The sequence below is a fragment of the Mobula birostris genome, chromosome 13 (assembly GCF_030028105.1).
Source record: "Mobula birostris isolate sMobBir1 chromosome 13, sMobBir1.hap1, whole genome shotgun sequence".
In the NCBI taxonomy this organism is placed as follows: domain Eukaryota; kingdom Metazoa; phylum Chordata; class Chondrichthyes; order Myliobatiformes; family Myliobatidae; genus Mobula; species Mobula birostris.
Genome location: NC_092382.1, coordinates 9,938,802 through 10,082,980, shown reverse-complemented (window position 1 = coordinate 10,082,980; position 144,179 = coordinate 9,938,802). Strand labels below are relative to the sequence as shown.

Below are 144,179 nucleotides of genomic sequence, written 5' to 3'. Positions count from 1 at the left end.
TCTTCTTTTGATATTAGTTGCCAGCTTCCTTTCGAAATTCACCTTTTCCTTCCTAATGACCTTCTTATTTTCCCTCTGCAAGTTTTTAAAAGCTTCCCAATCATCTATTTTCCACTAGATTTGGCGTCCTTGTATGCCCTCTCTTTTGTTTTTGTTTTATCTCTGAATTCACTTGTCAGCAACGGTAGTGTCCTTCTTCCATTCGAAGTTGACTTCTTGTTTCGAATATATCTGACTTGCACTTCCCTCATTTTTTTCGCAGAAACTCCAGGCATTGCTGCTGTGCTGTCCTTCCTGTTAGTGTCCCTTTCCGGTCAACCTCCGCCAGTTTCCCTCCCATGCCATTGAAATTTCCTTTATTCCACTGAAATACCGACACATTGACATTTACTTTCTGCTTCTCAAATTTCAAACTGAACTCGATCATATTGTGACCACTGTTCCTTTATGGTTCCTTAACCTTCAGCTCTTTTATCACCTCCTGATCATTGCACGACACCCAATCCAGAACTGCCGACCCCGTATTGGGTTCAACAACAAGCTATTCTAAAAATCCATCTCTTAGACATTCTTTAATTTCTCTCTCCTGAGATCCAGAAATGTGCCTGGTTTTCCCAATCCACTTTCATGTTAAAATCCCCAACGATTATCATGATATTGCCCTCTTGACACGTCTGTTCTATCTCCTGCTGTAATTTGTAATCCACATCCGGGCTGCTGTTTGGAGGATGTATGGAACTGCAATTCGGGTTTCTTTAGCGTTGCCATTTCTTAACTCAACCCATAGAGATTCTAAACCTTCTGATCCTGTGTCATCCTTCCCTATACACAGAGCCACACCACCCATTCTGACTACTAACCTATCTTTCCGATACACCGTATATCCTTGGACTTTCATCTCCCAATGGCAGGCATCCTTTAGCCAAGTTTCAGAGGTGGCCACAGCGACGTACTTGACAATCTGCAGTTGAATTTAAATATCATCCGTTTTATTTCTTATGCTGAGTGTATTCAACTGCAACACTTTCAGTCCAGTATTTGTTGCTTTCTGTTTCAACTGCACCACACTTCTGTTGCCCTGTAACTCATCCCACTGGCTGTGATTATGTCTCACCTGCTGTCTTTCCTCTCTATCATTTCCGTTGCACGCTATCTGTGATTTATTTCTGTTTTCTCCTTCCTGAGGCCGATCACTCCGGTTCCCATCCACCAGCCAAATTAGTTCCAACCCAGCTATATTAAATGTGCCGGCTGGGGTGTTGAACCCCTTTGGGTTCAGCTGTAATTTTTCCTTTTCGTACAGGTTGTACCTCCCGCAGAAGATGTCCCGGTGTTCCAGGAACCCGAAGCCCTGCTCCCTACATCAGTCTCAGCTACTCATTAATATGCCTGATCTGCTATTCTTGCGCTCGTTAGCACCAGTCACAGGCAGCAATCTCGAGTTTACTAACGTGCAGCTCCTGCTTTTCAGCTTCCTATCCAACTTCTGAATTCCCTCTTCAGGACCTCCTCCCTTTTTCTACCTCTGTCATTGGTACCAACGTGTACCAAGACTTCTGGCAGTTTACCCCCTCCCTTCAGAATACTCTGCACGCGATCCGAGACATCCCGTACCCTGGCACCTGGGAGTCAACACACCATGCGGGTGTCTCTATCAGGCTGACAGAAACTCCTGTCTGTTCCCTCACTATGACTACCGCATTCCTCATCTTCCTCTTTCCCTTCTGCACCACGGAACCGCGCTCAGTAACACAGACCCGATCGCTGTGATCGTGCTCCGTCAGTCATTCCCCGGAACCGCATCCAAAAACGAGATACTGATTACTGAGGAGAATGGCCACAGGGGTTCTCTCGACTATCTGAGCTCTTTCCCTCGCTCCCCTAACCGTTACCCACTTATCTAACTCCTGCAGCCTCGGGGTGAATAATTCCCTGTTGCTCCTCTCTATCTCCTGTTCGCTCTCTCTAATAAGCTGTAGGTCATCATACCTAACATTGCCTCTCAGGAGCTGCATCTCGGTGCACCTGGCGCAGAAGTGGCCTTCTGGGGGACTGGAAGATTCCCAGGATTCCTGCATCCGACATCCAGAGCAAAATACTAACCCTACCGACATGCTCTCCATTGCTCAAAATAAAAAACACATGTCTGGGTAATACGTAGCCGCTGCACGCTCCGCCCCTGACTCTCCTTCTGTGACGTCAGTCCCACACTCCTCCCGCGGTGCTCCACCCTAGGCATTCCCAGAATCCTTTGCTCCCGCCAGTTTCAATGGGTCACTATTGCAGACACCGCTACCCCTCTGCCGTCCGATTCCTCAATGGACATTAACCCCATGAAACTGCCTCACTTTTTAAATATCTGTTTTTGTACTTTATTAATCTATTCAATACCCATATACTGTGATTAATTTACTTATTGATTTTTATTTTACTTTTTCTTCTGTATTATTGAACTGCTGTGTATATTTTTTTCCCTCTCTATTATTGAACTGCTGCTGCTAAGGTAACAGATTGCAGGGCACATGCCAGTGCTAATTAACCGGATTCTGATTCTGACATTTAATGGAAGTTCTGCGGTGTTTGTACTTGATGCCCCACCGAGCACTTTTCCCGCACCACTTACGAAAATTGCCTAGTCAACAGTAATCTTTATCTGAGTTATTCACTGCTAACTGGTTCATAGATGAAAACCGGAAATAAGCTCTTGTCCCGGTTATCGCAGTGACTAATAAGAATTCCAGAAGCACCTTGCAATCCCAGTTTGGACGGAAGTTTGCAAATTCGATGTTCGTGTTGCGGAGATGAGAATGCCAATCCAGAATGCAGGGTGCAGTTGCTCTCGCATGTTTTGCCTCCACTTGGCCAGAAGGGGACTCCGAGGACCGATAAATCGCGAGATTTGCATGTGACAGAGTGTCGCACCCGGCACGACTATTTCAAAGGCCTGCAAATGGGCAAAGGAAGAGGTGTTTTGACAGTTGTTTCACCATTATCTATCTTTTCCAGCTATAGTTCCCCCGGCCTCACTCCCGTGCCTTGCATAAGCTGAATTTCAAGCGTGACCGTTATCAGGTTTAATCCAATGCGGAGTCGGTTAATAACAGACGAATCTTTTCGGTTATTGGTTAAAATAAGATCAATAAATAACAATAAACAACAGGAATTCTGCAGATGCTGGAAATTCAAGCAACACACATCAAAGTGTCTGGTGAACGCAACAGGCCAGGCAGCATCTGTAGGAAGAGGTGCAGTCGACGTTTCGGGCCGAGACCCTTCGTCAGGACTAACTGAAGGAAGAGTGAGTAAGGGATTTGAAAGTTGGAGGGGGAGGGGGAGATCCAAAATGATAGGAGGGGGAGGGATAGAGCCAAGAGCTGGACAGGTGATAGGCAAAAGGGGATACGAGAGGATCACGGGACAGGAGGTCCGGGAAGAAAGACAAGGGGGGCGGGACCCAGAGGATGGGCAAGAAATATACTCAGAGGGACAGAGGGAGAAAAAGGAGAGTGAAAGAAAGAATGCGTGCATAAAAAAATAAGTAACAGATGGGGTACAAGGGGGAGGTGGGGCCTTAGCGGAAGTTAGAGAAGTCGATGTTCATGCCATCAGGTTGGAGGCTACCCAGACGGAATATAAGGTGTTGTTCCTCCAACCTGAGTGTGGCTTCATCTTTACAGTAGAGGAGGCCGTGGATAGACATGTCAGAATGGGAATGGGATGTGGAATTAAAATGTGTGGCCACTGGAAGATCCTGCTTTCTCTGGCGGACAGAGCGTAGGTGTTCAGCAAAGCGGTCTCCCAGTCTGCGTCGGGTCTCGCCAATATACAAAAGGCCACATCGGGAGTACCGGACGCAGTAATAAATAACAATAATAAATTGTAACATTTACAGAGCAGGTAATGTGCATGTAAACAAATAGGTGCAAGATGATAACGAGGGAGATTGTGTGGCAAAGATTTAATCTGATCGGCCTATGGAAACATTTAGTTGTCTTATCAGAAATGACAGATATTTTTTTTAACTGAACCCGGTGCCAGGGGCTTTCAGGCTTTTGTATCATCGGTCCGAAGGATGGCGGCGGTCAGAATGGTAGGGCAAAGAGAATTAATGGCGTGATTGGCCTTTCATTATGGTGGCTGCTTTACCGCGCTGATGTGGTTCCACAACTCTCCAGTTTTCTGTGTTCAGATGCATCCGGATACGTGTGATATTGAATCTTTCTGTGTGTCCCTATTATGAAACTTTCCATTCAGGAACAGGCTGTTGAGACTCTTCAGCACATTTATGCGTTGTCGAAAGCTGCGACGAGCGTTTCAATCGAAGCTGAAGCGAGCCAAGCGCATTTGTAATAACATATCTCTGTTCTTATACATTGCGCCTCATGAAATTAAAGGAAAACGTTTCCTGATGTGTAACCACAAAGTTTTGTTTTATGCTCTTCGCAATGACCTCGTGACGGTTTTAATCTTGCGCTGATTTAACTGTGGATCCATATGACCATAAGACCATAACATATAGGAGCAGAAGAAGGCCATGCGGCACATCGAATCTGTCCCGCCATGCAATCATGGGCTGATCCAGTTCATACGGTGATCCTCACTCATCTGCCTTCTCCCCTGGCCCTTGATGACTTGACTAATCACACCCAACCACTTGGCAACAAATTCCACAGATTTTCCAGTCTGACGACAGTAACGTCTCTGCATCTCTGTTGTAAATGGACTTCCTTCAATCCTGAAGTCGTGCCCTCTTGTCCAAGGCTCCCCTACCTTGGAGGTTAAACTTTAGGGTATCCTGTACAACCCCCAGACCCTTTTATTGAATTCTCTCCGGAGTTCTCACTCGCTAACTGGTTGCATTGGAAGCGGCAGATCTGCTGATCGTTGTCCTGGACCAGATATTGAGCAGGATTCCGAATACTTACGTGCCAATCGAAATTTTCTTCAGGTCTGAGTGTACACCGATGTTTAACATCCACGCTGTTCCTTTTCGTTGGGTCTGGTATATGGTCTCCATCACCTTTGATGGATCTGTGGCCATTTGTTGCCAAAAAAATCTAAAAAAAAAAATTGCACCACGAAATCACGGCTATGAATCTGGGGACAGTGACAGTGATCAACTGGTTAAGGAACATTTACTGGCATTTTCGTTTTTCGCAGTATTATACAATGATGTTTACTCCATTTATTTGTTTGTCATCTGTATATTAGTTGTCGTTATCTTTCACGATGCCAATGAATTTATTTAATTGCATCCTCACCTCGGTAATCCCATTCCTGGTGGTTCTCCTGACGGATGGATTAACCGTCGGGCACGTTTTAGTCACCAGCAGAGGGCGCAGGAGACTCCGGTGTGTTGACGTGGGGCAGGGTGCCAGAGAGGGTGCCGGAGATGGAGAACCGCAGGAAACCCTTCGTGCAACGTGGTGCGTAAGGACCGTATGAAATGCAAGAGAACACTTACCACAGAAAGCAGAAGGGTCAAAAGAAGGGATGATGTCGCCTTAGCAGAGAAGGTGAAGAAGATTCCTCAACGGTGCGGCAGAAATGTTAAGAGCTGAGGGACTGCAGGAGACTGACCTGGTCCTCTGGGAGATCAGAATGGTAAACCGTGTGTGCAGCCAAAAAGATGCATTTAATGTGCATCTGTATTTACTTGGGAGACACCGAGAGAGTAAGGCAAAACGGCACCAACTCCAAGGACAATACAAATTACAAAGGAGTTGTTTGCTGCCTTGAGGCAAATTAGGGGGATAAATCAGGGATCGTCCTCTGCTGTTTTCATCGATATCAACGATCTGAACCATAATGTGGTTAAATGCATCAGGACATTTACCGATGACGCCAAACTTAGAAGTGCGTTCGACAGCAAGGAATACTACAACGGCTTGCAGCGGAATGTGGACCCGGTGGCAAAATGGCGTCACGGATTAATGGGGTCGTAAAGCAGGCATCTGGCACGTAGGCCGAAGTACTGACCGCAGCGAGATGGGATGTTAAGCTGAAGTTATACAAGACACTGTTGGAGTCTTGAAGGGTTGAGCGCAGCTTTGGCCAGCTACTCACACGGAAAGTGTACGTAAGGTTGAAAGAGGGCAGAGGAAGTTTACAAAGATTTGGCCAGGTCTGGAAAACCTGAGATATGAGGAAAGATTTAATGGATTAAAACTGGTTCTTTAGAATATAGAGGATTGAGAGGAGATTTCATAGTGGTATACAACGTTATGAGGGGTATAGACAGGGTAAATGCAGGCAGGGTTTTCCAATAATGTCGGTAGGAACACAACCGGAGGTGATGGGTGAAGGGTGAAAGCTGAAGAAACAGAGGGGGACATGAGGTGAAACTTCTTCACTCGGTGGGTCGTGAGAACGTGGAACGAGCTACCAGCACCAGTGGCGCATGCGAACTGGATTTCAACGTTTAGGAGATAGTTTAGAAGGTGGGGGTGTGGTAGATACCGCCCCGGTGCAGGTCGATGGGAGCAGGCAGTTTAAATAGCTCGGCCGAAGGGCCTGTTTCTGTGCTATACTTTCCCCTGACACTTTAACTCTGTGACTCTGTGACTCCTTGGTCACTGATTCATAACAGTCCACGGGTTGATTAGACAAAGATCCGAAGTAAATATCAGAAGTTGTATTATTCACTCCTAAATTCGCCAAGTATATTCGCGGATATTTTTGAATAAGTTTTTGAGGTCGTTGAAGCTGCCCCGCCCCCTACACCAAACGCTCCCTCTCGCCAATCTGGGAAGAGGCCGGATTATTGATTGATTCAGACGCTTCGGGTTGTTGTTCTGAGAGACTCGGAGCTCAGGTATGTGCGTTAGCAGCGGCCTGTCCGCCCGCATTCCTCAGAACGGGGAGCGGCCTTTCTGCTGAAATCAAATCCTATCGGTTCGACGATTCACTCTCATTCCGGTGTGAACAACATCGCTTTAACATTGTATTTAACCATTTCTGCTCCAGGGAAGAGTGACCGGATCTTTAACATTGTATTTAACCATTTCTGCTCCAGGGGAGAGTGACCGGATCTTTAACATTGTATTTAACCATTTCTGCTCCAGGGAAGAGTGACCGGATCTTTAACGTGATTCAAAGTAAACTACCTGGGGTCTCGAACACGCAACTTCACCAGTCATAGTTGCTGCCCTGTCTCCAGCGAGTTTCCAGCATTTCATTTTTACTCCAAACTCGCGTCATCTGCAGACTTCTGCTGTTTTTAAATTTAAAAAGCAAATTTTAGAAAAAAATAATTTGTAAGGAAAGATTGAATAGGTTTGAACTTTATTCCTTTGAACTAAGTGGATCGAGCGGAGATATGACAGAAGTAGAAAGAATTATGAGGGGTATAGATCGGGTAAACGCCAGCAGTTGTTTTCCACTGAGGTTGGGTGGAGCTACAACCAGAGGTCATGGGTTAAGGGTTGAAGATGAAAAGTTTAAGGGGAACATGAGGGGAAACTTCTTTACTCAGAGGGTCGTGAGAGTGCGGAACGAGCTGCCGGCTGCACATGTTACACACCAGTTCGATTTCAACCATTAAGAGATAGTTTGGATGGGAGGGGTGCGGAGGGCTTTGGCCCCGGTACAGCTCGAAGGGATTAGGCAGTTTAAGTGGCTCAGCCGAAAGGCCTGTTTTTGTGCTGTACTTTTCCATGTCACCTTGATCTCTGATGCAGAACAGAGACAACGGGTTGATTAAACGAAGATCAGAAATAATTTTCAGAAGTTTAATTTTTCACAGCTTAATTCCCCAATAAAATTCTAACAAGAAGGATATGTTCTGCAGACTTTTCAAGCTGCCCTTTCTCTCTGCCCCACGCGTTGGTCTGTCGTAACCATGGTAACACACTAAATGCTGGAGGAGCTCAACAGGACCGGCAGCATCATGGAACGGAGAAATAAGTCGAGTTTTCGGGCCAAACCCTTCAGTGGAACTGGAAAGGAAGGGTGAATAGCTCAGATCATAGATTGATTTGGAAGATGCGGGTTGTTGTTCTGTGAAACTCGGAGCTCAGGGTCTGTGTGGAAGCATCTGCTGGACCCGAACATTCCTCGGAACAGGGACCGGCCTTTCTGCTGAAATCAAATCCGACCGGTTCGGCAATTCACTGTCATTCAGGTGTGAAATCATTTACTTTTATAATGTATTTAACCATTTCTGCTGCTGGGAAGACCGATAGAACCATTAATGTGCCTTTAATAAATTTACCTGGGGTCTCTAACCTGCAACATTACACGTTACAGAGCTGCGAGTGTTTGCTGCAAGTTTCCAGCATTTCATGTTCCCCTCGGACTCGCATCATCTGCAATTATTCTACAAGTATTTTCAGGATTCCTGCAAATAATCAGTCCGTGACATTCCTGAGCGCAACATTAACTTGGCTGTGTTCCCAGTTACCGTTGCCAGTAGTTTTTAGATGTTTGCTGTAACCGTGAGGGTGAGGGGGAGGGAGAGGCTGGTGGAAAGGAGGAGAGTGAGGTTTGAAGAGTGAGCAGGCGGAGGAGGGGCAGGAGGAGTGTGTGGAAGTTGGAGGGGGGGAGATGAAGTTGCGTCGAGAGCGGGCGGAGTGGGAAAGTGTTAAGGAGATTGGAGACATGGAGAGGGCGAGAGAGAGGGGGAAGGCAGAGAAAGAGGGGGCAGTAAAACAGCTGGAGGGAAAGGGGAGAGAAAGGAAGGGACAGATCGAGGGCGGAGAGAGAGGGAGAGTTTGAGAGGAAGGGTGTGAGGCATCGGGGGAGGGTAAGTGAGAGGGGTAGCGAGCGCGGCTGGGAGAGATGAGAAAGAGTTGGAGAGAGGGTGAGTCACGGGTAAGAAGGATAGGAGAGAGAAAGGTGGAAAAAGGGGAGAAGGGAGAGAGTGGAGGGAGACGGTTCAGCAGAATGGGAGAGACGATGATGGAGAGGGGTGTGAGGAGGGTTGGGTGAGAGAGAGGAAGGGGTGTGCACGAGGAGGCGAGTGGGAGGGGTGAGAGCGAAGTGCAGTGAGCAAGAACAGTGAGTATCCGGGAAGCATAGGAGAGAGGAATGAGTGAGATGGGCGGCAAAGAGAGAGGGGTGTGTAGGGGTACTCTTTGCATTTCGTGATCACAATGCCACCAGATTCAAAGGAAATATGGAAAAGGGTATGTGCGTGGGTTGAGATTAAAATTTGGAAAGGACAATTTTTATGGCATCAGAAATGACCTGGCCACTGTGGAATGGGACGGGCTGTGTTCTGGCAGAGGCGTTCTAATAAGTGAGCGACCTTCAACGGTGAAATTTTGAGCGTGTAATATTTGTATGTGCCTGTCACAATAAAAGGCAAGGATAACTTCTTTAGGGAACCTTTTTTTTAGAGATATTGCATCTCTGGTTACGAGATAAAAGGAGTTCCATAGTAGGTATAGGCAGATAGGCAATTATTGAGTTTACGAAATGCAAGGTAACACTTAGAAATAAATCAAGTGTGCTGAATGAATGCTTTGGGTGAAGACCATTACTAACGGATTATACAGATTAGAATAAAAGGATTGCAATGGACAATATTGGTCCTCTGAAAGATCAGAACAGTAAACCATACATGGAGACAAAGGAGGTGGGGGAGATGACGAGATGGAAGAGATGGATTTTCTGCATCTGTATTTACTCAGGAGACGGATACAGAGTCTGTATAAGTACTGAGGTCCTGGATCCTATGCAGATTGGAGAGGAGGTGTTTGCTTTATTCAAGCAAATTGGGGAGGCTAAATCCCCAGGGCCAGATAAGGTCCTTCGTCAGACTGTGGGAGGCAAGTACAGAAATTGCAGGGGGCCTGGAATAGATATTTAAATCATTAATCCTGAGCAACGGGTGAGGTAGTTCAGGGTTGGAAAATAACTAATGTTATTCCTCTGTTTCAGAAAGGGCCTAAAACTCTGTGAGAGTTTCATAGGAAGGTGAGTCTGATATCAGTAGTGGGAAAGATATTGGGAGCTACTCTAAGAGATAGGATATATGAATATTTGACTGATTATGGATAGTCAGCATGGCTTCGTACGTAGTTGGTCCTGTCTTAGCAATCCTATAGATATTTTTTTTGAAGGTATTATCATGAAAGTTGATGAAGACAAGTCAGTGGTATGGTCTTCATGGACTTTAGAAGGGAATTGCCAAGGTCTCGCATGGGAGGATAGTCAAGAAGGTCCAGTCACTCGGCATTCAATAAACTGGATAAGACATTGTCCTGGTGGGAGAAACCAGAAAGCATCAGTAGATGTTCCCTCTCTGACTGGAGACCTGTGGCTAGTGAAATGTTGCAGAGAACAGTGCTGGCTGGGTTGTTCTTTGTCATCGAAAGAAGCAATCTACATGACAATGTAGTTAACTGGATCAGCAGATTTGCAGATAACGCCAAGATTGGGGGTGTAGTGGACAGCGAGGAAGGTTATCATAACTTACAGCGGGAATCGGACCAGCTGCAAAAAAAGGCTAAAAAACCCCAAACGTAATTTAACGCAGACAAGTGCGAGGTGTTGCACTTTGGTAGGAACAGCCAGGGTAGGACTGAAACAGTGTATGATAGGGTACTGAGGAGTGTGGAAGAACAAAGGGATCTGGGGTCACAGTTCCATAATTCACAGAATGTAGCGTGGCAGGTAGATAGAGTTGTAAAGAAAACATTTTCAAACATTCGCCTTCATAAGTCTATGTATTGAGGACTGTAGATGGGGTGTGATGTTGAATTTGTGTAAGACTTTGGAGTACAGTGTGAAGGATTGGTCACCTACCTGCAGTAAAGATGTGAATAAGGTTGTAGGAGTACTGGGAAATTTTACCAGGATGTTGCCGGGTCTGGATGACCAGAGTCATAAGGACAGATGTAATAGGTTGGTAGATTGAGAGGAGATTTGATCGAGGTATACAAAATTATGAAGCATATCGGTAGGGTAAGTGTAAGCAAGCTTTTTTTTCCGCTTAGGGTGAGTGGGACTGCAACCAGAGGGCATGGGGGAAGGGTGAAAGATGAAAAGTTTAAGAGGAACATGAGCGGAAACATCTTCACTCAGAGGGTCGTGGAATGAGCGGCCAACAAAAGTAGTGCATGTGAAGACGATATCACTGTTTAACTGGTCGTTTGGATGGTAGGGGTATGGCGGGCTATGTCTCCGGCGCTGGGTCGATAGGATTAATCATTTGGATAGTCAGTGTATAGTGGGCTTTGGCCCTGGCGCAGGCTGACGAGATCAGGCAGTTTAAATTCCTTGGCCGAAGGGCCTGTTTCTGTGCTCTATTTTTCTATGACTCTGTGACTCCTTGGTCTCCGATGCAAAATACAGACAACGGGCTGATTAAATAATGGTCCAAAATAAATATCAGAAGTTGAATTATTCACACCTAATTCCCCCCCAAAAATATTCCAACAACATAGATGAGTTTTGAAGTAGCTTCACACTACCTTGCCCACCGCCCCACACGCTCCCACTCGCCGATCTTTCGTAACCATGGTAACGCAAGATGCTAGAGGAACTCAGCAGGTCCGGCAGCATCTATGGATCTCAACAATAAATCGATGTTTCGGGCCAAGGCCCCTCAGTGGAATTGGAAAGGAATGAGGAAGAGGCCAGATCATTGAGTTGGAAGATGCGGGTTGTTTTTCTGTTTGACTCTGAGCTCAGGATCTCTATGTAAGCAGCTTCCTCTCCGTGCACATTCCTCAGAACAGGGAGCGGCCTTTCTGCTGAAATCAAATCGGACCAGATTGACAATTCACCCTCATGTGGGTGTGAAAAATGTCACTTCAATATTGTATTTACCCATTTCTGCTGCAGGACAATGCGATTAAAAACTTGAACTGCTACTGTTTTAATAAGTATTTTTCACGATGCCTTTAAACAAATCAGCCCGTGGCATTCCCAACTACGACATTCCAGAATAAGAAATTTATCAAATATCTGGAACCTGCACTATTCCCAGTCACAGTTGCCAGTAAACTTTTAAATGATGTGGATGTACAGGTGAGAGTGAGGGGAAGGAGCACAGAGATGTGGATGGTCAGGGGTGAGCAGGGGGAGGGGAAGGCCCGGGTGTGGGTGTTGAAGTTGGAGAGGGGAAAGTTGCAGATCAGTTTCACTATTTGGGGCAGGTAGAGGGAGAGAGAAGGGGAAGCGAGAGAGAAAGAGCTAGGGAGAGGTGAGGAGAGGGATAGAAGGAGTAGAGAGTGAGAGGTGAGGAGAGGGAGGGAGAGGAGTAGAGAGTGAGAGGGCAGGAGGGGGAGATAGCAGAGGACAGAGAAGGGACAGAAGGTGAGTTAGAGGAGGAGATTGTGAGAGAAAGGGAGTGAATGATGGTGAGAGGGTGAGTGAGAGAGGTAGACAGTGTGGGAGTGGAATAGGAGAGAGAGAGAAGTGGAGTTAAAGGGGGAGAGGGGAGGGAGTAAGGAGTGGCGAGAGTGCGGAATCAAAAGGTTAAGTACGATATGATAATGTGCTGATGGTGATATGACTAATATTTCAATACAATAATTATTGGTGGACAGGCAGATGAGTTACTGTCGCCATTGGACTTGTTTACAGGACGGCAGGACTGGTAGATCGGTATTCCGCGGGTCCGTTGAATTAGACGCAACAGAATGGGAGGGATTAAAGGGGGCTTGAGGCGTTTCTATCAGGGAAAATATCACGTCATTACTCAGTCAGGACGGCCTGGAGAACTCGTCCACATAGAAAATAGAACAGAACAGCACAGGAACAGACCATGTGGCCCGCAATGCAGTGCCAAAGCACCTAAGAAGCAAATCAAAGCACCCAATCACTAATCTCTCAACCTACACCATGTCCATATCCCCCAATCTTCCTTACATCAATGTGCCTATCCAGAAGTCTGTTAAAAACCTCTGATGTCTTTGCCTCTACCTCCATACCAAGCAGCACATTCTCTGAATAAAGAATCTTACCCCTCACATCTTCCATGAAGCTACCCCCTCCTGCCTTCAATGCATGCCCTCTGGTATGAGACATTTCAATCCAGGGAAATTGATAACCCATGTAAACTCTACTTAAGTCACTCATAATATTTTAAACCTCCATCAGATCTCTCCTCAACTTTGAGTTCCAGTGAACAGCCCATTTATCCAGCTTCTCGTGATAGCTCATCCCTCTCTACAGGGCAGCATCCTTGTAAACCTCTTATGCACCCTCTCCAAAGCCTCGACATCCTTTCTCTAGTGGAGTGATCAGAAATGTACCAGTTCTCCAGATGTGGCCTTACTAGAGTTTTGTAAAGTTGCAGTATAATCTCCTAACTTTTGAGCTCAGTGCCTCGACGAATTTAGACAAACATCCCATGAGCCTTCTTAACCACCTTATCGACCTGTGTAGCCACTTTCAAGGAGCTATGAATTTGGATCACAGATCTCTCTGCTCAGCAATTCTGTTAAGGATCTTGCTATTAATAGTGTACTGTCTCCTTGCATTTTGCCTTACCGAAGTGCAACACCTCATATTTATCTAGGTTAAATTCCATATGCTACTTCTCAGCCCACATCTGTAACTGTTCTATATCACGTTGTATTTGTTGCCAGTCTTCTACGCGATCGACAATTCCACCTGTCTTAGTATGATCCACAGATGTACTAACTGACTCCTCTGCATTTTCATGCAGATCATTTATAAACAACACAAACAGCAGAGTTTCCGGCGCAGATGTCTGCGGAGCTCCACTAATTTCAGACCACCAGTTCGAATAAGTCTCTTCAGCCGCAACCACCTGCCATCAATGCACAAGCTAGTTCTGAATTCAAACAGCGAATTCGCTGCAGAACCCGTGCATCCTTCTCTTCTGGATGAGCTTCCCATGGCAGACTTTGTCAAATGGCTTGCTAAAGTCCATGTAAACAGCATCCAGTGCCTTACCCTCATCAATCACTCTTGTCATCTTGTCAAAAAATCTCAATCAATTTGGTAAGACACGACCTACCCCCATATATAGCCAAGCTGGTCTCCCTAATCAGGCCGTGTTTTCCAAATTCTCAGAAGTCCCATCCCAAATAATCTGTTTCAGCAACTTCGCTCCATCTGACGTGAGACCCACCGGTCCATAGTTTCCAGGATTTTCCATTGTTCCCTTCATAAAGAGCGTTGCAAAATCAGCGCCTTGCCGGCCCCCCAGAACCTCGCAGAGGACAGAACATTACTGGTCAAGGGCCCAGCAATCTCATCTCTTGCCCCCTTCAATAAACTGGAGTAAACCCCATAAGGCTCTGGGGACACATTTAACTATCAAAGGTTACGGGGAACAGGCCAGGGAGTGGGGTTGAGGAGGGGTAACAAAGGATCTGTCATGGTTAAATGGCGGGCAGACTCGATGGGCCAAATTCGATAATTCTACTCTTATGTCTTCTGGTCTGATAGTCTTAATACTACTCACTAGGAGCCCAACACCTCCTCCTCCTTGACTTCGAAACGCCCTAACGCTCCATATCTTCTTTCTTCATAAATATTGAAACAGGATATTCATTAAATACCTCACTCACATTCTCTGTATCCAAGCAAATATTTCCCCTTTATCCTTGAGTAGTCCCACTGATGTCTGTACGGAATGCCTTAGGTTTCTATAAAGGCATACCTTAATCCAAATTGCCAAGGACTGTTCATAACTCGCTTGGATTTCCTAATGCCTTTATTTAGTTGCACTTAACAAATTCTACCCCAGCTAAACCCTTACACTAAGTAGGACCCCGTTCATATTAGAGACGTTGGAATGCACCATGACAACAACCTTATTAATTTTACAAATTTTCTTAATTTGTTTACATAACTGTGCCTTCATGTTCCAGTGGTTATTAGGGGGTTTGTAGTACATTACATCCTCCCTCGTCCTCAGTTCCACCGAAATGGACTCAGTGTCAGACCACTTCATATATCTCCCGAGTGCAGCTGAGATATTGTCCCTGTTTAGTCGGCACTTACCCTCTTTTCACTTTCACCGCCTCTTCTATCTCTTATAGAACTTCGAAAACCTGGTACATTAATCACCCATTTCTACCCATCTCTCAACCAAGGTTCAGTTATGCCTGCAGTGTCACCCTGACCCATAATGCTCCCGGTATTAAAATATACACACTTCAGGCTGTCCGATCAACCGTACCTGTTAAATTGATTTTGCTTTTCAGCATATTCCCTCAGACCTACCTTCTCGTCCGATGCTTCCCTTAATGACCTGGATCTCTCGGTCCCAGCCCCATGCAAAACTAGTTTAAACTCTCCTGAATAGCATCAGCAATCCTTCCGGACAGGATATGGGTTCCCCGTCAGTTCAGGTGCAGCCTCCCTTCTTGCACTGGTCATCCCTTCCCGACAAAAGGATCCAATGATCAAAGAACTTGAAACCCTGCGACTTGCACCATCTCCTCAGCCACTGGTTCATCCGTGCAATCGCCCCATTCCTACCTGCACTTGCCATGGCACAGGGAGTAACCCGGAGATTACAACCTTGGAGGTCCTGCTCTTCATCTTCTTTCCAACTCTATGTACGCACTCTCTAGGATGTCTTTCCCTTTTTTGACTATGCCATTGGCTGCAAAATGCACCACGATCTCTGGCTGTCTCCCTAACCCCTCCTTGAGAATGTCCTGCAGACGTTCTGATACATCATGGACCCGAGCAGCCGGGAGGAAACTCACCCTCCTGGTGTCTCTTCTGTTGATCCTTCTCACACCTTGTGGCACAGCGGGCGACATTTTCTGCACTTTCCTTAGCACGTGACTGCTGTTTACATGAGGCCGAGTTGCTAGCTCAAGGCTCAACACAGCACGGATGGAAAGAGTGCCAGGAGCCGGCCCGATTCGAACTTGGGCCTTTGCGTCCGATGCGGTTGTCACTGTACCACCGCTTCTCTGTTTCCGTCCCAATATCTACGTTCTGTCTCCCTAATTACCGAATCTAACGAGGCTTCATGACTGGAACCGAGGAATAAAGGAAAGGTACGATGGAGTTAATGGACTATAAACCACGTGTTTAGACAACCGGTTTGCAGAGAGATCGCATTATTGCAAGAAACTTAATTTGTTTAGGGTAGGAGATTTTAACTTTCCACATATGGAGTTGGAATCAAATACTGTGAAATAACTGGATATTAGAGTTTGTCAAAGGTGTTCAGGAATGTTTCCTTAATCAGTGTGTAGAAGTTCCAACGAGAGTGTCTGTGAGTGATGCTTGATCTCTAATCAGGGAATAACATAGAACATAGAATATAGAAAAGTACAGTACAGTGCAGGCCCTTCGGCCCACAATGTTGTGCCGACCCTCAAACCCTGCTCCCATATAAGCCCCCACCTTAAATTCCTCCATGAAACAGGACACGTGACACAGGCTTATGTAGGGGACCGTTTTGATTCCGGTGATCACAACCTCTTTATATTCAAAGGAAATATAGAAAATATTAGCTTTACTTCTTGTTGAGAGTTTAAATTGGAAAAAGGACAATTTTGATGGCATCAGAAAGTGTGGATTGGAACAGTTTGATTTCTGGCAAAGGTGAACTGTGTCAGTGAGAGAACATGAGAGGTGAAATACTGATTCAAAGCTTGTATGTGCCTGTCAGAACTAAAAGTAAATGTACAAGCTTTTAGGAATCTTGGTTTTCAAGAGACATTGAGCCCTGGTAAAGAGAAAAGTGGAGGTGTGTGGCATGGAGACACAGGTAGGGATAAATTAGGTACTCATGAAGAATAGGAAATTTCAGAGAACACTTAGGAAGGAAACCAAGATGGCTATAAAAAGGCACGAGGTTGACCTAGCAGGCAAGGTGATGACGAATCTTAAGGGATTATACAAATATATTAAGAACAAAGGGATTGCAAGGGACAAAATTGACCTTCTGGAGTTTCAGTATGGTAATTTAGGCCTGGAGACAAAAAGAAGATGAGGGAGTTCTTAAAGGGACTTTGTACATCTGTATTTACTCAGGAAATGTATAAAATCTGTAGAGACAAGGCGGAATCGGTCACGAACGCGACACAGATTACAGAGGAGAATGTGTTTGATGACCTGAGGCAAATTAGGGTGGATAAATCCCCAGTGACAGACAAGTTGATCCCTTGGACCCGGAGTGAAACAAGTACGGAAAATGCAGTGGCCGCAGCCGATATATTAAAATTATGTTCAGCGACAGGTGAGGTATCAGAGGATTGGGGGATTGCTATTTTTGTTTTGCTGTTTAAGAAATGTTCAAAAATATTAAGCAGGAAAAAATGGGCCGGTGCGCCTGATATCAGTAGTGGGAAAGTTATTGATAGGAGTGGATATATGAGTATTTGAACATTTGCGGACGGATTAGGGATTGTCAGCATGACGTTCTGCTTTCCAGACCATCTTACGAGGAAAGTTGATGAAAGCAAGGCAGACGATATTGTCTATTTTGCATTTGAGAAGTTCCCGCGTTGAGTGGTTGACCAAGAAAATTCATTTGTTTGGCATTCAGAGTGAGATAATAAATTAGAGCAGAAATTGGCATTGTGGGAGAAGGCAGAGAGTGCTAATAAATAGCTACCTCTCTATGTAGGCCTGTGGCTAGGAGAAAGACAGCTCCCTGTACCTGAACAGGTGAGGGACGTTTGCGCTGAAACTGTACCTAGACCGGGCAGTAGGGTGGAGCTCAGACCCTGTCAGAACCGGTACTGGGTCAAATTCGCAGCCTGGGACTCGCTGAGTTAAACAGAGAAACTCCGCCCCGCTGGTTGCGCTGAAAGAAAAAGGAGAGACCTACACGGAAATCCGGACAGAAAGGTTAACACAGCCTGTTTGTTTTCATCTTTATGGTTGCTACATTGATCCCGCTCCCGCCTCCTCCCGCTGTCAGACCCGTCCTGAGCCGGTGAGAGTTAATGTTTGATGTGTGTTGCTTGAATTTCCAGCATCTGCAGAATTCCTCGTGTTGAGAGTTAGTGTGACCCGGACTGCGGCAGTCCCGCTCTACCCCGGCTCACCCGGCCCCGTCCATCTGTAATGAGCCACGGACACATCACAGCCGAGTGGCCTCGGGAGCAGCAGCTCAGACTCAGCTCTCCGTACAGGGTGAGAACACCGGTGCGGGAAGATTGTCGGTCACCCGGGTAGTCAGACTGATTCCCGGGACCACACTGAAGGCCATCTGGTTACAACATCAGAGGTAAGTGTTGTCTGTGATTCTGTACAACTATTCAGTGTGTACAGCGAGGCTCGGCTTTGGTCAGGATCGGGAGTGAATTTAGTGGGAGAAGGGAGTCCTGACATGTTCATCTTAACGAGTCAATTACTGTCCAAATGGATTCAGAGAAGCGAGGTCTTTGCCATTAACCAGAAATACTCTCCAGGGTGGTTTCTACTGAGTGCGAGCAGAAGGCGTCTTTCACCCCGGTAATGACATGCGAAATATCCCACGGGGCAGTGACCCGTCACCGATCTCTCTGAAACAAGAGAAAGTTAGCAAATGCTGGAAATCCAAGCAACCCGCACAAAATGCTGGAGGAACTCAGCAGGCCAGACAGTATGGAAAAAAAAAGTACAGTCAGCTTGGAGGCTACATGTAATATTCTTTACATCGCGCCATGTAGCAGCAAGAGTTAAATGCAACATTAAACTTTCTTCACATTTGAACAACAGTGCTCGGTCGAAGCGGTTTGGATTTGATTTCAGCGGAACGGCCGCTCCCTGTTCTCAGGAATGTGCACGGACGGGAAGCTGCTTGCTCGCAAACCCTGAGCACCGAGTCTCACAGAACAACAAGCCGCACCTTCCAAATCAGTCAATCAACTGCCCGCTTCCCCTTTCCAGTCCAGTCCTGTTGAAAGGACTCGGTCCGTAACGTCGACTGTTTACACCCATCCGTAGAGCTGCCTGACCTGCTGAGTTCCTCCAGTGTTGTGTCTGTTACCATGGTTACGAGAGATCCGTGTGGGGCGGTGGGCGGGCTATTTGTAAAAAAAACGATACATCGTATTCACATTGTCAAAATATTCTCTGGGAATTGAGGTGAGAATAATTCAGCTTCTGATATTTATTTCGGATCTTTATTTCAAAACAACCAGTTGTCTGTGCATTGGATCAGCGATCAAGGAGATATTTTTATTTTTAAGCCACTTCTGGCGGGGGTGCATTTTGTGTTCCTACTGTTAGAATTTTTTGACGATACGACTAAACACATTGATGAAGGAAGAGCAGTAGATGTAGTGTATATACATTTCAGCAAGGCATTTGATAAGGTACCCCATTCAAAGCTTATTGAGACAGTAAGGAGGCATGGGATCCAAGGGGACATTGCTTTCTGGATCCAGAACTGGTTTGCCCAGAGAAGGCAAAGAGTGGTTGTAGACGGGTCATATCCTGCATGTAGGTCGGTGGCCCGTGTTGTGCCTCTGGGATCTGTTCTGGAAACATTACTTTTCGTGATTTTTAAAAACGACCTGAATGAGGGATGGCTTAGTAAGTTTGCTGATGGCACAAAGGTTGGGGAGTGTTGTGGAGAGTGTGGAGGGCTGTCAGACGATACAGCGGGACATTGATAGGATGCAAAACTGGGCTGAGAAGTGGTAGATTGAGTTCAACCCAGATAAGTGTTAAGTGGCTCACTTTGGTAGCTCAAACATGATGGTAGAATATAGTATTAACGGTAAGACTCTTGGCAGTGTGGAGGATCAGAGGGATCTTGGGGTCTGAGTCCATAGGACGCTCAAAGCAGCTGCGCAGGTTGACTCTGTGGTTAAGAAAGCGTACGGTTTCTTGGCCATCATGAATCGTGGAATTGAATTTCGGAGCCGGGAGGTAATGTTGCGGCTATATAGGACCCTGGTCCGACCCCACTTGGAGTACTGTGCTCACTTCTGGTCGCCTCACTACAGGAATGATGTGGAAACCATAAAAAGGGTGCAGAGGAGATTTACAAGGGTTTTGCCTGGATTGGGGAGCATGAGAATAGGTTGAGAGACTCGGCCTTTTCTCCTTGAAGTGATGGAGGATGAGAGGTGACCTGATAGAGGTGTATAAGATGATGAGAGGCATTGATCGTGTGGAGAGTCAGAGGGTTTTTTTCTCTGGGCTGAAATGGCTTCCACAAGAGGACACAGATTTAGGGTGCTGGGGAGGAGGTACAGAGGAGATGTCAGGGGTAAGTCTTTTACTCAGAGAGTGGTGAGTGCGCGGAATGCGCTGCCGGCAATGGTGGTGGAGGTGGATATGATAGGATCTTTTAAGAGACTTCTGTATGGGTACATGGAGCTTAGAAAAATAGAGGGCTATGGGTAACCCTAGTAATTTCTCAGGTATGGACATGTTCGGCACAACTTTGTGGGCCGAAGGGCCTGTATTGTGCTGTAGGTTTTCTACGTTTTATGTTTTCCTACGTTACGTGTTTGCACAATTGACAATTTAGACAGGTTAGGTAAAGATTAAGAAGAGCTCCAGAACAACAGCCACCTGTTTCAAAGCAAGTGTGCGAAACCAGTACAGCAAACACCTGTTCCGTTTCCAGAATTTCTAATTTCAGACGAATAGATCTGTTGGTCCTGTGTCGATTGAGGGTGTATTGAACTCTTCTCCTCAATGGCCAGTGGAAGCAAAGGCTGTGATTCTGTTGAAGGCCGAGACTCTTGATAAACAGGGGGTTACAGGGATGGACATGGGGGAAGGTGGAATGAAATTTTAGATCAGATCCGCAGTGATTTCATTATCTCTATCGTTGGTTTCGAGGGGCCGCGTGGTCCAGTTATGCGTATCGGTATGTTGACTGGAAAAGCTCTGACAATTTAATTAATGTAAGCTGCTATAATGACTGCATTCGAAGGGAGATATATTTTTATTTATATGGTTGAGCTGAAAACATACATTAAATTCATGAACTATTTACATCCAACATTTTGCGTTAATTGTATGCCCCAGCTGCGTCAGGGGACGGAATTTATGACTAACTCGGTGAGCTGGAGATCACGGTGTTGGACCGAGAGGCAAGCTCCCGATTGCATGTTAATCCTGTTGCAGACTCCGTGTGTCCTTCCACGACCCCTAGCCAAGTCCCCTCAGCACCACCAATGGTCTAGGGACCTCAGATGGCCATCAGTTGCCGGAGATCCTGCGGAGCCACCATTGGTCGGAAGCCGGTTGGACAACGGAGAGGGTTCGGCTGACCGGCCCTTTGACTATGACACGCACGACCTCCACATGAACTCCATCCATCGGACTCTGTGCGAACTTGAACAATTAACAAACATAATTCCTCTCAGCGACCAGCTCTCTGAATGATCCCCTGGCTTTTAGAGGAAGGGTTACCTATGGTTCACATTGTCACAGTGTTTTGTTTAGCAGGACTTAAAAACTGCACGAACGAGAGGTCTTCTGGTGTCTAATACACTGTGTGTAGACCCGGCAGGCAATTCTAGCCTACAGTCTCAAAATACTGAACAGCGAGACACTGCACTGATTAAACTCCCTAAGCCAGATCTGCCTAGATAGTTCTCCCCAAACAACTGGGATTTTGTGACCAAACTCAAGACAAGCAGCACGCTGCCCACTCCAACAACCACACAGCCGAGTGAATCCCATGATTGATTTTGTTGTCGCTCTGAAACCATATTGAACGGACTTTCAGGTGTTTTAAAATACAAGTGCTCTCCCACACCGGGATTTGATGACACGTTTGCGGTACTTTACATCACACACACAGAAACAGAAAGCCAACAGCAAAATATGGGCCCTTAGAACTACCTAGGGTTAGCGATAGTCCTCTATTTTTCTGAGCTCCATGTACCTATCCAGGAGTCTCCTAAAAGACCCTATCTTTTCCGCCTCCAGCACCGTCGCCCGAATACCATTCCACGCACTCACCACTCTCTGTTTAAAAAAAACTTACCCCTGACATCGCCTCTCTACCTACTCCCAAGCACCTTAAAACTGTGCCCACTCGTGTTAGCCACTTCAGCCCTGGGGGAAAAAGAAAGCCTCTGACGAGCCACATAATCAATGCCTCTCATCATCTTATACACCTCTATCAGATTACCTCTCATCCTCCGTGGCTCCAAGGAGGAAAGCCCAGTTCAGTCAATCGCGCTGCCCGGCTGCATTGAGACGGGATAACGGCTGAGGTACTAATCACGTCATCCCACCCCCACCGACGCTGTCAACAAAGTGTTTACAAGCTACGTTATTCCCATTGGTGAGAAGAGATGTCAATCACTGGTTACACCCAATAGCGGAGAGGCGGTGACGGTGTTACCGCCATTGAACCGCTCTTCCGTTCCCGAGTCAAACTCTCCGTCAAAGCGCAACAAACCCCAAAGTAAATGTCCGCTTTCTGATTTATTTCCATTTCCCTCCGAGGGAAGTTGGGGCGTTTGTGAAGCGTCTTCTGCAGACAGAGTCTGATGTATGGCTGAGAGGTAGGAGGAGACCACTTGGCCCATCGGCTTGATGCCGGCTCCCCGGGGAGGGAGGGATCCCGGCAGAAATGGGGGGGGGGGGGTGGAATATGGAAACGTCTGAGCCCACGGTGGTGGCGAGCAAAGGGATTCTCCACATTGAGGGGCAAACACCGGCAGAGTGTTGACCTGTAAGTGGGGCCAATAGTCCGGGCTAAGTGGGGATTAGAGTGGTGTTGGCGGGGGGGGGGGGGCGGCAAGAATGGACGGGCCCGGGATCTTATTGACTGACAGGACGGGCTGCAGGGGCCGAGTGGCCTTTTACTGGTCTTGATGTCTGTGTGTTTAAAGAGAAGGAATAACCAGACTGAAGGATTTCCGAGTGGGTGTTGTAGGGACCGGTGCTTGGAGCCCAGTTGTTTCCAAACTGTGTCAAGAATTTTGACTGACGGACCAAATTCAACATTTCTAAGTTCGTTATTGTCACAAAATGTATATTTATAAATTTATCACGTTACAAAACTCTATATTTATATATTGGTAATGATATAAAACGATATTTTATATGATATTAACAGAGATTCCGTGTGTTACCTGAATGTACTTGCCTGTGACGCTGCTACAAATCAGCGTTTCTCTGTAGCTGTACCTTCCCCTACTTGTGCACTTGAGAAAATTTCAGTTAGATTTGAGTAGTGATGATCATCTTAACACCTCGGTAGGTCAAATGGAAATAGACAGTACACTGTTAAATGCAAGACTCTTAACAGTGTTGATGAACAAAGGGATCTTGGAGTCCAAGTTCATCGTTCCCTGAAAGTAGCTACACAGATTGACACGGTGGTTAAGAAGGCAAATGGCATGGTTGTCTTTTTTAGTCAAAATATTGTATTCAAACTTCAGAAAACTCCAGTTAGACCACATCTGGAGAATTTCATACAGTTCTGGTCGCCCCATTCTGGGAAGGATGTCGGTGCTCTGGAGAGGGCGCAGAAGAGAAGTTGACACGGATATTGCCCGGATGAGAGGGCATGAGCTTGTAATGAGAGGTTGGACAAACCTGGGTTGTTTTCTCTGGAGCCGTGCAGGCTGAGATGAGACTTGATAGACATCTATAAGATTATGAGAGGCATAGATAGAGTAGATAGACAATATATTTTTACAGTGGTGGCAATGTCTAAAACCAGAGGCCATGCGTTTAAGGTGAGAGAGAGAATAGTTTGAAAGGAGATGTGAGGTGCAAGTGTTTCATACACAGAGAGTGGTGGGTCGCTGGAATGTGCTGCCTGGGGTGGTGGTAGGTCAGACACATCGGAGACTTTTCAGAGACGTTTTGATAGCCACACGAATATGAGGAAAACGGAAGAATATGCACATTTTGTAGTCAGAGTGGATTTGATTCGTTAACAATTTGATAGCAAATGTAATTAATTGAGCTATCATTGTGGGCCGAAGGGCCTGTTCCTGTGCTGTACTGTTCTATGTTCCGTGTCTATTGTCGAGAGATTTCAGCGTAACGGAGGTAAAAAGAGTGAGTGGGAACAACGGGTCAGCTGGAGCCTAACATGGGGAATGTGAGATCACCCACTTCTGTAGGAGAAACAAAAACACTGAGTGTGATTAAACGGTGAGGGTCTGAGGCGCTGTGAGTAGGGAGGGAGGTCACAAGTACATCGTATTGATTGTAAGACTCATTGGTATAAGACTGAAAATGACTTTAACAATTATTTGCGTTTTGTTGAGATTGTACTTGGAATATAGAGTAAAATGCTGCTCCATATACTAACACGGGTTATACAGACCAAGGAACAAACGGCCGGAGAAAGTCAGTGGGTCGGGCAGCATCTGTGGAGGGAAATGGGCCGTCAACATTTTGAGCTGAGACTCACACTCTGGACTGAGAGTAGATGGGAAATAGTCAGAGAAAACAGGAGAGGGGTGGGGATGGAGCAAGAGCTGGGGAGTGAGAGGTGGATCCAGGAGAGGGGGGAGGTGGAAAGGCGGAAATAGTGACAGAGGTCCGCAGATGCGTGGAGACCGAAGGGATCGAGTGAATGAGGATTGGGACGAAACGTGGCTGAGGTGGGACAGCAGCCATCATCCTGTTGATGGTTCGAGACGCCGAATGGACACCTCCTGCTGTTTGGCTCTTGATGTTTCAATGTCCCTGTCCAGTGACCCCGGGGGAATGTGAATTGATATTAGTGTTTGTAAACATAGAAATGGTTTGAATGAAACCTGCGCAATTGTTTTTTGGGTCTGAATTGTCTGTTGGACAGTAATGGGAATCGAGCCTCTGTGTCTCTGGCCCAGGAGGTGCAGGGATGGGACGGCGAAGATACAGAGAGAAAAAATAAAAATGTAGCTGATGTTAATTTGAAATGTGGAGAATGTGGCAGGTGGATCAGGCAGTGTTTGAGGATCGAGGAGCAGAGTCACGGGTTTAAATGAGAAACCCTGCACCCATCACATGATCTGTTTCCCTCTCCCTTTTTTACCGCAGATCGGCAGCATCGGCAGGATTGTTTCTGAGGCTCTGCCCCCGCTCTATGACGCAGGATCACATTGCGCATGCTCAGTCGTGGAATGGGCAGTGATTTTTGTGTGGATGGATGCGGCGGATTGTTTGTGGGATTCGGATCAGGAGAGTGACCTCGCCCCCTGGGGTGGGGAAGCAGGGGAAAGATCATTCTCTGCGGGGCGAGACCAATGAGATCCCGTAGGTGAGAATTGAGGCCGGTCCCGAGCGGTGTTGGGCAGTGATTCCCATTATTTCACTGAACAGCCTGCCTCCCCCAGCTTCCCGGACAGAACCTGCTGGGTGGGTCCGGGTTGTGGGACCTTCACACTGAACCTCCTGAGATGAGCCACCGCTCAGCCCCTGGTGCTGTGGTCCTAGGAGCGGGATCAGGTGGTCAAGCCGGGACTGAACCCATCCATTGAGATGTATCCTGGGAACTTTATCTCCATCACCTGGCCCTGTAGAGGATCCAAACTTCACCTGGATTGATACCTGAGTTCGATAATTGTTTCCATGTATCTGGGTTCCTAAAAGGATTTTTTAAACTTCACTTAACTCGTCGTGCAGAAGGTCCAACCCGGCAACCCAGGCTGTGTAATAATTTCCACACCATTAAAATGAGGAATCTGTTGATTATTGTCATATATAGAGGTTCACTGAAAATCTAGTCATGCTTACCATCCGCACACATCAATTCATTAAACAGTACATTGAGGTGATAGAAGGTAAAACAATAACATTGTTAGAAAACATTATGGGTCCAGAGAAAGCGCAGTGCAGAGAGTGTCAGGTCACTTCAAGTAACACAGTGTGGTCAGCTGTCCATCTGATCACACTGGTCATATTCAGTTCTCTTATAACAACAGAATGGAAACTATCCTTGAGCCTGGTGGTTTCAGGTTTTTTCAGCTTCTCCCCGATGGGGAACGGGTGAGAAGTGAGAATGTCCCAGGTTGTGGGTATCTTTGAGTACACGGCCTGCTTAACTGCGGCAGTGGGAAGTGTAGACAGAGTCCATGGAGGGGAGGTTGGTTTCTACGATGTGCTCAGCTCTGTCTACAGCTCTCCGCAGTTCCTTGCAGTCATGGGCAGGGCAGTAGCCAGACGAAGGTGTGAAGTATCCGGATGGGATAATTTCCATGGTACGTTGATAACATTTGGTTAGGGGAGAAGGGGATATGCCAAATTTCCTGTTGTTCTATCTAGGTCATTTTAGAATCCTTTATATAGTAGTATCTACTATTAATTCAGTATCTGTTTATTGCTGCAGGACCATCCGTGATCGTCCTTGATCCCTTCTCCCATCTGGTTCCATCTCCTCATCCACTGCCCATGTTGTTCAACCTGTGTCCCCCTCTAATTTTACCGCAGATCTGCAGCATCTGCGGGTTTCATTTCGAGCACCACCCCCCCCGCCCCCCCCCCCCCCCCACAGCACATTCTCACTGTTTCTGGATGAGCGGCAGTTTCCTTTCCATTCTGTGTTGGGATAGTCTGCGGGGGTCGGGATTGGGAGAGCACTCTCACCCCCTGGGGCACTGAGCTGAGGGAAGGACCACCAGCACAGGTCGAATTAAACGCAGCATGAGGCAGGGTAAAAGGAGCCATTACAACTTTAATTTGATTTTTACGGAATGCTGCCGAGTTACTCTTGGTCCTAATTAAATTCAGCATATGATGTAGAGCTTTGTTATTCGCTTTTTCGTTTATTTTTGGTGAGCCATTATTCAGTAACAGCCCACGAAAGAGTGTTGCATGTTGTTTTGTTTTGTTTTGTTTTGTTTTTTGTGGCTGCCTGATCTCTGCCCCTCAGTGAAGAGACAAGTGACCTCAGGAGCAGATGTAACAGATTGACAGTGAGGTGGGGAGAGGGGGCGGTGGGATGGATGTTGTGAACATTGGCTGTAGGAACTGTATTGGAATGAAGAGAAAATTATTGAATACGGGCATTGCATTTCTTCAAAATATCTTCAGGATTTCACAAGCATCTTGCGAACAGTCGGTGTTTGTGCATCATTCAAAATCCAAAAGAGAAATTACTGGAAATTCTGGGAGACCTCCAGCCTCCCAGATAACCACATCTGCACCAGTTGCACCAAACTGCAACTCCTCAGAGAATGAGATAAGGAACTGGAGCTGCAGCTCGATGTCATTTGCCTCATACAGGATACTGAGGAAGTTCAAAGTAAAAATTATCAGAGTACCTTTAAAACCATCATCCCCTCAAAACTAATCATTAAACACCACGACCTGACCTCAATACCTCCTTGTACAATTGGATCCTGGATTTCCTCACTTGTAGACCCCACTCAGTTCAGATTGGCAAAAACATCTCCTCCACAATCTCCATCAGTACAGGAGTACCACATGGATGTGTAATTAGTCTCCTGATCTACTCGATTGAAACCTGTGACTGTATGGCTAAGTACAGCTCCACAACCATATATCAGTTTGCTGATGACACCACTGCTGTGGACTGTATCAAAGAGGGTGGTGAATCAGCATACAAGAGAGAGACTGAAAACTTGACTGAGTGGTGTGATAATAACAACCTCTCACTCAATATGAATAAGTCCGCAAAAAAACTGATTGTAGAATTCAGGAGAGGGAAGCCAGAGGAACTTGAGCTAGTAATCATTGGAAGATCAGAGTTGGAGGGGGTCAGTAGCTTGAAATTCTTGGGGGGTCACTCTCAGAGGTCCTCTCCTGGACCCATCATATAAATATAATTGTGAAAAAAGTACGACAGCGCCTCTACTTCCTCAGGAGTCTGTGGAGATTCAGTACGTCATCAAAAACCATAAGACCATTAGACCATAAGACAAAGAAGCAGAAGTCGGCCATTCGGCCAATCGAGTCTGCTCTGCCATTTCATCATGAGCTCATCCACTCTCCCATTTAGTCCCACTCCCACGCCTTCTCACCATAACCTTTGATGCCCTGGCTACTCAGACACCTATCAATCTCTGCCTTAAATACAGCCAATGACTTGGCCTCCACTGCTGCCCATGGCAACAAATTCCATAGATTCAACACCTTCTGGCTAACAAAAAAATCTTCGCATTTCTGTTCTGAAAGGGCGTCCTTCAATCCTTAAGTCATGCCCTCTCGTACTAGACTCCCCCATCATGGGAAACAACTTTGTCACATTCACTCTGTCCATGCCTTACAACATTCAAAATGTTTCTATGAGGTCTCCCCTCATTCTTCAAAACTCCAAGGAATACAGTCCAAGAGCGGACAAACGTTCCTCATATGTTAACCCTCTCATTCCCGGAATCATTCTAGTGAAACTTTTCTGTACCATCTCCAACGTCAGCACATCCTTTCTTAAATAAGGAGACCAAAACTGCCCACAGTACTCCAAGTGAGGTCTCACCAGCGCCTTATAGAGCCTCAACATCACATCCCTGCTCCTATACTCTATTCCTCTAGAAATGAATGCCAACATTGCATTCGCCTTCTTCACTACCGACTCAACCTGGAGGTTAACTTTAAGGGTATCCTGTACGAGAACTCCCAAGTCCCGTTTCATCGCAGAACTTTGAATTCTCTCCCCATTTAAATAATAGTCTGCCCGTTTATTTCTTCTGCTAAAGGGCATAACCATGCACTTTCCAACATTGTATTTCATTTGCCCTTCTTTGCCCATCCTTCCAATCTATCCAATTCTCTCTGCAGACTCTCTGATTCCTCAGCACTACCGGCCCCTCTACCTATTTTCTTATCGTCAGCAAACTTAGCCACAAAGCCAACTATTCCATAATCCAAATCGTTGATGTGCAATGTAAAAAGAAGCGGCCCCAACACGGACCGCTGTGGAACACCACTGGTAACCGGCAGCCAACCAGAATAGGATCCCTTTATTCCCACTCTCTGTTTCCTGCTAATCAGCCAACGCTCTATCCACGTGTGTAACTTTCCCGTAATTCCATGGGCTCTTATCTTGTTAAGTAGCCTCATGTGTGGCTCCTTGTCAAAGGCCTTCTGAAAATCCAAATATACAACATCCATTGCATCTCCCTTGTCTAGCCTACTTGTAATTTCCTCAAAAAAGTGTAATAGGTTTGTCAGGCAGGATTTTCCTTTAAGGAATCCATACTGAGCTCTGCCTATCTTGTCATATGCCTCCAGGTACTCTATAACCTCATCCTTGACAATCGACTCCAACAACTTCTCAACCACCGATGTCAAGCTAACAGATTTATAATTTCCTTTTTGCTTCCTTGCCCCCTTCTTAAGTAGCAGAGTGACATTTGCAATCTTCCACTCCTCTGGAACCAAGCCAGAAAGTATCGACTTTTGTAAGGTCATCGCTAATACCTCCACAATCACCACAACTACTTCCGTCAGAACACGAGGGTGCATTCCATCTGGTCCGGGAGATTTATCTACCTTTAGCCTATTCAGCTTCCTGAGTACTTTCTCTGTCGTAATTGTGACTGCGCACACTTCTCTTCCCTGCCACCCTTGGGTGTCGGTATACTGCTGATGTCTTCCTCAGTGAAGACTGTTGCAAAATACTCGTTCAGTTCCTCTGCCATCTCCTTATCCCCCATTACAATTTCTCCACCATCATTTTCTATCGGTCCTATGTCTACTCTCACCTGTCTTTTACTCTTTATATACTTGAAAAAGCTTTTAGTATCCTCTTTGATATTATTTGCTAGCTTCCTTTCATAGTTCATCTTTTCCCTCTTAATGACCTTCTTAGTTTCCTTTTGTAAGCTTTTAAAAACTTCCCTATCCCCTGTCTTCCCACTAAGTTTTGCTTCCTTGAATGCCTTCTCCTGTGCTTTAACGTTGGCTTTAACTTCTCTTGTCAGCCACGGTTGCATCCTTTTTTCCATTCGAAAATGTCTTCTTTTTTGGAATATACCTGTCTTGCACCTTCCTCACTTCCCGCATAAACTCCAACCACTGCTGTTCTGCCGTCCTTACCGCCAGTGTCCCTTTCCAGTCAACTTTGGCCAGTTCCTCTCTCATGTCACTATAATTTCCTTTACTCCACTGAAATACTGACACATCAGATTTCGGCTTCTCCTTTTTCAAATTTCACAGTGAACTCAATCACGTTATGATCACTGCCTCCTAAGGGTTCCCTCACCTCAATCACTCTAATCACCTCCGGTTCATTACACAGTACCCAATCCAGTACAGCCGATCCCCTAGTGGGCTCAACAACAAGCTGTTCTAAAAAGCCATCTCACAGACATTCTACAAATTCTCTCTCTTGAGATCCAGTGCCGACCTGATTTTCCCAATCTACTCGCATGTTAAAATCCCCCACAATTATCATAACACTGCCCTTCTGACAAGCCTTTTCTATTTCCTGTTGTAATTTGTAGTCCACATTACTGCAGCTGTTTGGAGGCCTATAAATAACTACCATTAGGATCCTTTTACCCCTGCTATTTCTTAACTCAATCCATAAACATTCTGCACCTTCTGATCCTATATCACCTCTTTCTAATGATTTAATATCATTTCTTACCAATACCGCCACACCTCCCCCTCTGCCTACCTTCCTATCCTTCCAATACACAGTGTATCCTTGGACGTTCAGCTCTCAGAGACATGCATCCTTTAACCATGTCTCACTGATGGCCACAGTATCATACCTGCCAATCTGTAACTGTATGAAAAGATCATCCACCTTATTCCTTATGCTGCGTGCATTTAAGTATAACAGCATAAGACCAGTATTTGGTACTTTTCGCTTTGATTTCACTGCAACTTTATTGCACTACAGCTCATCCCAATGGCTACAAATTTGCCCCATCACCAGTCTGTCTTTCCTGACATCTTTACTGCTCACTATCTTAGATTTATTTCTTATTTCCCCTTCCTCCGCTCTATCATTCCGGTTCCCAACCCCCGCCAAATTAGTTTAAACCCTCCCTAACAGCTCTATTAAACTTTCCCGCCAGGATATTGGTCCCCTTCGGGTTCAGGTGTAACCTGTCCTTTTTGAAAAGGTCATACTTCCCCCAGAAGAGATCCCAATGATCCAAGAATCTGAAGCCCTGCCCCCTGCACCAGTCTCTCAGCCGCGCATTCATCTGCCTGATCCGACTATTCTTGCCCTCGCTAGCACGTGGCACAGGTAGCAATCCCGAGATTACTATCCTGGAGGTCCTGCTTCTCAGCTTCCTTCCTAACTCCCAGAAATCTCTCTTCAGGACTTCCTCCCTTGTCCAATCTATGTCATTGGCACCAACATGTACCAAGACAACTGGCTGCTCACCCTCTCCCTTTAGAATATTCAGGACCCGATCCGAGACATCCTGTACCCTGGCACCTGGGAGGCAACACACCACGCAGTTATCTCTATCAGGCTCACAATATCTCCTGTCCGTTCTTCTGACTGTGGGATCCCCTACGACAACCGCATTTCTGTTCTCCCTCCTTCCCTCCTGCACAACAGCGCCAGGCTCAGTGCCAGAGACCCGGTCACCCTGGGCGTCCCCGTCAGATCCTCCCCCTCAACAGCATCTAGAACAAGATCTTTGTTGGCAAACGTTGGCAAACCTCTGCAGATGTGTGATGGAAGGTCTGATGACTGGCTGCATTATAGACTGGTCGGGGAACACCAATGCCTTTGAGCAGAAAATCCTACAAAAGTTAGTGGACCTGGCCAATATGTCACGGGTCTTAACCATTGAACACATCTAGATGAAATGTTGCTGTAGAAAGGCAGCATCTATCATCAAAGATCCTCACTGCCCAGGCAATACATTTTTCTCACTGCTGCCATCAGCTACAAAGTACAGGTGTCTCAAGACGCATACCACCAGGTTCCCGAACAGTTACTATCCTACACACATTTGGATGTGAATGTACAAGGCTTGATCAGTAAGTTCACAGATGACACAAAATTAGTAGATGGTGCTCACAGTGAAGATTATCGTAGCTTATAGGGGATCTGAATGGCAGAGGAATGGTAAATAAATTGTAAAGCCAACACAAGCAGCAACGGTTGCATACAGAGGCTGGTGATAATGTGGAGGGAAGTGCCAGAGGAAGTGGATGAGGCAGGCACAATTGTATAATTCCAGAAGCAGTTGGGATGTGTAGGTGGAGTGAAGAGGCCAGGAGGGAAATGGGCCAAACACAGGAAATTGGGACCATCTCTGTGGGCACTGTGGTTGTCATTGTCCCATTGTGCTGAAGGGTCGGTGTCTGCGCTCTGTTGCTCTGTGATTCTGTCAGTAGGATGCACCAGATATCACTGGACAGACATACAGATGTGGTGTGGGAGTTGATGTTAAAAGGGAATGTTTGCTCCCTAAGCGAACTGCTGCTCTGATACAGGGGATGTAGATACTCTCATATTTGCAAAGTAATCCTACTCTCTCTGACTCACTGTCTGCTTGTTGTGTGTAATTCAGGGCATCGCCAGCAGGTGGAGCTGTCCTGCACCGCGACCAAAGTGTAAACAAGACGACAACAATCAACAATCGTCAGTCAGAATCAGAATGGCTACAGGTATGTTCACTGGGATCTTTATCATTAAACCTCTGCCCTGTGGTGCACAATACCTCAGATGAAGAAACTTACATAGGCGCTAACAGGGCAGAGAAAAGTTTCATCAAGCAGTGTCATTGATGCCACTGGTAAAGCGGCTTTGTGTAATCGATCAGTCCAACAGTTCCAGCGCAGGGACCTGACACCAGTAATGGTCGAATCACTCCGCTCACCAGGCAAAGCTTCACCTGAGTGAAAGGAGCCAGAAACCCTGAATCCGGTGGTTGAGAGTCAAACATACAGGAATGCGACAGCGGTGTTGTGTTGTTTGTTATGTAAAAGTCCAGGTTCAGGGTTTGTTGCACACCAGGGCCTGTTTAGAGGTGACAGACATCTCCAACTTTCATTTACACAATTCAGAGCCAGATGATTGGAGCATTTCAGGGATTTCAGAGATTGTGTGATAACACAACATTGCAGGTTTTGGAAGGGTAGCTATCAACTCCCGCCTGGTTTTCATGACTGCTGTGCGAAGGAGATGAGGCTGAGGTGTGTTTCTGAAATCTGTTTTCTGTAGCCGAGCGAGAATAGCTGAGAATCAGGATGTAGCTCGTTGTAGATAAATGTGTGGTCTGCTTCGATGTTTTAATACCCCAATGAATGACAGGTCTGTGGACAAATGGTGAACGTGGGTCTCTCAAAAAAAAAGTTTAAGGAGCTTCAATGGCACAGGAAATATAAAACAACAGGAGACAAACATGGAATCAAAGAAAGCTATCGGGACAATGCAATGTCATTGGTGATTAGGATTAATGTGATTCAGACGGCGTTTCCAGAGGGGAACTAAAGCGGATAACACAGAAAATGATATAGGAACTCAGCATATCAGGCAACATCTATGAAGGAAGATGATTTTCTCTGAGACAGAATATGTTCTCATCCGATTAAATATTTTGTAATTGAATATTCAATCTGCAATCTCTCCAGTACTAATATAACCTTCCTGTAGTATTGTTACCAGAACGCACACGCTATTCCACCTGGTCCAACAAACAGTTTATAACCTTGTCACAAGATCTTTCTGCGCCTGTATTCTGTGCTGCAGCTAATGACGGTAAACATGCTGTCAACCCCACACATTGTTTACCCGTAATCTTTGGAGTATTAAAAGTTCAAAGTTCATTGCGAATTTATAATCAAAGTACATTGTGAATTTATAATCAAAGTACATGTATGTCACCGTAAAAAAAAAAACACTGAGATTCATTTTCTTGCGGGTGAAACAGCCGACTGGATATGGAGCTGGCAAGCTGGAAGGAATCAGATGGTTAATAATAGAGGGCTAGTCAGTTTGGAGGCTTGTAACTGTGGTGTGGGTGGGTATTGGGTCCACTGTTTGTTCTTTCAATTAAAGACTTCGTGGATAAAATTAATGTCGTTCGATAGTTTGTGGATGACGTCAAACTTGGTGGTATAGTGGGGTTATGTAAACTCACAAGGAGACTGAGTCGAACATGGAAAGTGCTCCAAGGAATGCGTTCACTTTGTAAAGTTAAACCAGGGCAGGAGTTGTATTGTAAATTGTAAGGCCCTGAACATTGTTGTAGAACGAGGGGAACCAAGGGTACAGATGCACGATTCCCTGGAGCAGTTCATACACGTAGATAGGGCACAGAATGGATGTCATTATGATGGAAAGGGTACAGAAAAGATTCCTCCAAGGGACAGGACAGTGTGCGTCTTAAGGGAAAGGTCAGTCTGTGAACCAGGGGACTGGACAGTGTGCGTATCAAGGCAATGGTCAGTCTGTGACCCAGGAGACAGGATACTGTATGTCAAAGTGTAAGGCGAGTATGTGGGGCATCCAAGGTTATGGGAAGAAGGCCGAGAAATATGATTGAGGAGGAGAAAAAAGATCAGCCATGATTGAATGGCAGAGCAGATTCGATGGGCCAAATGGCCTAAGTATGTTCCTATATCTTATGGTCTTATTGTAGCCACCCTTTGTGAATCCTTGTTTTGCTGAGCTCTAAATCACTCCAGTATAACTTGTAATTCATCATTTATTTCAGGCGGGAAATTAAATCGGCTGAGGAAAGCACTCAAGAGGTTTTCACGAGGCGGTTCATCGAATGAAGATGATTGGGACACCGGAAACAATGCACCAAAGCAGGGTCAGATTGAGAACAATGTCTCAGTTGAATGCGGTCCGGCCGCAGAGGAGGGAGAGCAAAGTCAGCCCAGAGACAGTGACGTCAGAGACACTGATCAGGACCCTAAAACCGGCACAAGTGAGGCGACTGTCTGTCAGCCCAGAGACAGTGACGTCAGAGACACTGATCAGGACCCTGGAACCGGTACAAGTGAGGCGACTGTCTGTCAGCCCAGAGACAGTGACGTCAGAGACACTGATCAGGACCCTGGAACCAGCACAAGTGAGGCGACTGTCTGTCAGCCCAGAGACAGTGACGTCAGAGACACAGAGCAGGACCCTGGAACCAGTACAAGTGAGGCGACTGTCTGTCAGTCCAGAGACGCTGCTCAGGATCCTGGCACCGGCACAAGTAAGTCGACTGCCTCGTTAAATACAGAATTGTCAAGCCAACAGCAAGGAATCAGTGAGTAAAATCTGAGGGTGATGTGTTCACAGAATGTGGCAGGGAGGAGGGAGGCCTTGTTGGAGGGATGGTCAGGGGAGAGGGGAAATGTGTGGCTGTGGTACATGTGGTGTAGTGGGGCACCCGTTATCCCACTACAGGAAATCTATTACCTCTTCCGAGGATTTCCAGGATGTGCATTAGAGGAAATGCAGCTGTCCAGATAAAAGAGCATTTCTGGGATATGAATTCAGGGAAATGTTTTCGCCAGGATGCTGAGAGCATCTCTGGGAAGCGACTCTCATTGACAGCCCCAACATTTATTCCAATCCTAAATTGAAAGAGGTGAGTGGGTGGGTTGGGAGGGCTTGGTTTCTGGTAAAGTGGTCCTTATGGTAAAATAATTCCAAGAGCATTGTTGGGTAGGTTTTTGAGGCCACTTTTGGAGAGGGGGACATATATGGCTGATACCAGTGTGGTTCCTTGTGGATAATCACTGGTCAAAGATCGTCAGCCAGGTTAAGCCTCATTACCAACTGTCTGCTATGAAGAAGAAAACTATGAATCCAAAAGGCCATTTCACCACAGTTCCCAAGCATGTTAATTTTCTGTATGAGACTCCGATGTGGGACCTTGTCAAACACCCGACTAATATCCAAGTAGACAATATCCACTGTGTAACTTCATTTGTCACCTCCTGGAAGTACTCCATCCAGTTAGCAAAACACTACTTCCCCCACCCAAAGCCTTGTTTGCTGAACCCTAACCCACCGCAAAACTCTCTCTTTCATACTCCCGTGGGGCAGAGGATATCAAAGGCTGAATGGAAGTACCGCCAGCCAAAAGGACATCTCTAATTCTGCATTTTATAAGACTATTGAATGGTCACTATTCAATGTTCTTATTAGCTCTTAATAATAATGAGACAATTTTATATTTAAAATTGTAACATTGTGCATGTCATATCTAATAACCACTCACTTAGCGAACCACAATATACTTACAGAAGAGCAGAAAGAATACTGTTAATGTATGAACAGATTTAAGAAACAATTGGTAATATATTATCTAATTCTGTATCAAGTCTTGGGGAAAGCAGAAATCTTTAAATTTTATATTGTCTATCAACAACCATTTGATTCTGTCCCTCATTCACGGTTAAAAGAACTTCCTAATATATACACCTGATACTTAGAACATCTGAAGCATTGGCAGACAGTAATCACCCTATTAACAACCTCAAAGGAACAACTACTGTTTTCAAAATAAATGGAGGCATTTTCCAGAGCAAAACACAACGCCTGCTATGGTTTAGTCTAGCCTGAAACCCGCTCTCTAATTTACTGAATCGGACAAAAATCGGATATTAAAGCAGAGGAAAAAAAAACAAATGAAGTATACCTTGACACATCTACTGTACAGAATGATTTGAAATTATTCACTCTTGCATCAGTAAAGCTAAAACAATTAATTCAAATAATGGAACTGATGTCCAAAGATTTAAACGTGAGCTTTAGACTAGAAAAGTACAGAACATTAAAAATTACAAAAAATATTGTAGAGCTTATAGCGTATGACAAAGCATCAGCATTCAATACAACAGATGGATGGATATGAAACATGACGATACTAAGGATATCAACAAACAAAGAAAATTGATCATCATGTGATAAAGAGAACTGTTTCAACAGAATTTCCTTCAAAGCTTAAGAAAATCTGCTAAACTGAGCTGAATAGTAACAATATAACAAAGGCAATAAACATGTTCGCTCTGCCTATATTAACGTATTCTTTTGGCATAATATCTTGGTCTGAAACCGATCTGGAAAACTTACTTAAAAAAAAAGGACTGAAATAACACTCCAGTGCACTTAAATTAACACTACCTACCACAGTATGAGGAAGAGGATTAACAGACATAAACAAAAATACGCAACAGTCAGGTAAAACTTCTCAGAATTAGAAACAGGCTTACTATCACAGATATATGTCGTGAGATTTATTGGCATTTATTTATATATAATTTTATACTATAGATAAATAGTATACACATCCCGCATGTCTAGTCCTATTTAGTAGATGACACTTTGGCAGCAATTACAGGCTTGACTTGTGCGGATAGGTCTCTATCAGCTTTGTGCATCTGGACACTGCAATTTTTCCCCATTCTTTCCAAAACTGCTAAAGCTCTGTCAAATTGCGTGGGAATCGTTAGTGAACAGAACATTTCAAGTCCAGCCAAAAATTTTCAGTTGGATTGAGGTCTGGACCCTTACTTAGCCTCCCCAGGACATTAACTTTGTTGTTTTTAAGCTCTTCCTATATAGCTTTGACTTTACGCTTGGGGTTATTTTGCTGCTGAAAAAATCTTTTCCCAAGTCGCAGTTCTCCTGCAGACTACCTCAGATTTTCTTCCAGGATTTCCCTGTTTTTTGCTACATTTATTTTACCCTCTACCTTCACAAGCCTTCCAGGGCCTTCTACTTGTGCAATGTCCCCACATCATGATGCTTCATGGTAGGAATCTTGTGATTTTGACGATGTGCACCTCCTAACTGCAAGGGGGATAGATGGGGCTGAATTTGTCAGGGGTGTTCAAGAGGGATTCCTGACACAGTATGTGGACCGGCCGACGAGAGGACAGGTCATACTGGATCTAGTTCTCGGTAATGAACCTGGTCAGGTGGCAGATATCTTGGTGGGGGAGCATTTTGGTGAGAGTGACCACAACTCCCTTAGCTTCAGCATAGCTATGGAAAAGAATAAAAACAGACAAAATGGGAAAGTGCTTAACTGGGGAAGGGCTAAATATGAAGGGATGAGGCAGGAACTAGCAAGAGTAATTTGGAAACAGATGTGAAACAGGGTGAAAGCAGAGAAGTAATGTGGAGGAAGTTTAGGGACAACTTGTGCTGGGTTCAGGATAGGTTTGTCCCACTGAGACAAGGGAAAAAAGGCAGGAAAATGGAACCGTGGCTGACGAAACACATTAGACAACGCGTCAAGAGGAAGAGGGAAGCATATGTTAGATATAAGAAGCAGGAAGCAGGAGGGGCTCATGAGAAATATAGGGTAGCCAGGAAGGAGTTTAAGAAAGGACTTAGGAGAGCTCGAAAGGGGCATGAGAAGGCCTTGGCACGTAGGATTAAGGAGAACCCCAAGGCGTGCTGTGTATGTGAAGAACAAAAGGATGACAAGAATGAAGGTGGGGCCGCTAAAGGACAAAGAAGGCAACATGTGCCTGGAGGCGGAGGAGGGAGGGGAGGTCCTAAATGAATACTTTGCTTCAGTATTCCCAAGTGAAAAATACCTTGATCAGGGTGAGGTCAAATAGAACAGGCCTGTGCGCTGGGCAATGTCGACATTAAGGAAGAAGAAATGTTGGATCTTGTTAAAAACATCAAGATCGCTAAGTCCCCAGGGCCGGACGTGATATACCCCAGGTTGCTGTGGGAAGTGAGAGAAGAGATCGCTGGAACAGTAACTATCATCTTTGAATCCTCTTTGGCTGCAGGGGAGGTGCCAGAGGATTGGAGAATGGCAAATGTAGTTCTCTTGTTTAAAAAAAGGTAATAGGGAGAAACCTGGGAACTATAGACCAGTGAGTCTTACGTCGGTGGTCTGCAAACTATTGGAAAGGATTCTTAATGATAGGATCTACGAGCACTTGGAGAAGTACAGTCTACTCAAGGATAGTCAACATGACTTTGTGAAGGGAAGGTCGTGCCTCACGAGCTTAATGGAGTTTTTTGAAGAGGTAACAAAAGAAATTGATGAGGGTAGGGCGGTAGATGTGCACTACATGGATTTTGGCAAGGCATCTGACAAGGTCCTTCACGAGAGACTCATCCAGAAAGTCATGAGGCATGGGATCAGTGGAACTTTGGCTGTTTGGATAAAAAAGGGGCTTGCAAGGAAGAAAGCAGAGGGTAGTTGTGGAAGGAAAGTATTCTGCCTGGAGGTCGGTGACTAGTGGAGTGCTGCAAGGATCTGTCCTGGGACCCCTGCTCTTTGTGATTTTCATAAATGACCGGGATGAAGAGGCAGAAGGATGGGTGAGTAAGTTTGCGGATGACACGAAGATTGGAGAAGTGGCAGGAGCTGTAGGTTGTCGAAGGTCACATGAGTATACAGACAGGATGCAGAGTGGAGCAGAAAAGTGGCAGATGGAGTTCAAACCTGATAAGTGTGAGGTGATGTATGTTGGAAGGACAAACCAGAAGATTGAGTACAGGGTTAATGGTCGGTTAAGTAAGAGTGTGGATGAACAGGGGGACCTTGGGGTTCAAATCCATACATCACTCATGGTTGCTATACTGGTTGATAGGACAGTTAAGAAGGCCTGTGGGAAGCTAGGCTTCATTAATAGGGGGATTGAGTTCAAGAGTAGAGAGGTCATGTTGTAACTCTACAAATCTCTGGTGAGACCACAGTGAGAGTATTGTGTACAGTTCTGGTCACCTCATTAGAGGAAGGATGTGGAAGCTATGGAGAGGGTGCAGAGGAAATTTACCAGGTTGTTGCCTCGATTGGAAAACACGTCTATGAGGCAAGGTTAGCAGAGCTGGGACTTTTCTCTTTGGAGCATGGAAGGATCAGAGGGGACTTGATAGAGGTCTACAAGATTATGAGAGGCATAGATAGGGTGGATAGTCAGTACTTGCTTCCCAGGGCACGAATTGCAAACACCGGAGGTCATATGTACAAAGTTAAGGGAGGGAAGTTTAGGGGAGACATCAGGGGTAAGTTTTTTACACAGAGGGTTGTGGGTGCCTGGATTGACTTGCCAGGGATGGTGGTGGAGGTTAAAACATTAGGGATATTTAAGAGCATCTTGAATAGGCATATGGATGGAAGAAAAATAGAGGGTTACGGAGTAGTCTGGGTTTAGTACACTTTTTTTAGGAATATATGAGGGCCGAAAGTCCTGTACTGTGCTGTAGTATTCTAGTCTCTAGTGTGGTGTTTTGCTTACACCAAATATAGCATTTAGACTGAGCGCCAATAAGCTCAATTTTGAGTTAATCAGACCTTCGAACTTCAGGGTCTCCCAGATGCCTTCTGGCAAACTCTGGACGAAATTTCATGTGAGTTTTCTCTTTTCAACAGTGCGTTTGTGTTTGCCACTCTCCCATAAATCTGTGACTGGTGAAGCGCCCGGGCAACAGTTATTGTCTGCGCAGTCTCTACAATCCCAGCAACTGAAGCTTGTAAATCCTCACGAGTTGTCATAGGTCTCTTGGTGGCCTCCCTCACCCGTCCTCTTATTGCACTGTTGCTCAGTTTCTGAGGACAGTTCCTCCAGGCAGATTTACAGCTGTGCCATTTTCTTTCCATTTCTTGATGATTGACTTAACTGTACTGCAAGGGATATTCAGTGACTTGGACATTTTCTTATATCTATCTCCTGACTTAAGCTTTTCAATAACCTTTTTGCGGAGCTGCTTGGTGTGTTCTTTTGTTTTCGGGTTTTTTTTTTTTTTTGCCAGGATACTGACTCAGCAGCAGTTGGACCTTCCAGATACAGGTGTATTTTACTACAATCGGTTGAAACAACTTGACTGCACACAGGTGTCCAAAAACAGATCTTATTTAACTAATCATGTGACTTATAAAACCAATTGGCTGCAACAGTGTTGATTTGGTGTCACATTAAAAGAGGATGAATATTTATACAATCAATTATTTTGTGTTTTATATTTGGAATTGAGTTAGATCACTTTAAATAGATGTTTTCACATTGACTTACGTAAGTATTTTATGTTGATCATTGTCAGAAAAGACACATTAAATCAAATGTCATTGAACGTTGTGAAACAATAAAACATGAAAAGAGAGAACATAGAAATCTACAGCACATTACAGGTCCTTTAGCCAGCAATGTTGTGCTGACCATGTAACCTACTCTAGAAAATGTCCAGTATTGTCCTACAGTATAATCCTCTATTTTTCTAAGGTCTGTATACGTATCTAAGAGTCTCTGAAAGGACCCTATTGTGTTCGCATCTACTATCTTGCTGGGAATGCATTCCATGCACCCACCTGTATCTGCATGATATCCCTCTGTACCTAATTCCAAGCACCTTAAAATATGACCCCTCGTGCTAGCCATTTCAGAACTTGGATAAAGCCTCTGTCTATCTACAAGATCAATGCCCCTCATCATCTTATACACCTCTATGAGGTCACCTCTCATCATCCATCGCTCCAAGAAGAAAAGGTCAATTTCACTCACCGTACTCTCATAAGGCACACTCTCCAATCCAGGCAACTGCCTTGTAAATCTCCTCTGCATTCTCTCTACGGTGTCCACATCTTTCCTGTAGTGAGGTGACCAAAACTGAACACAGTATCCAAGTGAGGTCTAACTATGGTCTTATATGGCTTTAAGCATCATGTGGATAGTCAGAGGCTTTTTTTTCCCCAGGGCTGAAATGGCTAACACGGGAGGCCACAATTTTAAGGTGCTTGGATGTAGGTACAGAGGAGATGTCAGGGGTAAGTTTTTTTTTACACACAGTGGTGAGTGCGTGGAATAGTCTGCTAGCGACGGTGGTGGACACGGATACGATAGGGTTTTTTAAGAGTCTCCTGGATAGGGACATGGAGCTCGGAAATATAGAGTGCTGTGGGTAACCCCGGGGAATATTTAAAGTAAGTACATGTACGCACAGCATTCTAGGCCGAAGGGCCTGTATTATGCTGTAGGGTTTCTGTGTTTCTGTTTCTGTCTCACAGGTCTCGAAATCAATCCCACAGCTGATGAAAGCACTCACACCATACGCCTTCTGAACAACACTGTCAACCTCCACAGCAGCTTTGAGTGTCTTATGGACACAAACCCCAAGATCCCTCTGATCCGCCACACTGCCAAGAGTCTGACCATTAATACTATATTCTGTCTTGAAATTTGATACCCCTGGTCACCGTTCTGAATGCAGAATTCGAACCATCTACAACTATCTTTTGCCTTCTGTGAGCAGCCAATTCTGGATCCACAAAGCAACGTCTATTGGATCCCATGCCTCATTACTTTCTGAAGGAGCCTTGCCTGGGGAACCTTGTCAAATGCCTTCCTGAAATCCATAGGCGCCACATCCGCTGCTCTACCTTCATCAAAGTGTTTTGTTGCGTCCTCAAATAGTTCAATCAGGTCCGTAAAGCATGACCTGCCCTTGATAAAGCGAAGTTGACAATCCCTAATCAGATTATTTGTTTCCAAATGCTCATAAATCCTGCCTCTCAGAATCTTCTTTAACAACTTGCCCATCACTGAAGTAAGATTCACTGCTCTATAATTTACTGGGTTATCTCTAGACTCTTCCTTGTACAAGGGAACAATATTTGCAAACCTCCAATTCGCTAGTATTTTCCCCATCATATTGATAATGGAAAGATCATCATCAGAGGCTGAGCAATCTCCTTCCTTGCTTCCCATGGTAGCCTGGGGTATATCTCTTACAGTCCTGCGACATATCTAACTTAATACATTTCACAAGCTCCAGCACATACACTTTCTTAATGCCTATACACTCAAATACCTCAGAATATTCCGCAGGATGTGGAATTCTCCTCAGGACGGAGGAGAAGATGGCGGCGTGACGCAGCGTGCGCGGCCTCTGCGGTGAATGATATCTGTATGTGTTAAGTAGGGTACCGTGAACAATTCTGATTTGATGGAGACACGTGAAAACACGGTGGAACATCTGGAGAAACTTCTGAAACGTCCACTTCGCTGCCGCTGTAACTGTGTGGTCCGGAATCTCCGGAGGTGAAGGCCTCCTGACTTTCCCAATCCACTTTCATATTAAAATCCCCCATAATTATCTTGACATTTTCCTTCTGACACGCGTTTTCTATTTCCAGCTGCAACTTGTAGTCCACATCCCGGCTGCTGTTTGGAGGCCTGTATATAACTGCTATTAGTGTCTTTTTACCCTTGCCATTTCTTCATTCCACCCACAAGGATTCTGCCTCTTCAGATCCTATGTCCCTTCTTTCTATTGTTTTGATATTGTTACTTACCACCAGGGCCACGCCACCTCCTTTACCTACCTTCCTTTCTTTCCTATACACTGTGTATCCTTGGATATTCAGCTCCCAATCACATCCATCATTTAGTCATGACTCGGTGATGGCCACAATGTCATATCTTTTAACCTGCAGCTGTGCAGCAAGGTTATCCACTTTATTTCTAATGCTGCGTGTATTTAAGTACCGTACATTTAGATCAGTATCTGCTGCCGATTTTGCTATATTTCTATTCTGCAGCAAATTATCCTGTACATTTACCGGCCTGTCCTTCTTGCCATCTTTGCTGCACAGTATTTTTGACTTATTTCTATTTTCCTCTTCCTCGATCCTAACAGATTGGTTTCCTTCCCCTTGCCGACTTAGTTTAAACCCTCCCTAAGAGCTATATTAAACAATCCCGCCAGGATATTACTGCCTTTTGAGTTCAGGTGTAATCCATCTTTTTTTGTATAAGTCATACCTTCCCCAAAATACATCCCAATGATTCAAGAATTTGAAGCCCTGCCCCCTGCACCCGTTACTTAGCCACACATTCAGCTGCTTAATTCTGCTATTCTTAGCATCATTAGCGTGCAGCTCAGGCAGCAATCCTGATATTATTACTCGGGAGGTCCGACTTTTCAATTTTCTTCCTAGCTCCCAGTAACCTTTCTTCAGGACCTCCTGTCTTTTTCTGTCTATGTCATTGGTACCAACATGTACCAACATGTACCATGGCCCTCTCTCCTCAGAATACTCTGGACTCGATCTGAGACATCCCGTACCTTGGCACCAGAGAGGCAACACAGAATCCGGGTATCCTTGTCCGGCTCGCAGAATCTCTTGTCCATCCCCCTTATGACGGAATCCCCTATAACTACCGTATTTCTTCTTGCTCTCTTGATTTCGGCACTGGGCAGAATGCCAGAGTCTCGTTCACTGTGGTCCTCCTCTGTCAGGTCTGCCTCTTCAACAGTATCCAAAACAATATATCGATTTCTGAGGGGGACTGTCACAGGGGTGCTATCCACTACCTCTGTATAGGTAGTACCTATCAGCTCCTCACTTTCCCTAATTAGCCAAAGGTCATCAATTTCCATCTCCAGCTCCTTAACACGGTCCTTCAGGAGCCTCATCTCAGTGCACCTGGTGCACATGTATCCTTGGGGGAGGCTGCGGGTCTCCCAGGGTCCCCAACCTGGCACTCCAAGCACAACACTAATGCTAGATGCATACCTCTAATGCTACTGTTTGTATTAAATACCAGAAAACTGTAACTTACTCCGTTACTGTGAGACTCAACGGTCGAAGTCCGTTGAGCCAAAACCCTTTCACTCTGCACCCTCTCACTCCGCAGCCCGCTCCGACACTGCCCGCAGGATATAGCGGTTTTCTTTTTGAACTGTTCGCGCTCAACCGGCTGACGTCACCCGCCTGCGCAGTCTGGCCTCTCTCCTACTCCGGGAAATAAAATGTCTTCTCGCTGGAAATCCTTAGCCTCATACCGCTGTCTTCTTGATCCGAAGAGAAAATTATGGTATTGCTTTGCACTGCTGTAACTATGTGTTATAATTATATGGTCTTGTCAGCGTTAGTCTTTGGTTTGTCCTTTTTTTGTGTGATATCATCTGGAGCAACATGTATCATTTCTTAGTGCATGATTTCTAAATGACAATAAACGAGGACTGAATGTCTTCATAATCTAAGGTAATCTAATAATCTAATATTTAAAATAACCTACAGATTGAGAAACATCTGTTGAGAATGTAGCGTGAATTCTAACAAAATCAACTTGACATTGCTGGCAACCCCCAATGATATGTTATACTTGCATGACGTTCCCTCAACTCCAATGATAATTATTACAAAAGTCGATGATATGTTATTATTATTATTTAGGTGCCTTACCGTTCGGCATGGGCGATCATGTCTCTCCATCCATCACGGTCTCTGACCCTCCGAATTGTAGTTGTTGCCTCCCTTGTTTCTAACCATGATGTTAATCCAACTATAATTTTCATTCTCTGTCTGCCTCTGCTTCTTCTTCCTTCCAGCTTTCCAGTTGTACCTAAATGTTCTAATGTCTCTCTTCGCATGAAGAGTCCAAAGAACTTTGATGGTTGTTTTCTGAGTTTTTTAAAAGTAATGTACGTCTTTTTTTCGTTCTTTGCAGAACTTCTTCGTTGGTTATCCTGTCCGTATATGATATGCATCGCATTCTTCTGAGGAACCACATCTCTGCTGCATTGATTCTTTTTTCCATTGCATTTGTGATGGTCCATGAATCGCAGCCATACATCAATATAGGGAGAATGTAGCAGCTGTCAGTTCTAAGGCGGATGTCAATCATTATTTTCTTGTTCGTTAGGATGTTTCTTATTTCTGTAAATGCTGTTCGTGCCATTGCTATTCTTGCTTTTATGTCTGTTTCACATTTGCCATCAGATGTTACCCATGATCCAAGGTACTTGAAGTTGTGAACTTGTTTCAGGATTTCGTTTACCAATACGATCCCACAGTTTGGATATCAGCTTTCTTTGATATTACCATTACTTCAGCTTTCTTTTTGTTTAAGGTTAGGCCAAGTCTTTCGCTCTCTGTGTTGATGGTAGATGCTAGTTTCTTTAAATTTACTTCACTGTTTGCTATCAGTACTGTATGATCCGCATAGCGGAGGTTGTTGATATTGTATCCTCTTATGCTTATTCCAGGTAGGTCTTGTATGGTTCTCATGATGATTTCACTGTACAGGGAGAACAGCTCTGGTGATAGAACACAACCCTGTCTGACTCCTCGCTTTATTGGCTGATATTCACCAATCTCGTTGTCTATCTGTATGGCTGCACTTTGTTGCCAGTAATTCTTAGATCTTTTCCGTCGATATTAACATCTTTAAGCATTTTCATGATGACCTGGAGTTTCACTGTGTGAAAGGCTTTTGTGTAGTCAATGAAACAGAAGTATAGGTCTTGAAATCTAGGTCTTAATTTTTCTACACCAAAATCTTCTAGCGCTTCATGCAGTTTTACCAGAAAGTTATCTGGACACGATAATTTTCCCTTTCACATTTTCTTCATAGTATGTTCCACTTCTTCTTTCAGTATTGGCAACAACAGTGATATGTATCCGATCCTTTATTAGCAATTAGCAAACATACAATCGCGAAGCAATGGAACTGAAGTGTAGCCAAGTGTCAGTTCAGCGTATTTGAATGGATAATAATAAAATATATGACATCGGTCAGTTCCTAGCTGTGTATCGCATGGAACACAGCACAAATATGTAACTAATTCCCTCCGCGTTTACCAAACCCCGGCTGATGCGGATCATAAAAAAAAGCATCATAAATACACAATGCAGATAGAGAACAGATACATGACTCCGACACACAGGCTCAGCTCCGATACATGGTCTTCCACCTGAAATATTAACATACCCTCTGTCTTGTTGAATAATTCCAGCATTTTGTTTTATTTATTTAATCAACAATCAACAATCTCCTCCCTCAGTTCCCGCAGCAGCTTGGGGTATAATTCATCCAGTCCCGGCGACTTATCAAACTTAAAGACTTTCAAAAGCTCGAGCACATCCTCTTTCTTCAAGTCTATACACTCAAGCATTTCAGTCCGCTGTAAGTCACGCCCACAATTTCCAAGGTCCTTTCCACTTGTGAATACTGAAGCAAAATATTCATTAAGTACATCAGAATGTTTTAAATGATCGGCAGATTGAGAAACATCTGTTGAGAATGTGGTGGTGAATTCGAACAAAACCAAGTTGCTGTTGCTGGCGACCCCACAGGTTTGTTATATTTTCATGGCTCCCGTCAGCTACAGTGATAATTGTTACAAATGTCGGTGATATGTATTCCATTCTTTATTAGCAATCAGCAAACATGCAATCGTGAAGCGATGTAACTGAAGTGTACCCAAGTGTAAGTTCAGCATATTTGAGAGGATAATAACAAAATATATGACATCCGTCAGTCGCCAGCTGTGTACCCCATGGAACAAAGCACGAATATGTAACTGATTCCCTCCGCGTTGCTAGTTACCATAAGAAGCATCATAAATACGCCACACAGAATACAATGTAGATAGAGAACAGATACGTGGCTCCTACAGACAGGCTCAGTGCTGATACAGGGTCTTCCACCAAAAATATTAACACACTCTCTGTCTTGTTGAATAATTCCAGCATTTTGTTTTATTTATTTCAAAGATTTTTTGCCAAATGTTGTTTTGGATGTATGGCGCTTACATTGTGTTTAACAATGTGCCATGTAACTATTTGATAATAACCAGGTGATATGCTCAAAGAAATTTTGATGGGAGTACTGAAGATAATTATGGTCTTAAAGTCCTGCTAGAGAAACTGTAACGGTTTAGGACCAGATGTCTTGATGCTGTGGGTGGGATTGCGTTGATAGGGATGTCAGAGTGTTTCTATGTAGAAACAAATCATATATTGCTATAGGTGTCAATGCCAGGCGATGTTAAACTGAAAGGAGACGATGAGAATCAGTTCTGACTAAGAAATCTGTATAATTCAGTGACAAGAGCAATAGATGTCCCATTGGTCAGCAGAAATGTTTCACCCCACACTGCTGTAATAGCTGTCCATTACTCACCACAGCGCCACCAGTGGTAGGAGGACCAAAGCAGCGGGCGCTGTCAGCTCAACCTGCCTTGCCTTTCTGTTAACACATCCCTCCCGGTCCAGGACGCAAGTTTGCTCCCTAAAAGGGAATTGCCTGCAATAAGGCGAGTAGATACCCTGGAGAATCCTGGCCCAGTGTACAATCCATGAAGACAGCGGAAATGTGCATTGTGTGACTGTGGGTGGATGGGCGCAGGTGGACCAGGCCATGCCAAGGCTTCAGTGGGCAGGCCCAAGATGTTTGGAAGTGTTTGCCTCCGTTTATAAACAAAACGGTGTTCTCCTTTAAACCCTAATTAACGTTTGACCCTTCCGTTATTTTTTTATTTTTTTATTTTTTTTTTGTTACAGAGCAGCAAAAACTGGTCACTCCCGTCGTCAAAAAGGGTCAAGATGTGAGCAGTGGAGGAGTTCCAGTGACGTCAACATCGGGAAAGGACACGGGTATGTTAGCGTCTGCTCCTGCTCCTCTAACAGATTGTGATGGACATTAAAATAGCGAGTTACTCTAGAAGATAAGTCATTCCACAGGTGCTGAAAGTTCTGGGCAGCAAAAAGACACACAAAACATTTGCAGAACTCAGCAGGTCAGGCAGCATCCATAGAGAGGAATAAACATTTTACGCTTAAGATCAGGACCACAAGGAATAGAAAGTAATGTGGCAATATCTGGAATTTTGTCCCCTTCATTTTCAGTCCCAATGAAGGGCCTTGGCCCGAAACGTTGATTGTTTATTCTCCTCTACAGATGCTGCCTGACATGCTGAGTACCTCCTGCATTTTGTGAGATATTCCAGAGATTTTTCTGAGGAAGAGTTTGACCAGGCAGGCAGACAGTGACTCAGAGCAAAGCGGTGGTGATGGGCAGTACCAGGGAGTGATGGTGATGGGTTACTATATTCTCAGGAATAAACAGAGTCCTTTCCAGACAGAGAGATATACTCCTGGGACCAAGAAGGTTCAACAGATGGAACTAAACCCCCTCCTACACCCCCGATGCTCCGACCCCCAGGCCGCATCAATGCTCCTCATCCGCAGCCCCACACCTGTCTACCCCTTCCCATCTCGGATTGTGTTCCATGACCAATTTACCAATTTTAGTTTCCTGAGAGAAAGTTGCTGTCTAATGGGACGTTGATAATTTATTCAATTGTTTCCCCATTTTCCTTCACATGTCCGAGCTCAGTGATCACTGAGCTCCTGGCAAGCTGGAACAATTTCCAGCTGCTGCAGTTGACGGATTTCTACCGGGACAGGCTGGAGCAGGCGATGGAAGGAGGGGTGCACGGAGTGAGCCTGGCGTTAACAGCCGAGAATCAGTTCAGTGGAGAGGAACATCGGGTGAGTGGGAGGGAGAATGGGTTTGAATTTTCACACATCACAGGACTGATGGGTGTCGGAACTCTGACTCATCGGATATGAAATTAGATAAACAAACAGCTGGAAAATAAATACTGTACATGCAATTACAAACATGTGACTCTGAACCAGTGATAGAAAGGGGTGAAAAGACCCCGCGGACTGGTGGGTGGCTGCTCAGTGTTCAGAGTGAGTTGAGCAGGTAACAGTTGTGTGAGTTTACAGTACTAAATGGAAATATGACGAGAAGTTTCCGTTTGGGAAGACCGTACAGCGTGACGGCAGGATGTCAGTGAGAACCGGGACATCATCAGTGCTTGCCACAGGAGCTGGAGTGTGTTCTGTTCTGGGTGGAGATGATTGTGTTACAATCTGTAACTGCAAACAGTGTGAATCGGGGAATACTGCCATGTTGTAATGTGTAATCACTGAATAAACCTTCACTGGAAAAGGCAAAGGAAAGGCGTCAGGTGTCAGCCGGTAATCCGCTGTCATGTTGGAACAGGTTGATTAAGGAGATGAATTACGTCACCTTTTCTGCAACTTCTCTGCAACTGCTCACTGTTATAAAATCTCTCCTGACTTCTTTCTTCCTCTGCGATCATTATTTTCTGATTTTTGTTCTACACCATCAAATCCGGTGAGGAATTATTTACGGATTTGGAGCCACATCAATGAAGCGGTCACAGACCAGCCAGCATCTCATTGACTGGCAGACCAGGTTCACGGTGAATGTCCCTCCGTGTTCTCTGCACTCCGAATGTACAGTCCATGTCCAGACAGGATCAGCACCCGTCCGGGTAACTGCTCAGTGTGATCCTGTTACAGAGCACATCATTTACTCCTCATTCTCAGTGTGAATCTGTCAGTCCCCAATATGTTCACTGTTACTCTTCACAGAAAATCTCTGATCTCGCTGATAAGGGAGAGCGGGCGGACAGTTCTAAACTCCTCCTGAGCCTGGTGATGGAGAAAGGTTCCCGCGCCCGGAGGGTGATGTGGGAAACCTTTGTGAAAATGCGGATTGGTGTCCCAAAGTTGGACAAAATACTGAACGAAATACAGGAACATGGTGAGATAATATCACAGTTAATATAATTTTCGAGTTCAACACTACCCACTTTATAATTTTACACATTTCAATTCCTCAAATTGTTTAAATCCGAACAGATTGTGTTCCAGTCCATCGACCTGTACCGGCGATTCCCAGAGAGCTGAAAGGTAAGTGAAGAAACGGCTGTTACCATCACTGGCTGATGTTGTGTAGGGCCATGTCGTTGTTGAGCTACGGGAATTTGACCAGGTAAATGTTGGCACTGTGACACAATGCATATGGAGACACATGGCAAATGCTTGCTGGAGGGAGAGTATTCACAGGACAGCATGAGGAACAACTCAGAGAGTTGGGGAGTTTTCTGAAAGGGATCACTCCTCTCTGGGTCCTGCAATGACAGGTCCCTCAACCGGGGCCAGAGTGGAAAAGAGGACGATCTGGAGGAGTGAAATTCACAGAAATTTCCTCACTCCAAAAGATGAAATCCTTCCCCTACAGCGACACAACCCGTGGAAGAGCCCTTATCCTGGAGCACTTCTCCAAATTTCTTCAGATCCTACAGGTTGTCATTTTTAGAATTGGGAGTCCGTTGAAGCTCTCGTCACAAAATAACAATGAGAGCATCCATTTAATGAGAAAATCATGTAACACCCAACTGCTCTGTTCAACCCCAAAACAGCAAATGAACCCCACTCTGTTCACATCTGCACCCCCTTCGTGCAAACACTGCTAGAGTTACCCAGTTTAATTTCCCACTCAATAATCCTGGGAATTCCATCAGGAGACAGTGTCAGTGAGGCTGAGATTCGGGAGAAAATCCTCTGCTCAGTCCACAGAAGCTGACATTCATGTGTGTCTGTGTTGTGTGATGGACACTGTGGAAGGGTGAGATGGGAATTAGGACAGAGAAACCGAGTGTTGTGGTGCGGCAGGGAATGTGCAAATGACTGAAAGTATCTACAAATAATATTGCAATTAATGAAATTGTGGCCGTCTGGATGAGAGCTCACTACATGCGTAAGCACGTTGTTTCAGTGAAAATAGAGCCCGCGGCAGTGCATGAGCTGAAGAGATTGTAACGCTTCATACTCTCAGACTGAGTTGGATCACTCAAATGCACATTTAACAGAGGAGAGGAGAGTAGGAAAGCCAAGTTTCTTTAAAAAAAAATCTGAAAGCAGCCCATTTTTATCCGATTTTTCGAAGCTCTTGCACAGAAACATAAGGAATCTTGGCCAGAACAGTGGTTCAGCCGCTGTCATTTCCAAGAAACAAATTCCAAAGATGCCAATTTACGTATGGGACCAGAGATAGACAAATCAGGAAGTTTACAAAGTTCTCACGCTTCTGTTACCTCTGTTATTGTTTTTCTTATCCGTATTCAGAGAATAAAGCCCCTCAGTTTGGTAGATCTCTGCAAATTGCCTGAAAACTTATTCTTCATTGTTATCCATGTTGTTTACCGAGGGATCAGACACGTCAGTGAAATACCCACGCCTATTCCCAAATACGAAACAATTTCTGTCAATGATTATTGAAGAACATCATTGCTACGACTGTCACATTCTCTAAAGTAACTATTTCAACAATCAATGTTTTTCCTGCGCTCCATATCTCAGCCGAATACGTTGGATAGAGTCCGCACACTCCCAGCAGGATCCCGACACACTGGGAGACCCCACACACCCTTGGTAGGGTCCTGACAAAATGCTGGCCGCACACACACCCCTGGCAGGGTCCTGAAACACTAGGAAACCACCTACCACTAGCACGATCCTGACACTCTGCGAGACCCCTCATATATCTGACCGGATCCTGACACACTGGGAGATACCACACAACCCTGGCAAGTTCCTGAGACACTGTGTTTGCATGGGCTTCTTTACCGTGACTCAACCTGGAAATTACCCTTCCGGGAATCTTCCATGAGGACCCCTAAATCCCTCTGCTCATCTGATGTTTGAACCTTCTCCCCGTTTTGATATTCATCCACGCTATTGTTCTTTTTATCAAAAATGAAATCTCACCATTTTCCCAACACTGCATTCCATCTGCCACTTCTTGGCACATTCATCCAATTTTATCTTGTTAAGGAGACACAAATGTGCCACCTTATCAAACGCCTTCTGAATAGTAAGTACATGACATCCATTGTCTTTCCTTTGTCCACTGTGCTTGTTACTTCCTCTAAGAAACCATGCTGGCTTTGACTTATTTTATCATTAGTCTCCAAGTACCTTGAAAACTCATCCTTTAGAAAAGACTCCAACACTTTCCCAGCCCCTGGGGTTAGGCTAACTGGCCCATAATTTCCCTTCTTTTGTCTCCCTCCCTTCTTAAAGCTTTTTAGAAGCCTTTTTGAAACATAGAAACATAGAAACCCTACAGCACACTACAAGCCCTTCGGCCCACAAAGCTGTGCCTAACATGTCCTTACTTTAGAAATTACCTAGGGTTACCCATAGCCCTCTATTTTTCTAGGCTCCATGTACCTATCCAGAAGTCTCTTAAAATACCCTGTCGTATTCGCCTCCACCACCGTTGTCGGCAGCCTATTCCATGCACTCACTGCCCTCTGCGTAATAAAAAAGACTTACCCCTGACATCTCCTTCTTCCAAACACCTTAAAACTGTGCCCTCTCGTGTTAGCCATTTCAACCCTGGGGGGAAAGCCTCTGCCTCTCATCATCTTATACACCACTTTTGTTAGATTTTAAAACCTTTTCAGTAATCGAACTTCCTACTCACTTTTGCTGCCTTATCTGTCCTTCCCTTGGTTTTTATGCAGTCCTTAACTTCCACTGTCAGCCACGATTCCCTACCCCTGCTGTTTGAGAACTTATTCCTCTATGGGACAGATCTATCCTGCGGTTTGTGAAATATTCCCAGAATCTCCAGCCATCTCTGCTCTGCTGTCATCAGCGCATGTATCCTTCAGCAGTCCTCCACTGCAAGCTCTTCTCTCATGCTTCAGAAATTAGTTTCATTCCGTTGTGATACAGAAACATGTGAGTTATGTTTCTCCCTCTGAAACTGCAGTATCAATTCAATTATATTATGAACACCGCCTCCTCAGGGTCCCCTTATGTTACTAATATCTGAGTTATTACACAATGCCCAATCTAAGATAACCTTTCCCCAAGTAGGCACAAGCAAAAGCTGCTCTAAAATTCCTTCTCGTAGGTATTCAACAAATTCCCTCTCTTGCGATCAGAGATCAACCTAATGTTCAGAAACCTCTTGCATATTGAAGCCCCCAATTCAATTCTGTCATTACCCTTATTACATGCATTTTCAAGCACCCTTTGCAATTTTATCCCCACTTTGGCTACAATTTGAAGGCCTGTATAAGATTCCCATAATGCATTTTAACCATTGCAATTTATTAACTCCACCCACAAAAACTCAACACTCTCTGACTGTAAGACGCCTCTTTCTGAAGATATAATTCCACCTCTTACCAGCACATCACCACATAAACCTTCCTGTCTGTCCTTCCGATACAAAGTTTATCTTTTCAGATTAAGCTCCCAACTATGGTTTTCTTTCAGCCATGACTCAGTGATGCCCACAATCTCATACCGACCGATCTCTAATTGCGCCACGAGTTCATTATTCTGAATGCTACCCGGATTTAAATACGGCACCTTCAGTCCTGCATTCTTCACCCTTTTGAACTTTGCCTCTGGGGTACAAATTAACTATTTGCCCTGACTGCATTTGTACCCATGTCATGCACTTGTCATCCTCAGCTTTATCATACTGGTTCCCATCCTCCTGCCATATTGTTTTAAACCATTTCCAACAGCTCGAGTAAACCTGCCACAGGAAGTTTGGTACCACTTGGATTCGAGTGCAACCTGTCCGTTTATACAGGTCCCACCTGCCCCAGAAGAGGTCCCAATTATCCAGCTATCTGAATCCCTGCCCCAACTCCAAATCTTCAGCCACACATTTACTGGTATGTGCCACTTCATTGTATTCCTGTCCTGCCTCTCAGCTTTCTTCCGTCCTTCCATCCTAACTGCCTGTACTCCTTTTTCAGGTCCTGACACACTGGGGAAACACCACACACTGCTGTAATGGTGCTGCACACTTTGAGACCCCACATATCCCTGACAGGTTCCTGACACACTGTGGGTCCCCATACACCTTGGCAGGCTCCTGACAGATTATGATATCGCACACACTCTGGAAGGGTCCTGACACACTGTGAGACCCAAAAACATCCGTGGGAGGGTCCTGACACACGCTGAGACTATGAGGGAGGGTTTAAACTAATGTGACAGGGGGTTGGGAAGCAGAGTGATAGGGCTGAGAATGGGGAAAACAGAAATAAATCAAAGATGGTGTGCAGCAGAGATGATAGAAAGAACGGGCAGGGGATGAGGCTTGATCACAGCCAGTGGCATGAGTTACAGGGCAATAGAGGCGTGGTGCAGTTAAAATAGAAAGCATCAAATGCTGGACTGAAGATGTTGTATTTGAATGCACGCAGCTTAAGGAATTAAATAGACGATCTTGAAATTCAGCTACAGATTGGTAAATATGACGTTGTGGCCATCTCTGAAACTTGGCTAAATGATAGATATTGGGAGTATTCTATAGGCCCCTTGGTAGCAGCAGAGATGCCGAGAAGCGGATTGGGAGGCAGATTTTCGAAAGATACAAAAATAGCAGGGTTGTTATCATGGGTGACTTTAACTTCCCTAATATTGATTGGCACCTGATTAGTTCCAAGGGTTTAGATGGGGCAGAATTTGTTAAGTGTGTCCAGGACGTATTCCTGTCACAGTATGTTGACAGGCCGACTAGGGGTAATGCCATACTAGATCTGGTAATAAGTAATGAACCGGGTCAGGTCACAGATCTCTCAGTGGGTGTGCATCTGGGGGACAGTGACCACCGCTCCCTGGCCTTTAGCATTATCATCGAAAAGGATAGAATCAGAGAGAACAGGAAAATTTTCAAGTGGGGAAAGGCAAAGTATGAGGCTATAAGGCTAGAACTTGCGGGTGTGAATTGGGATGATGTTTTTGCAGGCAAATGTACTATGGACATGTGGTCGATGTTTAAAGATCTCTTGCAGGATGTGAGGGATTAATTTGTCCCGGTGAGGAAGATAAAGAATGGTAGGGTGAAGGAACCATGGGTGACAAGTGAGCTGGAAAATCTAGTCAGGTGGAAGAAGGCAGCATACATGAGGTTTAGGAAGCAGGGATCAGATGTGCCTATCGAGGAATACATGGTAGCAAAAAAGGAGCTTAAGAAGGGGCTGAAAAGAGCAAGAAGGGAGCATGAGAAGGCCTTGGCGGTTAGGGTGAAGTAAAACCACAAAGCATTCTTCAATTATATGAAGAACAAAAGGATGACAGGAGTGAAGGTAAGACCGATTAGAGATAGAGGTAGGAAGATGTGCCTGGAGGCTATAGAAGTGAGCGAGGTCCTCAATGAATACTTCTCTTCGGTGTTCACCAATGAGAGGGAACTTGATGATGGTGAGGACAATATGAGTGATGTTCTGGAGCATGTAGATATTAAGGGAGAGGAGGTGTTGGAGTTGTTAAAATACATTATGACGGATACGTCCCCGGGGCCTGACGGAATATTCCCCAGGTTACTCCACGAGGCGAGGGAAGAAATTGCTGATCCTCTGGCTAGGATCTTTATGTCCTCGTTGTTCACGGGAATGGTACGAGAGGATTGGAGGGAAGCGAAAGTTGTCTCCTTGTTCAGAATAGGTAGTAGGGATAGTCCGGGTAATTATAGACCAGTAACCCTTACATCTGTGGTGGGAAAGCTGTTGGAAGAGATTCTTAGATATAGGATCTATGGGCATTTAGAGAATCATTGTCTGATCAGGGACAGTCAGCACGGCTTTGTGAAGGGCAGATCGTGTCTAACAAGCCTGAGAGAGTTCTTTGAGAAGGTGACCAGGCATATAGATGAGGGTAGTGCAGTGGATGTGATCTACATGGATTGTAGTAAGGCATTTGACAAGGTTCCACACGGTAGGCTTATTCAGAAAGTTAGAAGTCATGGGATCCAGGGAAGTTTGGCCAGGTGGATTCAGAATTGGCTTGCCTGCAGAAGGCAGAGGGTGGTGGTGGAGGGAGTACATTCAGATTGGAGGATTGTGACTAGTGGTGTCCCACAAGAATCTGTTCTGGGACCTCTACTTTTCGTGATTTTTAGTAACGACCTGGATGTTGGGGGTAGAAGGGCTGGTTGGCAAGTTTGCAGACGACTCAAAGGTTGGTGGTGCTGTAGCTAGTGTAGAGGATTGTCAAAGATTGCAGAGAGACATTGATAGGATGCAGAAATTGGCTGAGAAGTGGCAGATGAAGTTCAATTAGGGGAAGTGTGAGGTGGTACACTTTGGAAGGACAACTGCAATGCAGAGTACAAAGTAAATGGCAGGAAACTTGGTAGTGTGGAGGAGCAGAGAGATCTGGGGGTACATGTCCACAGATCCCTGAAAGTTGCCTCACAGGTGGATAGGGTAGTTAAGAAAGCTTATGGGGTGTTAGCTTTCATAAGTCGAAGGATAGAGTTTAAGAGTCGCGATGTAATGATGCAGCTCTATAAAATCTGGTTAAGTCACACTTGGAGTACTGTGTCCAGTTTTGGTCGCCTCACTTTAAGAAGGATGTGGAAGCATTGGAAAGGGTACAGAGGAGATTTACCAGGATGCTGCCTGGTTTAGAGAGTATGGATTATGATCACAGATTAAGGGAGCTAGTTCTTTACTACTTGGAGAGAAGGAGGATGAGAGGAGACATGATAGAGGTGTACAAGATATTAAGAGGAATAGATCAAGTGGATAGCCAGCGCCTCTTCCCCAGGGCACCACTTCTCAATACAAGAGGACATGGCTTTAAGGTAAGGGGTGGGAAATTCAAGGGAGATATTAGAGGGAGGTTTTTTTTTTTTACTCGGAGAGTGGTTGGTGCATGGAATGCAGTGCCTGAGTCAATGGTAAAGGTAGATACACTCGTGAAGTTTATGAGACTACTAGACAGGTATATGGAGGAATTTGAGGTGGGGGTTATATGGAGACAGGGTTTGAGGGTCGGCACAACATTGTGGGCCGAAGGGCCTGTGATGTGCTGTACTATTCTATGTTCTATGTTCTATGGCTGCCATTGAGAGCTGCACGTCCAAGGATATAAAGTGTCTTGGAAGGATAGTTTAGTATGTGGGGGGGGGGGGGGGGCGGCCGTGGTGGTTTGGCTCTGTGTATAAGAAATAATATTGAACCCTTACAAAGGGATGACATAGGATTGGGAGGTCTGGAGTCTCTATGGGCTGAGTTAAGAAATGGCAAGGGTAAAAGACCCTAATGGCAGTTGTATACAGACTTCCAAACAGCAGCCAGGATGTGGACTACAAATTACAGCAGGAGATAGAAAAGGCGTGTCAGAAAGGCAATGTCTTGATAATCGTTGGGGATTTTAACATGAAAGTGGATTGGGAAAATCAGGTAAGCACTGGACCTCGAGAGAGAAATTTTGTAGAATGTCTAAGGGATGGATTTTTAGGACGGCTTGTTGTTGAGCCCAGTAGGGGATTGGCTGTGCTGGATTCGGTGTTGTGCAATAATCCAGAGGTGATGAGAGCTTAAGGTTAGGGAACCCTTCAGGAACAGTGATCGTAGTATGATTGAGTTCACATTGAAATTTGAGAGGGAAAAAAATAAAATCCAATGTGTCGGTATTTCGGTGGAATTAAGTAAATTACAACGGCATGAGGAGGAACTGGCTGAAGTTGACTGAAAAGGGGCATTTGCAGGAAGGACAGCAGAACAGCAATTGCTGGAGATTCTGCGAAGAATTAGAGAAGTGCAAGACGGATATATTCCAAATGGGAAGAAATTTTCATAGGGAAGAAGGACACTACCGTGGCTGACAAGCGAGGTCAGAGCCAAAGTAATCAAAAGGAAGCCAGAGCTAGTAGGAAGATAGAGGATTGGAGATTTTTTACAAACTTGCAGAAGGAAACTGAGAAAGTCATTAGGAGGGAAAAGATAAATTATGAGAGGAAGCTGGCGACTAATAGCAAAGAAGATACTAAAAGTTTATTTTTAAATATATAAAAGGTAAACGAGAGTCGAGGGTAGATACAGGACCAATACAAAATGACGCTGGAGATATTGTAACGAGAGATGCAGAGATGGCAGAGGAGCTGAATGAGTATTTTGCATCAGTCTTCACAGTGGAAGACGTCTGCAGTATACCGGACATTCAAGAATGTCAGGGAAGTGAAGTTTGTGCAGTCAGAATTACGACGGAGAAGGTCAATGGTTTGATTGTGGATAAATCGCCTGGACCTGATGGATCCTCGGGTTCTGAAGGAAGTAGCTGGAGTGATTCTGAGGCATTAACGATGATCTTTCAAGAATTGATAAATTCTGGCATTATACCAGATGAGTGGAAAATTGCAAATGTTATCCCGCTTTCTAAGAAGGGTGGGAGGCAGAGGAAAGGAAACTACGGACTTGTTAGCCTGACATCACTGGTTGGGAAGTTGTTGGAATCGATTGTTAAGGATGAGATTATGTAGTAGCTGGAGGTACATGACAAGACAGACCAAAGCCGGCATGGTTTCGTGAAAGAACAATCTTGCCTGAAAAACCTACTGAAATTCTTTGAGGAAATTAGAAGCAGGGTAGACAAAGGAGATGCAGTAGATGTGGTGCACTTGGATTTTCAGAAGGCCTTTGACAAGGTGTAGCACATGAGGCTGGTTAGAACGATGAGAGTCCATGGAATTACAGAGAAGTCACTAGCATGAGTGGAGCATTGGCTGGGTGGGAATAAAGGGATCCTATTCTGGCTGCCTGCCGATTACCAGTGGAGTTCCACAGGGGTCAGTGTTGGGATCGCTGCTTTTTACGATGTATGTCAATGATATGGACGACAGTATTAATGGATTTGTGGCTAAATTTTCCGATGATACAAAGATAGGTGGAGGAGCGGGTAGTGATGAGCAAACAGAGAGCCTGTAAAGAGACTTAGATAGTTTAGGGGAATGGGCAAAAAAGTGGCAAATGAAATACAATGTTGAGAAGTGTATGGTCGTGCACTTTAGTTGAAGAAATAAACAGGCAGACTATTATTTTAGATGAGGAGAGAATTGAAAATGCAGAGATGCAAAGGGATTTTGGAGTCCTTCTGCAAGTTACCCTAAAGGTTAACCTCCAGGTCGGTGGTGAAGAAGGTGAATTCAATGTTGACATTCATTTCTAGAGGTGTTGAATATAAGAGCAGGGATATGATTTTGAGGCTCTGTAAGGCAATCGTGAGAAGGCACTTGGAGTATTGTGTGCAGTTTTGGGCTCCTTATTTCAGAACAGATATACTGACATTGGACAGGGTTCAGAAAAGATTCACGGAAATCATTCCAGGAATGAAATGGTTACCGTATGAGGAAAGTCTGGCAGCTCTTGGGCTGTATTCCCTGGAATTCAGGAGAATGAGGGGGGATCTTATAGAAGCATTCTGAATGTTAAAAGCCCTGAAGAGATTAGATATGGCAAAATTATTTCCCATGCTACGGGATTCTAGGACAAGAGGGCATGACTGCAGGATTGAAGCGCGTCCGTTTAGAATTGAGACGCAGAGAAATTACTTTAGTCAGTGGGTGGTAAATCTGTGGAATTTGTTGCCACGAGCGGCCATGGAGACCAGGTCATTGGGTGTATTTAAGGCAGAGATATATAGTTTCTTGATTATCTAGGGCATAAAAGGGTATAGAGTGAAGGCAGGGGAGTGGGGATAACTGGAGGAATCATCCCATGATTGAATGGCAGAACAGACTCGATTGACAGAATGGCGTAATCCTGTTCCTATATCCTATGGTCTTATGGAGAGCGCACAAATCCTTGGCAGGTTCCTTTCACACTGTGAGACTCCACACACCCCTGACAGGATTCTGATACACTGTGAAACTACACACATATTTAGCAGGGTCCTGATACACCGTAAAACCCCGCACATCCTTGGCAGGGTCCCAACACACCGTGAGACGCCACAGACCGCTGCAAGGTTCCTGACGCACTCTGAGATCTCACAAGCCCTTCAAACTGTGAAATCCTGTACAACCTTGGCAGAGTCCTAAAATACTTTTACATGTCATTTTAAAAGTTTGTATTCAGCTGTAGTGTAGAGGCAATTAACTGGTTCCACACTTCATCCAGACCCTGTCTTACATTGACATCTGCCTTCCCCTAATTCAGGAAATCAATACTGGGGGCATCGCCATCCCTTTCCGTAACTGAGACAGATGGTCTCTATGTCCATAATGTTCTCCCACTGACACTCCAAACACTTGTCCAGCTACATTATCTCCTGGATAGTCAGGTCTAGGGAAGATACAGTTCAAGCTAATAAACCTCATTGTAAGGCTGGCTGGGACGGGTAAATGAATATAATAGGATGGTTGGGTCTGAAATATTTAGCTCAGTGGAGAGAGTGTGGTGGGTGAGGTAGTTGGACCTTGAGAGGGGTTCAGTAAATGGAAGTGTGATTGTGTAGCCTTTATGAAGACCTGATTGAGAGAGACAGAATTTGCTGCTCAGTATTCCAGAGTTCCGATATTTTTGCACTCAGAGAGGGCATACTGGGGAGTTGAAGCACTGAGGCAATATGGGCAGAGCTCAACAATAAGACAGATACAATTACTGATGTTTTTTTTTTTACTAAACATCCCCCAGTAGTCATCAGGAGATAGAGGAACTGATGTGCAGGCAAATTCTGGAAAGATGCAAAAGCGGCATATTTGTTGTAGTGGGTAATTTTAACTTCCCCTGTGTTGCTGATGACCTAACATACTCTGCCCCAGGTTTCCTTACTGAAAGAATATTTTAGGAATCTCCAATGGTGGGATGTGTTCTGGAAATCATGTGTGTAATGCCCGAACTAGAGGAGAGGACATGCTGCAAATGGTATTGGGAAGTAAACCTACAAAATGCTCGGGTTTCAGTGGGAGAGCCTTTGGCAAAATTGAGCACAACTCCTGTTCCCAGATGGTTATGAATAAAGAGAGGTCTATAGCTTATGCGGTGTGGGGTGTGGAAAATTTAAATTGGGGGAAGGCAGATTAAATGGTAAAGGACTAGTTCGGGAGCAGCTGTTATTGGGTAAATCCCTATCTGGCATGTGGGGTCCATTAAATATCATCTGATCAGAATTGGGATAGGGATCAAAATGGATTAAAGTCAACGATGGCGGCGCCTGCGGATCTTGACGAGAGATGCTATAAATTTAGTCCGAAGGGGAAAGATAAAGTTTATGACACTGAAATGGGTAACTGAGTTGTGGAGAACGAAGAGGCGTGTCAAAGAATCCATCGAGATATAGATCAGTTGTAGATGTGGAAGGGGAAACATCAGATGGAGTTTAATCCAGAGAGATGTGAGTTGATGCAATTCAGGAGATCAAATGTATGGGGGAAGTATAGAGTAAAGGTCACGACCCTGACATCATTCATATCTAGAGCGATCTTGATACCCATGTCCACAGCTCTCTGAAGATGAATCTCTACGTCACAGCTGTATGAAATGTCGGTTTGGCTGCACTTGGAGTATCGGTGAAATTCCGTCCCCATTACAGGAATGGTGTGAAGGACTCAGTGGGTGTTGAAGAGAAATGCCACTCACATCCCACATTAGAGGGCATAAACGTTAAGGAGTGTGCAGACAAACTTGGACTATTTTATATGAAGTGTAAAGGTTTGAAGGGAACCCATATATTGGGTTATAAAATTGGGAAGGGAAGATAGGCAGAGTGTTTCCGTTGTAGGTATATCAGATAATACAGGTTATGCATCTGGGGTGAGATGGGGGAACGATGTACAGTGCAGTTTCTTTTACAGAGTGGCAGGTGCCTGCAATATGCTTCCAAGAGTGGAGATGTAGGCAGAGGCTAGAGATTTCGACAGGCACATTAGCGGTCAGGGAATGGGGGGAATAATTAGCACAGGAGGCAGGTGGGATGAGTTTACTGTGGCATCATGCTGGCACAAACGTTGTGGGCCGACGGGCCTATTCCTGTGCTGTTCTGTGTTCTATGCAGATCCTTTCATAACTGAAATCCCGAACCACCCGCTACCGAAATTCCTCGGTCTCTGCTATCTTCTTTATCACCCGACCTGTAATCAGCATGGTTTTCAAACCTGCATTAAAAGTCATTGACCAGTAGCATCTCCACGTTCTCCCCTCTCCACAGACGTTGTCTGACCTGTACTCACATCTACACTCGCGTCCTTCTACAGCTGTGCTGCAGAAGACAGGCCAACATGCTGCATAACTGTGGCGGACTGGAAGTCTACAACGGGCAGTCAAAACTGCCCAAAGCATCACCGGCACCTCCAGCCTACCTTCCATCACGGACGTATATACAGAAAGGCTCCAGAAAAGGGCCAGCAGCATCAGGAAGGATCCCACCTATCCTGCCTGTGGGCTGTTTGCCCCTCTCCCATGAGGGAGGGTGACGTAGCATCCACAGCAGGACCACCAGTATCAAAATCAGTTACTTTCCTCAAGCATTAAGACTGATCAACACCTCCAATGACTAAGCCGCCCCTCCACAACTAACAACCCCCACCCAACCACTAGCACTATTTTATTTATTTATTTATTTATTTTGTCACAAACACCTAAGGCAGAGTGACTCCTGTATCGTATATATTTATATTTATTGTGTTTTTCATTACTTTCTTTATCTGAGTTTTTTGTGCTACATCAGATCCGGAATAATCACTATTTCCTTCTCCTTTACACTTGTGTATCTTGAATCTGTTGAGTATTTACAACACAAACTCTTTAAGCGACACGGTACTGCAGATCTGCCGTCTCAACCCATTTTCTGGAGGAACTCAGTGAGCTGAGCAGCATCTGTGATGATGGAAGGGGAAAACCGTCTGCGTTTTGTGTCAAAATGCTGACTGTCTCAATATCCTGAACGAGACATTGACATTTTCTCCCGCAACCGCCCACCCACAGAGTATGTGCTGATCAACAAAGATACTTCTTGCTACTTTGAATCAATGATCGAGAGGGGGGAGCTGTGATTCCCCGACCTGTTAATTTGAGAAAATGCCCATTATCTTTTTCCATCTCTATGCGCCACAACAACACTGGGCTTTCAAAGTTCTTCGACAATGGCAATGATAGCTGTGGCAGTAGTGGGATGGTGTCCAGTACGGGACAGTCGGGGTCAGTAAACTACCAGGGAAATAATCACCTTCACAGCACAATTAATGTGGAAATGTGACGATCTGGTGTTTTTCTAGACCGTGCCTCCCTGTCCAGTCAGGGACCCGTCGATCGAATTTACTTCACTGTACGAATTTCCGTTGATGAATCTAATTAAATGTAATAGCTTTGAGCTAACTCTTGTGTACTTAAATACCGAGTTCTGAGTTGAGGCATCTCACAATTTGTCCACTGTCTGTTCCCATGGAAGATGTTCAGCAGAAACACAAGGAGACTCTGCGGGCACAAACTGAAACACTGAGAGTGAACACGATCCTGATGAGGGAGAAGGTGAAGGTTTTCCAGCTGGTTGATCGATACGCTGAGCTCACGGTCATTTCTACTGTTCGAGATCGGAGACTGGTGGAACAGGAGCTGCTGGCAAGAGGCAGAGACCACGAGGAGTGGAGAGAGGAACATCTCCGCAGAGAGCTGGAGAAACTCCGGACAGATCAGTTGTTCCAGAGCAGCTTTTCCCGGAGTAATTCCAAATCTGGGAGTTCGGCAGCAGTGGCCGGAGTCCCAGGGGTCGGGAAAACAACAATGGTACAAAAGATTGTTTATGACTGGGCCACAGGGAAAATATACCAACAATTCCAGTTTGTCTTCAGTTTCAAATTCCGGGATTTAAACTCTATTAACTGCAGAATAAACCTGAGAGAACTGATTCTGGATCAGTATCCCTACTTTGGGAATTTGCTGAGAAAGGTCTGGAAGAACCCAGAGGGATTGCTGTTTATATTCGATGGTTTGGATGAATTCAAACACAGAATCGATTTTGCTGACAGTCGGAGAGATACAGAACCCAAGCACCAGTGCCCAGATCCCGAGTGGTGGTGTGAAGTGTCCGACATTGTGTACAGTTTAATCCAGGGCAAGCTGCTCCCAGGGTGTTCAGTGCTGGTGACCACCCGCCCCACTGCATTACATTTGTTGGAAAAGGCTGACATCAGTGTCATGGCTGAAATCCTGGGATTTGTTGGTGAGGAACGGAAGGAATATTTCATCAGGTATTTTGAAGATCAGTCGGTGGCGGCAGCTCTTTTCAAACACGTGAAGGAGAACGAGATCCTGTACACCATGAGCTACAACCCCTCCTACTGCTGGATCCTCGCTCTGGCACTGGGGCCCTTCTTCACACAAAGAGTCAGGGACCCGCAGCGAGTCCCCAATACCATCACCCAAGTATATTCCTACTATATTTACAAAATCCTGAAAAACCACGGCCGTGAGATTGAGAACCCCCGTGATGTGTTTCTCAGGGTTGGTCAGATGGCCTTCAGAGGAGTGTCCAAGAAGAAGATTGTGTTTGCAGATGGAGATTTGATCAAGTACAATCTTCGGCCTTCCCAGTTCCTGTCCGGGTTCCTGATGGAGCTTTTGGAGAGAGAGGATTCAGTCCGGAGCGTGGTGTACACATTCCCACACCTCACCATCCAAGAGTTTGTCGCTGCAGTCGCACAATTCCTGACTCTACATCCCAGGAAAATCCAGAAAATCCTCACTGAAGCCCACAACACGACAGACGGGCGATTTGAGGTATTTCTCCGTTTCGTTGCTGGTCTCTCCAACCCAATGACAGCTCGGGGCCTGGCAGAGTTTCTGGGCCCATTTCCTCATGAAACAACCTGCCGAGTGATTGACTGGGTGAAGGAGGAGGTTAAACGTCAGAGTGGAAACACATGGAGTGAATCTGGTAAAAGGAGCCTCCTGAACACATTGCACTACCTGTTTGAGTCTCAGAATCGTGGACTGGCTCAGGCCGCACTGGGATCAGTCGAAACACTTTCATTCAGTAGAATGACGCTGACCCCGATTGACTGCGCGGTCCTGTCTCATGTCATCGGACTCTGTGATGCAATAAAACACCTCGACCTGGGGAACTGCCACATTCAGTGTGAAGGAATCCAGCGGCTGGGACCCGGGCTGTACAAGTGCCGGGAGTTAAGGTAACTTGATTTATCTCTCACTCTGAAATGTGAGACTCTTCCATTATGTGCTTTTTCAATGGAAAGGAACTTGGGTAAAACTGTAGTGAATAGAATTGTGAAGAATTGTGAGAAATGCGACCACCCCACCCATCCCCCGTCCTGTGGGTTCTCTCTTCCCCTTCCTCCTTCCTCCCTTTTTTTCCACCATCTCCCGTCGACATTTCCCCATTCACTAATCTTCCTCACTGTGGGATTTTCTCCCATCCCTCACCCCTGCCCCACCAGACTCTCTCAGATCAGGAACACTTTTCTCTAACCATCGGGGAATGAGACAGATTATGTGGAGTTTACAGGGTCACACCGACAGACTAAATTACAGATAATCGGTGAATACCCTGGAGCTGGGCGGTGAGGGACTTTGACAGTGATGGGAACTCCGATCAGTGATTTACTGAAGGGTTAAATGTTTCCTGAAATATCTGAGTGAGAGAAATTCCCTTAGACCCACGGTTTGAATCACTTTGCTTATCAATTCGTCTGTTTGTGTTTAGCCTTGGGCAGAATAAACTGGGGGATTCAGGAGTGAAACTGGTGTCGGCGGCTCTGAGAAACCCGGAGTGTAAAATACAGAAACTGGGGTAAGTACCAGACAGTGAGAATTTGTGTTTACAGTCACTGGGTGTCCGACACTGAACATTAATGAGATCAGTAATTGTGTTACTGATAAACACTGGGGATTTGTACTGTCTCCTCTTTCTCTGTGTCCTTCACCCTCACTCTCTCACATCTCCAGGCTGGAGAATGTCGGTCTCACAGATTCTGGTGCCGAGGATCTCGCCTCCGCTCTCAGTACAAACACATCACTGACGGAGCTGGACCTGAGTGATAATGAATTGGGAGATTCAGGAGTGAAACTGGTGTCTGCGGCTCTGAGGAACCCCGAGTGTAAAATACAGAAACTGATGTAAGTTCCAGACTGTGGGAGATTGTGTTTACAGTCACTGGGTGTCTGACACTGAACATTAATGTGATCAGTAATTGTGTTACTGATAAACACTGGGGATTTGTACCGTCTCCTGTCTCTCTGTGCCTTCACCCTCTCTCTCTCTCTCATCTCCAGGCTGAACGCTGTCGATCTCACCGATTCTGGTGCCGAGGATCTTGTCTCAGCTCTCAGTACAAACCCATCACTGACGGGGCTGAATCTGGGATGGAACTCGCTCAGAGACCGATCTGTCCCTTCTCTCCGCCGCCTCATACTGACCCTCCCGAGTCTGCAGTTGATCGGGTGAGTGTTTGTGTTAAAGTTTAATGTGATGAAATATCAGCGGATCCGCGGATTTTCTGCTGATATTTGTCTGCGGGTGTTGTGGAAACATTGACCCCAGTCCCCTGTTACTGACACTGTTGTGTAATCTGTTTATTTCATCTTTATGCTTCCCTCTGTTTCAGGCTGGGGAACAATCAGTTAAGTAGGACCGGGAAGAAGGAACTGGGATCTCTGCAGGAACCCAGACCCGGACTGACAGTGATCGTGTGAACATCTGAATGTGTGAGCATCCTTGCCCATGGGATGATATCTTGGCCCATTCCCCGCCCTCCCATTTAACCGCAGCCCTCCATTTTAATGGTCCCGCTCCAGGTTTAATTCCTGCCGGTTCTAACGGAACTGGCTCCAGCTTCATGCTTTGTGACGTCAGATGCGGACCCGCGCTGACGTATATCTGCCTCATCTCCAGCGACTCCGCTTCAGCCGGATGTGTGGGTTCGAGACTCCCCCATGTGAGGCCCCGGGGAATTACACTGGCAGGAAGAGCCCGGGGCCTGGGCTCAGTCTGGAACACCAGTGTCCCGAGTTGGGATTTTCCCGGGAGAGAAACCTTTTGCTCCCTTTGCTGAGGACGGTGCATTCTGCAGTCTGGCCGAGATAATAATGTTAAATTGACAGATACCTCGGCAGTGACCCTGGATCTGCAGCGATCTCGGACACGGCCATAAAGTGTAATTTTATAATCATCGGTTCCTCGATGCAGAGTGACGGTGAGAAACGGGACTGATTATTCCAACTATCACCCGCTGTCGCCGGTCAGTTAATTGTGTGTGATTGTGAGTGAATCGGGAGCAGAATATTTATTCCCTCACGTCAGCAGCTCACACATTGTTTAAATTACATTTGTCATGATGAAATCAATAAACCGCTGTAACCTCCAGTCTTGGTGTTGGACTAGGTGGGGTTTCTGCCTTAAGCCACCTGTGCACGGTAACAGTGGGTCGGAGCTCCTCACACTGACACAGTAGCGTCTCAACTCCAGGCTGAGGGAGGTCGGACTTACAGAGTCTGGGTGCCCAGGATCTCATCTCCACCCGACCCCGCCTTCCTGGCTAACTGTTCTCCTCCTGCCCCCCTGCAAACGGTTAAAATCGACGTGATTCCACCCCGCAAACCGTTAATATCAGACGTGATTCCACTGAGGTCCCGAGTACGAGACGGATGGAGGATGGAATGCTGGCGTTAAACACGGACTGAATCTCCCTCCGCACCGTCCCATCACACACTCCCGGGGTCAGACACAGAGTGAATCTCCCTCCACACACACCGTCCCATCACACACTCCCGGGGTCAGACACAGAGTGAATCTTCCTCCACACCGTCCCATCACACACTCCCGGGGTCAGACACAGAGTGAATCTCCCTCCACACCGTCCCATCACACACTCCCGGGGTCAGACACAGAGTGAATCTCCCTCCACACCGTCCCATCACACACTCCCGGGGTCAGACACAGAGCGAAGCTCCGTCCGCACCGTCCCATCCCACACTCCTGGGATCAGACACAGTGTGAAGCTCCCTCCACACCGCCCCATCACATACTCTTGGGATCAGTCACAGAATGAAGAACACTCTGCCTGTTCAATCTCGACCTCTAGTGCCCAGAGCCGGAGAAATGTTCTCTGTGGAGTGAGATAAGATCTCATGTTGAAAAAGATTACAGAGGAGCCTCTCACTGCGTTCAACTTGGAACTGTGGAAATGGGACCACCGCCCCCCCCCTCACTACTCTCACACACACGAGGTGAATTTATGTGGAGGCGCTCAGAGACAGGGAGAGAAGTAGAGGAACAACATGGAGTACAATAGTGGAACGGCGCGGATGTGAGGGGGCACAAACGGGCAGGGGAGTACAGGTGGATATTAGAACCCTAGTTGTTAATAATCACATTTAAAATCTAGGGTCAAGATGAAATCGAAGATGAAGATGATTTTGCAAAAAATGCGACCACACCCCTCTCCCACTGTCAGCACTCCCAAAGGGGCACCGTCCTTTCTCATCCACTCATCTGGGCCGCAATCCCAATCAAACGCCACCCTTTCCAATTCATTCCCACCATCCGCACTCACAACCCTCTCCATTCATTGCCGCCGTCCACACTCTCGGTGGAGCTCTACCCGTTCCCACCGTCACTCACGTTAACTCACCGTTTTCTCCCACCATCTGCACCACTTCCCGTTCACTTCCTCCATATTCCGCACTCCCAACGGACCCCACCACTTCCCGTTCACTCCTGTCTTCCGCACTCCCAATGGGACCCAGTCTTTCGTATTCACTCCCGCCGTTTCATGAAGATGGTGCGTGACAGGTTTATGGTTTCTGCGTCCCCATGCTGAGTGATTTATTGATCCTTGTTCCCTGTCTCCACATAGCAAAGTAGAAGTTACAGAACGCACGGAACCTAGTCTACATATTCAAACTGGAAATTTTGCCAGACAAGGTTACAGATCTCTGTCTCCACACCAAGTGTTTTACCGCGCTCGGATTCTGCTCTCTTGTATCCACACCAAGAATGTCACCGCACACCTTTCCTGGTGTCTGTATCCTCCCCTCTCCACGACGCTCGGAGTAATAACTCACAGGATCCGGAGATGCAGATGTCGGACCGGTCTCTATTGTTTGCGATATATTTATTATCTGTGATAAACAGTCCGCGCGATCGAGTGGAGGGTGGTCGAGAGTGTCTGTCCTGCGAGGGGCTCTTGATTGAAAATGGTGAATAGGGAGGGAACGACAGAAGGATTCAGAATGGTCACTGGGGAGGGAGTGAAAGGTTGACTGAAAATGGTGTCCGGGGAGAAAGTGATGGGCTGAGTGACAATGGGCGCCAGGGAGGGGGCGATGGGCGGAATTAAGATGTCCGTGGTCACCTTATTTCTCATGGCCGGCAGGGAGGCAGTGATACACTAACAAGAGAGTGGGAGTAACAGGCAGAGTTAAAATGACCCACAGGGTGGGGATGAAGCTCTGATTGAAAATTATCAGCGGTGGCGGGGGGGGGGGGGAAGTTATGTGCTGATTAAAAATAGGATTCCAGATTAAAGCCCAGAATATAAAATTATCACCAGGGAGACAGTGACACACCGACCTTACATTGTCACCGGGGAGGGAGTGACTCGCACATTGAAAATGGTCTCCAGGGAGGGAGGGATGCTCTGAGAGAAAATGGATGCCAGGAAGGGAATAACACACTGACAAGTCAGAGGGAGTGGCGTCCCGACCTGAAATAGTCCCTGATTCCTGTGTTACAATGGCCGACAGGGAGAGAGTGATGGACAGACTACAAATGACCAACAGGGAGGGAGAGACGCACCGGGTAAAATGGCCGAAATGGAGACAGTGGGACATTGAGAAGAGAGAGGGGGTAATGGGTCGATGTAAGAAAGTAGACTCGGAGAGAATGATGCACTGACCTAATATAGACGCTGATTCGCTCAAAAATTTCTGATGGGCAGGTTAGGGTTAGTGTTACCGTGTTTAAAGTGAGCACCGGGAAGGGAGGGAGTGAGACGCCGATTGAAAACGGCCGTCACCATCGTTAATGTTGTTGAGGAAAAGGGGGAGATGTGGTGAGTGAAGGAGACCCCGCTCGGCCGGGTTGAAACGGGACAAGGAGGGAGCGACGCCTTGGTGAAAGTGAGCGGCAGAGAAGGAGTGAAGGACACGTTGGCTTCAAACGGCCGACGCTTCACTGGAAATGTCTGCTGGGGAGGGAGTGACGGCTTTGGTAGAAGTGAGCACAAGAGAAGGAGGGACGCGCTGATTTAAAATGGGCGAATCCTTGGTTAATGTGGCCGCCAGGGATGGAGTGAGACACTGCCTTACAATGGCCTCTGTCGCTCACAGAATCTATGGCAAAGGAACAAGGAGTGCCCGTGGATACAATCCGGGGATCGAGTCTGTTATTAATTTTAATAACAGTATCTTAATTTGTGCTTTATATAGTCTTGGGTATTGTATTTATGTTTAATTTCTAATAATGTTGTCATTGAATAAACAGATGTATATACCTCAGATATTCACACATACACATATACATGTGGGTTTTGGGGAGGAGGGGTGAGGCGTTCACGAGGAAGAGGAATGATGGGACGAGGAGTGGACTGATGAGACGGTGACCGTGGCGAGGTCACTGACTCAATAGGCGACGAAAAGCGGAGGGACGAAAGATCCTATCATAAGGTGGTGGACGACATGGATAAGATAAAGACGGGGTGAGGAGGAGTGAAACGACAGGAATGGAGCGGGAATGATGGGACGGGGAGGGAGGGGAAGTGATGGGACGGGGAGGGAGAGGATGTAACGGGACGGGAGGGAGGGAGGGGTCTGATTGGACAGGGTGGGGAGGAACAAGATGGGGAGTGTGGGGGAAGGGACTTCTTCAATAGTGGAGGGAAGGTGGGTGGTGACATTTGTTTCGCAAATAAGACGAGCTGCAAGGAGGGGGGCGTGGACGGGGGAAGGGAGAGCGAGGGGTCGGGACGTTGTCAGGGCTGATGGGACGGTGAGTTGAGTGTCGTAACGGAGGGAGAGGGGAGTGATTCACTTAACGATGGAGGGAAGGGATTGGGTGGAGCAGCGAAATTTCCCACCGGAAAAACTTCACCACCCAGCATGTGGTGGGTGTTGGGAGAAAGGACAAGGGGACAGAGAGAGGAGGGTGTCAGGAGTGACGAGGTGAGTAGGGGAGAGACTCATTGGGTAACAGAGAGAGAGGGGGCGATGAGGAGAGGCGAAAATTGGCATCGCAAAATGGCAACCACCAAGTATAAAGTGCACAGCAACGAGGTGGTGGGGAGAGGAAAGCGAGGGGAGGGAGGGAAGGGGTTTGCGAGTGATGGGATGGGAAGGAGGGTGACAAGCTGTTGAGTGTGAGGGAGTAACACACTTCGTGGTGGAGGAACTGAGAGGGAGGGTCACACCCTGTCACAACATGCGGCAGAAGTTTAAATGGAGAATTGGGAGAGTGGGGGGGAGGGGGGCGGTCGAAGGAAATGAGTGGAGGTACGGAGAGTTGAGATTGAATAAACAGGGAGGAAGCGAGTGGAAGGTGAGGAAAAGAGTGCGACTCAGTCGGTGATGCTGCAAGAGTGATTGTCCGTGGTACCCAGCACAAAATGGCCATCAGCCAGGGTGAGATGGACGATGATAGAGAGGAGAGCGACAAGACAGACAGCGGAGTGTTTCAGACGTGGAGGGCTGGTGAGGGAGGGAGACGGTGAATCGTAACAAGGGAGCTGGAACTGGTGGGGTGGCGGTGTACCCATGAGGAGGAATTTGGCTACGGGAAGAAGTCGGCACTGTTTACCACCCCCTGCCCCATCTCCAAAATCCCGCGTCGATTTTTTTTTTGCTACCCTCCTTGTGTCACTCGGCCCGAATCCTTCAGGCTGTCCCGTGGGGAACGTGTCGTCACTGGGGCCTGTCAAAGGCAGGAGTGGGCACGGGCTTGCTGGAGAAGATGGAGGCGCGGTCTGGCAGTTCGGGCTAGTTAGCGTGGATCATTACCATCCTCTATAGGTGCGGGGGGGGGGTGGGAGGGATCAGATTGAGGAGGGGAGGGGAGAAAGAGAAGGTGAGGAGAGGGGATGAGATGAGTAAAACCTTTATCGCCCCTGCGTCATTCATTACCCACTCCCTCAGCCTCTTTCTCCGAGACTCCCCTCTCGTCCCCATCTCTATCCCCCCTCTCTCCATCTCTTCCCCCACTTCTCTGTCCCCACGTTGTCTCCACCTCTTCTCCCCACCCTCTTATTCCTTTCTCCCCTCTGCCTCCAACTTTCTCTCTCTCTACCCCTCCCGCTTTCTTGCTCCCTTCCGTCTCTTCCCACCTTTCTTTCATCTTTCCCTCTCTCCTCTCCTACCTATGTCCTGTCCTTCGCTGTCCACCCCGCCGTGCACAGGAAGATCCCCCTCACCACCGGAGGCCGTGCGGCGCAGCACTCGAGGTTCCTGCAGTTGACGATGGCCGTGAGGACGGACATCACCAGGGAGACCAGGCAGTTCACCAGAAAAATCACCGTCACCCCGCTCACAGACCACTGCGATGGAGGGGGAAGGGATGAAAGGAAGACATAATTTGGCGGAGAGACTTTGGAGAAGGCGAGAGCCAGACGGAAAGAGCGGAGTAGAGGGAGGAAGAGAGAGAAATGGGGTTAGAGTGAGAGGTGAGAGACAGAGATGGGACAGAAGTGAGAAACAGAAGGGAAGAGAGAGAGCGAGGAGTTGAGGTGGAGATAGCCGGGGGAGAGGAGGGAGAGTGATGGGAGAGGGAGACAGAGGGGAGCGGGAGTGTGGGGTAGGCGGAGGTGGGGGACACAGACAGGGAGGAAGAGCAGGGGGACATGGGTGAGGAAGAGGGGGAGGGTAGGAGAGAGATGGGCGCAGAGGGGGAGAGAGTAGAGGTGGGAGAGAAGTCGATAGAGAGGAGAGACGTGAGACAGAGGAGGGAGAGAGTGGCGGAAGAGAGATTGGAGAATGAGTTGGGGGGCGAAACATGAGTGGTAGGTGGAAAGACGTCGGAGAGAGACGGGGAGAAAGTCGACAGGTTATTCATTTCCTGATCTGTTGAGTCCCTCCTTTATCTTGTATGCATTACGATTAATTTGATTAATGATTTGCATGCGTTAAGTCTGGAAGTGATATTAGTTTCAGGCTCAAACACGTGAAAATCTGCAGATGCTGGAAATTCAAGCAACACACACAAAATGCTGGTGGAACGCAGCAGGTCAGACAACATTTATAGGAAGAATCAGAGGACTAACTCTTCTTTCATTTAGTCCTGAAGAAGGGTCTCGGCCCGAACCATCGGCTGCACTTCTTCCTATAGATGCTGTCTGGCCTGTTGCGTTCCACCAGCATTTTGTGTGTATTGGTTAGTTCAAGGCTCCTCACTATATGGCAAGAACGTAGAAACAACTTTTTCTTTGTTTAATATTTCTGTTGCAAGATCTAATACCGAGATAATTCCCAGAATGAGACGAACAGCCCAATGACAATATGCCAGACATGAGGCTGCTTACCAAGTTAAGAGCCCATGGTATTACAGGAAAGTTGCTGGCATAGTTAAAACATTGGCTGATTGGTGGGAGGCAGCGAGTGGGAATGAAAGGATCCTTTCTGTCTGACTGCCAGTGACTAGTAGTGTTCTGCAGCGGTCGGTCTTGGGACCGCTTGTTTTTATCCTGTACATAAATGACTTAGATAATAAAATAGATGGCTTTGTTGACAGGTTTATACAAAGGTAGATGATATGAAGATTGGTGGAGGGGCAGGTAGTGTTGAAGAAACAAGTAGGATGCAGAAGGACTAGACAGACTGGGAGAATGGGCAAGAATGTGGCAAATGAAATACTATGTTGGAAAATGCATGGTCATGCAATTTGGTAGTAGAATTAAAAGCACTGCTTGTTTTCTAAACGGAGAGAAAATCCAGGTATCTGAGATGCAGAGGGACTTGGGAGCCCTTGTACAGAACACCCTGAAGGTTAACTTGCAGGTTGAGTCGGTGGTGAGGAAGGCAAACCCCGTGTTAGCATTCATTTCAAGAGGACTAGAACACAAGAGCAATGCTGTGGATGCTGAGGATAAGACACTGGTGAGGCCTCACCTTGAGTATTATGAACAGTTTTGGGCGCCTCATCTTAGAAAACATGTGCTGACATTGGAGAGGGTCCAGAGGAGGTTCACAAGAATGATTCCAGGAACAAAAGGGTTATCATATGAGGAACGTTTGATGGCTCTGGGGCTGTACTCGCTGGAATTTAGAAAGATGAGTGGGGATATCATTGAAACCTTTCGAATTTTGAAAGGCCCAGACAGAGTAGATGTGAAAAGTATGTTTCTATGGTGGGAGAGTCTGGGACAAGAGGGCACAGCTTCAGGACAGAGGGGCGCCCCTTCAAAACAGAGATGTGGAAAAATTTATTTAGCCAATGGGTGGTCAATTTGTGGAATCTGTTGCCACATGCAGCTGTGCAGCTATGGAGGCCAGGTCGTTGGGTGTAGTTAAGGCAGAGATTTTAAAACGCAAACACGAGGAATTCTGCAGGTGCTGGAAACTCAAGCAACACACATCAAAGTTGCTGGTGAACGCAGCAGACCAGGCAGCATCTCTAGGAAGAGGTACAGTCGACGATTCAGGCTGAGACCCTTCGTCAGGACTAACAAAAGGAAGAGCTAGTAAGAGATTTGAAAGTGGGAGGGGGAGGGATGGAGCCAAGAGCTGGACAGATGATTGGCAAAAGGGATATGAGGGCATCATTGGACAGGAGGCCCAGGAAGAAGGAAAAGGGGGAGGGGGGAACCCAGAGGATGGGCAAGGTGTATAGTGAGAAGGACAGAGGGAGAAAAAGGAGAATGAGAGAAAGAAAGAATGTGTGCATAAAAATAAATAACGGATGGGGTGAGAGGGGGAGGTGGGGTATTAGCAGAAGTTAGAGAAGCCAATGTTCATGCCATCAGGTTGGAGGCTACCCGGACAGAATATAAGGTGTTGTTCCTCCAACCTGAGTGTGGCTTCATCTTTACAGTAGAGGAGGCCGTGGATAGACATTTCAGAATGGGAATGGGATGTGGAATTAAAATGTGTGGCCACTGGGAGATCCTGCTTTCTCTGGCGGACAGAGCGTAGGTGTTCAGCAAAACTATCTCCCAGTCCGCGTCGGGTCTCGCCAATATATAGAAGGCCACATCAGGAGCACGGATGCAGTATATCACCCCAGCCGACTCACAGGTGAAGTGTCGCCTCACCTGGAAGGACTGTCTGCGGCCCTGAATGGTGGTAAGGGGGGAAGTCTAAGGGCACTTGTTCCGCTTACAAAGATAAGTGCCAGGAGGGAGATCAGTGGGGAGAACCAGCCTCCGGGTCCAACATATTATTCTCCTTAACTTCCGCCACCTCCAAACGGATCCCACCACTAAGCACATCGTTCTTTTTCCCACCCTCCCTCTGTTTTCCGCAGGGATCGCTCCCTACGTGACTCCCTTGTCCATTCGTCCCCCAGATCCCTCCGCACTGATCTCCCTTCTGGCACTTAACCTTGTAAGCGGATCAAGTGCTACACATGCCCTTACACTTCCTCCCGCACCACCATTCAGGGCCACAGAGAATCCTTCCAGGTGAGGCGACACTTCACCTGTGAGTCGGCTGGGGTGATATACTGCTTCCGGTGCTCCCGATCTGGCCGCCTATATATTATAGACATAGAATAGTACAGCACAGTACAGACCATTCGGCCCACAATGTTGTGCTGACCCTCAAACCCTGCCTCCCATATAAACCCGCACCTTAGATTCCTCCATATACCTGTCTAGTAGTCTCTTAAATTTCACTAGTGTATCTGCCTCCACCACTGACTCAGGCAGTGCATTCCACGTACCAACCACTCTCTGAGCAAAAAACCTTCCTCTAATATCCCCCTTGAACTACCCACCCCTTACCTTAAAGCCATGTCCTCTTGTATTGAACAGTGGTGCCCTGGGGAAGAGGCGCTGGCTAGCCACTCTATCTATTCCTCTTATTATCTTGTACACCTCTATCATGTCTCCTCTCATCTTCCTTCTCTCCAAAGAGTAAAGCCCTAGCTCCCTTAATCTCTGATCATAATGCATACTTTCTAAACCAGGCAACATCCTGGTAAATCTCCTCTGTACCCTTTCCAATGCTTCTACATCCTTCCTATAGTGAGGTGACCAGATCTGGACACAATACTCCAAGTGTGGCCTAAACAGAGTTTTCTAGAACTGCATCATTACATCGCGACTCTTAAACTCTATCCCTCGACTTATGAAAGCTAACACCCCATAAGCTTTCTTAACTACCCAATCCACCTATGAGGCAACTTTCAGGGATCTGTGGACATGTACCCCGAGATCCCTCTGCTCCTCCACACTACCAAGTAGTCCTGCCATTTACTTTGTACTCTGCCTTGGAGTTTGTCCTTCCAAAGTTTACCACCTCACACTTCTCCGGGTTGAACTCCATCTGCCACTTCTCAGCCCACTTCTGCATCCTATCAATGTCTCTCTGCAATCTTTGACAATCCGCTACACTATCTACAACACCACCAACATTTGTGTCGTCTGCAAACTTGCCAACCCACCCTTCTACCCCCACATCCAGGTCGTTAATAAAAATCACGAAAAGTAGAGGTCCCAGAACAGATCCTTGTTGGACACTACTAGTCACAATCCTCCAATCTGAATGTACTCCCTCCACCACCACCCTCTGCCTTCTTCAGGCAAGCCAATTCTGAATCCACCTGGCCGAACTTTCCTGGATCCCATGCCTTCTAACTTTCTGAATAAGCCTACCATGTGGAACCTTGTCAAATGCCTTACTAAAATCCAAATAGATCACATCCACTGCACTACCCTCATCTATATGCCTGGTCACCTCCTCAAAGAACACTATCAGGCTTGTTAGACACGATTTGCCCTTCACAAAGCCATGCTGACTGTCCCTGATCAGACCATGATTCTCTAAATGCCTATAGATCCTATCTCTAAGAATCTTTTCCAACAGCTTTCCCACCACAGACGTAAGGCTCACTGGTCTATAATTACCCGGACTATCCCTACTACCTTTTTTGAACAAAGGGACAATATTCGCCTCCCTCCAATCCTCCGGTACCATTCCCGTGGACAACGAGGACATAAAGATCCTCGCCAGAGGCTCAGCAATCTCTTCTCTCGCCTCGTGGAGCAGCCTGGGTAATATTCCGTCAGGCCCCGGGGACTTATCTGTCCTAATGTATTTTAACAACTCCAACACCTCCTCTCCCCTAATATCAGTATGCTCCAGAACATCAACCTCACTCATATTGTCCTCACCATTATCACGTTCCCTCTCATTGGTGAATACCGAAGAGAAGTATTCATTGAGGACCTCGCTCACTTCCACAGCCTCCAGGCACATCTTCCCACCTTTATCTCTAATCGGTCCTACCTTCACTCCTGTCATCATTTTTTCCTTCACATAATTGAAGAATGCCTTGGGGTTTTCCTTTACCCTACTCGCCAAGGCCTTCTCATGCGCGCTTCATGTTCTTCTCAGCCCCTTCTTAAGCTCCTTTCTTGCTTCCCTATATTCCTAATAGACCTATCTAATCTTTGCTTCCTAAACCTCATGTATGCTGCCTTCTTCCTCCTGACTAGATTTTCCAGCTCACTTGTCACCCATGGTTCCTTCACCCTACCATTCTTTATCTTCCTCACCGGGACAAATTTATCCTCGCAAGAGATCTCTAAACATTGACCACGTGTCCAGAGTACATTTCACTGCAAAAACATCATCCCAATTCACACCCGCAAGTTCTAGCCTTAGAGCCTCATAATTTGCCTTTCCCCAATTAAAAATTTTCCTGTCTTCTTTGATTCTATCCTTTTCCATGATAATGCTAAAGGCCAGGGAGTGGTGGTCACTGTCCTCCAGATGCACACCCACTGAGAGATCTGTGACCTGACCCGGTTCATTACCTAGTACTAGATCTAGCATGGCATCCCCCCTCGTGGGCCTGTCCACATACTGGCAAGACCCGACGCAGACTGGGAGATCGGTTTGCTGAACACCTACGCTCCCTCCGCCAGAGAAAGCAGGATCTCCCAGTGGCCACACATTTTAATTCCACATCCCATTCCCATTCTGATATGTCCAACCACGGCCTTATCTACTGTAAAGATGAAGCCACACTCAGGTTGGAGGAACAACACCTTATATTTCGTCTGGGTAGCCTCCAACCTGATGGCATGAACATTGACTTCTCTAACTTCCGCTAATGCCCCACCTCCCCCTCGTACCACAACCGTTATTTATATACACACATTCTTACTTTCTCTCACTCTCCTTTTTCTCCCTCTGTTGCTCTGACTATACCTCTTGCCCATCCTCTGGTTCCATCCCGCCCTTGTCTTTCTCCCTGGGCCTCTTGTCCCATGATCCTCTCATATCCCTTTTGCCAATCACCTGTCCAGCTCTTGGCTCCATCCCTCTCCCTCCTGTCTTCTCCTATCATTTTGGATCTCCCCCTCCCTCTCCCACTTTCAAATCTCTTACTCACTCTTCCTTCCGTTAGTCCTGACGAGGGGTCTCGGCCCGAAACATCGACTGTACCTCTTCATAGAGATGCTGCCTGGCCTGCTGCGTTCACCAGCAACTTTGATGCTTAATGCAGAGATTGATAGTTTCTTGATTGTGTCTGACATCAAAGGTTACAGGGAGAAGGTGGGGAACTGGGGCTGAGGAGGAGAAAAAAAAGGATTAGTCATGATTGAACAGAGGAGCAGACACGATGGGCCAGATGACCTAATTCTGATCATACGTCTTGTAGTCTAATATATCACTGGTCTATGATGACAAACACCATGGAGTCTAGGAACGGACAACATCAACAATAACAATTATGAAAGTGAGAGGTGAGCCTGAGAGTGTTTCACAACAGCATTCACTGACTTCCCGAATCGACATCTGTCTGAGATTTTGCAATTCTTCATCAATTTGGGATTTTACTTTAACGAGATCATGTTTATTTTTACCCCAGCTGTTGGAAGACACGTCAGCCTTGTGTAGTATTGAATATTCAGTGTGCTGGAGCAAGTGTAAATGAATGACCGCGGAGATTCATCAGCTTAAAGTTTTCTCACCGAGATCGCAGGCAGCTGCAAGAGGTTGAATCTCACACAACATGCTTGAAATATTTTACCGTGTGAGAAAGATATGGTTCATGGTCATTGCCGTCATTGGTGTTCCTGGTAAGAACAGAGGCGAATTAACATTTACTCATCCATGTGCGCGGTCTTTGGACTCGTTCGGTTACTGACAGCGTTGTGATGCCGGTGTATCCGTGAGTGCGATGCAGCCATTGTGACAAAACCCTGTGTTCCTTCAGCGATTCCCTTCCAGTTTAATCGGTAGCCTCGACTGAAAGTAGACCGGCATTTGAAACAGATGTAGAGTGGAAGCTCGGGGGCATGGATACATTTAGCGGATTCACGGCCGGCAGTTTTGATTTATCAACGGAAAGCCGCTGTGAAAGTAAATTCTCATCATCCACTGTGCTTGTCACCTCTTGCGGGCTACATAGTGTTATTCTGTATCAACAGCGGAACGTATTTTAAATTTTAAAGAAACTGATGCAAGCTCGAAGGGAACAAGGAAAGCGAAACCCCAGTGAGATGGAGGGGAGAAAAGTAGACATCACTTCTGTGTTAAACGTGGAACTATCGGGAGATGTCAAATTTCAAATAAGCTGCATGTGTGTTTTACTGGACCAGGTTTTGCTTCCGCACCCCATTATCCATGAAGTGAAGTGAGAGTTCAGAGCCAACACAGCGGTGTCCTGTAGAGGTCACTCCGCTCTGGAAAAAACAAGCACCGAAGCAATTACAGTAATGCTGCAGTACTGGAGCAATCCTTAAAGATGCAGACGTTTTAAAGAACTCATCTTGTCTTTCCTTTGGAAATTGGATGGTTAAGCACTAACATGCGCAATACATGACACAAACCCGGCAGACCCTTTGGAAACGAAATTGAGAACTTTCTGAACGGACATGGTCTGAAGGAAACCCGAAGAATAGCAGCGCAGATTTGAAATGAACAGAGGGTCCCTGTGGGGTGGGGGAGGCAAACGGGGAGTCGAGGAGGAGTCGAAGGGGAGAAAGAGACTTGATTTGAAATTTGTAGTTTGTAAGTGACAGGAGCAGAGGGAGCAGTCTATCACTGTCCGGGGAGAGTGCCAGAGCGGAGGTGACGGGAACGCGGCAATCACCATCGTTGAAGAGTTTGCGGAGGTAACCTGGCTTTACACATCAGTCGAAAACCTGATGCTGGGAGATCTATACTGATTTCATCAAAGGGCCCCCGGCGATTAGATGACAATTCCTCCTTCCCAAACACTGGTCCTGTTCCGGTAACCAGTACCGTACCACTTCACCCAGCGTACACGCATTTTCGGCATCAGCAACTCACACTCTATAACTTTCAAACCTCCAGAGATGAGTTGTCTGCAAAGTTTGATTGTTCTCAATTCCCAGCTTATCTCAGACCTGAGACGAGCACCACAGCAAGACAGTAATTCACTTTCTTTCTTTCTTTCTTTCTTTCTTTCTTTCTTTATTGTTCCTGTTTCCCCAGTGAATTTAGTGGCGATTGTGATCCTGTCCCGTGGAAAGTGCGGCCTTTCCACCTGCACCACTCGCTACCTGGTGGCCATGGCAACGGCGGATCTGTTAACCATCATCTTTGCCGTCATATTTTGGCGGGTCAGTTATTATTACTTCCCCGGAACTTTCCTGGACATCACGCCCGTGTGTAGTGTGATCTCTGCCCTGGGACAGGCAGCCACAGACTGTTCTGTCTGGTTCACTGTCATGTTTACCTCTGATCGGTTCGTCGCCATCTGTTGTCAGAAGCGGAAAGCAAAGTATTACACCGGGAAAACCGCGGCTGTGGTTTTGACAACAACCGGCGTTTCACTCTGTTTTAAAAGTGTGCCCTACTTCTTTCGATATCGTCCTGTGAAAGTGATTGACAATATACCCTGGGACTGTATTATAAAGCCCGGCTCCTTTACCGATCCCAGGTGGGTGGGATATAGATGGTTCTCTAAAGTTCTAACGCCATTACTCCCGGTCGTGTTAATACTCCTGTTCAACGCGCTGACAGTCAGACACATTTTAGTGGCCAGTCAGGTCCGTAAGCGGCTGAGGGGGCAGAGTAAGGCGGAGAACCGCAGTGACCCGGAGATGGAGAGCAGGAGGAGGTCTGTGATCTTACTTCTCACCATCTCCGGCAGCTTCATCATCCTGTGGTCGGTGAGTGTTGCCGAATTCCTTTATTATATCGTTGCCGGATTGGATCAGAATAATTACAGCGATTCGGAATACATATTTCAACACACCGGATACATGCTGATGATATTAAGTTGCTGCACAAACACGTTTATTTATGGGGTAACCCAGTCCCAGTTCAGAGAGCAATTCATCAGCGCAGCGACATATCCGCTCACGTCAATTATTCTATTAATTAATAAACAAGCTATCTAAGTTTTTCTTGGAGGCGGTCGCAGTACCTACCACGTTCACACGACAGCACTGGCCGTGTTTGAAGAATTGGGAGCGGGGAGAATGAAACTGGTTTGAACCCGATGGAGACACAGCACACGGACAGACTTTTCGGCACCGGCATTCCGCCACCACAGCCTCGTACCAATGATTAAACTCAACCCAGCTTTTGTTTTTGTTCTCACCAAATTCCGCTCTCGTCACCGCAACTCGCCTATCGATAATAATAAAGCGGGACAGGATCTGAGGACATCCCAGACCAAGTCGGCAGAAATGCAACTTATTCGTTACTTTAGTCTTTCGGATAAGAATGAAATAAAAAAGAAAGTCAACAATCTGCACGAACTTACTTGCAGATGGACTTCGCATCAGATGAACCTGTTATGCAAAATTATTTAACTGTGCAGAACTCATGCAATCTGATCATCGTTGTGCAAATTTCTGTGGAAAACCCCAATGCTACTCTGCTTTCTGATTTCTAATAAATTTCCATCCGAGCATTCTGAATGTTGAATCGCCTCAGCGTTCACTCCTGTACAATCGCCTGTTTATTACTACTTTCATTTTTTTTTCTCTGCTGAAACTGGTAAAACGTGAAGTATGAACATTCTTAATTGCTATGAACTTTCGGATTATTCGAGTGGTATTTAGTAGTGTGGCTTTCTGTACATTAATGATGCCGGGTAGGCCTAAGTGTGTAATGTTATTGTGAAGGGACTATGGGATGAAACCAGTTGTAGATATTACTGTTTGGACAATGTATGGCCCGTTCTTGAGACATACTCTTTCAATTTCATTTTTCACGTCGGTATCTTTCTGTTGTTTTCAACCTATTGATGTCTGTACGTTCTATGCGTTTAGGATGGCAATATCTATTAAGTATGTAGTTTTTGCATGTTTATCCTGGAATATTATATCCAGACGAGTATGATGTATAATGCATAGGTCGTAATATAATTAGAGCATAGAACATAGAACGTAGCAAACCTACAGCAAACACAGGCCCTTCGATCCACCAAGCTGTGCCGAACAGGTTCTTACTTTAGAAGTTACCTAGGGTTACCCATAGCCCTGTATTTTGTCCAACCTCCATGTACAATTGTAGGACTCCGACCCTTGAACTGATCAGAATTGTATTTATATTAATGTCTGGTATCTTTCATGACTTTGTATTTAAAGCAAAATTTTGGTGAACAATGCTTGCCACTAGATGGCGCTCGTGTAGGTCATCGGATTGAAGTAAACAGCAGCAGGATCCTGGAATGTGTTGGATCGTTTTTAGTTTCTCTTAGCGTTGTTTTTTTTTTGTTTTAATCGTCTTTTAATGTGTTGTTTTTTTATTGTGTAATTCTGATATTTTTGTGATAATCTCCTCTTAGGGAATTCCCTTTTCCACACAAGACTCAGATCCAGGTATTCGTTAGGAGTCTGTTTGTTTACGTGACCTGGAGAGTCGTCCCTCCGGAGAGAAACAACTCCGGTTACAGTCAGTACACGCGCCTTGTTTATTGTTGATTCTAACGGATTTAGTTATTCAACATTCCCATCTTTGGTCTTGTTCCAAGGAAGCTCGAGGGAAACACACCGAAGTCACGTGGCCTGGTGGTGTACAGCTGCAAGCTGGAAGACAGTACCATGTAGTCTCATGTCTACAGCGGGAGGCTAAAGGGCAACGCCAGGATTCTCTGCTGATGCAGGCATTCAGCAATACAGACACTCAATTCTATATTCTCGCAAAGGTAGTTACCAGATCCTGTTGGCCAAAATCCACCACAGTCCCCTCCTTTTTGATCATTCTGATCAATTCTCCTCCTCGGGACGGGGACGGGGGTGGGGGTGGCGGTGGGGTTCATATGAAGGGGAAAAGGACACTTGGCCAGACAGGTTTCCTCATCATACTCCAGATCGCTGGTCTGTCGCTGGTCGGGCAGCTCGGGTCCCCTGGTTCACTGAGGAAAGATACCTTTGGCGGAAGTGTGCGCGAAGGAAGATGTCAGGAGGGGCACCGCGCATTTTAATAAAGTAACCACCACCATGATTAAGAACGGGATTAGGCCGTAACGGGGAATTGTGGCCCACTGCTCCCCCAGGAGTCCATGAAAGGACCACCACCATCCTTTTTTGGCGAGTATGCCATCTACGGCCATCCTATTCTGCAAACTACTTCAGCTGTGATGGCTTCCGTTTGTTGCTGGGTTCTTTCCAACGTTAGCATATTCGTCAGTCATACGCATTAACGTATTAGGTAGTACGTGTGATATGCTCTCCTGTTTCCCCCTCCCCCACCAATGTTCTCTTCATTCCTGCCCATATCAGCAGGGGGTGCCAGCTTTGTTCGAAGTCGACGGGTATTTTCCTCTTGCACCGAATATCATCGATCCAATCGGCCTTCCCTTCGAGTTTGACCGCAGTTCGACTGACGAGAAGTACCTGGTACGGTGTTTCGCACCGGGGAGAGAGATAGAATTATTTTTTGAACGTTTGTACGTATACCACGTCACGTGGCATAAATGGATGAGTGTTTCCCTCCCCCGGCGGAGGTAGTCCCCACTCTACATGTTTCTGGTTCATTCAAAAAATCTCCCCAAAGGCCTTCGCTGCTTCAATGATCTTTTCATCTGTCCAAATCCGAGTGATGTTACCTCCTTCCAGTGGGGGATGGGATCCGGCAGGCATGGGGCGTCCCGCTTGGAGCACAAACGGGGTCAATTCGGTTGTCCTGATTTCGTAAGGTGTACAGGACGATTGGCAGCGCCTCGGGGTTTAACACAGATACTTGACCTGTTTTAGCCAGAGTATCTTTTAATACCCCGTTCAATCGTTCCAACAGGTCAGGGACCGTGCTTGATACGGGAGGTGTGATTCCCATCCCAAGCCCAGAGCCCGACTCAAGTCATTAATTAACCTCCGGGTAAAGTGGGTTCCCCTGTCCCTATTGTTTTGGTGAGGAACCCTGAAGCGGAGAACGATATCCTTCATCAGGGACTTGACCACAATTCCGGTACCATCTTTTCGGGTCGGAAAGGCCTCCAACCACTAGAAAACATCAACTGCCAATTATTCGACCCGTTCCCGAGCCGGCATGTACACAAAGTCCGCCTGCAGCTAGGCGAAAGGAACCTCTGCCGGGGGAAGATGGTCGAATATAGCGGGCGAATCTCCTGTATTATATATTTGACAAATTTCACAACCTTGTACAGTGTGCTCGCCCGCTGCTGATAGACCTGGTGACACCCACTGTTTTGATACCTGGTGTATAATATCTGCTTTCCCTACATACCCCCGCCCGTGACTTACGCGAACGAGGGCGGGTCGGAGACTCTGGATGCAAACCGGCCGCCAGCAGGGCGGCGCCACGCAGAGTCAGGAGCACATTTAGTTTTCCCTGCGGTGGGGCAGATCGTCGGGCCGCTACTGGGTCCTGTGGGGTGGGTCCGGTGGGCGGTGTAACTTTACACACAGCTTGGACAGGTCTTTGTAGGTGCTCGTCTCCCGCAGCGGCCTGCTTAACTGCTTTATCTGCTGCCGCGTTGCCGCCGTCGCGCCATCCGCGGCATCAGTGCGTGCGTCGCAATTCATTATTACTAAACGACTCGGCACCTGCACCGCCTGTAGCAGATTAGCCATCAAACTGGCGTGTTGTTTAGGCTTCCCAGATGATGTAATAAAACCCCTAATTTCCAGAGGGACCTAAAATCGTGTACCACCCGAAAGGGGAAAGCAGTGTCCGTATCGATCTTCCCGGCGGCCAAAATACAGGTTTTAGTGATAGCGAATAACTCAGCTGCCTGAGCAGATGTGCCCAGGTGATCGGTGGCCAGCTCCAATGTCTCGTAGGGTGTGACAATCGCACAACCTGCCGGGATCGTATGATCATTGAACTTGCAGGAGTCGTCTGTAAAAAAAGATTAATATCGGGATTATCTGGGGGTGGGGTGCTGGGGGCTGTTGAGAGGCCGGGGTTTGGTAGCTAACAGATCGGGCCGGCGCGAGGTGACCATCTCGACAACTTTCCTGTACGAATCCAAAGGCGTAACAAGAGTCAATGTAGTTCTTGCCGGCGGCCCGAACACAGGGCTGGGTTAAAACGAAAACTCAGCTGCCTGAGCGGATATACGTAGGTTTTCGGCGACTACCTTCAGTGTCTCGTCGGATGTGACAATTGCACAGCCTGCCGGGATGGTATGATCATTGAGTCTACAGGGGGAGCCTTCCGTAAAGAGAGTGACATCGGGATTATCCAGGGGATAGCTAAGAGATCGGGCAGGGGCAAGGTGACCACCTCGACTACTGTCACGCAGTAATTGGTTTCGGGAGGACCAGGGAGAGGCATTAAGGTGGAAGGATCTGGGGCTGGTGCTCTTTGAAAAGAGAGTTTCCGTTTACTTAGCAGCATCATTTATGGCCCGTTCGGCGAGCCGTGGTAAAATGCTGCGTGGCTGCTGAGATGAGTAGCGGCAGCGCTGCGTGGGGAGTCAGGACAGCAGGGTCATGATCCAAGACCAATGGCCTGGCCTACTCCACCACAAAGGCGACGGCGGCCGCAGTGCGGAGGCGGCACTGCAGGCCGCGGACACGGGGTGCGGAGGGGTCGAATAGTAGGCTACAGGCCGCCGAGGTTCACCGTGTTTTAGGTCAAGACAGCCCCAGCATAGCCCTGTTTTCCATGCACAAAAAACTGGAAGGATTCCCGATAGTTCGGTAGTCCTGGCTGGTGCGCTGGCCTGCGTTAACGCCTCTTTGGACGGTGAAGGATATTTTTCTTTTTTGCATTTGCTCCGTCCATTGGATGATTTCCGGCACAATTCGTATCAAATCCTCCCGAAGGGTCGCGTCGCAGATCCTGTATTCGGCGACCCGGTGCCTACCAGAGTTTGTCATGCCTAGAAACGTCATCATTTGCTTTTTGCTGTCTACTCAGGAACCCGTGTGACGGCAGAAGTAGGTTCGGCGCCCGCCTGCGATGTACACCCCAGGTAGGTGATTATTGTTTGTCTGTACTGGAACTGAGACAGGGAGGCTGGATAACCCTTGGCCGCCAGGTGATTTAAAACTATAATGGAGCCCTTTCTACATGCGGCCAGAGTTTGTGAAGCGAGTAGCAAGTCGTCGGCGTACTGTAACAGAGCGCTACCTTCAGAGAGGGGTATATCAGCCGGACTGATTCTGACCGCAGCGGCACATTCAGCCTGGCATTCCGTGTGTGCTTGAGGAAGTCCGGTCAGTGTACGGTGTTGGCCATTGTCACTGAAGGCAAGTAGGTCCTGGCTGTCTTCGTACAGGGGGATGGCGATGAGGGAAGAGCTGAAGCCGGTTACAGTGTACAAGCGGCTTTGGGAGGGATTCGAGTTCAGTGTAACATTGGTGTCCGCACAGCAGGCCGAATCCGTTGCACGACTTGATCAATGGCCCTCAGGTCCTGTACGAACCGTCATTGCTCAGGGCTTCTCAGTTTAGAGACCGGCAAAATAGGTGTGTTGCAAGGGCGCTGAGTGGGCCGAAGCACCCCTTGTTGTGGTAGGGTCTCGATCGCTGGCCTGATGCCCCTCAAGGCGTCCAGCGACAGGGGTACTGTCGGGTAGGTAGGCGCCTAGTCTGCTTTATTCACCCGGTGGGGGGTTACTATCTTGACAAGGCCTGCCTGATATTAACGTTGAGCCCATAATTCTGGGTTCACCTGCTGAATGACGGCAGTTCCTGACGAGTGGGATTGCGGAGCGGGCGGGGGATGATGACGAGAACATGTCCCTTCTGCTTGCCTGGGGATAACCATAATAATGCCGGCTTTGGGGTTCAGGAATCGCACCCTGGGTTCCCTTCATTGGGGCAGGTCGACCAGTAATCTCCTCACCATGGGGCCTAAGTCCTTTGGCATGAAATGGGGTTTCAGGGCTGAAAAGGCACTGGGCGTCTGTGTCTTTAGGAGTAATTGTGTCTGAGCATGGAAAAGGCCAGGGTCTTAATGGACTTCGGCAGCAAGTCCTTCTGGGCCAAACTCCATGACCCCACTAAACGAAATGGACCCTAACGTGCCTTCACATTCGGAAGTCACTTTATATCATCATGGTCGGGATCGGGGTCTCGGAAGGCGGCGGGACAGTGCAAAACCCTTGCCAAGGTGCAGGTATTCACAAAATTTCCCAAGAATCTCCGATTTCCTCACTTCCGCCATTATTCCCTGCCATAGCCAATTTCCCCCGGGGAGTCCCTCTATATCCCGGGCATATAAAGCCGCCTGCGTTTATGTGTGTCCCATTTTATTTTTTTGGAGTATCACAGAGCGAAGCTCGAGGTATCATACCGCGGGAGTGCAATGGATTACCACGTTCAATTCGCACAAAGCCTGGCGTCCTCGTAGAGTAACGGGTGAGTTATTGGCTATAACAAACTTTTCCTTAATCCCTCTCCCCCCTATTCTAATTTCGACGGGCTGGGAAAATGGATCCGTCATGGGGACTCCGGCTATCCGCACGGTTTTTACAGTAATAGTGCTCTCAGGCAGTGCCACAGAGGGGCTTACGGACAATAGAGTGGCGCCGGTATCGATCAGGACATGTACTGGTTTCTTAGCTATTTCTACATCCAGGAGTAGATCCTCCTGCGGGTTCACATGGAGCCTGACCATCGCCGCTTGTATCGTCTTCCCCTCGTGACCTCCCTACTGGGACCCGAAGGGCTCACGCAAAGTGAAATGTGTCACTTCCCCAGGGGTGTTCGCGGGCCATCCTTTCTCACTGCCCTCGCCTATCCCTTCCACCCACGCCGCCTCAGCTGTCTCTAGCCTAATGCCCATTCCGTCCACATTTCCGACACACGTACTGCCCCTTGTCCCGGGATCTTGGCCGAACTCCGGCCTTCCACTCTCATTTTTGTATGTACTACCCCCTTTCTCCCGTGATCTTAAACAACCCATTTCGTTCCATGTTGGTCAGGGTCTGGATTACCACATCTGTTACTGGGTCTGCCAATTCAAATTGGTCAATTAAAAGGTATGGCCGAGCTCGGGTCGGGGGCAGTTCAGGATGGTTTGTACGGCCCACGGGGCATTTAGCTGGTCCAGAGGTATTTCCGCATTAAATTCCCAGGTGTATTTGACCGGTCTATGAAACCATTGACGGTCTCTCCTTTCTTTAGCGTGCACCGGGTAACCTCTCTGGAGTCTCCATGTTGTGGGGCTGCGACAGGAACAGGGCCTTTAATTTCGCACAACCACGTTTTCAGAGCCTGTCTGGCTTCCTCGCCGGCTGACGGTGGCCAGTCTCTCTCGGGAGTAGCCTTGGCATCGAGAAGTTGGGTTCCGCCACAGCCCTGGAAGTTCCGTATATGATACGGAGCAGCGCCCGTAAATCGCCAGGCGGCTGGGTAAATATTTGACAGTTCCGAGTAAGCCAATTATGAAACGCTACAGCTTCATAAATCAGGGCGTCTCTGATCAGACTGCGAACCTCAGGCGGGGTCCAGCATTTTAAAACAGGGATATCGTCCACGATTATCCGGGTGAATTGAGAGTTCCCCTCCTTTGTTATCCGGTGTAAGCTCTCCGCTCTCTGGTGGAAACTCGGCCCTCCGTGAACGGAGGGTCCGTCCACGCCCGTAGGCTCCGGAAGAAACGGGCACAGGGACGGGGCTCCGGTCCAGGGAAGTGAACATCCGGTACCGCCAAGGCGTGGGCTGGCTGCCCGTTCTGGGGTCTTTTTTGTCGCAGTCCCACTGCCATTGCAATAACCTCCGTGACGTCATCGGGCGCGTCACAGAGAGGCGAAGGCGCCAGCTGAGGCTACAAGCTTCCCAACGGGGCCGTCGGACTGACGCTAGAATCTGCCATCCGACTATTATGTTCCCATTTCTTTACTTTGGGGCGCCGGTGCCGCGATTCCACCTCTTCCCATTTAGTAAAACATGTCATTAAAATCCCAATTAGGATTCCACCCCCCCCCCACCCCCCGCCCCATAGTCTCAGTGTCTCCCTTCCAGTATCGGATTTTTCCGAAACCAAAAGAGCCCCCGTAGGGCCAATCTCCTTGAGTCAACTATGTAAATCACTGGAAAATGTAACAGAGTTACTTGTTGTCCCCTGTTTCCAACCAAACCTTATCTGCGGGCGAATCCGAGCAATTAGCGGGTCGCGCAACAATTACTTTGTGCTCTTGTGCTTTGAAATTTTCGTCTCCGTGCCCTTATTCATTTGGGATCGGCCGAGTGTCGTTCATAGGGGCGCCCCTTGTACTTTTCCGATCAAGTTGCCTTGACCAAGACTTACTGGCCCGGTTTCCCATTTTAACAGATACTTCTAAGTTTATTTATTTATTCATGTTATTAGTATTCTACGTTCTATTTCCTATGCTATCCACGCCTCGTAATCAACTGATTACCATACACGAATTCCTGGATCCTCTTAAATTCCTGAAAAAAGAAATATTTTGTCCATCAGCTCAGATTTCCCTCTCCCAGTTTCCTTCTTGTTCTCACCAGAACCCAGGAACTGAGCACCGGCTGGTCAGGGACGGCCTTACGCACGCTTCACCCTGGTCCTGGTCTTGATTCCCCTCTTTCTGGGAAGTCTCACAGGGAGGGATGAAGATTCCTTTCAGTGGGATTGGATATAAGGATATACAGGGATCCCATTCTCCCCGCCAGGTTATTAGGGAATGTCCTTTTCCACACAAGACTCGGACCCAGGTATTCGTTGGGAGACTCTTTAGGGAAGCCGATCCTCCAGGGAGCATCGACTCCGCACACAACCTTTATAGTTGATTGGAGCGGGTAAGGTTTCTTCAACATTTCCATCTTTGGAATTCCTCTGAGCAATCTAGAGGTAAAATACTTAAGTTACGTGGCCTCGTGTTGTATAGCTACAGGCCAGAGGTGGGGGTGATCAGCGCTCAGCGTAATGGAGCTTGCGATGTTGCTGCCAACACGAACTGACCGAGTCTTCCCGTCAAGAAGTCCAACATCCAGTTACAGAGAGGAGTGCTGTGTCACAACGGGAATACTTTACCCACCAGCCTCTGAGTTATGACTGTGTTAACGCAGACATCTCACCTTGCAAAAACTCATTTCAAGGAGGTAGCACCACACCACCGTCCTCCGCAACCCCATATAACCCCCCCCCCACCCCCGTCGACCTCCAAGGACATTTGATTATGAAAGAACACAACAATTTGTTTGATCACATATTGAAACTATTTACACACAGTTACATAAGTCTCAAACTCATAGCAATCTGTGTCAATGAATTTGTTAATTTTGCAAAGCATCAGATTCACAAGGGTTTTGTGAGACAGTTGTCTTCTGAATTCAGTCTTAATGTGACGCACCATGCCGAATGCCCTTTCTACATCACAAGTAGAATTTGGCAGCACCAAATTTTAATTGTGGTGTAGGGCATCAACAGAGTAGCTCCTTAGCAGCCAGCCAGCTAATTTAGATAACGTTAGCTATGCTAAAGAACGAATGACACCTGTTAAACTCACCTCAACATGTCTTTTACAGCCATTGAATGCACCATGGGCAATAGAAAAGTCACTGTTGCAAACAGTGCAGCGAGCAACACTGGTCTGTGAACAGCATCCTAGCGTAGGAACCATCATCTTCTCGGTGGGACAAGTCGTGTAGAAGGGCAACGCCGTGAGATCATCAGCGGAACCGATTGATCGGTAGAACAACTGGAAATGACTTAATGTAACTGGAACGTGATATTTTATTCTACCCAGTACCAACCACTCAATGCACAAGAAGACTGCTGAAGACCGTGACACTGCGTGTTATCATTTAGCCCAGTTACCTTTGTTCTCCTGTGCACCGAAATCATGGCGGCTGCCTTGAACTTTGAAGAGACATTGGACTCTTTCAGAGAGATTTCAAAGTTGCCCGTCAAGACTTATCTTACCGGGCCATATGGTCCCTTGGCACCTGACTAGGCAAGTTGTCCGGCTCTGCGGGTTTGCATGGGTTGTCCCTGGGTAGTGTCCTCTTCATCTCGGCTCTGGCCAGACAGGGTGTCTGTTTCTCTGGAAGAGAGGAGGCTTTACTTCGATGGCACATCATTCCATTGGCCTAATCGTGCACACAAACCATTCAGCCGATCAGAGGTATAGGGTCCACTTGTAATCCGATTGGTATTTGTACCTTGCCATATTCTCCGCGTGTCCCTGGTGTTACAAAGGTGTCTGTGTATTCTCTATGCGAACTGCCGCATCGTCTCCCTGAGGGCACGCTATCCGCTGTCTTGCTTTCTGCAGGTCTATTCCGGGGGTGTTATGAATGGTTCAGGACAGACAGATATGAGGAGGACAGAATTAGCAGGAACAGAGAAGCAGAACATACTGACAATTTACCTGAGCAAAGGAGGCAGGAACAAATACAGTAGTTGTTGGAAATATCGAATGGTTGCAGGAATTTGAAAATCACGGATGCCCCAGGGATTCTAAAAAGAGACACTGTTCGGATTTAAGCATTGCTTGCCAGGTATTGCAGTCTCAGAGATACACTCCCACCGGCTCTTTACTCTGCCTGGGAGCAACGAAACACCCCCACACAAACGGCAAAAACACCTCAGGTTGGTGTTATCGATAGAGTTTGGCGTTTAATACTGTCATCCCCATCCGCTCAGTACCAGTCCACAAGCTTCAGACTTCGGCTCTGCTCCTCTCTCTGCAACTGGATCCGCAGTTTCTTCGGCAGGAGTTCGCAGTCAATGCAGATCAGCAAAAACGAATTCTTCCTCGCTGAGAGTTGTGATGAAGCCCTAGGCGTATCTTGCCGTGGACTGTCATTTTCAAGAAAGAGTGCCTGAGTGACGTCAGCCGCCGGCTTTCTTGTCTCCTGTTTGATTCTTACTGAAGGCTGATTTATACTTGTGCGTACTAGCTTGCGCCGTAGCCTGCGCAAGAGGGCTACGCTGTTGTGAGTATTTATACTGTACAGTCTGGTCACCGAATTATAGGAAAGATGTCCACAAAATTGAGAGAGTAGAGAGAAGATTTACTGGAATATTACCTGGGTTTCATCTCCTAAGTAACAGAGAAAGGTTGAACAAGTTGGGTCTTTATTCTTTGAAGCGTAGAAGGTTGAGGGGGGACTTGATCGAGGTATATAAAATTATGAGGGGGATAGATAGAGTTGACGTGGATACGCTTTTTCCATTGAGAGTGGGGGAGATTCAAACAAGATGACATGAGTTGAGAGTTAAAGGGCAAAAGTTCAGGGGTAACATGAGGGGGAACTTCTTTACTCAGAGAGTGGTAGGTGTGTGGAACGAGCTTCCAGCAGAAGTGGTTGAGGCAGGTTCGATGTTGTCATTTGAAGTTAAATTGTATAGATATATGGACAGGAAAGGAATGGAGGGTTATGGGCTGAGTGCAGGTCGGTGGGACTAGGATAGGGTAAGAGTTCGGCACGGAGTAGACGGGCCGAGATGACCTGTGTCTGTGCTGTAATTGTTATATGGTTGTTATATGGTTATAGGTTACGGCGTAGTGTATGCGTAGGGTTTGCGTAGGCTGCGCCACTACGCCGTACCTACGGCATACATTTGACGCACATTATAAATCAGCCTTAAGAGAGAGAGAGAGGGGCAGAGCTATGGGACTCTGCAGCTTGTTTTGATTGAAGCAAGGACACTCACTCACACAAGGTCAGTCGCAGTTGGAGTTGGACAATGGAAGGAAGCCGGTGACTGAGGGGTCACAGCTTGGAATTTTCGAGAGCCCACAAGGGTAGGTTGGGTATCGATCCAGCACATCGATAAGCGGCTATCAAATTGTGTGATTCGGGCAACCTTGTGGAATCTACCTATGTGTTAACCCTTGCCTGGGTCGTAGTTCCCTTTAGAGGTACCCTTGTGATGAGCGACTATTGGTGATGATTCGTCAGTGGATTTGGAACGACGACGGGTAAAATCTACGGCGATTGTTTCCTGTTTTACCACCGTGGAACCTGTGGATTACGACATAAAGGCCTTCTCTCGACACTCACCTTGGATTACAAATATCTCTCTCACATCCCTTAATCCATGGATGAACTGAACTCTCATAACTTACCATCTCAAGATTTTAAGTCTGGTGCCCCTCCGAGCTCAATAGTTTGGGAGTTATATTGACACATCTGTATGCTCATAACACAGTTAACTTTTGATCATTCTTGTTTAAGTTGCTATATTAAGTAGATACTAATAAAGATAGTGGTTTTAACATCAACACCAGACTGCAGATGTGGTCTATGGCTGCTGGTTCATTTAACCCGTTACGGGTCCGTAACAGAGTTAACACAGACACACCTGAAGGTTGCATGCTTAGTCGACCGCTGCACGATCTGTCATCTTTGTATATCTAAACACGGCTACAAGATCTGTGCTATGTTCTTATGTAATTTTTGTTGTTAGAATCTCAACTGATGGCGAAAATCGCAAAATCTTGCAGAATTTCACGGACGCACATGTTTGTGAAAGTCACGTGAGCCCTTTTCCCGCTCCCTTTTCACCGCAGACCTGCCTTATTTCCGAGGCTCCGCCCCCAGCCCTGATGACGTAAATTACAGTCCTGACTTCCCTTCAGTTCTGTGTTGGAGCGGGTCGCCGGCGGCGGATCATCTGTAGGATCCGGATTGGGAGAGGATCATCACCCCCAGAGTGGGGAATCGGGAGGATGGTTCACTGTCCGGGCGTGAAGAGAACAAGTTCTCATTGGTGAGTATTGAGCCTGGTCCCGAGGGTGGATGTCTGATGTTGCGTAGTGAATGCAGTTAACTTCCCCGATCTGGCGGCCTCTCTGCGCTCGCTGGACAGAACCTGCCGGGGTCGGTCTGTGTTGTAGGACCTTCACAACAGACCGACTGAGATGACCGCCGCTCAGCCCCTCTTGTCCTGGTCCTAGGAGCGTGTTGGGGTGGTGATACCGAGACTGCACTCATCCATTGAGGTTAATCCCGGGAACGTTTCCTTCATCACCCAGCCCCGCATCGGGTCCAAACTTCATCTGGATCGATAGTCGGTGTCGACAATTGTTTTACGTCATTCCAGGGTGCGGGAAGCGGCCCGTCCACCTGTTGTGTTCTTGCAGACAGAGAAGGTTAAAGCGGGTAATCGCACCTTAGGGACACCGTTCCATCTGCCTGAGTAGATCCATCTTTCGCCCCTTCAGACAAGGCAGTGATATCCAGATCTCTCACGGCCTCTCGTTTGGGTGGCCATCGTTGTGTTTATTTTTGTAGAATCCATGCCACTGTTCCGACTTGTCGAAGTACAGCCAATATTTCCGGTTTTGTAACCCCATTAAATGCGAAAAATAAGCCTTTTCCATTTATCTGGGCTTCTCAGAAGTTTGTAAACTTCAGTTAAGCCTTCCTTCAACGGGTGTTGCATATCATCCACACAGATCAACACATTAAAACAATAACAGAGTGTAACAAATCATTATGGTTACACGGACAGTGCAGTATACATCGAGTTAACTATGAGATCAAGAATTCAACTTATCACGCTGCGAACATTCCAGGTTTCCTGGAGCTTGGTGCTGTGTGTTTTCAATGTTATTTTAAATCTTCGACCCCGCTGAGAAGAGAAAATAGCGAGGGTTATGAGGATCTTGGATGCTGCCTGCTTTACTGATGCAATGGTAAATGCAGTCATGGTCCAGGGAGGAGTCTGGTTTCTGCCATGTCCTCCGCTGTGCCCACAGTGTTCTGCAGGTCCTTTCAGTCAAGGGTAGAGTGGTAGACTTATAAAGTCGTTATGTATCCGGATGGGATATTTTCTTTGGCTTTTTGATAAGGTTTGGGAAGGGGCAATGTACCTAAGCCAAAGTTAATGTTCAGTGATCGAGGTTTGTCATTTTAGGATCTTTTTCTATCCTATTATTCAGTAGCCGTGTTTTGCTGAATGACCACCAGTGGCTGTCCTTGATCCCTCACCCACATGTTTCCATCTCCTCATTCACTCACATCTTCTGCATCCTCTCTCCAGCCCGTGTGTACCCACCTCAATGATGTACAGTATATTATCTAACATTTGACTTCATTGTGAAATATTATCTTGCATCTCCTATCTCACTGAGTTTTCCAGAAATCGCTTTTTGTTAGCCAGAACTACCAGAGGTTTAATTAAACGCAGCACCTGGTAGGGTAAGTCGTACAAGCTACGAGCCACGGTTATGACCAGAAAAATTCTAGCATGGATAAAGCAGTAGTTGGTAGGTAGGAGACAAGGAGTGGGAAAAAAGCGCATCTTTACGGTTTGAAAGAATCCAGGGGAAATTACACGGGTACAGGTGGATGGGACATTGCAAGGAATGATACGGACGGGCTGAAAGACCTGCTTCTGCGCTGCAAGGGAATGAATCGAAATTGAGCATTTCGCTATAGCGTCCCAAATGCTTAGAGGAAATATCTTGTCAGGCCCTGGAGATTTATCCATCCAAATGCACCGCAAGAGAGCAAGCGCCTGTTCTATAAACTGTATACAATCCGTGACTTGACAATCCATCCTCCCTTCTATCGTCTCCTCAGTACATCTCGTTTGGCTCCTTGCAGAGTTCTGCACTCTGATCTTCAAAAGTTCTTTTGCCCAGTTAATCGGGCAGGAGGGGAACCACAGGTTTTTCTTTTTTATTTATCCTGCCACCAAGAAGTTTGTTATTCATGGAAATATTCTCATCCCAGTAGTTGTTTACGAAGCTTACAAGAAAGCTTTTTGGAATGAAAAGCTTTATCTATGTAATACATTTGTTGTCCTTGGGCCTCTTCTCAAAGGAGGGATGGAGGCACTGAGACTAGGAACTTCACTGAAACCTACCAGATACTGATGTCTCGATAGAGTGGATGGGTGAAGATGTTTTCATCAGCAGTAGAGTCTAGGAACTGAGAGCAAAACCTCACAATCCATTCAGCTGTATCTGGAAAAATTCTCCTCCAACAATCTATCCAGTCGCGGGGGCCGAACTTGATTGTATTGTCAAATGTAGTTTTACGTTATTCGAAGGTACAGAAATTTGATAGAATTTTTAATCGCTTAACTAAGCAAAGACGAAAACTTCATTAATATCACCACAATATAATGTACTTTTTAAATAACAGATAACCGACGTTTGAAGCAGAATTATCGTATTGAACAAAGTGCTTTATTTTGGAACAGCTTCTGCACTGCTGAAGTTCTGTAGAGTTGGAACTACCAGCAAAATTACTGGATGTACTTCGACAGGGTTAAAACTGCAACTGGTATTTTAGTTTCACCATTATAAAATGGCTGAGTGTTCAGTACTCACTGTGGTCATAATGAAACTCAGTAAATATGAGGTTGAATGTTGCTTCCTTTTTCGTTAAGTTCTGGTGGGCCTCTTCCTCAGTCACCAGGGAAACAGCCCACCAGAGCTTCAAGGAGTGTTGAGGATTTTTATCACTCTGTAGTCAGAGCCCCTTAGCGGAGAGACAGTGGCCTCAGGATTCAGTGTGGTTTCGAGGATTTACTGTCTGGAATATATGATGTCTGTGCTGGAATAAAGAGATGACTAATGAATGTTGGGATTGTATTTATGCAAATCTTTTTAGAAGGTCACAAACATCTTGCAGTCAGTCAATATTTGTGAATTAAAAGAAGAGAAAAGTCTCTATACTCTGTTCCCAAGGCTATATTTACTATTTAATACTAAAATATAATTTTCCTGTTCCACTACGGGAAAAGTTGTGGCTAACTGACCTGGTGTAGATCCCATTCAATAATAAAATAATCATCAATATAATCAATTTATCTGTGGAGACAAACAGAAAGGCAACAAAAGTTGTTAAAAAAGTAAAGGTAGAATACCAAAGTAAACGAGCCAATAATATTAAGGAGGTTTGTAAATGTTTGTACAGATACATAAAGTGTGAAAAAGAGGCAGGACTGGATATCAGAACGCTGCAATACCTTACTGGGGATGTAGTAAGGGGGCACAGTGAATGGCGGACGAACTGAATAAGTATTTTGCACCAGTCCTCATGCAGGAAGACACTAGCAGAATATTGGAAACACCAGGTGTCGGGAACATCAAGTGTGTGATGTTACCATAGCTAGAGAGATATTTCTTGGGAAACTGAAACGTCTGAAGTTAGATATCTCACCTGAACTAGATAGCGTGACCGAGAATTCTAAAAGCGGGGGCTGCAGATATGGTGAGACATTAATAATGTTCTTTCAAGAATCACTAGCTTCTGTAATGGTTCCGGAAGACTGGAAAATTGCAAATGTCACTTCACCTTTAAGAAAGGAATAGGACAGAAGGGAACCCATATGCCAGTTTGTCTGACCTCAGTAGGTGGGAAGATATTGGAGTCGATTATTAAAGATGTGGTCTCAGGGTACTTGGAGACCCGTCATTAAATAGGTCGTAGTTGGCATGATTTCCTCAAGGGAAAATCTTGCCTGACAAATCGGATGAAGTTCTTTGAAGAAATAACAAGCATGATTGACAAATGCGAATCGGTTGATGCTGTGTATTTGGATTTTCAGAAGATCTTCGTTACGCTACCGCACATAAGGTTGCTTAACAAGTGACGAGATCACGGTATTACAAGAAAGATTCTGACATGGATAAAGCAGTGGTTGATTGGCAGGGAGAAAAGCGTGGGAACAAAAGAAACCTTTTCTGAATTTCTCCCAGAGACTAGTGATATTCCACAACGGCCTGTGTTGGGACCGATTCTTTTACGTTATATGTCAAAGATTTGGACAATGGAATTGATGGCTTTGTTGCAAATTTTCAGACAGTATGAAGGTAGGTGGAGGGGAATGTGGTTTTGAGGAATTAGAAAGGCTACAGAAGGACATGGACAGATTAGGAAACTGATCAAGATGTGGAATACAGTGTCGAGAAGTGTATGGTCATGCTCTTTGTTAGAAGAAATGAAAGGGTTAGCTATTTTCTAAATACAGCAGAAAACGGAGGTGCAAAGGGACTTAAGCGTCCTTGTGCAGGATTCGCTAATGATTATTTTGCAGGTTGAGGCAAGGTGAGGACGGCAAATGCAATCTTAGCATGTATTTCAAGCGGAAAAGAATATAAAAGCAAGGATGTAATGTTGAAACTTTATAAAGCACTGGTGATGCCGCACTTGGAGTGTTGTGAACAAGTTTAGGCCTCTAAATGTCGAAAGAAATGTGCTGAAATTGTATAGGGTTCAAAAGTTGTTCACGGAAATGATTACACGATTGAATAGCTTGTCGTATGAATAGCGTTTGATGGCTCTGGGCCAGTATTCACTAGAATTCAGAGGAATGAAGGCTGACCTTATTGAAACCTATCGAATGGTGAAAAGCCTTGATAGAGTTGATGTTGAGATGATGGTTCCTCTGGTGGGTTAGTTTACCTCAGAATAATAGGCGCCCTATTAGAACGGGGTGAGCAGGAATTTATTTTGCCATGGCATGTCCAATCTGTGGATAATTTTTTTTTTTTTTTTTTTTGCACAGGCAGCTGTGGTGGCCAAATCGTTGTGTGTATTTAAGACAGAGTTTGATAGATTCCTGATTGTTCAGAGCATGAAAGGATAGATTCCTGATTGGCCCCTTAGCGGAGAGACGGTGGCTTCTGGATCCAGTGTGGATTCCAGTATGCTGTGAGCATTTACTGTTGGAATATACGATGTCTGTGCTGGAATGAAGAGATGATGAATGAATGTTGGGATTGTATTTTTTCAAATCTTTTTATAATGTCACAAACAATTGCAAATCATTCAATATTTGTGAATCAAAAGAAAAGAAAAATCTCGATACTTTCTTTCCAGGGCTACATTTATTATTTAATGTTAAAAATATATCATTCCTGTTCCGCTACGGGAAACGTGGCAGCTAAATGACATGGTGTAGAACCCGCTCAACAATAATATAATCAACAATATGTCCAATTTATATGTGGAGACAAGCTGAAATGTATCCCGGGCCATTTTTGAACCACGGGCCGGAACACAACCTCGACCCCCGTCCAGACACAGGTTCCTCAGGTTACAATTCGGTCACGGGTTGGTGTAGGAGTGTTAGTGTTTGAACTGGGAATAGCTGAGACACCGCGGCACATTAGCGGCAGTAAAGAGTCCTGGGAGTGCTGGCCCATTCGTTATAATCCTGGGATGGGGGTCCAGGAATATGGAATTCCCACTGTTTGGATTTCCCCCGAGCTCACTGCTTCTACAGATGACATTGGGCATTCCTCCTTCCGCAATGAAGCAGACGACTCGGACAACAGTTTGCGAGGAATTCTGATTACACTATCCTGTGTGAGACAGGGGGTAGACTTGCGAAAATCTTGGGGGTGGGTTGGGATCCAGTGAGGACGGATCCTGGAATACCATACAGGTTTTGACACATATATAATGGAACCGTCTTTCAAGCTGCCCAGGCGTATGAAATGATGCGTTAGTATTAATGTTTTGTGCTCAGATGTTTGGCTCTGGAGTTCCTTTGGAAACAAGAAGAGAATGAGTTGCCATTCCTTCCCTCACAGTGAGAGGCTGTGAGTTAATGGGCTGTTCCATGATTGCAGCAGTAAACATGGACCCGGGGTTTAGTGTTCAATCCGTGTTTGGAAAGTCCCTCTTACTGTCCCCTGTCTGTCAGCTAGTGGGAGTCAAATAGAAACTAAAGAAGGAGAAGCTAAAGACAGACCAATTGATATTACAGAAGTAGCAGCATTACAATGGTGGGAACTACAGAGGCATGAGAGGGGAATTTGCCAGAATTGATTGGAAATGATGAGATGCCAGCAGAGCAGCAATTTGTGGGAAGTTGGAGGATTTGTCCTGACCGAGGGTCTCGGCCTGAAACGTCAACTGTACTTCTTCCTAGAGATGCTGCCTGGCCTGCTGCGTTCACCAGCAACTTTGAATGTGTTGCTTGAATTTCCAGCATCTGCAGATTACCTCGTGTTTGGGAACCTATATGCCAGTTTCTCTGACCTCAGTATTTGGGAAGATATTGGTGTCGATTATTAAGGATGCGGTCTCAGGGTACTTGGAGACCCGTCATAAAGTGGGCCATAGTCTACTGGATTTCCTCAAGGGAAAATCTTGCCTGATAAATCTGACGGAGTTCTTTGAAGAAATAACAAGCATAATAGACAAAGGAGAAGCAGTTGGTGCTGTGTATTTGGATTTTCAGAAGGTCTTCTTTACTCTGCCACATATAAGGTTCCTTGACAAGCGACGAGATCATGGTATTGCAAGACAGATTTTGGTATTCTTAAAGCAGTGGTTGATTGTAATGGGGCAAAGCGTGGGAATAAAATAAACTTTTCTGAATTTCTCCCAGTGACTAGTGATATTCCACAAAGGCCCGTGTTGGGACCGATTCTTTTACGTTATATGTTAAATATTTGGGCGATGGAATTGATGGCTTTGTTGCACAGTTTGCAGACAGTGTGAAGAAAGGTGGAGGGACATGTGACTTTGAGGAATTAGAAAGGCAACAGAAGGACATAGACAGATTAGGAAACTGGTCAAAAAGTGGAATACAGTGTCAAGAAGAGTATGGTCATGCACTTTGATAGACGAGATGAAAGGGTTAGTTATTTTCTAAATACAACAGAAAAATGAGGTTCAAAGGTACTTGGAGGTCCTTGTGCAGGATTCCCTAATGATTAATTTGCAGGTTGGGGCTGTGGTGAGGACGGCAAAGGCGATGTTAGCATTCATTTCAAGAGGATTAGAATATAAAAGCAAGAATGCAATGTTGAAACTTTATAATATCCAGGCCACACTTGGAGTATTGTGAGCAGTTTTGGGCTTCTTAACTTCGAAAGGAATGTGCTGAAACTGTATGGGGTTCAAAGGCTGCTCACGGAAATGCTTCCACGATTGATTGGCTTGTCATATGAACAGCGTTTGATGGCTCTGGGCCAGTGTTCACTGGAATTCCGAGGAAGGAAGGGTGACCGTATTGAAACCTATCGACTGGTGCAAAGCCTTGACAGAGTTTATGTGGAGATGATGGTTCCTCTGGTAGCAGAGTCTATGAGCAGATGACTCTACCCCAAAATAGAGGGGCGTCCTATCAGAACGGTGTGAGCAGGAATTTATTTTGCCATGGAATGTCGAATCTGTGGAAGTTTATTTTTCCCCCACAGGTAGCTGTTGTGACCAAATCTTTGTGTATATTTCAGACACAGGTTGATAGATCGCTGATTGATCAGGCCATGAAAGGGTGTGGTGAAAAGGTAGGAGACTGGGAATGACAGGAAACTTGGATCAGACATAATGAAATTGTGGAGTAGACTCGATGGGCTAAATGGCCTAATTCTGCTCCTATATGGTATGGTCGAATGGAGATAGAACATCCCATGGAACATAGAATAGTACATCACGGGAACACGTTCTTTGAAATCAAACCTGGAATCATTTTCCTGAACCGCCTTTTAATCCTCTCCATTTTTAACACATTTTTCTCATGTTAGGGGCTCAAACCTGCTAAGAATACTCTAAGGGTTGCCTCATCAGGACTTTATAAATTCTCAACAGTCCATCCTTTCTTTTATATTACAGTCCTCTTCAAATGAATGCAAAGATCGCATTTGCCTTCTCCACCATCAACTAAACCTGTATATTAACCTGTAAGGAAATTGCACAACCACTGCAACCCTCTTTGCAACTCAGTTGTTATTGTTTTTTTTTTGAATTTTGGGCCCAGCCTGTCCATAATCTCCACACAATTCAAATAGGAAACCTGCTTATTATTCTCATGTACCGAGGTGCAATGAAAACCCTGTTTAGCATCTCATCCATACAGATCAATAGAGCACAACAGGACATTCAGGTGATATAAAGTAAACAATAACAGAGTGTAACAAAGCATTATGGTTCCAGAGAAACTAAAGAGCAGGTAGCCATGTGGTGCAAGGTCGTAACAAGTTACATTGTGAGGTTAAAGTCAAACTTATAACGTCGGGGACCATTCACATATTTTCTGCTCCAGTTTGCCGCATTTCCATCTGTTATCTAACTCATTAATATCAATACCTGCAGCACTCCGCGAGTCTCATGCCTACGTTCGGAGAGACAACCATTTGCAAGCACTCTCTGGCTTCTGCACTCGCTTCATCCTGAATTCTAAGGACCTTTCCCTTTTGGACCAGCCTCCCATACAGAACTTTTTTCAAACGCCCTGTTAATATCAATGTAGGCAATGACACCCACATTACCTTCATCAAACTTCTTGATAACTTCCTCAAATATTTGAATAATTTGATTAGACATGACCTGTCAGGCTGACTATCTCTCATCAGGCCCGGTCTTTCGAAATTTTATAAATTCTGTTTATTAAAATACCTTCCAATGACATACCCAAGACTGATGTCAGGATCCAATGACAGACCCAAGACTGACGTCAGGATCCAATGACAGACCCAAGACTGATGTCAGGATCACGTGCCTATAATATCCCTTCTTACCTTTCGAGCCTCTCTGGCCTAAATGAGCAAAACCAGCTATCCTCCCATCCTCCGGCATATCACTCATAGCTCTGTACATTTTAAATGTCTCTGCCAGTGTTCGAGCAGTTTCTGCAGGCCTCCCACAGGGTCCGAGGTACACTTTGTCAGGCCCTGGGGATTTAACTTTTCTAATTCAGCAAGCACCTGTTCCGCAATCTGTATACAATCCATAACAAGATTAACGTTTCCCGATTTCTATATTCTCTGTATCTCTCTCCCAAATAAATACAGGCAAACAAAAGGTATTGAAGATCTACCCCATCCCTTTCGGTTCCTTGTCTAGATAGCACGCTGATCTTTTCTGACAGTTAATTGGGCAGTGAGAAATATTTGGCTCAATAAATTATTCTGCCACCAAATTGTCTGTATCCCTGGAAAAGCACCCATTACAGTTGTTGTTTACAAAGTTCACAAGAGTGATTCTGGAATAAAAAGTTTTATGTATGAGGAGCATTTGGTGTTTCTGGGCCTGTTCTCAATGGAGGGGTGGTGACTCTCGGAACAGGAACCCCAATGAACTCCAGAGGTCTAGATAGAGTGGATAGGGTCAAGATGTTTTCAACAGCAGGGGAGTCTAGTAACTGAGGTCACAATTTCAATCCATTCAATTGTACCTGGGGACCTTCCCTTCCATCATTCTGTCCAGTAGCCACATCTGAATTGAACCTGTATCAATGCCTGCGGTCGATCATTGATATAAGCTATTTGCAGACTCAAGAATATAATGGCATTTTAACCACTTAATTGAACAAACAATTAAACTTTATGGTTATCAACATGAAGCATTGTGTGACATCTTTTGTAAATATCCCATAGTTGCCATCTGGAGTGGATAGGCCGCATCCAACAACGTGGATTTGATTTTGGAACAGCTTCTGCACTACTGGAAGTTCTGTGGAGATGGAAATACCAACAGATTTACTGGATGCACCTCGAGACAGGGTTAAAACAGACATTGGAATCTTAGCTTCCCCATTACAAAATGGCTGAGGGTTCAGTATTCATCTTTGTCATAATGAAACTCAGAGCATGTGAGTTGATCCTTATTTCCTATTTTCAGTTAGTTCTGCTGAGCCACTTCCCCCATCACCAGGGTAACAGCCCACCAGAGCTGCAAGGAGTGTTGAACATTTTTATCACTCTCTGGTCACCGCCCCTCAGTGACCTCAGAAACCGGTGTGGATGTCTGGATGCCTTGAGCATTCACTGTACGGAATATATGATGTTTCTATTGCAATAAAGAGATAACGAATTAATGTAGGGATTGCATTTATGCAAATCTCTTCAGGATGTCACAAACATCTTGCAGTCAGCAATATTTGTGCATAACAATGGCAAAAACCTGTACTGAGTTTCCAGTGATTTATTTTCAATTTTATATTAAAAGCATTTTCTTATTGTTTCACTGTGGGAGATGTGACGGTGAATTGCACTGATCCAGGTCCCGCTCCGCAATAAGTTAATAAATATATGTGCTCAACTGACCTGCTGGAGACAAGTTAAAATATATTCCCACCCACTGGTGACCCATGGTCCGGGTTCCCCACCCGGTTAAATCATTATCGGGTTCTAGCCCTGTTATGGGATGGAGCGGAGTGTTAATTTTAGAAGTGGGATTACACGAGACACTGCTGAATATTACTAACAGGAAAGAGTCCTGGGAGTGTTGGTGCTTGGGCTATAATCCTGGGATGGGACTTCTGGATAACGGAACTGGCACAGTGTTATCCAAAGAGATATTACATCTAAACATATCCTTACCTTCCTCACTCGCTACCGCCTTCTTCCTTCAACAGGGATCACTCCCTCCACAATTCCCTTGTTCATTCATCCCTCCTCTCTAATCTCCCTCCATCCACTTATCCCTGCAAGCGGCCTGAGTCCTACACCTACCTGGACACCCCCTCCCTCACCTCCATTCAGACACAAAACAGTCCTTCCAGCTGAGGCAACACTTCACCTGTGAATCTGCTGGGCTTATCTATTGTGTCCCGTGCTCCCGATGCGGACTCATTTACATTGGTGAGTGCCGCCATAAACTAGGATTCCATTTTGTTGAGCATCTCTGTATTATCTGGCACATGGGGGATTTCGCAGTGATCAAACAATTTAATTCTGATTCCTATTCCCACATCTCGATCGGTGGCCTCCTCTTGTGCCAAGATGAGACCACCCTCAGAGTGGAGGAGCAACACCTTATATTCCATCTGGGTACCCTCCAAAATGATTGAATGAATATTAAATTATCCTTGCAGTAAACAATTCCCATCCTCCCCCAAAAAAAACTCCTCTATTCCCCAATCTGAACTTTAACTTACCCTCACGAAACTATTATTTCTCCCTGGATCCTCCCCCCCCCCCACCACCGCTTCCCTTTCTCCTATTGACAAGTCTCTGATTCTTTCATCTCCAGCCCTTGACCTGTCCTACAGTTGACTTCACCTGACACCTTCCAGCTCGCCTCTCTCCCCTCCCTTACCTTTTTATTCAGATATCTTCCCCCTCCTCCTCAGTAATGAGGAAGGCTCTTTGCCTGAAATGTCGACGGTTTACTCTTTTCCATAGATACTGCCTGATGTGTTGAGTTCCTCCAGTATTTTGTGTGTATTGTTTGGATTTCTAGCGTTTGCAGGCTTTCTCATATTTAAGTGTGGTAATTACTGTAACAATTGTTTAGGCTTTGTTGAGATTATATCTGGAATATGGTGTTAAAATTCTGCTCCCCATACTAACACATTTCGTTATGTAGACCAAAGAACAAACTGCCGGAGGAACTCAGTGGGTCGGGCAGCATCTGTGGAGGGAAATGGACCGTTAACATTTCGGGCCGAGACCCTCCCTCTGGACTGAGAGTGGACGGGAAATAGTCAGAGAAAAGAGGTGAGGGGTGGGGATGGGGCAAGAGCTGGGGAGTGAGAGGTGGATCCAGGTGAGGGGGAGGTGGGAAGGTGGAAATAATGACGGGTGGGAGGTGAGTAGTTGGGGCAACACGGGGTTGCCGAAGATGGATTTTAATTCCATGGAGGATTATCAAGGAGATTAGAGAGTATTTGTTTTAGAGATTCAGCAGACTGATCCCTGGAGGACGATGATGATCACTGATCGCCTTGACATGAAACAGGTCGGCAGATGTGTGCAGACTGAAGGGATCGAGGAAATGAAGATTGGGCAGGAACGTATGGCTGAGATGGAAGAGCAGCCGTCATCTTGTTGATGGTTGGAGGGGCTGACTAGCCAACTTCTGCTGTTTCTCACTTGATGTTTCAGTGTTCCTGTCCAGTGAGGCCCCAGAGGAATGTGAATAGAAATTAGTGTTTATGAACATAGAATTTGGTTGAATGAAACTTGCACAATATCCATTCAGGTCTGAATTGTGTGTCAGATGGGGATGGAAATCGAACCCATAACTCTGAGACGGGTTGGGGTGTGGAGAGCGATGGGGACGGCGAAAGTACCATGGAAACATTAAAAGAAATGTAGCTGGTGTAAATATGAAATAATGTATAAAATGCGGCAGGTAGGTCAAGCATCGTTTAGAGCATGGGGGGCATCACTGGTACAGTCAAAGCTATTTTCCCTAACGCAGTCTGCAATGCCGTTGATGCCCAGTCAAATAGACCAAGGATTGTTCCCCAGGGTTGGGGAGCCCAAAGTCAAAGGGCACAGATACAAACGAGCGTAGAGATCAGAGAGACCTGAGAGGTAATATCAGTACACAGAGCGAATGAGTATCTGGAACAAGCTGTGTAGTGTTTGCATCGTTGGTTATCTACCTCGGGTTCAGTATTTTCACCGTGTCTGGAAGTTCCCGCTCCTGTCGCCTGTCTTTGAGCAGCTGGAAAATAAAGAAATATTCAAGTTGTTCGAGACCTGAAATCAGATCCGAAAATGTTTGAAACCATTCCGACACAGGGAGTTGGAGCTGAAGCATTAACTTTTATCCTCTTTATCTGTAGTGTTTCTTGTATTTGCAGCATTTTCAAACATTACGTTGAAATGATTTAAGTCTCCTGGGAAATAGACTTGTGTAGGACGTTCAATTTAAATTCGTTCCCTTTCAGCACAGAAAGAGGGCTTTCGGCCCATCTAGTCTGTGCCTTCCTCTGCCTGAACCCATCCACATGCACCCAGACCATATCCCTCGATACCTCCTTCATCCATATACACATGCAAACGTCTCCTAAATACTGCATTTGAAACCTGCATCCGCATTCGTGCCACCCTCTGAGTGAAATAGTTCCTACCCTCGATTCCCTTTAGATATTTCACTTTTTACTCTAAGCCTATGACCACACTGAACATGAAGGGCAAAAGCCTGCCAACATTCACCCTATTTACACCATCATAGGTTTGTTTACCTCCAGCAGGGGTTCCCAACCTGGGGTCCACAGATCCTCCCGTAAATGGTAGGGGTCCATGACAAAAAAAAAATGTCTGGGAACCCCTGCTAGCATCTCCCCCCTCATTCTCCTGCGCTCCAAGGAATCAATAGATTATCCTGCAACCAGCTTGTCTGCTATTCATGGAAATGTGTACATAACAGTTTCACAAGAGTGATTCTGGAATGAAAGGTTTTATGTATGAGTGGCATTTGGTGTCTCTGGGCCTGTTCGCAATGGAGGGGTGGCGACTCTGGGAACAGAAACGTGAATGAAATCCCGAGGACTGGATAGTGCGAAAGGGGCAAGATGTTTTCAACAGTAGGGGAGTGTAGGATCTGAGTCACAACCTCAATCTATTCAGTTGTATCTGGGGACCTTCTCTTCCATCCTTCTGTGCAGTAGCAGGATCTGAATATCACCTGTATCAATGCCAGGGTTTGATCGAGGTTATAGGGTATTTGCAGACGCAAGAATATAATGGAATTTTTAACCACTTAATTGAACAAAGAAGAACACTTAATGGTTATCACCACAATGCATTGTGTGATGTCCTTATGTAAATATCCTATAGTGACATTTGGAACAGACCGGCCGCATCGAACAATGTGTTTTGATTTTGGACCAGTTTCTGCACTGCTGGAAGTTCTGTAGAAACGTAAATACCAACAGATTTAATGGATACACCTTGAGACAGGGTTAAAACAGCCATTGCAATTTTAGCCTGCCCATTACAAAATGACTGAGAGCTCAATATTCATCGTTGTCATAATAAAACTCAGAGCATGTGAGGTTGAGTTCTTTATTTCCTATTTTCAGTTAGTTCTGCTGAGCCACTTCCTCCATCACCAGGGTAACAGCCCACCAGAGCTGCAGAGTGTTGAACATTTTTTATCACTCTCTGGTCACTACCCCTCAGTGGCCTCAGGAGCCGGCGTGGAGGCCCGGATGCCTTGAGCATTCACTGTCTGGAATATATCATGTTTATATTGCAATGTAGAGATAACTAATGAATGTAAGGATTGCATTTAAGCAAATCTGTTTCGGATGTCACAAACAGGGGTCAACAGGGATCACTCGCTCCACAATTTCCTTGATCATTCATCCCTCCTCACTAATCTTCTTCCAGATACTTATCCCTACATACGGCCTGAGTACTACACCTACCCGTACACCTCCTCCCTCACATCCATTCAGAACCCGGAACAGTGCTTCCAAGTGAGGCAACACTTCACCTGCGAATCTGCTGGGATCATCTATTGTGTCCCGTGCTCCCGATGCGGACTCATTTACATTGGTGAGTGCCGCCATAAACTAGGATTCCGTTTTGTTGAGCATCTCTGTATTATCTGGCACATGGGGGACTTCGCAGTGGTCAAACAATTTAATTCTTATTCCCATTCCGAAGTCTCGATCGATGGCCTCCTCTTGTGCCAAGATTAGACCACCCTCAGAGTGGAGGAGCAACACCTTATATTCCATCTGGGTACCCTCCAACCCGATTGCATGAATATTGAATTATCCTTCCAGTAAACAATCCCCCCCCCCTCCACACACACACTTCTCTATTCCCCACTCTGAACTTTCATTTCTGCTCACCAGCCTATTACTTCCTCCTGGATCCCCTCTTTCCCTTTATCCTATTGACAACTCTCTGATTCTTTCTTCTCCAGCCCTTGACCTACCCATCACCTGAATTCAGCTATCACCTTCCAGGTCGCTTCTCTCTCCTCCCCGACCTTTCTATTCAGATATCTTCCCCCTCCTCCTCAGTAATGAAAAAGGCTCGTGGTCCAAAAAGGCTCGTGGTCTGCCTGTTGTGCTGAGTTCCTCCAGCATTTTGTGTGTGTTGTTTTCGATTTCCAGCATTAGCAAGCTTTCATCATGTTTAAGTATGGTAATTACCATAACAATTATTTGTGCTTTGTTGAGATTGTACCTGGAATTTGGTGTAAAATCCCGCTCCCCACACTAACACGGGTCATACAGACCAAAGAACAAACTGCCGGAGGAACTCAGTGGGTCGGGCAGCATCTGTGGAGGGAAATGGACCGTCAACATTTCGGGCCGAGACCCTCCCTCTGGACTGAGAGTGGACGGGAAATAGTCAGAGAAAAGAGGTGAGGGGTGGGGATGGGGCAAGAGCTGGGGAGTGAGAGGTGGATCCAGGTGAGGGGGGAGGTGGGAAGGTGAAAATAGTGACAGGGGTGGGAGGTGAGTGGTTGGGGCAACACGGGGCTGCAGAAGATGGAAATTATTTCCATACAGGATTATCTAAGAAGTTAGAGAGTGTTTGTTTTAGAGATTCACCGGGCTGATTGCTGGAGGACGCTGAAGTCCCACTGATCGTCTTCACATAAAACACAGATCGGTAGATGTGTGAAGACCGAAGGGGTCGAGAAAATGAGGCTGAGATTGGAGAGCAGCTGTCATCTTGTTGATGGTTAGAGGGGCTGAATGGCCACCTCCTGCTGTTTCTTACTTGATGTTTCAGTGTTCCTGTCCAGTGAGGCTCCGGAGAATGTGAATAAGAATTAGTGTTTATAAACATCAAAGTGATTTCAATGAAATCTGAACAATTCTTGTTCGGGTGGGAATTGTGATTCATACCTGGATGGGAATCCAACCCGTAACTCTGAGAACCGATAGATGGAGAGATGGGGACGGGAAGATACAGAGGGAAAAATTTCAAAGTTAGCTGGTGTAAATATGAAATAATGTGTAAAATGCTGCACAAAAACTCAAGATGCTGGGGATCTGCACCAAAAACGGGACATGGTTGAAGCCATTCTGACGAACGGTTGTGAACCCAAATCGTTAACTTTGTTCCTCGGGAACTGGGCCTGTGCTTAGTCACTTGTTTTAAAATACTTAGAGGAAGAAACCACATTTCTCCCCTGCAAATTATCCTGGTACCACATTCCCTGTTATTCCCGGAAATATGTTCAGTACAACTGTTGCTCACATGATTCACAACAGTAATCCCTGTAATGAGAGGCTGTATGTGCGACAAACATTTGATGACCCTGGACCTGTACTCTATGGAGTTCAGAAGTACAGAGGTGGACGGGGTCTTATTTAAACCGACGGAATGCTGAACAGCCTGGATCCAGTGGACATGGAGGGATGTTTCCAACAGATGGGGAGTCTGTGGTCTGAGAGGACAGCCTCCGAATAAAGAAGTTTCCCTTTAAAACTGAGATGAGAGAAACTTCTTCAGCCAAAGAGTGGTCAATGTGTGGACTTTGGTGCAACAGATAGTAAGGCTGCCACTGGGTATATTTACGGCAGAGGTTAATATATTAATGATCATTTTTGTTAGCCAGAACTACTAGAGAATTAATTGAATACAGCACGAGGCATGGTGAAAAACAGCCTTTACAATTTTAGTTTCACCGTTACAAAATGGCTGCACTGTTAACCTTTGGCATAATGAAACTCGCCGCATACAATGTTCAGCTTGTTATTTCCCTTTTCGGTTTCTTTTGGCGAGCCACTTTCTCCGCTTCCAGGGTAACAGCCCACCAGAGCTGCAAGAAGTGTTGCATATTTGTTTTTATTTCTCTTTGGTCACCGCCTCTCAGCGTAGAGACAGTGGCCTCGGCAGCAAATGTAACAGAATGACAGTGGGAGGAAAGGTTGCTGTGAGTATTGACTGTATGGAATGTATACACCAGGGTCCCACTGAGCTCAGAACTAACAAACCGGTGGGGATGGGGGGACATTTACACAGTTTGGGGTGTTGCTGATATTTTGCAATCAGTTACTATCTGTGCATTAAAATGAAGAGGAAAAAAACTACAGTTACAGGAAATTTAAAGTAAAAAAAGTGAATGCTGGAAATATACAGCAGATCGCAGCACCTTGGACAGTCTAATTCTGTAACTGGGTCTTACACATTTCTCCTTTCACAGAAGTACCCTAATGTACTGAGTTTAAAGCAGTTTCTATTTTATAATTTTACATATTGTTCCTGCTACACTGCAGGGAAACATGACAGCCAACTGTGCTGGGCAAGATCCCGCCCAGCAATGATATTGTGATCAGATGTGCTCTGTTGAGTTGATGGAGACAAGCTGAAATTCCAAACAGCAGAAGAAGACAGCAAAAAGGAAAATATCGACCAGTTAGCCTGACCTCAGTGGTTGGGAAAATGTTGGAGTCAATTGTTGAGGATGATGTGATGGAGTACTTGGTGACACAGAACAAGATAGTATATAGTCAACATGGTTTCCTTCAGGGAAAATCCTGCCAGTCAAACCTGTTGGAATTCTTTGAGGAGAGTACAAGTAGGATAGACAAAGGGGATGCAGTGGATGTTGTATATCTGGACTTTCAGAAGGCCTTTGACATGGTGCCACACATGAGCCTGCTCACCAAGATAGGTGCCCGTGGTATTACAGGAATGGTACTAACATGGTTAGTGCATTGACTGATTGGTAAGAGGCAGCGAATGAGAATAAAAGGATCATTTTCTTGTTGGCCGCCAGCGACTAATGGTGTTCTGCAGGGGTTGGTGTTGGGACCACTTCTATGTATGCTGTATTTAAATGATTTAGATAATGGTATAGATCAGAGTCAGAATCAGGTTTATTATCACCGACATGTGATGTCAAATTTGTTAACTTAGCAGCAGCAGTTCAATGCAAAATATAATCTAGCAGGGGGAGAAATAATAAACAAAATAATAATAACTAAACGAGTATTACAATTACGGCATACTTATATTGAATAGATTTTTTTAAACAGTGCAAAAACAGAAATACTGTAAAAAGTGAGGTAATGTCCAAAGATTCAATGTCCATTTAGGAATCGGATGGCAGAGGGGACGAGCTGTTCCTGAATCGCTGAGTGTGTGCCTTCAGGCTTCTGTACCTCCTATCTGATGGTAACAGTGAGAAAAGGACATGCCCTGTGTGCTGGAGGTCCTTAAAAATGGACACTGCCTTTCTGAGACACCACTTCCTGCAGATGTCCTGCGTACTTTGTAGGCTAGTATCCAATATGAATCTGACTAGATTTACAACCTTCTTTTGGTCCTGTTCAGTAGCCCTTCCATACCAGACAGTGATACAGCCTGTCAGAATGCTCTCCACGGTACAACTGTAGAAGTTTTTGAGTGTATTTGTTGACATACCAAACCTCTTCAAATGCCTAATAAAGTATAGCCGTTGTCTTGCCTTCTTTATAACTACATCGATATGTTGGGACCAGGTTAATCCTCAGAGATCTTAACACCCAGGGATTTGAAACTGCTCACTCTCCCCACTTCTGATCCCTTTATGAGGATTGGCATGTGTTTCTTCATCTTACCCTTGCTGAAGTCCACAATCAGCTCTTTTGTCTTACTGACGTTGAGTGCCAGGTTGTTGCTGCGGCACCACTCCACTAGTTGGCATATCTCACTCCTGTACGCCCTCTCATCACCACCGGAGATTTTACCAACAATACCTGTGTCATCAGAAAATTTGTAGATTGTATTTGAGCTATGCCTAGCCACACAGTCATGTGTATACAGAGAGTAGAGCAGTGTGCTAAGCACACACCCCTGAGGTGCGCTAGAATTGATCATAAGCGAGGAGTATATGTTATCACCAATCGGCACAGAATGTGGTCTTCTGGTTAGGAAGTCGAGGATCCAATTGCAGAGGGAGGTAAAGAGGCCCAGGTTCTGCAACTTCTCAATTAGGATTGTGGGAATGATGGTATTAAATGCTGAGCTATAGTCGATGAACAGCATCCTGACGTAGGTGTTTGTGTTGTCCAGGTGGTCTAAAGCCGTGTGGAGAGCCATTGAGATTGCATCTGCCATTGACTTATTGTGGCGATAGGCAAATTGCAGTGGGTTCAGGTCCTTGCTGAGGCAGGAGTTCAAACTAGTCATGACCAACTTCTCAAAGCATTTCATCACTGTCGATGTGAGAGCTACCGGGCGATAGTCATTAGGGCAGCCCACATTATTCTTCTTAGGCACTGGTATAATTGTTGCCCTTTTGAAGCAAGTGGGAACTTCGGCTCGTAGCAGTGAGAGGTTGAAAATGTCCTTGAATACTCCCGCTAGTTGGTTGGCACAGGTTTTCAGAGCCTCACCAGGTACGCCATCGGCACCTTCTGCCTTGCGAGGGTTCACTCTCTTTAAGGACAGCCTAACATCGGCCTCTGAGACAGATATCACAGGGTCATCAGGTGCAGCAGGGATTTTCAAGGCTGTAGTTGTGTTCTGCCTTTCAAAGCGTGCATAGAAGGCATTGAGTTCATCTGGTAGCGAAGCATCGCCGCCATTCACGCTATTGTGTTTCGCTTTTAGGACGTACAGACCCTGCCGGAGTTGCTCTGCATCCGAAGTCGCTTCCTACGTCTTTCGAAATTGTTTTTTCGTTCTTGAAATAGCCCTCCCCAAACCATACCTGGTTCCTGCACAGGCCTGGGTTGCCAGACTTGAATGCCACAGATCTAGCTTCAGCAGACGACATACCTCCTGGTTCATCCGTGGCTTTTGGTTTGGGAATGTACAGTCAGTCTTTGTGGGCACACACTCATCCACACAGGTTTTAATGAAGTCAGTAACAACTACAGCATACTCATCCAGGTTCAAAGATGAATCCCTGAATACAGTCCAGTCCACCGATTCAAAGCAGTCCTGTAGGGGCTCCTGTGCTTCCCTTGTCCAAACCTTCTTGGTCCTCACTGCTGGTGCCGCAGTCTTCAGTCTCTGCCTATACTCAGGGTGTAGAAGTACAGCCAGGTGATCAGACTTCCCGAAGTGAGGGCGTGGAGTAGCACGGTAGGCCTATTGATGGTGATGTAACAATGGTCCAGTGTGTTGTTTCCTCTGGTATTGCATATCATCTGTTGATGGTAGTTGCTTGGTGATGTTTTTCAGACTGACCTGTTTAAAATCACCCAAAACGATATTTTGTTAAGCAGATTTGTCCCTCGCCATTTATGGAATTCCCAGCAGTTCAATATTGTAGTTAAAATTGTGAAGTGTTACGGATTTGCAAGAAAACATGCTTCTTTTAATGCTACATCTCACAATAATATTTAAAATATATGTTTAAAATCCGGCAGTATTTTTAGCGATCGGTCAATAACGTTGGTGTCTATTTCCCAGTTAGAAACCCAACACTTCTGGGATCAGCAAGAGTGAGATGCAGAGATATTTCGTGTTGCAACTCGGGGCTTCATTATGGCCAATTCTCTGTTTCCACAGCAAGCGTTACTAACAAGGCCATAAACCGAGCACTGTCAAAATGACTGTGGGGTAATCTAGACAGAACGTGTTAAGAACACTAGCTGTGAAGCACATTGCAATCGATGCACGTTAATTGCGGTTAGCCAATATTTTGGAACATGGGCTATAGCACGGTCTCATCAAGAATGATGAGTTCGGAGAAGGACATAAAGATGCGGAAGGTGCTGGCGTGGAGGGCTATGATTGAGATGAAGGAAATCTGGATGTCGAACCTGACCAGAGGGCTTAAAAAGAGGATTTTCATAGCAGTCATAGAGTCCATTCTCACGAACGGATGCGAGACATGGACACTCACCAAGACTATACTAAAGTCTGTAGATGGTTGCTATACACAAATGCTCTGAATGGCTCTTGACGTGAGTTGGCAACAGCACATGACGAACGTCGAGCTCTATGACGACCTACCGATGCTCACCACTAAAATCCAGGCGAGAAGACTGCAACTAGCGGGGCACTGTCTACGCCACCACGAGCTACCTGCCAGCCTAGTCATCATATGGGAGCCCAAGCACGGGAGGATGAGCCCTGGGCGCCCTCCCAAGACTATGGTCAACATGCTGCTAGAAGACAGCGGCGCGGCTAATGTGGATGAACTGAACACACTGATGAGGGACAGGGAGAAGTGGAGAGTCCGTTATCGTGCCCGACGCCGGCCCCCTCGGCCTGAGTCGACGTAGTGGTAGTAGTAGTAGTAGTAGTATTAGTACTAGTCGTACTATAGCATGGCTGAATAGAATGAACAGAACTCCTTCACCAGGACATTCTCTAATAACGAAAAGAAAATGAATAGCACACAAAATCAATTTGCCTCACCAGGGGGAATATATTGAGGGGCGATGCAGCTTATGAGCCTGAGAAGCCATTACTTACAAAATCCAAATATTCTGGTAGCTTTTTATTTCCAGAAAAATAACATTAACAAATTGATAGATCGTTAACGCTGTTGCTAAGTTAAAGAGTGAATTATATCTATAGGCTTCAATGGGTACATTTAATGTCAGAGAAATGTATGTTTCTTCGCAAATATCCACGAGAACAGAGGAGTGCCCCAAAGTATGAATGACAGTCAAATGTTAGAAACTCAAAGACAACCCGCAGCTCCTCTCACTCACGCATAAACAGCAGCAAAACAACGACCGCCCCTCCCCACCAGCAAAAAAGCATCCGCACACTCCACCGAGCACTCAAGCGTTTGGCAAAGCATCAGTAAAGATACAGACAAAGCCTACTCGTTCACCCGGTAATTCAACATACCACAGGCTCTCTCTGTCCCTAATAAGGGGAGAAAAGAGATGTCCCTGTTTCGCAGCGAGAGGAGAGACATAACAAACAACTCGCTGATTTCCGATGTTAAAAAAGTCAGTTGTGTTGCTTTTTCCGAGCTCTGTGCCCAAAGAACTCGAGTCCCTGGCACACAGTCATCTTGTTGCTTCTGATCCTCCATCTCCCACGACACACCAGTCATCAGAGGGAATGCAAATCATCCTTTCACTGTCAGGTTGAACGTTGTAAACATTATCTCCAGCACAAACTTATCCAGCCTGGAAATGTCAAAATTATCCCCAGCCTTGTCTTCAGAAAGTAGGAAATACTGCACAATATTTATTAATTTGAAGAACCCAGTCAATAACCGAGGTTTGAATTTGACTTCCACAGGTTCTGAACCACGATTAGCACCACTACAATTTGAATGTGCAAATTCCTATTTTGGTAAATTAATGGACCGCGTGCAAAAGGAAAGGCGAACTCAAATACTCAAAGTTCACAGTCCCATCTGCAGCCTTTCATTGATTCCTGGAGGCAGATTTCGTTACAGTAATCGCTGTCCCACTCCCTCTTCAGTGGATCATCAGATAATAAACAAGTCATGCATTAAAATTTAACCAAATGCATTAAATGTAATCATGATGCATGGTACCGCACTAGTCCACAGGATGAGCTGTTTTTTTTTTAATATATATGAAGGTCAGATGTAAAGGCTGGTGAAGGTATAATCACTGTTAGTAGGCACAGATTTAATAAAGGCGAGGAAATGGTGCAAATCGTTTCATCAAAGCAAATTGCACAAAAATTAATCCACTGAGACTTTAGAAACCTTCTAACATCGCTCCTGTATTTAACTTCATGGAAACTTGCCAGTGACATCCATGTTAAAATGAAAGGAGAATCAGGTGTGATTAAGAAATCTGCGCAATTCCGCAACAAGAGGAATGGAAGTCGCATGGTCAGCAGGAGTGTTATGGGTTACGCTGTTGTTACAGACGTCCGTTGATCATCACAGCGCCACCAGTGGTGGGAGGGTCAAAGCAGTGGGTACTGTCTGCTCAGACTCTCCAACCTGCATTGAAATTCCACCGATCCACAATTCGGTATGACACCACTCCGGGTCCATGCCACAGGACTGGTTCCTGAAACTTGTTCTTGCTTTGAACAGCGTGAGCAGATCAGCCGGTAATGCGGCCAACGTGGGTACTCCAGGGATTGTGTGATTGGGGGTGTGAATGTGTGCAGAAGGATCAGGCCATATCATGACTGCATTGGATATGAACATGTTACTGTCAGTGTGTAGCTGAATGGACATGGCAAAGTTCTCCTTTATGCCTTAATTGATGTCTGACCCGTCTGTTAATTTTGCTTGTTACAGAGAACCAGAAGCTGCCCACACATCCTCAAAATGGCTGAAGCAGCAAGTAAGGGAGGGGTTCCAGAAGCTACAACATCAGGAAAACAGATGGGTATGTAGGAATCATTTTGTTGACACCAAATTGGGCAATCTCATATTCAGCATCTGCTCTGTACCTGACATGTATATCTCAACTTCCCACACCGGTTCAAATCAATCATCAGAATTTCTTCAGATATAACCACTGCATCCAGATTTGTCTCATAAACAAATGTGGAGATGTCACAGTTATCTCCATAGTCAAAATCGCCATCTGAACAGCGCGGGTCCTGGCACTAATTCCAGTGACCCACAGGTCACTCCCTGCCATTTGGAAAACAACCCATTTATCCCTACTTTATGTCATGTTGACCAACTAATTCCGTATCCATATAAATACTTTATCCCCAGCACCTGGTGGTTGAAGTTTCCCGATGAATCTCCAATGTGGGATGTTACTGAAAATCCAAATGCTCCACATTCTCTGGTCTCGCCTTAACTATTCTGCTAGTTGCATCACCAAGAACATTCCAGTGGATTCAGTCAGCTTAATTTCTCCTTTACAATTCATTGGTGGATTTGTTCGATCCTTTCAACTTTCTCCTGTCATAGTGTTTACTATGGCTGAACATTATTCACACCACTGAGGTCAAACTAACCAGAATACTGTTCCTAAATTTTACTCTAACTTTTTCTTATGCAATTTTAAGTATATCAAACCATTCAAACTGTCTCGGTTTACCTGTGCCTGTAAGGTTTTCGGGACACCATTTAGAGCAGCATTTACCCGCTGAAGGCAATTTTTTGAAGTAGGTAAATGCAGGTGGAATTACTGAGAACTGAGTGTCTCCAAAGCTGATCCATGTTGCAACTGCACACAATACTCGAACTACGACTCGCGAACGACCCCCTACAACTCCAAAATGACATACCAATTTACCTATTCAACTGAGACGAGACAACCTGCAGAATCGGGAATTCTAAGCAACGCACACAAAATGCTTGAGGGGCTCGGCGGGCCAGACATCAGCTACGGGAAAGAGTAAAGTGTCGACGTTTTGGAAAGGGTCTTGGCCCGTAACATCGACTGTAGACAGATTTCCACAGTTGCTGCCTGAACTGTCGAATACTTACAGCAGTTTCTGTACGACTCTACTCACAGTTTGACTTATAAAATCCAATGTACCGAATATTTCTTTACAACCCCAACTGCACGTGACACCACTTTCAATAAACTAAAATCCCTGGCGTCATATCCATGTTCGTCAGTGCACTACTCACTACCCTGACTTTCACTGTGTAATTCCTTCTCTGATCTGTCCTTCCAAAGTGTAACACGTTTTTGTGTCTGTTTCAGATTGTGTTCGGCGACGTGCTGCACAAAAACCCCGTCTTTAGGATCCAGAGAGAAATTTGCTGTCCAATAGGTGTTCGATAATGTCTTTAATTTCCCCCATTTTCCTTCACAGGTCCGAGCTCAGTGATCACCGAGCTCCTGGCAAGCTGTGACGATTTCCAGCTGCTGCTGTTGATGGATTTCTACCAGGACAGGCTGGAGCAGGCGATGCTCCCGGATCCCAGTACAGATCCCTGGTGGCCGCTCAATGCTCACAGCGAGTGGAGCAGTTCACAGTTCTCTGACGCTGGAATAAACGAGTTTAAATGGAAATACGGCAGGAACTTTAGTTTCGGGAAGACTGTACCGTGTGACGGCAGGATGTCAGCGAGGACTGGGACATCATCAGTGGTGAACGGAGTGAGCCTGGCGTTAACGGCCGAGAATCAGTTCAGTGGAGAGGAACATCGGGTGAGTGGGAGGGAGAACGTGTTTGAATTTTCGCACATCACAGCACTGATGGGTGTCGGAACTCTGATTAATAGGGATATCAAAGCATAAGAACAAATCACAAATAAATATATATAATTGTTAAAAATGTTAATCTCAAGCAATGATTGAAAAGGTTGTAAATACCTCTGGCGGCGGCTCAATGATCAGAGCGAGGGGAGTATCTCACAATTCTGAGGTTGCAATAAACGAGTTTAAATGGAAGTACGGCAGAAACTTTTATCTCGGGAGGACTGTACAGTGTGACGGCAGGATGTCCGTGAGAACTGGGGCGTCATCAGTGGGTGCCACAGGAGCTGGAGTGTGTTCTGTTCTGGGTGATGATAATTGTGTTACAATCTGTAACTGCAAGGCTTATTGAGAAAGTAAGGAGGCATGGGATCCAAGGGGACATTGCTTTGTGGATCCAGAACTGGCTTGCCCACAGAAGGCAAAGAGTTGATGTAGAAGGGTCATATTCTGCATGGAGCTCGGTCACCAGTGGGGTGCCTCAGGGACCAGTTCTGGGACCCTTACTCTTCGTGATTTTCATAAATCACCTGGACGAGGAAGTGGAGGGATGCGTTCATAAGTTTGCTGATGACACAAAGGTTGAAGGTGTTGTAGGTAGTGTGGAGGGCTATCAGAGGTTACAGCGGGGCATTGCTCGGATGCAGAACTGAGTTAGAAGTGGCGGATGGAGTTCAACCCAGATAAGTGTGAAGTGGTTCATTTTGGTAGGTCAAATATGATGGCAGAATATAATATTAAAACATAGAACATAGAATAGTACAGCATATTACAGGCCCTCCGGCCCACAATGTTGTGCCGACCCTCAAACCCTGCCTCCCATATAAGCCCCCACCTTAAATTCCTCCATATACCTGTCTAGTAATTCTTAAACTTCACTAGTGTATCTGCCTCCACTACTGACTCAGGCAGTACATTCCACACACCAAACACTCTCTGTAAAAAAACTTCCTCTAATATCCCCCTTGAACTCCCCACCCCTTACCTTAAAGCCATGTCCTCTTGTATTGAGCAGTGGTGCCCTGGGGAAGAGGCACTGGCTATCCACTCTATCTGTTCCTCTTATTATCTTGTACACCTCTATCATGTCTCCTCTCATCCTCCTTCTCTCCAAAGAGTAAAGCCCTGGCTCCCTTAATCTCTGATCATAATGCATACTCTCTAAACCAGGCAGCATCCTGGTAAGTCTCCTCTGTACCCTTTCCAATGCTTCCACATCCTTCCTATAGTGAGGTGACCAGAACTGGACACAGTACTCCAAGTGTGGCCTAACCAGAATTTTATAGAGCTGCATCATTACATCGCGACTCTTAAACGCTATCCCTCGACTTATGAAAGCTAACACCCCATAAGCTTTCTTAACTGCCCTATCTACCTGGGAGGCAACTTTCAGGGATCTGTAGCCCTGTATCCCCAATTAATTGTAAGACACTTGGCAGTGTGGAGGATCAGAGGGATTTTGAGGTCCGAGTCCACAGAACACTCAGAGCAGCTGCGCAGGTTGACTCTGTGGTTAAGAAGGCATACGGCGTTTTGGCCTTCATCAATCGTGGAATTGAATTTAGGAGCTGAGAGGTAACGTTGCAACTATATAGGACCCCAGTCAGACCCCACTTGAAGTACTGTGCTCAGTTCTGGTCACCTCACTACAGGAAGGATGGGGAAGCCATAGAAAGGGTGCGGAGGAGATTTACAAGGATGTTGCCTGGATTGGGGAGCATGCCTTATGAGAATAGGTTGAGCGAACTCGGCCTTTTCTCCTTGGAGTGAAGGAGGATGAGAGGTGACCTGATAGAGGTGTATAAGATGATGAGAGGCATTGATCTTGTGGAGAGTCAGATGCTTTCTTCCCAGAGCTGAAATGGTTGCTACAAGAGGACACAGGTTTAAGTTGCTGGGAAGTAGGTACAGATAAGATGTCAGGGGTACATTTCTTTTACGAAGAGAGTGGTGAGTGCGTGGAATAGGCTGCCGGCAACGGTGGTGGAGGCGGATACGACAGGGTCTTTTAAGAGACATTTGGATAGTTACATAGAGCTTAGAAAGACAGAGGGCTATAGGTAAGCCTAGTAATTTCGAAGGTAGGGACATGTTCGATACAACTTTGTGAGCCAAAGGGCCTGTGTTGTGCTGTAGGTTTTCTATGTTTCTATGCAAACAGTGTGAATCTGGGAATACTGCCATGTTGTAATGTGTAATCACTGAATAAACCTCCACTGGAAAAGGCAAAGGAAAGGCATCAGGTGTCAGCCGGTAATCCGCTGTAACTTTGGACACTGGCGGACTGAGGAGATGAATCACATCTTCTTTTCTGCGACTGTTCACTCTGTTATAAAAACCTTCTGACTTCTTTCTTCCTCTGTGATCGTTACTTGTCTGGTTTCTGTTTTACACCGTCAAATCCGATGAGGAATTATTTATGGATTTGGAGCCACGTCAAAGAAGCGGTCACAGACTAGCCAGGATCTCATTGAAACATAGAAACATAGAAAATAGATGCAGGAGTAGGCCATTCGGCCCTTCGAGCCTGCAACACCATTCAGTATGATCATGGCTGATCATCCAACTCAGAACCCTGTACCTGCCTTCTCTCCATACCCCCTGATCCCCTTAACCGCAAGGGCCATATCTAACTCCCTCTTAAATATAGCCAATGAACTGGCCTCAATTGTTTCCTGTGGCAGAGAATTCCACAGATTCACCTCTCTCTGTGTGAAGATGTTTTTCCTCATGTCGGTCCTAAAAGGCTTCCCCTTTATCCTCAAACTGTGACCCCTCGTTTTGGACTTCTCCAACACAGGGAACAATCTTCCTGCATCTAGCCTGTCCAATCCCTTTAGGATTTTATACATTTCAATAAGATCCCCCCGCCCCCACAATCTTCTAAATTCCAGCGAGTATAAGCCTAGTCGATCCAGTCCTTCATCATATGAACGTCCTGCCTTCCCAGGAATCAATCGGGTGAACCTTCTTTGTACTCCCTCTATGGCAAGAATGTCTTTCCTCAGATTAGGGAACCAAAACTGCACACAATACTCCAGGTGTGGTCTCACCAAGGCCTTGTACAACTGCAGTAGTACCTCCCTGCTCCTGTACTCGAATCCTCTCGCTATAAATGCCAGCATTCCATTCTCCTTTTTCACCGCCTGCTGTACCTGCATGCCCACTTTCAATGAGTGGTGCACAATGACACCCAGGTCTCGTTGCACCTCCCCTTATCTAATCGGCCAGCATTCAGATGATAATCTGTTTTCCTGTTCTTGCCACCAAAGTGGATCACCTCACATTTATCCACATTAAATTGCACCTGCCATGCATTTGCCCACTCACCCAACCTATCCAAGTCACCCTGCATCCTCTTAGCATCCTCCTCACAGCTAACACTGCCACCCAGCTTCTTGTCATCCGCAAACTTGGAGATGCTGCATTTAATTCCCTCATCCAAGTCATTAATATATATTGTAAACAACTGGGGTCCCAGCCCTGAGCCTTGCGGTACCCCACTAGTCACTGCCTGCCATTCTGAAAAGGTCCCATTTATTCCCACTCTTTGCGTCCTGTCTGCCAAACAATTCTCTATCCACATCAATACCATACCCCGAATACCGTGTGCTTTAAGTTTGCACAATAATCTCCTGTGTAGGACCTTGTTAAAAGCCTTTTGAAAATCCAAATATACCACATCCACTGGTTCTCCCCTGTCCACTCTACTAGTTACATCCTCAAAAAATTCTATGAGATTCGTCAGACATGATTTTCCTTTCACAAATCCATGCTGACTTTGTCCGATGATTTCACCGCTTTCCAAATGTACTGTTATCGCATCTTTGATAACTGACTCCAGCATTTTCCCCGCCGCTGATGTCAGGCTAACCTGTCTATAATTCCGCGGTTTCTCTCTCCCTCCTTTTTTAAAAAGTGGGGTTGCATTAGCCACCCTCCATCCTCAGGAACTAATCCAGAATCTAAAGAGTTTTGAAAAATTATCACTAACGCATCCACTATTTCTTGGGCTGCTTCTTTCTGCACTCTGGGATGCAGACCATCCGGCCCTGGGGATTTATCTGCCTTTAATACCTTCAATTTACCTAACACCACATCTCTACTAACATGTATTTCCCTCAGTTCCTCCATCTCTCTAGACCCTCGGACCTTACTATTTCCGGAAGATTATTTATGTCCCCCTTAGTGAAGACAGAACCAAAGTAGTTATTCAATTGGTCTGCCATGTCCTTGTTCCCCATGACAAATTCACCTGTTTCGGACTGTAAGGGACCTACATTTGTCTTAATCAATCTTTTTCCTTTCACATATCTATTAAAGCTTTTACAGTCAGTTTTTATGTTCCCTGCCAGTTTTCTCTCATAATCTTTTTTCCCCCTGTCCTAATTAACCCTTTGTCCTCCTCTGCTGGACTCTGAATTTCTCCCAGTCCTCAGGTGTGCCGCTTTTTCTGGCTAATTTGTATGCTTCTTCTTTGGAATTGATACTATCCTTAATTTCCATTGTCAGCCACAGGTGCACTACCTTCCTTGATTTATTCTTTTGCCAAACTGGGATGAACAATTGTTGTAGTTCATCCATGCGACCTTTAAATGCTTGCCATTGCATATCCACCGTCAACCCTTTAAGTGTCATTTGCCAGTCTATCTTAGCTAATTCACGTCGCATACCTTCAAAGTTACTCTTACCCAAGGGGCCTCGCACAATAAGATTGCAATCTAACTCTTCCTCATTGCTCAACACCCAGTCTAGAATGGCCTGCTCTCTAGTTGGTTCCTCGACATGTTGGTTCAGAAAACCATCCCGCAGACGTTCCAAGAAATCCTCTTCCTCAGCACCCTTACCAATTTGGGTCACCCAATCTATATGTAGATTGAAGTATCCCATTATAACTGCTGTTCCTTTATTGCACATATTTCTAAATTCCTGTTTAATGCCATCTCCAAACTCACTACTACTGTTAGGTGGCCTGTACACAACTCCCACCAGCGTTTTCTGCCCCTTAGTGTTATGCAGCACTACCCATATCGATTCCACATCCTCCAGGTTAATGTCCTTCCTTTCTATGGTGTTAATCTCCTCTCTAACCAGCAACGCTACCCCACCTCCTTTTCTTTCACGTCTATCCCTCCTGAATATTGAATATCCGCAATGTTAATTTGGTGGAGCAGATTCACTGTGAATGTGCCTCCATGTGCTCTGCACTCAGAATGTACAGTCCATGTCCAGACAGGATCAGCACCCGTCCGGGTGACTGCTCAGTGTGATCCCGTTACAGAGCACATCATTTATTTCTCATTCTCTGTGTGAATCTGTCAGTCCCCAATAAGTTCACTGTTACTCTTCACAGAAAATCTCTGATCTTGCTGATAAGGGAGAGCGGGCAGACAGTTCTAAACTCCTCCTGAGCCTGGTGATGGAGAAAGGCTCCCGCGCCTGGAGGGTGATGTGGGAAACGGTTGTGAAAATGCGGAATTGTGTCCCAACGTTTGACGAAATACTGAAGGAAATACAGGAATATGGTGAGAAAATATCAGAGATTAATTTAAATTTTGGATCGCATCACAGCACACTTTACAATTTTACAAAAATGATTTCCTCAATTTGTTTAAATTTAATCAGGTTGTGATCCTTCCCATCGGCCAAGTCCCGCTCAACTTTCACTAAAGGGTCTCAATGAGCTGAACGGTGAGTGAACGTGCATTGAACATTGCAGAGTATAACACAGGAATAAGCCATTAGGCATATCATATTGTGCCAAACCAGCTAAGAAGTAAATCAAATGTACCCAAACTCTAATCTCTCCTTCCTACACCATGTCCATATGCACCTATCCTCCTTACATCCATTTGCCTGTCCAAACGTCTCTTAAAAGCTTCTAATAGTTTGCCTCTATCAGCTTATAAGGCAGTGCATTCCAGGCAGCCACAACTCTCTGATTTAAAAAAAAAAGCTATCCCTCACATCCCCTTCATTCTACACCCTCTCACCTTCAATATATTCCCTCTGGTAATAAACACTTCAACTGTGGAAGACCGATTCTCTCTCTCCAATCTATCTAAGCCTCTCATAATGTTGTCAACCTGTGTTAGAGCTCCCCTTGGCCTCCGATGGTCCAGAGAAAACAACCAATTTTTTCTCCAGCCTCTCGTGATAGCACATACCCTCTAAACCAGGCAGCTGTCTGAAGCCTCAACACCCCTCCGGTAGTGGGGTGATCGGAACGGTACGCAATGGCCCACATGTGGCCGAAGGAGAGTTTCTAAAATTGAAACTTGACGCCTGTTTCCACCAACGGTTGTAAATTGACTTAGGTAATGTTAAGTATCTCAAACCGTTCAAACTGTCTCGGTTCATCACTGCGTGTCAGGTTTCTGAGGCACCATTTGCCCGTTGAGGGCAAGTTTCTGAAGTAGCTAATCGCAGGTGTAATTACTGAGAACTGAATGCTTCCAAAGCTGATCCAAGATGGAACTGCACACAATAATCCAAATTAGACCTTGCGAATGACCCATTAAACTCCAACATAACATGCCAATTACTCTACTCAGCCGAGAAGAGATAATCTGCAGATTCCGGTAATCTAAGCAATGCACACAAGCTGCTGGAGGAACTCAGGGGGTTAGGCAGCAGCTGTGGGAATCAACGTTTCGGGAAGCGTCCCGGCCTACAAAGTCGGCTGTATACACATTTCCTTAGTTGCTGACTGCCTGCTGAAATTCTCCAGCACCTTGTGTGTCTATCCTCAACAGTTAGATTTATAACATCAAATGTATCAAAGCTTTCTTTACGACCCTTTCTCCACATGACATTACTTTGAATTTAATTAAATTCCTTTGTGCTGTATCTACTTTCCTCACTGCACTGTTCAGTGCCCCGTCCCTCGCTGTGTAATTCCTTCCCTGACTTGTCCTTCCAAATTGTAACACATTTGTGTGCCTATTTTGGATTGTATTTGGTCACCTGCTGCACAGACACCCCGTCTTTAGGTTCCAGAGAGAAATTTTCTGCCCAATAGGTGTTGGGAAATGTCTTTAATTTTCTCCATTTTGCGTCACAGTTCGGAGCTCAGTGATCACCGAGCTCCTGGCAAGCTGGGACGATTCCCAACTGCTGCAGCTGACGGATTTCTACTGGGACAGGCTGGAGCAGGCGATGGAAGGAGGGGTGCACGGAGTGAGCCTGGCGTTAACGGCCGAGAATCAGTTCAGTGGAGAGGAACATCGGGTGAGTGGGAGGGAGAATGGGTTTGAATTTTCACACGTCACAGGACTGATGGGTGTCTGAACTCTGACTCATTGGATAATAAAGCATAAAAACATTTCACAAATGTATATAATTCTTAAAACTGTAAATGAGAAGCAATGATACCCCCAGAGGCAGCTGAATGTTCAGAGCGAGAGGAGCAGATAACAATTGAATGAGGTTGCAATAAATGTATTTAGATGGAAATAGAAACATAGAAAACATAGAAAGCCTACGGCAGAATACAGGCCCTTCTGCCCACAAACTTGTGCCGAACAGGTCCCTACCTTAGAAATTACTAAGGTTACCCATAGCCCTCTATTTTTCAAAGCTCCATGTACCTATCCAGAAGACTCTTAAAAGACCCTATCATATCCGCCTCCACCACCGTTGTTGGCAGCCCATTCCACGCACTCACCACTCTCTGTGTTTAAAAAAAACTTACCGCTGACATCTCATCTGTACCTACTCCCCAGCACCTTAAACCTGTGCCCTCTTGTGGCAGCCATTTCAGCCCAGGGAAAAATCCTCTGACTATCCACACGATCAATGCTTCACATCATCTTATACGCCTTCATCAGGTTGACTCTCATCCTCCGTCGCTCCAAGGAGAAAAGGCCGGGTTCACTCAACCTGCTCTCATAAGGCATGCTCCCCAATCCAGGCAACATCCTTGCAAATCTCTTCTGCGCCCTTTCTAAGGCTTCCACATTCTTCCTGTAGTGAGGCCACCAGATCAGAGCACTGTACACCAAGTGGTGTCTGACCAGGGTCCTATATGGCTGCAACATTACCTCTCGAATCCTAAATTCAAGTCCACAATTGATGAAGGCCAATATACCGTATGCCTTCTTAACCACATGGACAACATGCGCAGATGCTTTGAGCGCCCTATAGACTCGGACCCCAAGATCCCTCTGGTCCTCCACACTACCAAGAGCCAACATATTTGACCAACCAAAATGAACCACTTCACACTTACCTGGGTTGAACACCATCTGCCAATTCTCAGCACAGTTTTGCATCCTATCAATGTCCCGCTGTAACCTCCACACTATCCACAACACCACCAACCTTTGTGTCATTAAATATGGTAGGAACTTTTATTTTGGGAAGACCGTGCAGCGTGACGGCAGGATGTCAGTGAGAACCGGGACATCATCAGTGGGTGCCGCAGGAGCTGGAGTGTGTTCTGTTCTGGGTGGAGATCACTCTGTTACAATCTGTAACTGCAAACAGTGTGAATCGGGGAATACTGTCATGTTGTAATGTGTAATCGCTGAATAAACCTCCACTGGAAAAGGCAAAGGAAAGGAATTATGTGTCAGCCGGTAATCCGCTGTATTGTTGGACACTGGCGGACTGAGGAGATGAATCACATCATCTTTTCTGCAATTTATCTGAGACTGTTCACTCTGTTATAAAAACTTTCCTGACTTCTTTATTCCTCTGTGATCGTTATTTTCTGATTTCTGTGTTACACCGTCAAATCTGGTGAGGAATTATTTATGGATTTGGAGCCAGGTCAATGAAGCGGTCACAGACCAGCCAGGATCTCATTGACTGGTGGACCAGGTTCACGGTGAATGTCCCTCCGTGTGCTCTGCACTCAGAATGTACAGTCCATGTCCAGACAGGATCTGCACCCGTCCGGGTGACTGCTCAGTGTGATCCCGTTACAGAGCACATCATTTACTTCTCATTCTCTGTGTGAATCTGTCAGACCCCAATATGTTCACTGTTACTCTTCACAGAAAATCTCTGATCTCGCTGATAAGGGAGAGCGGGCGGACAGTTCTAAACTCCTCCTGAGCCTGGTGATGGAGAAAGGCTCCCGCGCCCGGAGGGTGATGTGGGACACCTTTGTGAAAATACGGAATTGTGTCCCAAATTTGGACAAAATACTGAAGGAAATACAGACATATGGTGAGATAATATCAGAGATTAATTTAAATTTGGATCGCAGCACAGCACACTTAAAAATTTTACAAAAATCATTTCCTCAATTTGTTTAAATTTAAACAGGTTGTGATCCCTCCCCTCGACCAATTCCCGCTCAACTTTTACTAGAGGTCCTCAGTAAGTTGAAAGGTAAGTGACCGTGCATTGAACATTGCAGAGTATAAGATGGGGATAAGCCATTCGGCCTATCACATTGTGCCGAACCAGCTAAGAAGTAAATCAAACATACCCAAACTCTAATCTCTCCTTCCTACACCATGTCCATATGCGTCCATCTTCCTTATATTCATGTGCCTGTCCAAACGTCTCTTAGAAGTCTCTAACAATTTGCCTCTCCCACCTTACCAGGCAGTGCATTCCAGTCATCCATGACTCTCTGATTTAAAAAAAAAAATATTCCTCACATCCCCCTTAATCCAACCCCCTCTCACCTTCACTGCAGGCCCCTAGTGATAGACATTTGAACCCCAGGAAACCGATTCTCTCTGTCCACTCTGTCTAAGCCTCTCATAATTTTGTCAAGCTGTGTCAGATCCCTCGGCCTCCGATGATCCAGAGAAAGCAATTCATTTTTCTCCAGCCTCTCATGATAGCACATGCCCTCTGAACCAGACAGCATCCTGGTAAACCTCTTCTGCTCCCTCTCTAAAGACTCAACATCCCTCCGGTAGTGGGGCAATCGGAACGGTACGCAATGGCCCAGATGAGGCTGAAGCAGAGTTCATAATGTTGAAACCTGACCTCTGTTTCCACCAACGGTGGTACTTTACGTCGGGCGGTTAAGTTGTTGAGCCACAAAGATCTGACCAGGTAAATGTTGGCACTGTGACAGAGAACACAGTGAGACACAGGGAAACGTGTTTGCTAGAGGGAGAGTTTTCAAAGGACACTTTGAGGAAAGAGGCAGAGAGCTGGCGAGTTTGACTAAAGTGGTCACACCGCTCTGGGACCTGCAACCACAGATCTCCACCGGAGTCTGGCTGGAGAAGGGGGTGATCCAGAGAATAGAAAAATAAACGCACCAAAAAGTCAAAACCTTCTCTTGCCAGCCACTGCCCCCTCCTGAACAGCCTCATCCTTAACCATTTTCTAAACTCCCCCAGTTCCTGCAGATTATCCTTTCTTAGAGTTGGGCGTCCGCTGAAGTTCCAGTCACAGAACAGTAATAATAGCATCACTTTAATTAGAAAAGCAGATAACATCCCAACCGGTCTGTTCAACCACAGAGCAGCATATGAACACCGCTGTGTTCACATCTGCACTCCCCAGTACAAACACTGTTACAGTGTTAGAGAGGGTGAGATTGGGGGACAAATTCCTCAGCTCAGTCCACAGAAGCTGAAATTCATGACTGCCGGTGTTGTGTGATGGACACTGTGGAAGGGTCAAAGATGGGAATTAGGACAGAGAAACCGAGCGTTGTGGGATCGCGGCATGGAAGGTGCTAAGAACTGAAAATGTCTATAAATAATATTGCAATTAGTTGAATTGTGACCGTCTGGATGGGAAGCTCACTGCATCCATAAGCCCATCATGTCAGTGAAAATAGAGCCCGGGGCAGTGCATGAGCTCAGAGATTGTGAGGCTTCATCATTGCAGACTGAGTTGGATCACTCAACTGCATATTTAACAGAGGAGAGAGCGTAGGAAAGACAAATATCACAAAATTTATTAATATTGCATCAGCGCATGTTTTAACTGATTATTCGAAGCACTTAACAGAAATATAAGGAATCTCGGCCAGAACGCTGGTTCAGTCTCTCTCATTTACAATAACAAATCCCAAAGATAATAATTTAAATATGGGATCAGAGACAGACGAATCAGGAAGTTTACAAACTACTAACGTCTCTGTCACCTCTGTTAAAGCTGTTCTAGTCCACATCCGGTCAATGAAACCCCTCAGTTTCCCTGCACCATTGATTTGGTAAATCGCTACAAGATTCTTCTTCACTATTCCTCATGTTGTTTGCCGAGGGAACAGACACGACAGTGAAATTCCCACAACCATTTCTGAATACGAAACAGATACACTCCTTGATTATTGAAGAGCATCATACCTACCACTGTCACATTCTCTAAAGTAAATATGTACACAATCAATGTTTTCCTATGCTCCCAATCACAGCCAAATACATTGAATGGAGACCCACACACGCCTGACAGGGTCCTGTCACATTGTGAGACACCACACAACCAGGGCAGGGTCCAGGCACATTATGAGTCCCTACACATCGCTGGCAGAGTCCTGGCACATTGTGAGACCCCACGTGACTCTGACAGGGTACTGACACACTGTGAGACCCCACACACCCCTGACACGGTCCTGACATACTGTGAGACCCCACACACCCTTGACAGGGTCCTGACACATTATGAGACCTCACATACCACTGACAGGTTCCTGACACACTATGAGACCCCACACACCTCTGACACGGTCCTGACATACTGTGAGATGCCACACACCCCTGACAGGGTTCTGACATACTGAGACTACACACACCCCTGACAGTGTCCTGACACACTGTGAGACTACACACACCCCTGACAGGGTCCTGGCACACTGTGAGACCCCACACACCCTTGACAGGGTCCTGACACATTATCAGACCTCGCATACCACTGACAGGTTCCTGACACACTATGAGACCCCACACACCTCTGACACGGTCCTGACACACTGTGAGATGCCACACACCCTTGACAGGGTTCTGACATACTGAGACTACACACACCCCTGACAGTGTCCTGACCCACTGTGAGACTACACACACCCCTGACAGGGTCCTGGCACACTGTGAGACCCCACACACCCTTGACAGGGTCCTGACACATTATCAGACCTCGCATACCACTGACAGGTTCCTGACACACTATGAGACCCCACACACCTCTGACACGGTCCTGACACACTGTGAGATGCCACACACCCTTGACAGGGTTCTGACATACTGAGACTACACACACCCCTGACAGTGTCCTGACACACTGTGAGACTACACACACCCCTGACAGGGTCCTGGCACACTGTGAGACCCCACACACCCTTGACAGGGTCCTGACACATTATCAGACCTCGCATACCACTGACAGGTTCCTGACACACTATGAGACCCCACACACCTCTGACACGGTCCTGACACACTGTGAGATGCCACACACCCTTGACAGGGTTCTGACATACTGAGACTACACACACCCCTGACAGTGTCCTGACACACTGTGAGACCACACACACCCCTGGCAGGGTCCTGGCACACTGTGAGACCCCACACACCCTTGACAGGGTTCTGACATACTGAGACTACACACACCCCTGACAGTGTCCTGACACACTGTGAGACCCCACACACCCCTGACAGGGTCCTGACACACTGTGAGACTACACACACCCCTGGCAGGGTCCTGGCACACTGTGAGACACCACACACCCTTGACAGGGTCCTGACACAGTGTGAGACCCCACACACCCCTGACAGTGTCCTGACACACTGTGAGACCACACACACCCCTGGCAGGGTCCTGGCACACTGTGAGACCACACACACCCCTGGCAGGGTCCTGGCACACTGTGAGACCCCACACACCCTTGACAGGGTCCTGACACAGTGTGAGAGCTCACACACGCCTAACAGGGTCCTGACACACTGTGAGACCCCACACACCCTTGACAGGGTCCTGACACACTGTGAGAGCTCACACACGCCTAACAGGGTTTCTGACTCACTGTGAGACCAGATCTTATCAGGGAGATTAATGCAAATGTACCCTTAGGAGGCAGCTAGGGACTGTATAAAGGAAATAGAAACAGTATATAACGTAGCGAAAGTGAGTGGGAAGTTAGTTAATTGGGAAGCTTTTAAAATCTAACAAAAGGCAACAAAAAGCATAAAGGAGGGATGAAGGCAAATGAATTGAAATTATAGACTAACACACATAGAATGATGGAGAAACCCAACAGACCAGGAAACATCTATGGTGAAAGTACAGTCAACGTTTCGGGTCGAGAACATTCTTTTGCATAACTGTGGCGGACTGGAAGTCTCTACAAAGGCCAGCCAAAACTGCCCAACGCATCACCAGCACCCCTAGCCTTCCTTCCATCAGGCACGTATATACAGGAAGGCTTCAGAAAATGGCCAGCAGCATCAGGAATGATCCCACCTATCCCGCCTATGGGCTGTTTGCCCCTCTCCCACGAGGCTCCTGTCTGAACCACTTGAAGTCAGAGTGGCTCCTGTATCATAGGTATCTACATTGATTGTGTTTTTCATTGCGTTCTTAGTTTGAGTTTTTGGTGCTGCATCAGATCCGGAATAACAACTATTTCCTTCTCCTTTATACTTGTGTATCTTCAATCTTGAATCTGTTGAGCATTTGCAACACACACTCCTTAAGAGACACGAGACTGCAGATCTGCCGTCTCAAGCCATTTTCTGGAGGAATTCAGTGACCTGAGCAGCATCTGTGATGATGGAATGATGGAACGGGGAGGGGGGGAGGCGGAATTGTCTGCGTTTTGTGTCAAAATGCTGACTATCTCAATCTCCTGAACAAGACACGGACATTTTCTCCCCCAACCGCCCCTCCCTCCACCCCCCAATGTGCACGTGCTGATCAGCAAAGCAACTTCTTTGCATTTTGAATCAGTGACCCTGGGAGGGAAAGCTGTGATTCCCTGATCTGTTCCTTTGACAGAATGCCCATTTTCCTTTTCTCCATCTCCATCCGCTACATCAACACTGGGAATTAAAAGTTTCTTCCACAGGAACCATCATGTCTGTGGCGGTACTTGGGTTTGTCCAGTACGGGACAGTCGGGGGTCAGTAAACTACCAAGAAAAATAAAACGTTCACAGCACAATTAATGTGGAAATGTGATGATCTGGTGTTTATCAAGATCGCGCCTCTCTGTCTAGTTTGGGGTCTGTTAATCAAAATTTACTTCACTGTACGAACATCCATTGATTAATGCAATTAATGCAATAGTGTTGAGCTAACTCTTGCGTACTTAAATACTTAATTCTGAGTTGAGGCATCTAACAGTTTGTCCACTGTCTGTTCCCATGGAAGATGTTCAACAGAAGCACAAGGAGACTCTGCGGGCACAAACTAAAACACTGAGAGTGAACACGATCCTGATGAGGGAGAAGGTGAAGGTTTTCCAGCTGGTTGATCGATACGCTGAGCTCACGGTCATTTCTACTGTTCGAGATCGGACACTGGTGGAACATGAGCTGCTGGCAAGAGGCAGAGACCACGAGGAGTGGAGAGTGAAACATCTCCGCAGAGAGCTGGAGAAACTCCGGACAGATCGGTTGTTCCAGAGCAGCTTTTCCCGGAGTAACTCCAAATCTGGGAGTTCAGCAGCAGTGGCTGGAGTTGCGGGGATTGGAAAAACAACAATGGTTCAAAAGATTGTTTATGACTGGGCCACAGGGAAAATATACCAACAATTCCAGTTTGTCTTCAGTTTCAAGTTCCGGGATTTAAACTCTATTAACTGCAGAATAAACCTGAGGGAACTGATTCTGGATCAGTATCCTCACTTTGGGAATTTACTCAGAGAGGTCTGGAAGAACCCAGAGGGATTGCTGTTTATATTGGATGGTTTGGATGAATTCAAACACAGAATCGATTTTGCTGACAGTCGGAGAGATACAGAACCCAAGCACCAGTGCTCAGATCCAGAGTGGTGGTGTGAAGTGTCTGACATTGTGTACGGTTTAATCCAGGGCAAGCTGCTCCCAGGGTGTTCAGTGCTGGTGACCACCCGCCCCACTGCGTTACATTTATTGGAAAAGGCTGATATCTGTGTCTGGGCTGAAATCCTGGGATTTTCTGGTGAGGAACGGAAGGAATATTTCATCAGGCATTTTGAAGATCAGACAGTGGCAGCAGCTGTTTTCAAACACGTGAAGGAGAACGAGATCCTGTACACCATGAGCTACAACCCCTCCTACTGCTGGATCCTCGTTCTGGCACTGGGCCCCTTCTTCACACAAAAAGTCAGGGACCCGCAGCGAGTTCCCAAGACCATCACCCAACTGTATTCCTACTATATTTACAACGTCCTGAAAAACCACGGCCGTGAGATAGAGAACCCCCGTGATGTGTTACTCAGGGTTGGTCAGATGGCCTTCAGAGGAGTGTTCGATAAGAAGATTGTGTTTACAGATGGAGATTTGATCAACTACAATCTGCAGCCTTCCCAGTTCCTGTCCGGGTTCCTGATGGAGCTTTTGGAGAGAGAGGATTCTGTCCGGAGTGTGGTGTACACATTCCCACACCTCACCATCCAAGAGTTTATAGCTGCAGTCTCACAATTCCTGAATCCACATCCCGGGGATATTGTGAAATTCCTCACTGAAGCCCACAGCAGGACAGATGGGCGATTTGAGGTATTTCTCCGTTTTGTTGCTGGTCTCTCCTCCCCAATGACAGCTCGGGGCCTGGAGGAGTTTCTGGGCCCATTTCCTCATCAAACAACCTGCCGGGTGATTGACTGGGTGAAGGAGGAGGTTAAACGCCAGAGTGGAAACAGCAGTGAAGCTGGTAAAAGGAGCCTCCTGAACACATTGCACTACCTGTTTGAGTCTCAGAATAGTGGACTGGCTCAGGCCGCACTGGGATCTGTGGAAACACTTTCATTCCGTGAAATGACACTGAATCCGGTTGACTGCGCGGTCCTGTCTCATGTCATCAGATTCTGTGATACAATAAAACTGCTGGACCTGTTTCGCTGCCACATTCAGTGTGAAGGAATCCAGCGGCTGGGACCCGGGCTGTACAAGTGCCAGGAGCTGAGGTATCAGAATTTATCTCTCAATCTGAACTGTGAAACTGTTCCATTGTGTTGTTTCAATGTAAGGAACTGTGACAAATGCCCAGGGTTCGGTCAGTAAATCCCCAACGACGGGACGGTTCTGTGGTTCCTTGTGAAGGGATGTTGGAGACTTCATCAGATCAGTGAACAACGACCATTGGTTTAATGGTAATAAATCACAGGAATGGCCGTGTTTCTCGCTGCCTGTGACACGTCCATCGACAATGTTCCTTCTCACTGTCACTGACACCCAGAGTGACACTGACTGCAGCAGGTGGGTCAGAGATTCACACCCCATTCCGGAGAAAGACAAACGACCGTACAGACTCTACATCCACTTCTCGGTGTTTGACGGGAGACCATCACCGGTCTGTCCCAGCTTTACAACGTCTTCCCGGTCAGAGAAAAGAGACCATTAGCGGACCATCCCAGTGAGAGGGAGAGACTTACCTCTGTGAGATTATCCTCCTTCTGCCCTTCCCCGTGTGTGACTATCACCATCAGTCCACCTGTGTGACTATGTGCACGACCCCGCCCCAGATGTCCTCTGCTGATTATGGGCTCTTCAGCATACAAGCGACCTACCTCAGCATCCGATCCTCCTAAGGGATTTCTCTTCCCCAACCCTTTCCACTTCGCCATCCCCCTTCCTCCTGTGGGATCTTTCTTCCACATCCCCGCTTCAATATGTGGAATCTTCCTTCACCATCCCCTTCCTGCCAAGGTATATCTCTTCCTCACCCCGTTTCTCCTGTCGGATGGCTGTTCCCCATCCCCCATTCTCCTGTGGGATCTCTCTTCCCCATCCCCCTTCCTCCTATGGGATCTATATTCCCTATCTCCCTTCTTCCTGTGGGATCTCTCTTCCCCATCCCCCTCCCTCCTTCAAGTTCAGTCTTCCTATCCTTTTTTCTCAGGTGGGGTCTGTGGACATTTCCCCATTGACAAATCTTCACTGTGGGACTTACTCCCCTTCAACCCTGTATCTCCCGACCCGCTCACGTCAGGAACACTTTTCTAACCATTAGGGAATGGGACAGAATATGTGGAGTTTACAGGGTCACACCGACAGACTAAATTACTGACATTCGGTGAATACCCTGGAGCTGGGCAGTGAGGGACATTGACAGTGATGGGAACTCCGATCAGTGATTTACTGAAGGGTTTAATGTTTCCTGAAATATCCGAGTGAGAGAAATTCCCTCAGACCCACGGTTTGAATCACTTTGTTCATCAGTTTGTCTGTTTGTGTTTAGACTTGGGGAGAATGAACTGGGAGATTCAGGAGTCAAACTGGTGTCTGCGGCTCTGAGGAACCCGGAGTGTAAAATACAGAAACTGGGGTAAGTACCAGACTGTGGGAGATTGTGTTTACAGTCACTGGGTGTCTGACACTGAACATTAATGTGATCAGTAATTGTGTTACTGATAAACAGTGGGGATCTGTACCGTCTTCTGTCTCTATGTGTCCTTCACACTCACTCTCTTTTATCTGCAGGCTGGACGAGGTTGGTCTCACAGATTTTGGTGCTGAGGATCTCGCGTCTGCTTTCAGTACAAACCCATCACTGACAGAGCTGGATCTGAGTGGTAATAAACTGGAAGATTCAGGAGTGAAACTGGTGTCTGCGGCTCTGAGGAACCCGGAGTGTAAAATACAGAAACTGCGGTAAAGGCCAGACTGTGGGAGTTTGTGTTTATAGTCACTGGGTGTCTGAACATAGAACATAGGACATAGAATAGTACAGCACAGCACAGGCCCTTCGGCCCACAATGTTGTGCCGACCCTCCAACCCTGCCTCCCATATAAGCCCCCAACTTAGATTCCTCCATATACCTGTCTAGTAGTCTCTTAAACTTCACTAGTGTATCTGCCTCCACCACTGACTCAGGCAGTGCATTCCACGCACCAACCACTCTCTGAGTAAAAAACCTTCCTCTAATATCCCCCTTGAACTTCCTACCCCTTACCTTAAAGCCATGTCCTCTTGTATTGAGCAGTGGTGCCCTGGGGAAGAGGCACTGGCTGTCCACTCTATCTATTCCTCATATTATCTTGTACACCTCTATCATGTCTTCTCTCATCCTCCTTCTCTCCAAAGAGTAAAGCCCTAGCTCCCTTAATCTCTGATCATAATGCATACTCTCTAAACCAGGCAGCATCCTGGTAAATCTCCGCTGTACCCTTTCCAATACTTCCACATCCTTCCTATAGTGAGGTGACCAGAACTGGACACAGTACTCCAAGTGTGGCCTAACCAGAGTTTTATAGAGCTGCATCATTACATCGCGACTCTTAAACTCTATCCCTCGACTTATGAAAGCTAACATCCCATAAGCTTTCTTAACTACCCTATCCACCTGTGAGGCAACTTTCAGGGATCTCTGGACATGTACCCCGAGATCCATCTTCTCCTCCACACTACCAAGTATCCTGCCATTTACTTTATATTCTGCCTTGGAGTTTGTCCTTCCAAAGTGTACCACCTCATACTTCTCCGGGTTGAACTCCATCTGCCACTTCTCAGCCCACTTCTGCATCCTATCGTGTCTCTCTGCAATCTTTGACAATCCTCTACACTATCTACAACACCACCAACCTTTGTGTCTTAAGGATCCTTGTCAAATGTCTTACTAAAATCCATATAAATCACATCCACTGCACTACCCTCATCTATGTGCCTGGTCACCTCCTCAAAGAACTCTATCAGGATTGTTAGACACGATCTGCCCTCACAAAGCCATGCTGACTGTCCCTGATCAGAGCATGAATCTCTAAATGCCCAGAGATCCTATCTCTTAGAATCTTTTCCAACAGCTTTCCCACCACAGACGTAAGGCTCACTGGTCTATAATTACCCGGACTATCCCTACTACCTTTTTTGAACAAGGGAACAACATTCGCCTCCCTCCAATCCTCCGGTACCATTCCCGTGGACAACGAGGACATAAAGATCCTAGCCAGAGGCTCAGCAATCTCTTCCCTCGCCTCGTGGAGAAGCCTGGGGAATATTCTGTCAGGACCCAGGGACTTACCTGTCCTAATGTATTTTAATAACTCCAACCCTTCCTCTCCCTTAATATCAACATGCTCCAGAACATCAACCTCACTCATATTGTCCTCACCATCATCAAGTTCCCTCTCATTGGTGAATACCGAAGAGAAGTATTCATTGAGGACCTCGCTCACTTCCACAGCCTCCAGGAACATCTTCCCACCTTTATCTCTAATCGGTCCTACCTTCACTCCTGTCATCCTTTTTTGCTTCACATAATTGAAGAATGCCTTGGGGTTTTCCTTTACCCTACTCGCCAAGGCCTCCTCATGCCCCCTTCTTGCTCTTCTCAGTCCCTTCTTAAGCTCCTTTCTTACTTCCCTATATTCCTCAATAGATCCATCTGAGCCTTGCTCCCTAAACCTCATGTATGCTGCCTTCTTCCACCTGACTAGATTTTCCCCGTCACTTGTTACCCATGGTTCCTTCACCCTACCATTCTTTATCTTCCTCACCGGGACGAATTTATCCCTTACATCCCGCAAGAGATCTCTAAACATCGACCACATGTCCATAGTACATTTGCCTGCAAAAACATCATCCCAATTCACACCTACAAGTTCTAGCCTTGTAGCCTCATAATTTGTCTTTCCCGAATTTAAAATGTTCCTGTCCTCTTTGATTCTATCCTTTTCCGTGATAACTATAAAGGCCAGGGAGCGGTGGTCACTGTCTCCCAGATGCTCACCCACTGAGAGATCTGTGACCTGACCCGGTTCATTACCTAGTACTAGATCTAGTATGGCGTTCGCCCTGGTCGGCCTGTCCACGTACTGTGACAGGAATCCATCCTGGACACACTAACAAACTCTGCCCCATCTAAACACTTGGAACTAATCAGGTGCCAATCAATATTAGGGAAGTTAAAGTCACCCATGATAACAACCCTGTTATTTTTGCACCTTTCCAAAATCTGTTCCTCTGTATCTCTGCTGCTACCAGGGGGTGTATAGAATACCCCCAGTAGAGTAACTGCTCCCTTCCTGTTCCTGACTTCCACCCATATTGACTCAAAAGAGGATCCTTGTACATTACTCACCCTTTCTGTAGCTGTAATAGTATCCCTGACCAGTAATGCCACCCCTCCTCTCCTTTTTCTGCCCTGTCTATCCCTTTTAAAGCACTGAAATCCAGGAATATTGAGAATCCATTCCTGCCCTGGAGCCAGCCAAGTCTCTGTAATGGCCACTACATCATAATTCCATGTATGTATCCAAGCTCTCAGTTCATCACCTTTGTTCCTGATGCTTCTTGCATTGAGGTGCGCACATTTCAGCCCCTTCTACCTTACTGTCTTTACACCGTTTATTCTGCTTATCTTTCCTCAAAGCCTCTCTGCATGTTAGGTCTGGCTTTACTCCATGCACTTCTTTCACTGCTCTATCGCTCTGTGTCCCATCCCCCTCGCAAATTAGTTTAAACCCTCCCGAACCATGCTAGCAAACCTTCCTGCAAGAATATTGCTCCCCCTCGAGTTCAGGTGCAACCCATCCAATCTGTACAGGTCCCACTTTCCCCAGAAGAGATCCCAATGATCTAAAAATCTAAAACCCTGCTCCCTGCACCAACTCCTCAGCCACGCATTCAACTGCCATCTCCTCCAATTCTTACCATCACTGTCAAGTAGCACTGGCAGCAATCCTGAGAACGCCACCCTTGAGGTCCTGCTCTTCAGCCTTCTGCCTAATTCCGGAAACTCACACTTTAGGACCTCATCCCTCTTCCTGCCCATGTCGTTGGTGCCAACATGTATCACGACTTCTGGTTGCTTTCCCTCTCGTACCAGGATGTCGTGCAGCCGGTCAGAGACATCCCGGACCCTGGCACCCGGGAGGCAGCAAACCATGCGGGTGTCCTTCTCACGTCCACAAAATCTCCTGTCTGCTCCCCTGACTATAGAGTCTCCAATGACGACAACTCTCCTCTTCTCCGTCCCACCCTTCTGCACCACAGGGTCAGACTCAGTGCCGGAGGCCCTGCCACCGTGGCTCACACCTGGTCGGTCGTCTCCGCCAACAGTATCCAGGATGGTAAACTCACTATTCGGGGGAATGGCTAAAGGGGTGCTCTGCACTACCTGTCTGCTCACCTTTGCTTTCCCCCCTCTGACTGTCACCCAACGACCTGCTTCCGACAGCCTAGGTGTGACTACCTCCCTGTAACTCTCATCTACGACTGCCTCATTCTCCCTTATGAGTCGAAGGTCATCCAGCTGCTGCTCCAGATTCCTTACATGGTCTTCCAGATCGCCCAGCCGTATGCATTTCTGGCAGATGTGACTCTGCGGGAGAGGGGCGTTCCCCCAAGACTGCCACATCTCACATGAGAGGCACATCACCATCTCAGGAGACATTGTAAAAACTATCTGCGAGCTAGCTTGTCCTCCGCCTCTTCTCGCCGAAGACTCTCGTGTCGAAGCCTCAAAGCTCCACTCCTTCACTGGCCCACTCACGCTCTGGCCGCTTCTCTTGAGCTATCCCTCTATTTATCTGTTTGAGCTTTTCAAAATGTTTGGTCACCTGACAATCAGCTGCTTTCTGCTGAGTCTGAGCTATTCAAATCTTGATTGTCTAATCAACGGCTTACTGCTGATCTATTCAAATCTTGATTGACATGATTGCACAGACCAACTGCCAAAACTGCCAGAACCTCTCGAGTCAAAGCCTCAAAGCTCCATTCCGTCACTGGCCCACTCACGTCTGACACTGAACATTAATATAATCAGTAATTGTGTTACTGATAAACACTGGGGATTCGTACCGTCTCCTGTCTCTCTGTGTCCTTCACCCTCACTCTCTCTCATCTCCAGGCTGAGTAATGTCGGTCTCACAGATTCTGGTGCCGAGGATCTCGGCTCCGCTCTCAGTACAAAACCATCACTGACGGAGCTGAACCTGAGTCGTAATAAACTGGGAGATTCAGGAGTGAAACTAGTGTCTGAGGCTCTGAGGAAATCAAAGTGTAAAATACAGAAACTCGAGTAAGTACCAGATTGTGGGAGATTGTGTTTACAGTCACTGGGTGTCTGACACTGAACATTAATGTGATCGGTAATTGTGTTACTGATAAACACTGGGGATTTGTACCGTCTCCTGTCTCTCTGTGTCCTTCACCCTCACTCTCTCTCATCTCCAGGCTGGACAATGTCGGTCTCACAGAATCTGGTGTCGAGGATCTCGCCTCCACTCTCAGCACAAAACGATCTCTGACGGAGCTGAACCTGAGTGATAATACTATAAGAGATTCAGCAGTGAAGCTGGTGTCTGTGGCTCTGTTGAACCCGGAGTGTAAAATACACACACTGCGGTAAGTACCAGACTGTGGGAGATTGTGGTTCCAGTTACTGGGTGTCAGACACTCAACATTAATAGAACATAGAACATAGAAAACCTGCAGCACAATACAGGCGCCCAGAAAGCTGTGCTGAGCTCATCGCTACCTTAGAACTACCTAGGTTTTACCCATCGTCCGCCATTTTTGTAATTTCCATGTAGCCATCCAGGATTCTGTCAAAAGATCTTATCGTTTCCGTCTCCACCACCGCCACCAGCAGCCCATTCCACACAATCATCACTTTCTACGTAAAGAAACTTACTCGTGATATCTCCTCTGTACCTACTTCCAAGCACCATAAAACTGTGCCCTCTCATGTTAGCCATTTCAGCCCTGGGGAAAAGCCTCTGACTATCCACATGATCAATGCCTCTCATCATCTTATACAACTCTATCAGGTCACCTCTCGTCCTCCGTCGCTCCAAGGAGAAAAGGCCGAGTTCACTCAACCTATTCTCATAAGGCCTGCTCCCCAATCCAGGCAACATCCTTGTAAATGTACCCTGCACCCGTTCTATAGTTTCCATGTCCTTCCTGTAGTGAGGTGACCAGAATTGAGCACAGTACTCCAAGTGGTGTCTGACCAGGGTCTTATGCGGCTGCAACATTACCTCTCGGCTCTTAAACTCAATCCCACGATTGATGAAGGCCAATACACCGTATGCCTTCTTAACCACAGAGTCAACTTCCGTAGCAGCTTTGAGTAACCTATGGACTCGGACCCCATGATCCCTCTGATCCTCCACACTGCCAAGAGTCTTACCATTAATTCTATATTCTGGCACCATATTTGACTTACCAGAATGAACCACCTCACACTTAACTGTGTTGAACCCCATCTGCCACTTCTCAACCCAGTTTTGCATCCTATCAATGTCCCGTTGTAACCTCTGACAGCCCTCCACACTATCCACAACACCCTCAACCTTTGTGTCATCAGCAAATTTACTAACCCATCCCTCCACTTGCTCATCCAGGTCACTTATAAAAATCACTGTGTTGGGGTCCCAAAACAAATCCCCAAGGCACACCACTGGACACCGGCCTCCACGGAGAATATGAGCCGTCTGCAACTACTCTTTGCCTTCTGTGGGAAAGCCAGTTCTAGATCCACAAAGCAATCTTCCCTTGGATCCCATGCCTCCTTACTTTCTCAATAATGTGATCAGTAATTGTGTTACTGATAAACATTGGGGATTTGTACCGTCTGCTGTCTCTCTGTGTCCTTCACATTTCCGCCCCTCTCTCATCTCCAGGTTGCACAATATCAGTCTCACAGATTCTGGTGCCGAGAATCTTGTCTCCGTTCTCAATAAACTCCCATCACTGACGGCGCTGGACCTGAATGCAAACTTCCTCCATGTTGAATCTGTCCCCGCTCTCCGCCGCCTCATACTGACCCACCCGAGTCTGACGTGGATTGGGTGAGTGTTTGTGTTCATGTTCAATGTGATAAAGTATCAGGGGATCCGCGGGGTTTCTGCTGATATTTGTCTGTGAGTGTTGTAGAATGATGAACTCCAGTCCCCTCTCACTGACACTGCTATTTATTTCATTTTTATTCATCTATCTCTTTCAGCATGTGGAACAATCATGCAACTGGCGGGAGGGAGGAACTGGAGTCTCTGCAGAAACTCAGACCCGGAGTGAGAGTGCAATATTAGATCTGAATATGTGAACATCCGCGCCCACGGGATGGGGACGTTTTGGCCGATTTCCCGCCCTCCCCTTTAATGTTCACGCTCCGGGTTTAATTCCAAATGGTTCTAAAGGAACACGCTCCAGCAGAGCGCTCTCTGACTCAGAAGTTGTCCTGCAGTGACGTCCTTCTGCCTCCTGTATGGTGCAGCTGCTTCTGCCGTTTATCTGGGTCCGAGATCTTCCCCAAGTAGGACGCCGGGGAATTACATAGAAAGAGAACGGTGGTGGTGGGGGGCTCAGTCTGGGACACCGGTGTCCCGGGGTGGGATTATTCGGGGAGAGAATCCTTCTGCTCACTTTGCTGAGGACGGTGCATTCGGCAGTCTGGCTGATAAAATGATGTTAACTCGACAAATATCTCGGCGGTAACCCTCGATCTGCAGCGATATCGGACATGGCCCTGAAATGTGATTTTATAATTATCCCCGATGCAGAATGACGCTGATTATTCAACGTGTCATTCATTGTCGCCGGTCAGTTAATTGTGTGTGACTCTGGGTGAGTCGGAAGCAGGCTATTTATTCCCGCACCGTCAGCAGCTCACACATTGTTTAATTTACATTTGTCATGATGAAATCAATAAATCTGTAACTTCCTGTCTTGGTGTCGGACTTGAGTCTCATTTGAGGTTTCTGCTGCCCCCTACACCCTGTGCAATGCAACAGTGGGTCGGAGCTCCTCACACTGACACAGTAGCGTCTCAGCTCCAGACTGAGGGAGGTCGGACTGTGAAAGTCTGGGTGCCCAGGATCTCATCTCCACCCAACCCACTTCCTGGCTAACTGACCCTCTCCTGCCCCTCGCAGACAGTTAAAATTGACGTGATTCCATACTGTCAACGATTAATATCAGACGTGAGTCCA

At 46.2% G+C, this 144,179-nt stretch overlaps 3 protein-coding genes across 3 annotated transcripts; all 3 read left to right on the top strand.

The window, feature by feature from the left end:
• Window positions 1-18,100: 18,100 nt before the first annotated feature.
• Window positions 18,101-66,739, top strand: LOC140208362 (NACHT, LRR and PYD domains-containing protein 3-like). The gene is made up of 12 exons (XM_072276965.1): window positions 18,101-18,127; window positions 32,256-32,352; window positions 34,404-34,949; window positions 47,952-48,044; window positions 48,787-48,941; window positions 49,860-50,031; window positions 50,130-50,180; window positions 63,480-65,217; window positions 65,751-65,837; window positions 65,993-66,163; window positions 66,320-66,487; window positions 66,652-66,739. The coding sequence occupies exons 2-12, from the start codon at window positions 32,343-32,345 to the stop codon at window positions 66,737-66,739; spliced, it is 3,279 nt and encodes a 1,092-aa protein (XP_072133066.1). The 5' UTR covers window positions 18,101-18,127; window positions 32,256-32,342.
• Window positions 66,740-79,211: 12,472 nt separating this feature from the next.
• On the top strand, window positions 79,212-81,570 carry LOC140207469 (probable G-protein coupled receptor 139). The gene is made up of 2 exons (XM_072275986.1): window positions 79,212-79,278; window positions 80,660-81,570. Exons 1-2 carry the CDS (start codon window positions 79,212-79,214, stop codon window positions 81,568-81,570), a joined length of 978 nt encoding a protein of 325 aa, XP_072132087.1.
• A 12,589-nt stretch (window positions 81,571-94,159) lies between these two features.
• LOC140208360 (NACHT, LRR and PYD domains-containing protein 3-like) lies at window positions 94,160-143,907 on the top strand. The gene is made up of 15 exons (XM_072276962.1): window positions 94,160-94,273; window positions 117,316-117,406; window positions 118,803-119,140; window positions 124,542-124,713; window positions 124,814-124,879; window positions 126,252-126,418; window positions 128,191-128,362; window positions 128,462-128,527; window positions 133,474-135,208; window positions 136,483-136,569; window positions 136,725-136,895; window positions 141,092-141,262; window positions 141,418-141,588; window positions 142,872-143,039; window positions 143,195-143,907. Exons 2-15 carry the CDS (start codon window positions 117,346-117,348, stop codon window positions 143,277-143,279), a joined length of 3,630 nt encoding a protein of 1,209 aa, XP_072133063.1. The 5' UTR covers window positions 94,160-94,273; window positions 117,316-117,345; the 3' UTR covers window positions 143,280-143,907.
• Window positions 143,908-144,179: the final 272 nt, after the last annotated feature.

What these genes read in the sequence shown, in the direction of transcription:
- LOC140208362 (XM_072276965.1), top strand. An exon ending in GATTCCCAGAGAGCTGAAAG is followed by an intron (nt 50,181 to 63,479) that starts GTAAGTGAAGAA and finishes TTCCCATGGAAG; the next exon opens with ATGTTCAGCAGAAACACAAG. An exon ending in TGTAAAATACAGAAACTGAT is followed by an intron (nt 66,164 to 66,319) that starts GTAAGTTCCAGA and finishes TCTCATCTCCAG; the next exon opens with GCTGAACGCTGTCGATCTCA.
- LOC140207469 (XM_072275986.1), top strand. Translation starts at nt 79,212, where the DNA reads ATGCTTGAAATATTTTACCGTGTGAGAAAGATATGGTTCATGGTCATT. An exon ending in TGCCGTCATTGGTGTTCCTG is followed by an intron (nt 79,279 to 80,659) that starts GTAAGAACAGAG and finishes CTGTTTCCCCAG; the next exon opens with TGAATTTAGTGGCGATTGTG.
- LOC140208360 (XM_072276962.1), top strand. Translation starts at nt 117,346, where the DNA reads ATGGCTGAAGCAGCAAGTAAGGGAGGGGTTCCAGAAGCTACAACATCA. An exon ending in TCAGTGGAGAGGAACATCGG is followed by an intron (nt 126,419 to 128,190) that starts GTGAGTGGGAGG and finishes TACTCTTCACAG; the next exon opens with AAAATCTCTGATCTCGCTGA. An exon ending in TGTAAAATACAGAAACTGCG is followed by an intron (nt 136,896 to 141,091) that starts GTAAAGGCCAGA and finishes TCTCATCTCCAG; the next exon opens with GCTGAGTAATGTCGGTCTCA.